A 141,099-nucleotide genomic window follows, 5' to 3' on the forward strand; every position below is an offset into this window, starting at 1 on the left:
GACTCTTCTGGGTTGGCCCTTTTGAGACTGGCCAAACTTCCAGTCTCCAAGTGTCCAGTCCTTTGGGGTACTCCTGGATTCTAGTCTCAAGAGAAAAGATGGTGAGGCCACCCCACCTCTGGTGGCTGAAAGATGAGCCTCTGGGAAGACCAGAGTGGAGTGAAGCTGGCAGCCCCCACCACGTCTTCATGCCCTGCTTGCTCCTCTTGGGTGAGCTCCATGAGTCACCTCAACCCAAAGGAGAGCTCCTTCACTCTGCGTTGACTGGTATCGATCCTCCCATTCATACCCTTTCTGGTTCATGTTTGCACCTTTTTTGGTTCATGTCTGACTATGACTTGGACAAACGGGCTTCTTAGCTAGTCTGTGTTCATCATAGCAAGCTCCTGCAGCGGGGGTGTCCCACCTGAACGGGGGGGGGGGGCTCTGAGCTCATCGTCCAGAGACAGGGCTGAGGCCCCAGAAGCCTTTACGCTGCCTGCCTTCACTGGCCTCCTCTGAGACAACCCACAAGTGTGAGGCAGCCCAGTCAGTCTGGGAGGCCACTCTGGAGTCTTGGTGCTAATGGACTGACTTTGTGAGGCAAGTCCTGCAAGTTCTGTGTGAGAAGGAGGAAGGCCAAAGCCCCTGGGAGATGTCACAGTTTTATTTTCTAAAAGGCCCCAGCCGCTGCCTCTGTCCTCATGGCGGCTCAGGGGCCGCGTAGGCCTGAGTCCCAAGCCCACCCCACAGTCTGCCAGCACCTTCCCAGAGGGGCAGTTCCCACAGTGGGTCCCGTGGTCTTCCCCACAGAGTGTGGGGAATGCCTCTTTCTGAGGGTGGGCAGAACAATCCCAGCCTGGGAGTCTGGCCGAAGGAGAATGAGGGGCGAAGATGGGGGAATCCCGGCCTGTTCCTCCTGAAGGCCAGGGCCCTTCCCACCTACAGGGCGGGGCTGGGGACAGGATGAGCCCTCACGGCCGGCCGGGGGAAACGCCTGCCACCCGACCAGTAGCGCTCAGCAAAGTTGCTCAGCTGGAATTGCGTGGTTCGAGACATGGAGAGCAGCGGGTCTGACCAGCTCCAGCTTGAAACCTTAGACTAGAATAGACGGTCAGAGTTAGGAGTGGGGGCCCAAGTGGCACATGGTCCTCTGGTGCCCTGATTGGGGGCAGAGGGCAGGGATGGGGAGCACAGTGGGGTTATGGGATGGATCAGCCCTCTTCTCCAGCTCCCTCCTCGGAGGGGTGCCAGGGTGCCGCTTACAGGGACCCACTACAGGAGAGGCCAAGGATAGAACACATCTCCCTTCTCTGGGAAGCACAGACCCCACCCCTCACTCCCCACCCCAGAGAACACCCCCTCCCTCGCCCTCGCCCCTGTGGTGACTATGCCCCCCCCCCCCCCCACACACACACACAACAGGCAGGGCACTCTGCTCTTCTGCTGGCCAGAATGGACCCAGGTGCATTTACCGAACGGGAGTGACTTAAGGGCTCTGTCTGCTGAGCACTGGGGTCTAAGGAGGTCCTGAGGTCCAGGCTGCTAAGGGCAGAACTGCTGGCTGCCGGCACAGGGATGTTGTCCCAGCCCATCATGCAGTGCTGGGACGGGGAAGGGATACAGCAGAGAATGAAACAAGCTTCTCCAGGAAGCCCTATTCGGTCCCCACCAACTTGTACATCACAGGTGTGTCAGTCCTCGGTCCTCTCCCCCTTCCCCTCCTCCTCTCTAGACCCCGTGGTCCTAAAAGGACTGAGGCTTAGCTAAGTTCCATCCCCACCCCCCAAGCCCCAGCAGCCCCAGCACTGGGATGTGCCCAAAGGACACGCTGCATCTGGGGATGGAGGAACAAGGAGGGACGGGCAGCTGGTCACTCACCCGGGGCAAGGCCATGGTGTCAGAGGCATCGAAGCTTTTTCGTCGATGAATGGGGTACTGGTGGGGTGGCAGGAAGGTTGAGAAGGGGACACTCACTCTGTGGGAAGGGAGAGAGGGAAGGGCTCAGTCCGGTCCTTACCTGGAAGGTCAGCTGAGGTGAGAGAGCCTAGGAGGCCTCCCCAGGCTTCAGCTACGGCCCACCCCCCACTCTGAGAGCTCACACTTGGTGTGGGAAGGTCTCGGGCATCTCTTCCTAGGATGCTAGAAGACTAGGGACCTACTCTTGGGCTCCAGAGGTCCAGTCCAAGCCCCTCAGGGAGAGGCACAGCAGGTGGGCAGCAGACTTGGCCAAACTGCTTGGCCCAGGGGTACAAGCAGGAGCCACAGAGAAGCCCCCAGAATCCTCCTCACCGTGAAAACTGGCCCAGTGTGGAATGAGCTGTTTATGCAATGGGGAACATGGGAAGCTCTCCAGTGGAATACTGAAGGGCCCTGCAGAGAGTCGGGGTGGGGGGTTGTTGTGCCTAACTCCAGTTAAACAAGAGGGCTCAAGGCCCCTTCCAGAGATTCTGGGTTTGGATACAGAGACATCTCTTCAGTCACCTCTAATGGGGTGGGGGGAAGGAGGTAGAGGAGCCAGCCTGACAATCTCCAAGGTCTCTTCAGCTGGGGTACCCCTGAGCCTGGGCCTTGCCAAAAGCCTCCCCCCCACTTGACTAAAGGGCTCACACCGGGCGGCCCCTTCCCTGCAGACACCTGATCTGGGCGGGGCGATCCAGGGTCTCTGGCCCCTTCTGGCCGCGGGAGGTTTTACACACAGGGCAGGAGGCTCGTGGATGCAGGGGAACTGTGAACAGACGCTGGTTGACTCGGTAACAATGTAAACCTGAAAAGGACAGCCACGATTGTCACAAGTGTCCCCCCGTCCTGGTGTGCTGCCAACTCTTCCCTCCTCCTGGGGCAGCTGCAGGGACAAGGGCCAGTCTCCCCTCCCTGCTCACCAGAGACCTTGGGTTCATGCCCACCCTCACTGTGAGCCCGCCCCCCCCCCCCCCCCCGGGTCCGGAGCAGAGTCCTCCTTCCCATCCCTCCCTCCTCCCTCGAATGATCCGATGCTGCCTCCTCCAAGTCGTTCCTCCCAGAGCCTGATCAATGTCTCCCAAGACACATCAGAGCCTGCCCTCAAGGGGCTTATGTCTGACAGGTGCAGGACACACACGGTAAGAATGCTGGGCCCAGGGTGGGAGGACACAGGTTTGAATCCTGACAATGCCATGAACTTCCTGGGTGACCTGGGACCCGTCCCTGAACCTCTCTGGGCCTCAGTTTCGTCTGTAAAATGAGGCCGGACGCGAAGGCCTTTGGGGCTCCTTCCAGCTCTGACGCTCAAGGAGGCCACTCCCAAACCACTGCAATCCCTAAATCCGGGGCCGGGGTCTCCTCCAGCTCTGCGTCTGCTTCCTCTTGGGAGCCTAACTTTTCTGAGCCGGAGGGAAGGTCTCAGAGGTCCCCCCCACTCTAGGCCTGGGATTCTGTGGTCCTACGGGAATACCAAATACTCCACAGAAACGCACAGGAATCTTGGGGTAAGGACACTAACAGCCTGGGGAATCAGGAGAGCCTTCCTGTAGGAGGGGGCACCCGAGCTGAGTCCTGACGGGAGCACGGGGCACCCGGGCCAAGACGGCCAGCCCGTGCAGACGCCTGGAGATGGGAAACAGCGAGGAGGGCAGTCTGGCTCCAAAGCAGAGTGAGATGGGGGATGCCTAGCAGGCCGCAGAGCGCTAGGCCCGGGGTACTCGGCAGGCAGCCTGGGAGGATGGGCCAGACAGAACGGAGATGGAATGCTGTGTACACACACACACACACACACACACACACACGCATGCACGCACGCACGCGTGCGGGACGCGGCCTCTTTTGCCTCTGCTCTCTCCCAGCTCTCTTTTGTCCGTCACATCCTTCCTTGGTGTCAGGTCTGTTTATACACTAGACTCCATTAGACTGCAAACTTCCAGAGGGCAGGGGCCTTGAGTCCTTTTTTCTCATTGTATCCCCCCAGAAGGGACCAACAGCGGCTGAAGTGGCTCCTCTGACTCTGAACCGCTTGCCCCAGATATCCCAGGGGCAGCCTTTCCAGAGCCTCCCCGATCCTCAGGCGACAGGAGGGCGAGAGAAGAGCAGCCCACGGCCAGAGACTCAGGCTTGGGGGTGAGGGGGTGACTTACACTGATGGGAATCCGGGGTCTGCTTGTTTCTAGTAGAAGAGGATAGGTCCAGAGGTTCCAGCCTGTGGGCAGGAGGTCAGAAAGACTAAGCGTCCCCCTCCTTGGGGCTCTCACGCCCACCCCAACCACAGCTCGTCCTCCCATCCTCCTCTGCTCACTCTGGGTATCTGGAAATACATTCTTCCTTATTAGCCTTCCGAAAATCCTGAAGTTCAGAGAAGTAGTTTTCAGATTTATGGGTGACAGGAGAAGCCGTGTCCAGCAACCCTGGAGTGGGAGAGGAGACACAGGAACGGACAGTGAGGTTCCCGAGGAGGGGGAGGCTGAGGGCACGGTGCCCAGGGTGAGGGCTCCGAGCCTGGGAGTGAGAGGGAGTGGGCACAGGCCCGAAGGTTCAAAGTCTGGTTCCACAGTTTACTGCCAGGATAAGCCCAGACACCTTCCTTAGCATCTCTAGGCCTCAGATTTCTCACCACTTAAAGAGAGAGCTCGGATGCCCACTGCCCATGCCCAGAGGAGCCTCTGTGTTCAAGCTCTGCAGCTGGAAGGTGGCTAGCATCTTCGGACCTTGAAGGCAGCTACTTTGAGGGAGATAGGCAGGTCCCTTCCACAGTGGCATTTGGTACAACAAGCACAGGCTTTGGAGCCAGAGGAGCTGAGTGCGAATCTTGCCTGTGATTCCTTAAGGAAGGCCTAGCGATGCCCAAGGAGTCCTTTCCAGATCTACAATCCATCATAGATGACTTTACCTTTTCTACTAACTTTAAACAAGTCACTGTGTCTGTCATACACTGGTAAACAGAACTGAATGTTTGTTGAGTGAATGAAAATTCCATGTGGGGCAGGGACTGTTTCACCTTAGTGCTGTATCCTCGGGTTGGTGCCTGGGATGCAGCAGGTGCTTAATAAATGCTTGAATTGAAAAGGAAATGAGCGGCTTGGGGCAAAATATCAGAAGCATGGGGCTCTGTTAGGAACTTCCATTCAACAGATCCTCTGGAAAATCACAGCCATCTTAACCAGGAAGGGACTCCCTTTCCCACACTCTCCGTTCCAGTCAAACAGGCTGCCTCCCATTTCCCAACACGATATTCCATCTCCCATCTGGGTGCCCTGGCCCAGGCTGTCCCCCCACCTGCAATGCCTTCCCTCCTCTCTTCATCCCTGAAGACTCCCCAGCTCTCTGCAGGATGTGGCTCAGGGAGGTGCCCCCTTTTACATGAGACCTTTCCACCTCTTGGGTCCTTCCAACTCTAAATCTATGATCCTGTGACGGCCATTCCACACCCTGCCCTTGGCCCGAACTCATTTAAGAACACTCTTGCCCTTAACACGACTGATTCCGGATGCACTTTTGTTTATATGTTGACTTTATCTATGTTCACAGGCAGAACCTAAGCTTTTTGAGGGCAGGGACTGCTTTGTTTTTGTCTGTGGGTTCCCGGCCCTCAGCCAAGCACCGGGCACACACCAAGTGACTAACAAATGACCTGTGGATGGAGTCGATCAGGAAGTCCAGTCATGCCCCAGCCCCATTCTGCCCAAGGGGCCCAGCCCCTTCACTGGCCATAACACTGGCCTTTCCCCTTGTGTGCCTGTGATGTGGCCTGGGCCTGTTTCCATGCCCAGTCTTGGGATCCAGCCCCCGGCCAAAGCCGCTCCATCAAGGCGCGCACATGTGCGTGTAGGACGACTCACCTGCAATCACGTCATAGCCTAAGTAAGGCTTCATCCGCCAGCTCTCGTCAGGAACCCGAACATCCTTATGGTACGGCCAGTAGGGCAGCTGTCCGCTGGGCAGGGTGGCAGAGGTGGGGAGCCAGCGGAGCTTCGGGGTGATGGACTGAGAACCAAACCAGGGAGGCACCTGCGAGGCCTGAGAGGACAGGGCCACCTGTCACCTAGCGAATCTAGCTGAGGACATGCAAGGCCTGGCCTGGAGCAAGCGCTCACCCACGTTCATCACCTCAAGGACGAGCAGGCGATGGGATCCTGCCTCTCCCAGGACAAAGGGCAGGCTGCGGAGGAGCCCAACGGCTCCGGAGGATGCCAATGGGGACATTCTAACCAAGAGGGCTTCATGACGGCCTCGCCACTTCCTTGGATCATCCAATGGCCAAGCAGCATGAGTGAGCTGAGGGCCCACTGCACTATGTGCTAGGAAGGCAGGGGAGACCTGGGTCCTGCTAAGTGGGCGGGGATGGGAGACAGGAGGGAGGATGTTCTGGGACAGAGGAGGAGCCTGAGCAGGGCCCAGATCCGGCTGGTGGCTGCTGCCCTGAATCGGGCCCTGCTCCCGTTTCTCTTACCTTGAACTTCTGCCACTGCTGAGTGGTTAGGTTGGACCTCAGGCCTCCCAGGCCTTCTGTTTCAAGGGATGACCTCTGGACCCCGAACATTAGGGGATCGATCATGGGCCTCAAGCCCAAAGCCTCAGGGGAAGATGGCAAGCTTAGAGTGGGTCTGGAATTGGGCTTCCGGTAGTCCTTGGACTCCTGACCCTGGGGCTGGCTGGAAGAAGGGGACTTGGCGGGAGACACACTCTGCACAGTCTCAATGGCAGCCACGATACCCTCTGGGGCTGGCTCTTGGCTGCTCCCCTTTTGTTCTTGCTCTGAGACTTCATCCCCAGTGGTGGTGCCAGGGGCTGGGCCGGGGACTGACTGTCTGGGAGGTTCAGTTGGCACCGTGGTCTCTTTATCTTTGCTGCACCAGGCCTCGGGTGTGTGGAGGCTGCTCCCCTAGCAAAGATGAGAAGAGTCTCCAGGTCTGCCCCCCTACTTCTCTCTCTGACCCCCTTTCCCCCCCAAAAACCCAGCCTCCAAAGCTGGTAAGGAGCCTTCTTTCTAGGCTGGGCACTGGGACAACTGCGAGGAGTAAAGACCTACCTCCTCATTCCTGGGCTTTGGGAACTGCTGGGCTGCCCCCCTGGCCCAGGCCACAGACTTCCGGATCTCCTCCTGCCCCAGCCGCAGCTGCCGGAGGAGCTGGAGATTCATTTCCCGAAGCTGGGTCAAATCCTCAGACTCTGGCATCTCGAATGTGCTGTCCGGAGTTTCTGCAAGGGAAATGAGGGGGCTGGAGTATGGTCTATCCCAGGGAGGACGGGAGAAGAGCGAGTCGAAGGCTCTAGGCCCAACTTTACCACTAACCCAACAAATGACCCTGGTCGGTGCTCCAGGGTCTTTCCCTTCCACTCAGGTCACCTGCACACAATCGAGGCAGCAGAGAATGACTATGGTCCATAAGTGAGGAATTAAACCAGGCCCTTCCATTATGCAAACTGCAGGTTTATTAGAATTAGTATGATTATTTATTATGACAGAAGGCTGTGAGGGATGGATGGGAAATAACCAAATCCCTCATTATACAGATAAGAAAACTGAGGTGCAGAGATGATGACTCATCCAAGGACACACAGATTGTAAGTGGAGGAGTCGGGATTTGAACCAGGGTCCTCTGACTCCAAATCCTGTTTTTTCCTCTTCACCACACTGTAAAAATTAGAGGCTAATAATAATTATGATTCTCACAACAATAACAAACTCCCCATGACCCACAGTATGATCTGGGGAAAGGGACATCCATTATTACTTCTCTATTTCCTATTTCACCTGTCCTCCTAGCTCTAGCACTCAGAGTGCCCAGCCCAGGATTCTTCTAACTAATCCTATAGGACCAGAAGATTTAGAGCCCCTCACCCTGGAGGGACCCCCAGGACCCAAAACAAAACCCACCCTCGTAGGTTCTGCCAATTGTTCCCAGCGTAACCTTCTGGTCTATGGAACTACTTTAGTTCTCTGGGCCTCAGTTTCCCCATTTGCAAATGGGGGGGTAGAAGCTGGATAGTCTCCAGACTTGGGGTCCCCTGGCCCTTTAAGGGGTCTTCTCCCTCCCCCTGAATCCATCCCACATCACCCCCTCCCAGGTTTTGCGGGGGTGGGGGTGCGGTGCAGAAAACAGACCAAGGCCGTAGGGAAGTCGGCCCGGCTGCCCCTGGACCCTATGAGGCCTCGGTTACTAAGCTACCTCTGTCTCAGCCTCGTGGGTGGGAGGTTGGGGGACCCCTCTTTTCCCCCCTCTTTAGTGCAGTTCGGGCTGAGTGGGGGGAGGCCCGGTTTCAGGACCGGCCTCGGCAAGACCCTGGGTGGGTTTTGTGTTTTGTTTTATTTTTTAAGCAAGCCTCAGTTTCCCTGTCTGCAAAATGGGGACCCCCGCCAACCGCAGCGCTCAGAAGCGCAGGCCAGAGTCACATGGCAGCCATGGGGAGGAACGGAGGGAGGGGGCAGCGGGGAGCCCCAAACCTTCCCCTTCCCCCCCACCCCCTCCTCCCCACCCCCTCCCCCTCCCGTGGCCAGGGCGCACGTGGGCGAAGGGGCGCGCGCCACTCACCGACCCGCGAGGGAATGGTGCAGCCCCTGAGGTTATATACATACTGGCTTCCATCCCGACTGCCCTTCCCCCGCCCAGACAAGCCCATCCCCACGCCCCACCAACCGCCCGACCCCGACCTCTCTTCCTCGGGACAAAGGGGAGGAGCCCCAGCTCCTGGGTAAGCCGCCTCCGGGCGGGGCAGAGGGCGGGGCGTGGCGCACGGCCTCTGCGTCCCATTGGCTGGGCACGAGGACGGGAGGTAGGGGGCGGGGCTTCATGCACGGAGGGGGCGAGGAACAACAAAACCACACCCGCGGAAACAGCCGGGACCGTTCGAAGGCGGAAGCAGGGAGGGTGGCCTCGTGCCCCACCCCTACCTCCCGGTGCCTGGGGGCGAAGGGGCGCACTGTCCGCCACCTGGAGAAACTGAGGCCCACGGCGGGAAGCACGTAACTCGCAACGAAGCCGGACCCGACCCCCCCCCCCGCACCCCCTCCCCTACACATACCTGCCGCACCGCCCGCCTAGTCCAGAGCTCTTTCCACGCTGGGCAGCCCCCTACCAAGTCTATCGGGCTAGACTGGAGGCGCCCGGAGGGCAGGGACCACGTGCTCTATGCTGGCTGCGGGTGGCTCCTTCCGGCGCACAGGAGGCCTCAGCCAATCCCGGGGGGAGGGTGACATCACAGTCGATGTCACATGACTTTGAAGCGGCTCCGGGGCTGCTAGTCCCTCCCCAATCTAGGGCTGGCCGGAAACCGCCGACCAGCCGGAGGCGGCTTTGGGCGCATCATCAAAAAGCCTTTATTTAGCGTGGCCCCCAAGCCGCCCCCACCCCCGGCACGCTACCTGTGGGCCGGGCGGCGTCAGACCGGTCTGAGCGCTAAATAAGGGGCAGCAGTGTGGGACGGTCACGGTCCCGGGTCAGCGTCCCGGGTCAGCGTCCCGGGTCACCGCAGGGGCAGCGTCGCCCGGGGCCTCAGCTGCCTTCCGCCCCCACTCTTCCCCATCCAACACTGGGCTTTCTCATCTCCCAACCGAAAGATTGTGCCTACATTCGTGCTGCCTCGTGGTGAGGTGCCCTTCCTCGTACATGCAAATACATGCATGCAAACACATGTGCATGCAAATACATGTAGGTGCGTGCGCATATATGCATGTGTATGGGCAGCTGGGTGGAGCATGAACTGAGCGCGGGGCCTGGAGTCAGGAAGCCTCATCTTCCTGAGTTCAAATTTGACCTCAGACACTTAACTGTGTGACCCTGGACAAGTCCCTTAACCCTGTGTGCCTCGGTTTCCCCATATATAAAATGAGCTGGGGAAGGAAATGGCAAACCATTTCAATATCTCTGCCAAGAAAACCCCAAATGGAGTCAGGATCAGGCACAACCAAAATGCATGTGTGTGTCTGCGTGTCTATGTGTGTATATACACATACACATAGATAATATATGCGTATGTGTGTACACATATACACAATATATGTACACACGTAGACATACGCATGTATGTGCAGCTGTCTTGTGTACACGCGTCATGTGTTTACATATACACGTGTGTGTATGTATATTGCATATATACCTGTGTTTATATGCACATGTATATATGCATAGATAGATATAGATATAGATACGTATAATACACACGCACATAGGCAGCTAAGTTCACAGTGGCTAGAGCACTAGCCCTTGAATCAGGAAGACCTGAGTTCAAATCCAACTTCAAACCCTTACTAGCTATGTGACCTTGGGCATGTCACTTAATCTCTGTCTCCATTTACTCATCGGGAAAAAGGGAATCAATTTTTTTGTGGTGAAGATCAAATGAGATATTTGTAAAGTGTTCACCAACCCTAAAGTACTGATATTATTGGTTATTTATACTGTTCTCCTAGTTATCCTCTCTTAATCTTCATCAGTTCATACAAGTCTTCCCATATTTTTCTTAATTCCTTGTATCTCTCATTCCTTATGGCATACTAATCTTCGCAACCTACATACATGAACCTTAATTTGCTTGCTCCCTGGTATCACTGGGTCAAAGTGCACTTGTTGGGGAGTGAGGAGTAAGAAAACTGAAAAGGTAGGAGGGGACTAGGTTATAAAGGCTTTCAATGCCAGAGGTGATCCTGGAGTTTATTGGAGAACGGGGTCGGGTGGGGTGGGGTACGATGGCAGACCTGCACTGAAAAGAGGATGGATTGGAGTGAGGAGAGACCTGAAGCTGGCTGACCCACCACTGTGGCTATTGCCACAGTCCAGGTGTGAGGTGGTGCGGACAGTGCAAGAGGAGAAAAGGGGGGCATGTTTGGGAGATGTGGCAAAGGTGAAATTGACAGATGTCAGCAATAGATCCAATTGGGGTGAGGAGGATGGGGAGAGGTAGTGAGGAATCCGGTTTGACCCTGGGTTGTGAGCCTGAGTGATTGGAAGGATGGTGTTACCCTCTGCAGTAATAGGGAAGGCTCGGGGCAGGAAGTGCTTGAGGGAAAGGAAAAGAGTTTTTTTTGGATGTGTTAAATTTAACTTCTCCAGAACATCCAGTTTAAGACATTTGAAAGGCAGTTGGAGATGTAAGATTGGAGATCAGCAGAAAGTTTGGGGCAGGAAAGGTAGATTTGAGAATCATCAGTGTAGAAATGGTCATTAAATCATGGGAGCTGATAAGATCACCCAAGTGGAGAGAAAGAGAGGAGGGAGAGAAGAGAAAGAGGGTCCCTGAGGACCACCTGCAGTTAGTTGGAGGGTGTGATCTGGAGGAGGATCCAGCAAAGGACACAGAGAAGGAATTGTCAGGTGAGAGAGAGAGGGTCCCAGAGAGAAGAGTATCGAGGAGAAGAAAGAAATGAATAGTGTCAAAGGCTCCAGGGAGGTAGAGGAGAATGAAGATTGAGAAAAGGCCACTGGATTTGAGCATTAAGAGATCACTGAGGGGCAGCTAGGTGGTGCAGTGGAGAGAGCAGAGGCCATGGAGTTAGGAGAACCTGAGTTCAAATTCAGCCTCAGACACTTACTAGCATGTGTGAGCCTAGGCAAGTCATTTTACCCCAATTGCCTGGGGGAAAAAAGATCATTGGTAACTTTGAAGGTTGGAAGCCTTATTATAAAGGGTTAAATAGAAAAGAAGAGGAAAGGAAGTGGAGTCACTATTGCAGATAGGCCTTTTTGAGTTTGTCTATAAAGGGAAAGGGAAGAAGACAAGAGCAAGAATGGGATTGAGGGTTTTTGACATGGACATGTTTGTAGGCAGTAGAGGAGCCAGTAGAGATTGAAAATAAGTGATAAGAACAGGGATGATGGATCACTTTCTTAGAGGAGGTGGGATAGAATGAGGTTGTTTGTCCAGGAGTAAGGCCACTTCTTTGTGTGAGGTAGGTGGAGGAGATGGGGGCCAAAGGCATTTGAGAGATGAGATAAAAGGGGAGGAGAGGTCACAGAGAAGGGCCCCAATTTTATCCTTAAAGATGAAACAACTGAGAGTGGGGGGAGAGGAGGGACCCAAGAGAAGTTTGAGGAGGGATGAAGAGGTTTGCAAGAGTTTCTGGGGAGACCAGCACAGTGCTTTGGTAAGGGAGGTATAGTAGCATTGTCCAGCAGCGGTGAGGGCCCAGTTGAGGTTGCATAACATAAATTTGACCAACCTCACTAAGTACAGAAAATCTTATCACTAATAGGTTGGATGCTTGATCATGAAGTCTTGGGCCACAGGCCTATGTGGCCTCCTCTTGGCTAGCAAAGGGCAGGGGGAGTTCTTAGAATCATAGCATTTAGATCATCTATAAACATTGACTCAGCTGTTAGTACTCTAAATGTGAGATCCCTGTCCAGTGGTCATACCCTACTAGAAACTCAATTATATTAATCTTGACATTCTTGCTCTAAATGAAAACATAAAATAAAGGGATGGCTCACAGATCCTTGCTGAAAGGCAGGTAGCCAGCCAATAAGCATTTGTTATTGATGTGCTCATTATTGTGCACTAAGCAAGGGGATACACAGGGAAAAACCAATCCCTGCTCTCAGGGAGCTCTCAGTTTAATGGAGAAGTCGTTTTCACAGGGAGGGCCCTAAAGTACAGGGGGTGGGGGAGGGACAGGACTGAGAAGGGTCTCCTTATAAAGTATGTCATCCAAGAATGAAATTTACGACCAGGAACAAAAGATAGTTGATCAGCATGTCAAGAGTGAGGATAACTTGGGTGATTGGTGAAATAGCATGGATAATTGAGAGGAATCTTCCCAGCACATTGAACCGATCCCTTGGGGTGGATTTATGGTAAGACATGGACAAGAGATACACAAGATGAGCGGGCATGGGTGGGTTGCAGTTTGCATGGTTGTAGGAACTGAGAAAGTCACAATGTCCTACTGAAAATTTAGAGCATATTTTGATAGGTGGTGTAAGATGCTGGTCTCAATCTGTCTTCCACCAAACTGCTTTTTCATTTTCCTGACAGCTCTTGTTAAGTAGGGTCTTCTTTCCTCTAGTAGTTTGTATTCTTGGTTTTATTGAATGCTGGATTACTGTGTTCATTTGCTTCTAGGTATTGTTATTTAGTCTGTTCCATGGACCTACTTTTCTTTTGAAAATTATTTTGTTTAAAAAAAAGAAAATTGTTAAATATTTTCCAATTACAGGTTAAAAAAAAATTAACATTTAAAAAAATTTGAGGGCAGCTAGGTGGCACAGTGGATAGAGCACCAGCCCTGGAGTCTGGAGGCCCTGAGTTCAAATTTGGTCTTAGACACTTGACACTTACTAGCTGTGTGACCCTGGGTAAGTCACTTAACCCTCATTGCCCTGCCCCCCCCCCAAATTTTGATTTCCAAATTCTCTCCTTTCCTCCCGCCCCTCCCCACTCCTTGAGAAGGCAAGCAATTTGATACCAATTATACATGTGAAGTCTTACGAAACATATTTCCATATTAGCCATGTTGCAAAAGAAAACACAAAATAAAATAATAAAGAGTTTTTTTTAAAGTATGCTTCAATCTACATTCAGAATTCATCATTTCTCTCTCTGGAATAGCATTTTTTGTCATGGCCCTTTGGAAATGTCTTGCATCATTGTCTCGATCAGAGTAACTTAAGTCTTTCACAGTTGATCCACAGATCTACTTTTCTTTTTCTTTCTTTCTTTCTTTCTTTTTTTTTTTGTGGGGCAGTGAGGGTTAAGTGACTTGCCTAGGGTCACACAGCTAGTAAGTATCAAGTGTCTGAGGCCACATTTGAACTCAGGTCCTCCTGAATCCAGGGCCAGTGCTTTATCCGTTGCGCTACCTAGCTGCCCCTGATCTACTTTTCTTTTAACTGATACTATATAGCTCTGATAATTGCTGCTTTATAATGGAAGTCTGATAATGTTGCGTCTCTAGAATTCCTTTTTGAAAACATATTTTTCCCTTGAAATTACTGACCTTGGGGGTAGCTAGGTGGTGAAGTGGATAAATCACTGGCCCTGAATTTAGGAAGACCTGAATTCCAATCCGGCCCCAGACACTTGACACTTACTATCTATGTGACCCTGGGCAAGTCACTTAACCCTCATTGCCCTGCAAAAAAAAAAAAAAAAGAAAAGAAATTACTGACCTTTTTCTCTTCCAACTGAATTTTATTGTCTCGTTCCACAAAATAACCTCTTTCTAGGTTGATTCCCTATGTATCTTACACAGTGCAGTCAGATGACCCAGTCCAATCTCACCATCATTTATTAAGTGCCAGGCACTCCGAAAACACTGTTTTGTTACTTTCCTATCCAAATCCTACCCTTCCTCCAAATCCCAGTTCAAATTCTACCCTCCTTACTGGAGCCAGCAGTAGCAGTAGCTGGGGTAGGAATAAGGTGAGAGCTCACTGATTGGAGCCCAGAGTCCAGGGGGCAGGGGATCCTGATGGTTCAGGAGGACAGCATAGTCTACACAGGGATTATAGGAAGTTAAACAAAAGTAGTTGTGGAAACCTCTTGTGCTGGATAAAGGGGAAGGAGGGAGATGCACCGCAGTAATAGGGCTCAGCCCACCCCTCTGCAACATTTTTACATGTGAATATCTGGCCTCTCAGGCCTGAAGACCTCCAGTGAGGGGAGTCCACTCCCTCCCTGCTTTGGGACAGCTCTGGTCAGGAAGCTTTCTTAACGTGGAATGGAAATCTGTCCCAATACATTTCACTAGCTCCTCCTAGTTCCTCCCTCGGGGCCTAAGCAAAACAGATCTTTTTCACATGGCAGCCCTTCAAATGCTTGAGTCATTTTCCCCCAGTTAGCTTTTCCTCATTGCAAAAATGCATTCTAAAGGACATAGAAGAGCTCATGGGCTTAGGTTAAGAATTCCCAGACATGATCAGAAAGCATAATAAAATTGCATTTATTCACCAGTTGAGGGTTACAAGTGTATTATGTACATTCTCATTTGGCAGAGGCAGATAGAGCTGGATAGAGCACTACAGTTGGGAAGACCCGAGTTTGAAACCTGCCTCAGATACTTACCAGTCATGTGACCCTGTACAAATCACCACCTCTCTGTGTTCAGTTTCTTCCCCTGCAAAATGAGGGGGCCAGACTCAACGGCTTGTAAAGGTCTTTTCAGTTCGAAATCTATGCTCCACTCTCTCACCCACATTTTATAGAGGAGGCAATTGAGATGCAGGTCAAATGACTTGCCCGTTTTTCAACTGTATTTTAAAGCTTACAAGGTTTTTGAAGGATAAGGTATGGCTTATCAGAAATTAACTTCATGGGAAAAGAGAATGACCTCGAATGGTGTGAGTATCTTTCCTCATCATGGGGGCGGGGGGGGGGGGGGGAGCTTAGTAGGGGTTTTGTTTCCAGTCATTTGGAAATGAACAATCAAGTATTCATTGTGGTGCAACTGCTCTGGAGAGTGGGTCTTACTATCTAATTATTGTAATTACATGAGTGCAGAGGGTGGGCTCGGAGCTGAGAGGGGCATTAGAGATCATGTATCCCAACTCCCTCATTTAACAGAGGAAGAAGCTCGGGGCCGGCCTGGGAAGGGTCTCAGAGCTAGATCAGAAGTGAGGAAGGTTTATTTGGGTTCTCTGATCCTGGCCCTGCCACTTCTGTAACCCTGGTGACCTCAGGAACACCACTTTAACTTTGCTGAGCCTGTTTCCTCATCTCTATAATGATACTGGGGTGGGGGGTGGGGGTAGGTGACTGCTAAGGTCCCCTTCTGCTCAGTCTATGATGCTGGGACTCCAGCTGCCATTCTGCTTATGCTGCGTATGTCTGCAAGGAGACTTACAGGCCTAACTTGGGCGACTCTACATGGCCTACACTGCATCTGGGCCCTAGTAAAGACAGCAGCCATGTGCGCCTGTGTTCAGAGTAATTTGGGTAAGCCCTTCCTGAGAACTCCATCTGCTTTGGAAAAAAATCAAGACAGCCAACTCTCAGAAGGGTTACATGAGGTTTGATTTCTTCTACCTTTAAGAAATCCCATGGTTTTGGGTTACAGAAAAAATTCGGGTTTGTTGGTTACTTAAGGCTGGATGCTTTTGATCTCCTGAGACACCCCAAGACCCAATCTAGAATGCCTGGGTCTCTCCTAGGCATATTTTAAGAAGATCTGCCCCCAATACACAATAGGATAGTCTGCAGGCTCAGCTATCCTTCTAATCAGAGTGATTTTTCAAGGTTTTGCAGTGAATTTAAACAGATAAAATGCAAGCAGAGTGTTTCCCAACAGCTTTTTTATTTCAGTTTCCAATATTCTCAGCAATGATACAGGGCTAATTCAGGAAAACCTATCATCTTAAATACAACAGAGAGAGAACTCATTATCGAGCTTAGATCTGAGTAACCCAACAACTTAACATAAAAAAGGGGAAAAGTTAGCAGCATTAAAATAAAGTGCATTTTGCCAAACATCTGTTAGTAAAGGGTTTTTCCTCATTGTCACAAATTAGATTTAACCCATTTATCACATAAGAGCCTCAAAATTCCCATGTCCTCCCCAGTTACATTCAAGCCATTAAGAGATGTTTTCATTTTAAAACTTAGATTTTAACCGCCCCCCCCCCCCAATTCATTGGCAACTGTGCTTTGTTACAGTGATTTTAAATCAACCTTTGAGGCTACTGCTGGTCAATCCTGGCAAAACGTTAAAAATAAATGCTCACCCTCTTCCTACCTTGGCAAAGACCTGCTACGAACCCTCTTTCCATGCCAGCCACTGGGGTTTGGGGACAGGCAAGTACATGAATGTCATCCACATCCCTGCCCAACAGCCCCATCTCAAGGGAATTCCCTCCACCCCTACAGTGGCTTCAACTCAGTCACCGAGCACTGAAGACTCTGGAGCAGGACCTAAGCTAGATGGGTCAGTCTGCACTCACAATGCTTTCCAATGTTCCTGCCTGCTCAATGGGCAGTGAGTGGAGACTAGAATACAACAACTAAGCCCAGGGCCATGAAATGGCAGCAAGATGCAGAAGCAAGAAGGGAGAAGCTGCCTGAACTGGCCAGCTAGAGTGGGGATGCTGAGTTCTCGAGGGAAGGAAGGGGGTCCCTGCCTGCCAGCTGAGCCGTCTCCTGTGGGGCCACTCCATCTCCTCATGGACAGTCAGTCACCAGCAAAGTCACTGTCCCTGTTCTCCAGGGTTTCAAGACTCTGTGGGATGGATACTGACTGGCACCACAGAAGAAGCCAACATCCCAAGGATGGGAGCTCACCTACTTCCAGTGAGAAGTCACCCTGAAATGAAGGATGGAAAAACAGTCTACAGTGCACTCACAGGGCCAAGATGGGTCTCAGACTGAAACTTAAAGGGATGGATGGTGGGAGATAGACGAGGAAGTGTGGATTTTTCTAAACTCTCTGTGAAATGATTCAAGGAGTCACTGGCACAATGCTGAGCCAGGAACAGCCACAGCAATGTGGAACCAATTCTTCTAGACACATTGGCAGGCAGGCTGTCTGAAACTGGTGATTTCATTTCTCGGGGGGAGAAGCAAAGGATGGCAAATCTAAGCTGGGCGGGTGAGAGGGCCTACTTCAAGCACAAAAGGAGACTAGCTCAGTAATCGTCACTCAAGCTGGTCTTTCACTGTGCTCAAAGATGTCTTGTGGGAAGGCCCCATTATCTATGCTTGCTGCCCATGTCTCCTCTCAATTCCCAAGTCACTTCTGCCTTTTCTTTCTTCAGCACCTTCCTTCCTTCCTTCCTCCAAACCTACTTCTCTTTGATAAAATGAGACCTCACACAGATGCACGACAGAAACCAAGGACTTGAACCAGCCATGTACTGGGGAAGAGAATGGCAGAACGTGCCGCCATCTTGAAAGCGAACACCACACACGCACTTCAGTCCTCACATAGTGACGCACTGCTGACAGTTCTCTCTAAGCTATTTTCATCAGCAAGTCTTCAAGTCCCAGACAGCTCTGGAGTGGCTGGACCTCCCTGGTCCAGCCATTTTGTGTCTATCAGCCCTGACAAAGTGCCGTCTGCAAGAATGACTGAAGCACTGCAAAAGGGAAAGAGGGTTAAAGCTGATCAAGCCAAATGAACCCAAGCAAAACTTCTTCCTGGGCTGGATCTGGCTGAGACTCTCAACTTATTTGTAGCTATGTCAAGTGAACATCTGTACGTAAGGGGCAAACACAAGCGCTCACAAGAGTGGCCATTCTCTACTGTTGTATTTTAGCTGAAGAAGAGCGGAGGACTGTGGGTCTACACTGGCTAGGGCCAGTACCATGGAGGGAGGGAGGGGGAAAGGGGGAGAGGAGGGGTCTCTGCTGGAGCACTAAGTTTCTCCAATACTCTCAATATGGGCTTTGGCCAATTCTGAGATCAAAAGAATCATCAGAACAAGTAATTTACCAGATAACCAAAAGACTGAATCAATCAGAACTTGATAAAAATTTAGAAATAAAATTTTAAGAAACCTCAGTACCATCTGCAGTTATCTTTACAAGAAAAATTCTTCCTTAAGTGTATGGAGACAGACATTCTTCCCACAAACCATCTAATCGCAACAGCCGGCAAAGGAAGGGTAATAAATAACTAGCGTTTAAAGGTTCAACGCCGTATCAGAAACTGGGGTGCTACCATTTACATGGCCACTACCCACGAGAACTGGCTTCTGTGGCTTGGCCTAAGGCCCCTCCCACTGTGTTATGCCTCCGTCTGAGCCCCAATATCCGCTCTTTGCACCTCCTGGAGCTCCCGGCTTTCCCCACTATCTGCTTGGCTGCAAGTACTGATGGGTGAACATGTTGAGTTCGCTGTCCAGCCAACCAGCCTTATTCCTGAAAAGAGAAATAATCATTGTATAGATCTGGTGCCTCCTATATATGTGAGGGAATCACAAAGACAAAAGACATAACACAGTTCTGGTTTACAAGGAATTCCATTCTCCTGGAGAGAGACTTCTCTGAATTCATGTGGTAACACAAGACAGGGAGCAAAGGGGCAAGGGACACATCAGACCAATGCTCTATGGGTATCTGAAGTAGCAGGGGAGACTCTGTGTGTGTGTGTGTGTGTGTGTGTGTGTGTGCACACGCGCGCGCGCGTGCATATGTGCATACAGAACACAGCCTTTAGCCAAGCTGTGTCCTTCAGAAAGATAAGGATTGTGAGAGGCAAAAAGGAAGGGCTAATTCGTTGTGGGCACCCATTTTTTGCCTACAGGCAAAGAGGAACTTGAAGGTCAGGGAACATCAAGCCATCCCATGGAGTTAGAACACAGAACTCATATACGTCATGTATGAATGAGCTGAGATAGCAGATCTCCAGCCCCGTAGGACCAAGGCAACCCCCCAACTCATGAGACAAGGACCATCTGCTGAAATGGGTCCCTTGTGAGACTGTCATTTGTCAGTCTGGGGTCTGCTACTGGCTAAGGAGATGGGATGGCACTTTGGCAAAGCCAGAGAAATGGACGGTCTGTCTGATGAAACTCCAGAAGGGGAGGCAGGAAATGCAAAGGTCCTGGAGGCGGTGGAGTCACAGAGAGAGGATGGAACTTGGGAATCAGCCAGCCCACATTCAGATCCCAGCTCTCCTTCTTACCACCTACATAATTAGTCTTCTGTAGCCCTCGGTTTCCCAATAATCTGTGCTGGGGTTTTCTTGGTTTTGGTTTTTTTGTTTGTTTGTTTTGTTTGTTTTGTTTGTAGGCAATGGGGGTTAAGTGACTTGCCCAGGGTCACACAGTGTCAAGTGTCTGAGGCCAGATTTGAACTCAGGTACTCCTAAGCCCAGGGCTGGTGCCTTAACCACTGTACCATCTAGCTGCCCCATGTGCTGGGGTTTTCTAAAGGTTCTACATCCTGGCAGCCTGAGCTCATCATCATCTTAGCATTTTACATAGTGTGTGAAGGTTTGCAAAGCACTTTCCATGGATCATCTTATTTGATCCTCAGAACAACCCTGAGAAGTAGGGGTGTTATTATGCCCATTCCACAGATGAGGAAATAGAGACTGAGAGATCCTAATTCTCAATTATATTGTTCTTATTCCTTTTTCCCCAAATGCATTCAAATGCCTCTTATTGGATCCTTATAACCACCTGGTGAGAAAGGCTGTTCCTTTCCCACACTGGGCAGGCCTTCCTGGCTTCCCCTGCAGGGGCAGCAGGCTGTCACTAATGCGACTAGTGAGTCTGCCAGACGAGTCTGTTCTGGGAAGAGCCAACCCGGCCAACAGGACCCCCTGTGGCTGCCGCAGCACCCTTACCTAAGGAGTTTGGCTTTGCTCTGCAATGAATCAAGAACTTCGATTTTTTTATTCAGGGCAGTGATCTCCTGCTCCAAATTCTCCCGGGTCACATCCACTTGTTGACACAGGTGAGCAAAGGTCCCGGACAGCTCCCTGGAAGGAAAGCCTTGGTCATTGGGAAGCACAGAGGTTTGAGCTACATGACATGAGCACCGAAGGGGAAGCCCAGGCCCACGCTCTGGACACGAGGACCTGAGCACCTTCCACCCCAAACACCCACACATGCCGTGTGCTCTGTGTCCTCTGCATCATGCACAATGTCTGCCTAACCTGCTGAAGTCAGAGCTAATGAAAAGAATCATTCCCATTTAATTTTCCTGCTCTGCGAAAAGTCATCAGTAAACGTTTATCCCTAAATCTTCAAAGCTGGAAATCTGAGAAATAGCTTTTCCTGACTTTGCTCAGGTCCAGAGAAATATCAGCCACTGACCTGACCAGAAGTAATGGTGCTCAAATAGCAGTGAAAACTCTGGGGAAGATGCTACCAGGATCACCCCCCTTGCCCCTACCCCATGCCCTCGTGCTGTGGTGTCCTCAAGCAGCTCTCTGGCTGGCTCTGCCTTTTGAGTCACAAGGCAGGACACAGGAGGGACTATGTCATTGTTGTCCATAGTAAACAGGGTCAGGGGTGTGCTAAGAGAGGCTGGTCTGTCTTGGAGCAAGGCCCCTGGACGGCCCAGGAGGCCAGGACTGGCCTGAGGATCTAAGGGGAGGCAGGAGCTACTCACTGTTGGACTTGGTGGCTGCAGTTGGAGCCGGTGTAGCTAATGATGAGCTGCAGCTTCTCGCTGGCGTAGTCCACAAACTGGCGCTTGAAGGCCCTCTCCTTGGCTCTGGTGGTCCACGTCACGCGCTCATAGACGTAAAGGAGACCATAGAGCCCAAAAGAAAGGGCGATTAGCCTCCAGCCCACAGCCTTCCAGACCTGGAAGGGCAAACCAGGGTCAGCAGCCAGAAGCAGAGACCAGGCACAACCGTTTTGGGGAACACCAGCAATGGCTGGCAGGCAGGTACATTGTGGGGGTAGTGGAAAAGCACTGAATGACACAACGATCTGGAAACAGGGGATGCCCGCAGAATGGGGGAGGGTTAGGCAGGGCAGCAGAAGTGGGCTATAAGAAAGGAGATGTCTACAGAGCCAGGTCTACCAGACATGGTACAATATACACAGTGCCAGCCAGGGTGTGAATACAGAGAAACCACCCCAACATCATTAAAAGTGACCCTCAAGACGTCTGGCCCCAAGGAGGGAGAGAATGGCAGCTCTCATCATCCTGGGGAGGGGGGGGGGGGACAGTTGTGTGGTGGAAGAGGATCCCAGCTGCCTCCTGCAGCCCTTCCCAGACGCACTCATATCCTGTTTGCTTTGGCTCATTTTGTTTCCTCTTTCTCATAAAGAAATTCATTATATTGGATAACCCTGGGAGGGAAGGAAAACTGGGAGAAATCTAGGTGACATAAAACAAAAGCTATCAACAAGCATTAACTTTTTTTTAAAGAGAAGTATTGATCTTGACGTCTGAGAACTCAAATCCTAGTCCTGACTTTGCCTTTTACCACCTTTGTGCCCCTTTGAAAGCCACTTGTCTGAGCCAATCTCTTCATCTCTAAAATCAAGATGATTGACCATAACACTGTTGGAGAAGGCTCAAAGGAGTTCAGAGGGCTTTGTAGACGAGGAAGTATTACATAATGGTCAGGCATCCTTTTGGAAGATTTAATTTTTTTCAGTGAACAGAAACAATCTTCTCTCCCCTACTCCACCCACTGGGGAAAAAAGAAAAACTAACCAACATGCATCATTTGGTGCTCTTGTGCTGCCTGCCAGGCTCAGCTTTGTTGGGGGCCCTGGCTGCAGGCTTCAGCGGAGGTTCCAACAGGCCAGAGGTGCAGCCTATGACACGCTGTCTGTGGCTCTGCTCTCCTGGAGGCCACCCCAAGGGCCATGGTCACTGTAGCATGGCAGGGAGCAGATGCACAGGGCACTCAATAACACGCTGGGAGTCCTGACTGTTTCTATTATCTCGGCAGAGCCTGATGACAATTCTAAGGAGGCAGGAAGGGCTCCCAGAGATCAGAGGATCTTAAGGGCAGGAAGGGTCCTCAGCAATTACCCAGTCCAACCCCGACATTTTTACAGATGAGGAAATTGAGGCAACGAGAAGTTAACAAATTCAGTGACATGCCCGTCACTTTCCTAGAGGTCCATGTACAATTCTGACAGCTGGATCCCTCATCCTGTGCTTGACTATACCCCAATGTGCTCCAAAGAAACGTCCCTAGCATCCATACAACCTCTTTTCTTCTCTCTCTCTCTCTCTCTGTTTTTGGGGCAGGGCAATGAGGGTTAAGTGACTTGCCCAGGATCACACAGCTAGTAAGTGTCAAGTGTCCGAGGCCAGATTTGAACTCAGGTTCTCCTGAATCCAGGGCTGGTGCTTTATCCAATGTGCCACCTAGTTGCCCCCCTGTACAACCTCTTTTCAAGATTCTCCTAGCGAAATGTGAATGCCCCCCAAGATGTCTTCTTGGGGTATAGTGCCCAGAACAGACCATGAAGGAATGAATGAGTCCTACACCACACAGAGAGGGAAGACATGTAGACTGGGGAAAGGAGAAAGGCCAGGCAAAAATCCCAAAGGACTCAATGCTGTCTGCACGCCCTTGTCTTGTCCTCCCCTCACCAGGGCCAGAGCTGGTCCACGGACACTCTCCAAGGGAGGCACGGCCCTTACCTGGCACCCCTGGAACCTCGCAGGACACGGCCAAGGACCTTTCTCCTGCTGCCGCTCAGTTTGATAACTAACTTTGACCAGTCACTGGCATACGTCTCATCCCCCAGCCCTCGATCATACTGTCAGCACCCACAGGGCAGGGACAATGCTGGTAATGAAATGCTTTATCCCCAACACTGAGCCCAGGGCTCACACGTAACACATGCTTACTAAACATGTGCTCCCATCTTCCTGGAATGCAGGGCACTCTCCCCTTAAAACTTCTCCCTCCACAACTCTGGGTCACTGTGACCCCCAACTGCAGCAATGACACCATTCGGTATCTGCTTCCCAACCACACTCCTGCCATTGTGTGTGGCCAACTGTGACCACTCTGCCATTAGGATGCTGATAACACCCTGTGAGCTGGGAAAGCAGGTGACCAAGCTTCAACAAACTCCATCTTTAACAAGGACAGGAGGGCCTTTGTTATCTCAAGGCAGTTTCTGCTTATTTCTAGATTTCCAGACAGCTGCTGGTACAATGGATAGAGCACTAGGCCTGGAGCCAAAAGACCCGAATTCAAATCCTGCCTCAGAAACTTAAGGCAAGTCACTCAACCTCTGTTTGCCTCAGTTTCCTCAACTGCAAAAAGGGGTTGTTGTGAGGATCGAATAAGATAGATAAAGTGCTTAGCACAAGGCCTGGCATGGAGCAGACACTATATAAATGCTAACTACTATCATTATAATTAGATGCAAGGATCTATAGGATCCTTAAAATATAGCCTGAAGGGGCCTTGAAGGCCTGGTCCAGCCTCTTCATTTTAGACATGAGGAAATGGAGATAGGTCATACACTGAGAAAGTGGCTGAGGCCACATTTGAACTCGGGCCTTGCTGACACTGAGCCCAGCATCCTGTGCACTAACTCAGCAGACTAACCTCCCCAGAAGGGGTTATAAAGCCAGCCTCTCTCTGTTTGTCTTTGGAAGGGAAAGGTGTGTCACTAGGCTGCAGACTTCCCATGAATGCACCAAGGAATGGAGGCTGAAGCCCAAAGCACTGGGCCTCCCCTGCCCACCCTGGCACTTTCAGATACAAGAGGGGACTCTGGGGCTTCAGTGACAATCCTACATACAACTTCAAGGCTCCTCAGAGGGCAAGGTCAGGGCTTGGCCAGTCAGTCAAGAATGTGGTTCTGCCAGGAACCACAGAAGATAGAGGTGCCACGGCAGTCAAGTCTGTCTCTGAAATCCTGCTTAGATGATAATAGTGCAACACGGCAGCTCTGTGCCACGTGACCCAACGGTGTGTTGTTCTACTTGAGGGGATCCTGAGTAGCAACAAGAACCTAATCAATGGAAATGGGGCTGGAAGGAACTTTGTGACCCTCCCATCCAAGGAGAAGCCCAGAGCCAGAGAGGTGAAGCAATCTGGCTGGGGTCACTGGCCCTGTCTCCATCCAGCCCTCCAACACACAGCTGATCCTTCAGCACATGGAATTGGCCCTGTTAGAGGGACAAGGAGAGTCCTTCACTGAGCCCTTGTGGCCAGTCTGTATCCTTAGACTGCCGGCTAGTGGAGAGCAGGGATGGGGCTGACTGTTGAATTCCTCTGCTGTGCCAGACCCTGGAGCTGGCACAGGGAAGGTGCCCGATGAGAACTTTTGCCTGGGAGAATGGAGGGGCCCGGTACGGTCTCAAGAGCACTGGGTTTGGAATCAGACAAAGAGGCTTCAGGTCCCTGCTGGACCCACCTTCTTGCTAGCTGTGTGACACTGGGCAAGTCACTTCTTGTGTGCCCTCATCTGTAAGAGGAAGAGACCAACTAGAGTCCCTCCTTCATGAGGCTCAGTGGAGCAATTCAGCAAACTTTTAGTAGGCATCCAGTGCATGAAAGATCACACACCCCAAGAAAGCCATTGACAAGAAGAAAGTCTCCAACTACACTAAAACATTTATAGCAGTGCCTTGTGTGGCAGCAAAGACCTTGCAGCAAAGCGGCAGCCCACCTCCTGAGGAATGGTTAAACACACCATGGTCCATGAACTTGATAGAAGATGCCTATGCTGTAAGACATCACTTGGATGATGCAGAGAGAAGCCTGGACAGATGGACACGGACTGATGCTGAGAGGAGTGAGCCGAGTCAAGGAAACAGTCTACACAGTAGCCTGGGAAAGAGGTACCCTAGGCCTGATGTGGGCTATGGCTGTGAGACATGAGAAGAGGGCAGACCTGCAGCCCTGAGAGAGGGTCACCCAGGCCAGGCGCTGTGGAGGTACTGAGTGCACTGGGAGGAACATGCAGAAACAGGAGCCCAGAGTCTAGGGCAGTGATGAGGAAAAGCCCAAAGCCCTCAAGAAATGTGGGGATGGAAAAAAGAACTGGAGCTCATGGCAGGGCCCGGCCAGTGTCCAGTAGTGGCGGCCATGGCTAGGCTCCTCCTGCTGGCCTTGCCTTTGCCCAGTTACCTGCTGCAGCCGCAGGCGTGAAAAGATCAGTCCAAAGGGAGATGAGAACCAGGCCTGGTGTCCATCACACTGACTGAGGCTGAAGCACTGCTTCCTTCCTACTTGTCTACCTGAGAAGATGGGCCTCATGCCCCACTCCAACTCTGAGGGTCTGATTTCTGACAGGGATTTATTACCAAAGAATTCCACAATGGGGCAATTCAGGAGCTCTGCAGTGGCCCCTGGAGCCTCCTCTGTAACTGGCTCTAACACTCAGTCAGTTGGCTGGTCACTAGTAGTGACCTGAGAGGACTGATTCCCGCTCCCCTCCACCACACACCCTCTCCTCCCTACTCACCACTCCTCCAACAACGAGGATTCCCATGGAGGTTCTGGAGGTCAGGGAGGCCAGGCCGGTGACCATGGAGACCATGAGCTCTTCCTGGGAGAGAGAGTTCTGAGGCAAGGGCGGCATGCTAGGGTTTGCAGGAGTTAGAGGTATGGGACGCTGGATCTAGATGGAGAGAAAAGAAAAAGGGAAAAGGCCTCCATGAAGTGCCTCCAACTCCAGAATGGGCTCCCTGACCTTGGTGGAGGGACGGGGTGAGTTCAGCTGCCAATGAAGATGAGCAAGAAAGAAGAGGCTTAAAATGGAGCAGGAAGGATGTGAGCCAGATGCGAGGAGCAACATTCTGACCACAGGACAGGGAGAGCAGGGCGCAGTCCTTCCAAGGATGCCTTGGGACGAGCAGCTGGGGTGAGGCCTGCGTGTTCCAAAATGGAACAGGTTGCCTGCACCGGGAGGGCTCCTTGTCAGAGTGTCAGCTGCAGGACCACTTGCTGGGCGAGCTCCGGAGGGGATTGTTCCATCTGTGTGGGGCTGGCCTGGACGTGGTGGCTACTGAGAGCCTTTCTAACTCTGAGCCCCTTTCCCAAGTGAGGAGCCTGTGCCACTGGAAGGTTTCTTACCTGGTCATTATAGCCCATCAAGGCCCGGCGGCTGTTCTTTGGTCCCAGAAACCTGTTCACAAGCATAGTCCACCCAAGAGAAAAGTGGAACTCGATGTCCTCCTGAAAGTCGGCACAGAGCTTGTCACAATTCAGGTCATAACTGAGCGAGAAGCACTGTCGCGGGACCAGCATGTCTATTTGGCCCCGCAGGGCGACAGGGAGGAGGGGTCTCAAGCCATCTGGTACAAATCACAAACAGGAAGAAGAGTCAGAACATTCCAAATCATAAACCTCTGACACCGATGCTATGGTAGGCAATGGCAGTCACTGGGACAATTTATTTAAGAGAAAATCTGAAATTCTGTTGGTGTCCTGAGCCAAGGGGACTTCTGCCCTATTCCAAAGGCAGACATTACTCAACAGTGGATTCTGTATTGGATAATTATTCAGGACACTCCAATGCTATTTTAATTCACCTAATACTTCCATTACTATGAGGCAACTAGGGAGCCCAGGGAATAGAATGTTGGACTTGGAATCAGGAGGTCCTAAGTTCAAATCCTACCTCAGACATTAGCTGGGTGACCTAGGTAAATCACTTAACATCTCTCAGCAACACATGCGAATAGCACCTACTTTCCAGGTTTGTGGGGATGGTCAAATGAGATAACACATGGGTTGCTTTGTTAACCTTAAAGCAATAGAGATCTAAATACCTTGGTATTATATTTCTACTCAGCCTTCTCATACTTTAAAATGATGTCTGTCCACTTGCAGAGGTGGATTCTATCCCCCGTTACCTTCATTGTCAGCCTAACAGCCCATGTGTTACTGCCCTCCACTGAAATCCTCCTTCAAAACCCTCACAGTGGTGTGTACCTGCTAGGCCAAGGGAGATTTATGAGGGCCCAGACTCTATCAGTCTGTCTGTCTGTCATCTGTGGACCAGATGAGTACAGAGAAGTACAGAGAAGCTTGTTACCAGGAGGCTGGCCAAAAGAAGATTAAAAAAATTTTTCGATGTAGCAACTCAAAGACCAAGGAGAAACAGTGTTAGAATCTGTAAGGGGGGGGGGGCAGCAGCTAGGTGGAGCCATGGATAAAGCAACAGCCCTGGATTCAGGAGTTCAAATCAGGCCTCAGATACTTGACACTTACTAGCTGTGTGAACCTGGGCAAGTCACTTAACCCTCATTGCCCCCCCCCCCAAAATCTGTATCAGAGGCAGAGCCAAGATGGCAGAGGAAAGACAGTGACTTGCCTGAGCTCTCCCTCAAATACCTTTAAATAATGCCATTAAACAATTCCTGGAGCAGCAGAATCCACAAAAGGACAGGGTGGGGGCAGCTAGGTGGCGAAGTGGATAAAGCACTGGCCCTGGAGTCAGGAGTATCTGAGTTCAAATCTGGCCTCAGACACTTAACACTTACTAGCTGTGTGACCCTGGGCAAGTCACTTAACCCCAATTAGCTCACTAAAAAAAAACCTAAAAAAAAAAAAGGACAGGGTGAAATAATTTTCTGGCCAAAGACAACTTAGAAGGTTGGCAGGAAAGGTCTGTCACATCTGGCTGAGAATGGAACATAGTCCAGCACAGGCTGTGCCAGCACAGACCCAGCCTCAGCAAACCAGGAGTAGGCCTTGGGAGTCACTGAATCTGCAGCTGCACTGGCTGCTTCTGGAGTTCTCAGCCCACAGACAGTAAGGGGGTTGAACAACTCATTAGAAGGAAAATGAAGGGGTCTTTTTATTGGCACTGGGGCAGAATTGTTGCTTTACCCATACTTGATGCAGGTTGCAGTCCTGGGTGGCAGTCCCAGGGTGAGAAGGAGCACTAGCATACCAGAGCCTGCAGCCATAGTGGAGCAGGGACCCTCATCACAGTTCCAGAGCAGAAAAGAGGGCTTGTAGTTACTCACAGATGAGAGCAAAGGCCAGGAGAGTAGTAAACACATCTCTCCTTAGAACATACCACCTTGAAAGAACTGAAAACTTACAGGTCCCTAGAAGTATCTCTAAAAACAGCAGTACAAAATGCCTGAAGCTTGGGACAGTGTGCCCTCTTCCCCGGAAGTAGAACCCTACTTTATATTAAAGAGTTAAAAGCTTTTTTCTGGGAAAATGAGCAAACAGAAAAATAATTCTGACCATAGAAAATTACTATGCTGTAAAGGAAGCTCAAAATACACTCTCAGAAGAAGATAAAGTCAAAGCTCCTACATCCAAAGCCCCCAAGAAAAACATGATTAGTTTCAGGCCATGGAAGATCTCAAAAAGGACTCTGAAAATCAATTAAGAGGTAGAAGAGGGGGCAGCTAGGTGGCGCAATGGATAAAGCACCGGCCCTGGATTCAAGAGGACCTAAGTTCAAATCCGGCCTCAGACACTTGACACTTACTAGCTGTGTGGCCCTGGGCAAGTCATTTAACCCTCACTGCCCCCACCAAAAAAAAAAAAAAAAAGAGAGAGAGAGAGAGGTAGAGGAAGAATTGGGAAGAGAAATGAGAGTAATGCAAGAAAATCATGAAGAGTTAACATCTTAATAAAGGAGACACAGAAAACACTAAAGGAAATAATACCTTAAAAACCAGATTAGGCCAAATGGTAAAAAAGGTTAAAAAAAAAAAAAGAGGAAAAGAATGCCTTGAAAAACAGAATTGGTCAAATGAAAAAAGAGACACAAAAATTCACTGAAGAAAAAACCTCCTTGAAAAGTAAAATTGGTCAAATGGAAAAGGAAGAACAAAAGCTCATTGAAGAAAGTAATTCCTTAAAAAACTAGAATTAGGCAAATGGAAGTTAATGATGCATACTTTTTTAAAAATTTATTTTTGAGTATTTTTGTCTGTGTTTTCTTTCACAACATGACTAATGTGGAAATGTTTTGCATGACTACGCATGTATAACCTATATTGAATTGCTTGCCTTGTCAATGGGGAGAGAAGGGAGGGAATTTGGAACTCAGAGTTTTTTAAATGAATGTTAAAAATTGTTTTTACAGGTCATTAGGGAAAAATAAATGACTAAATACATTTTTTTAAAAAAAGAATCTGCATTAGAATCATGGGAGGTAGTATAAATACCAGTCTTACGGGCAGAGGAGGCAGAGTGGAAGTGATTTGCCCACGTTTACACAACTCTTAATGTGTTTCCATGGCGACTGATCTAGGGCTCAATATAAACTCAAGGTTGCTTGGTTTCAAGTTGAGCAGTCTTTCTACTACTCTACGATGCCTTTTCGTGTGATGTGACTTTGTTAGTGGAGGCCAGAGTCAGCCTCTAGGTGTTAACAGAGGCTTCCATCAACGTTTAGCCAGGCTTCACATCTGTAACATGTGGATTCCTTGCCACATTACGAGGAAGGCAGCAAAGGTACAGAAATGGGCACAGATTCACAACACATACTCTGCTCAAGGGCAGCCTGGCTTCCCTTCTCCCCTCATCTGCAGGGCTGAGCCCTCTGAGGTTGGGGGGTGGGGTGGGGGGTACACTAACCTATCATGTCCTGCTGCATGGTCTGCAGGGCCCCAGTGATGGCATTAGAGCATCGGTCAGACAAGTTGCGACCCAGTCCCTCCTCGATGTGGCGATGTAACTCCTACAGGGGAAGATGAAGGGTCCTTGTGAGGGTCACACAAGTTAACGCATGCCAAGCACTGTATGACCGCTGGCTAGTATTATCATTATTAAGAAAGGTGTCCCGAAGGAGGGAGTTTTAGTCAAAAACAAACATGCTTGGAGTCTGGCAGCAGAAATCATTTCTGAGAAGCCGGGTTCCTTGGAATTTGCTTCAGGCACACCCCACCCCCAAATCTACAAACTACTTAAGAAACTGTGGGCCTAGCATCAGACATGACCTTGAGGAGACGCCCCAGCAGCTGGGGCTGAGTCACTGGTGCCTGTCCCACTGAGTAGGTGGAAGGTTTGGAAACAGTCCTGTTTAATGACTCACATTCTTATAAACCTTGAGAACCACTGGAGAGGGGTGAAAGTCCATCTGGTACTCATCCACCAGCACCGAGAGGCGTCTGATCTCCTCAGCCATTGCATTAGACACCTACAGAAAATAAAAAATCTGCTCAGGTCATGTCCCATTCCAAGCCCCAGGGGCAATCCTGCGGCTGCACAGAGCTGCCACCCACCCACACACCCACAAACCTCCAGGGGCAGAAGAAGGGATCTAGAGGGCTGCTAGTTCACCCCCCTTGTTCTGGTCACAAGGCAAATAAGCTTTAGAGGCAGAACCTAGGCCCAGCTAATGGCAGCAGAACCTGTCTGGGTGATCAGCCAATCCCAATCTCTAAACCCTCTAAGCCTGGTCACTATGCTGGGGGGCTCTGTCCTCTCCCCCCCAACATCTTCTAGCACAGAGGTGCCAAACATGGGCTGAAACACCCCGGAGTGCCTAACGCCCTCATCAAACTGAAATGTAACTGGGAAACATATAATTAAATACAAAGATGTGTGAAAACCAAGTCAAGACGCAGCAACCGGGGATCCCTGTGCGCACTGGTGACCCTGTTTCTATCTGAGTTTGACCCCCTGCTTTAACACTCACAGTCAGTGCTCACCTGTCTTTCCACCTCCTCCGTGATCTGCTTAATTCGGACTTTGTAGTCTTGGGTTAGGAGCTCTAATTGCTTGTCAATGAATCCCAGCCTCTCCTGTCTCTCTTCTCGTGTTTCCTGGCAGTAAACTCTGGAGAGAAAGACAGCAATTAGAAAATTGACTTCCATGAGCCAGTGTGAGCAAAACGGGAACATTGGGAAATTGGGAGTTCTTCCAGTTCACTGTCCTATTCATTTTGAAGAACAAAGGAGTAAATCTTTTTTCCTAATTATAAGATCTATCGGCCTACAACCATAACATCAGGATAGGGAAAGGAAGGAGGAAGGGAACAAGACTCTATTAAGCACCTACGTGTGCCACACAAAATGTTAAGAACTTGATAAAAACTGTCTCATTTGATCCTCACACAACCCTGGGAGGTTATTATCTGTTATTATCCTGTTATTGTTGTTATCGCTGTTATTATCCCCATATCTCACAGTCTGAGGAAACTGAAGCAAATAGAAGCTAAGGGGTCCCCCAGCAGTAAGAATCTGAGGTCAGATTTGGACTCCCATTGCCACAAGCTTCCTCAATAGTGGAAGAGCGGGCCTACTATCATTGCCAGCACAGCACTAAAGAGATGGTGAAGGTAGGGTGGGAAGAGTCACAAAGGAGGTTTTAAAACTAGTCTTCTTGGAGCAGCTAGGTGGCGCAGTGGATAAAGTACTGGCCCTGGATTCAGGAGGACCTGAGTTCAAATCCAGCCTCAGACACTTGACACTTACTAGCTGTGTGACCCTGGGCAAGTCATGTAACCCCAATTGCCTCACAAAAAAAAAACCCCAAAACAAAACAAAACTAGTCTTCTAAGCTTTTGCAGGGTATAGTCTTAACTCCCACTGTGTGCTGGCCACATAGCAGGTGCTCAAACAGGGGCTGGCTGACTTTGCAAGGTGTGTTTTTAAAACTGACCACCTTAAGTTTGCCAAGGCTAGCAGCAGTAAGTTCCAAACCCACAAATTAAAGCTCTGCAGGAATTTCAAGAGAAGGCTTGATATGATGTAGTCAAAGAGCAATGGAATCAAGCTCAGGAGACTCAACAGTATCTCAACTTTCAAAGTAACAAGTGAGGGGCAGCTAGATGGCACAGTGGTAAAGCACGGGACCTGGATTCAGGAGTACCTGAGTTCAAATCCGGCCTCAGACACTTGACACTTACTAGCTGTGTGACCCTGGGCAAGTCACTTAACCCCAATTGCCCTGCAAAAACAACAACAACAAAGTAACAAGTGACCTTAGGCAAGTCACTTACTCCAGGGGCCTCAGTTTCCTTTAAAATAAGGCAGGTAGACTAGATGATCACTTGGGTCTGTTCTATAATGTCTTATATACATTAGATGCTCAATAACAGTTTAAGAGAATTTCATCTCTAAAATTCTATTATTCAATTGACAAAAAATAAATGACAGAACAGTCAATGTTGGAAGGATTATGAGAAAACAGGTCCACTAATATGCTATTGGTGGAGCTGTGAATTTGTCCAACTAGTCTGGAAAACAAATTGGAATAATGCAAGAAAATGAATAAACCGCTGACAGTCTTTGACTGAGCAATCCCACTACTGGGCGCACACCCCAAATATGTCTGAGTCACGAAGTACTGATATAGGGGGCAGCTAGGTGGCACAGTGGATAAGGCACCAGCCCTGGATTCAGGAGGACCTGAGTTCAAATCCGGCCTCAGACACTTGACACTAGCTATGTGACCCTGGGCAAGTCACTTAACCCTCAATGCCCCACAAAACCAAACAAACCCAAAGTCTTGATATATACCAAATATTCCCAGCAATAATTTTCATGGCAGAAAAAGCCTAGAAACAAAATTGTTTATTAATTGAGTAGGAGCTGAACAAACCATGGTACAAACACACCGTGGAACAGCATTCATGACGCTTTAAAAAAAAGGAAGAATAAACAGGATTCAGAAGAACCCAGGAAGATGCAGATGGATTGGCACAGAGCTGGGTGAGCCGACTCAGGAGAATGACAAACCAAATAACGGGTGATGGAGACAAAGGCAGCTGAAGTGTAATGACTGAGCTCGGCCCTGGAGGAGACATGCTCCCCTCCTCTCCACGAGAGGGCGCTGCACATACACCCTAGGCGGCTGCTCGCCACCCTGCTGAGGCAGGCCTCCCAGTCCTCCCGTCCTCACCTCTGCTCCTGTGCCGCCACATGTAGAGAGTCCATGATGAGGCGAGCGTCTTCCACCATCTGCTTGGCTCGGACGGTGTGCTGCTCAAACTTGGTCTTCACGGCCGACTGTGATATACACTCCTAGGAGAGAAGAGCCCAATGAGCCATGTGCTGCAGGGGGAGGGGATGGGGATGGTGAGGGGTGGGGTGGGGGAGGGCTCACCTCAAACCTCCGCTCAAAGTTCTGGAACTCAAACATTCTCACTTGAAATCCTTCGGCCAGGGCGCCTCCTAGGAGAATTGCCCAGGATTAGCAGGACAAGGACTGAGCAGCCAGTACAGGTTGCTGCCACCCACCACCCCAATCATTCATGCTGTTCATGGGGATGGGGGGAGAAGGCAAAGCATCTCACTTCGGGCCCACCTTATCGCCTCCATTACCAGACTAAAGAAGCACTGGGGGTTTTCTGGCTTCCCAGAACTGTACAAATGAGCAGGAGCACCCTTACCTCCTTCTGGCATCCCCTGAGCTTTCTGGATCCTGGCATTGACCACCTCTTTGGCAGACACAAAGAAGATGCGGTCCCCCGCCTGGGCTCGATCCACCACTCCCAGTTCATCCACCAGGAAGCTGGTACACCGCTCCATGTGCTGTCTCCGCACCTGGGAGAGGCCCAAGGACAAGAGATGTGAGGCCCCTCTCCCAACCTGGCCGCAGCACGGGGTAGACACCACCCCCAGGAGGGCAGGCAACTGCAGTTTGGAGGCTTCAAGTCTGCCACCTTTCAGGGGCGGAGAGCAAATTGTGCTGTGTAACACTGCCCCCTCCCTCAATAATTCACTCCTCAGGGAAGACCTATGGTAAGCAAACAGAGGCTTTCTTTTAGCTAAATGAAGCAAACCAAGGTCTAGTTGTATTTGCCATCCCCACAAAAGTCCTGTGCTCCACAGACACTTTGGGAAGATGGGCCGTGCAGTGAGGAGAGTCAGACGGCCCAGGGGAGAGTCCCTGATCTCCCCATACTCCTGGGTGATCTTGGACAAGTCCCTTAGCCTCTCTGGGACTCAGCTCTTTTCTCTGCAAAGTAGCAGTCTGACTAATGACCTACAGTCCTCTCAGCGCCCTCTGCTCTGACATTCCATGATGCAAGTGTAGACCATTGGGGAGAAGGTGTCCTGAAACCTGTGGCTTCCTTGCATTTGCTGCATTCACTCCTCGAATACCAAGGCACACTGATGGTGGGGGGGAGGCACGCTGACCACCCCCCAGGAAGTGACGAGTTGGGGAAAACATGGGCTAAATTCCCAGTTGTCTGTGCCAGGCAGTGCCAGGCAGGGTACCACGCACCTCTTCCATGTACTCTGGCTCTGAGGCAGAGGCATCCCAGCGGTTGTTGAGGATGAAGATGTTGGGGCGAGAAAGGCGTTCGCTCACCTTGTGGAAGAACTGTTTCTCCTGTAAACAAGGAAGCTCTAGATTAGGAGAGCTCTCTACCATGGCTGGCCACTGAGTGGAGGTGGTGGGGAAGAGGGGAGGGGGGTGGGGGAAAAAGGGAGAGGAAGGATCAACTAAGAGGGAGGGGAAAGAGGAAGAGGAGGGTGGGGTTACCGTCTGCATCAGTGTGGACTCAGAGTTGGCCACCAACACAAACACATCGGCATCTAAGCAGAACTTGTCAATCCAGCTGTCCAGTTCTGTAGTGACATCAATCCCAGGGCTAGAGGTAACAAAAGGAAAAAAGTGGGTCATCACTGTGCAAAGAAAGCAAAGGGGAAAATAATTTCTTCCCCTGGGGAAAGAGGAAGAATTAGAAGACCCAAAATGATGCATGCACATGGAGCATGAGCCTACAGAGCAGAGCAAAACCAGGCTCGGCCTTCAGGCTGACAGGCTACGAGTGAAAAACCCAGCTTAGGAAATGTTAACTACCACCCCCTGCGCCTCACTACCACTGAATACTAACACATGCAGAGGCGTGGCAACACTGCAGAAGGATTTGGGCAAATCCCTGTGGGAAACGGTTACAACTCTATTCTAGGTGACGAGGGGTGGCTCGGCCTTCGCTGGTGCTGCCTCTGTCTCCCTGGCCTTCTCCTCATTCCCAGCAAGCCCTCACCCCTGGGGCGTACAATGTTGTGTTCTCGCTCACCTGTCCATCAGCACCAAGTCATCTTTCAGAAGAGAACACTTGGAATTGGGCCACATCACACTCACCAGGCTGCCGGCATTCAGGAGCTCATCCTGGTGAAGGGCATGGGCCAGCTGGTTTACTGTCTGTTGGGAAAAGGGAGAGGAAGATGGGAGAAGATACAGGAGCTGCCACCTAAGCGATCACCCAGGCGAGCCACAGAGTGAGAACCCAGCATTCTAGGATCTGGGGCAGAACGGGCCTCCGAGACCACTGAACCCAGACCAACAAGCGACGCCTCCATCGTGGAGGAACATCCTGTGTCCGGAGGCAGCCCTGGCTGAGAAGAGCATCACACGTGCCTTTCTGCAGCCTGTAGCCGCTGCTGGGATGGAATGGGGCCAGCCTCGTAGACCCCCTTCCTCCTGTCCCATACCAGCCCTCCACATCCTTACAGCCAGCCAGCACGTGTCTCCAGTGTCTCTGGCTAGTCCTCCTGCACAGCAGGGCATGGCATCCTGGGCCATCCTGGCTGCCCTTGCTGGACACTCTCCAAGTCTGTTAGTGGCACCCAGAGCTGGACAGGATCCAGGGTGACCAGGATGACAATAGGACCTTTGGCTCCCCTGTCCCTGACCCTCACACCTCTGAATGTCCCCCTGGCTCCCTCCTCCCTCAAAGAGATGCTCACTCAGCATCTCTTCAACAGTACATTCCACAACTGCTCAAGGAATCAAGTCAAACTCCCTCGGGCCTACAGTTTGCAGAAGCCATTCTCCTCCCTCTTCTGAAAATCAAGACACTGGGTCCCTCTTCAATCCTGCAGCCCCTCACAAAAGAACAGGCTGACAAGTGCCCAAGATGCTGAGCCACTGGGCTGCTGCTCCTCCCTCCCCGAGGAAGGGCAAGGTGCAAACCCCTGGACAAATGCTCTCCTGCATTCTGGGATAGTTCCAAGCAGCCATGTGAGGAAAAGGTCTCACGTCCTTTATAACCGTAACCCTCTGAATATAAATAAAGTAGATGAGATGATGTGTCGAGGACCGCACAAGGACTCAAGAGCGGGTGTCTAGATTCTCGAGGGTCTGTGTCCTCAGACTACAACTGGCCTCTCTCACAATCTGGAGAGATGTCTGAAACAGGATCCTGTACGTTCTTCCACGGAGGGTGGGGAAGGCCAGGAGAGGAGGCCTTCTCCAGATCTGCCCACCACCCCGACAAATGTGCTGGAGCCGACCAGGACCCAAGGAGGCCCCAGGGTGCCAGGGCTCACTTGGAGGCACTCTACCTTAACACTCTTCTTCTCCTCAGAGCCCTCGGTGAGCAGGAAGGCCTCCTGGCCATCTGTCCCCTCCACCCGGAGGAAACAGTTGGTGGTGTGGCCAATCCCTGAGGGGAGGACTTTGTCCCAGAGCATGGCATTGATCACGGTGCTTTTTCCATTGCTCGTCCTGGAAGAGATCAAAAAGCCATCAGCAGCCACCCAGCTAGGACCCACCATGGGACTGACCTGTCTCTAGGCCTGAGCATTGCTGCAAGGGGAGCTTCTAGATATGAAAGGGTTCTTCTGGACCAACAAGGGCCTTCTCTTTTCCAGGCTCAATAATCTCAAATGCTTTCTAGATTTCTCAAAGCTGGGGGAGGTGAGGGTGGTCCTAAAAAAAACATTAATATGATTAAAAACTAAATGTACACATCTATTTCTTTCACAGTTTTCAAGGCTGTTCTCTAACTCTGATCCCTCTCAAAACACGGGGCTTCCCACCATACACAGGTCACTATTCAAGCAAGGATGAAAGGCTCCCTTCCATCCCCTAAAAAGGGCTGTTTGGGTTTCCCACAGTCCTTTGCAGCCTAGCAGGGACTCTCTTCACCAGCCTGTGAGGCCAGGTGTAGCACTGCCCCACTGGATGGGACACCCCGGGATGTTAAGTCTTTTAAAAATAGCTTTATCTTGGGGCAGCTAGATGGTGCAATGGATAGAGTACCAGCCCTGGAGTCAGGAGTACCTGAGTTCAAATCCGGCCTCAGACACTTAACACTTACTAGCTGTGTGACCCTGAGCAAGTCACTTAACCCCAAATGCCTCACTTAAAAAAAAAAATTTAAAAATTAAAAAAAGCTTTATCTTGCTAACTCTTTCAGCTACAGCTTCCAGATCCTTCCACCCTCTCTGTGCCCTATAGATTTGTCCCAGCCGGCACCGGAAGCATCTCCACCACATGATCTCTCATCTCTGTGGCATTTTACTCCAGTGATATCATTACATCTCGTTTTACTGTCCTTCATGCATTTATCAGCTAATATTATACACTGTTGCTATGTGTTAGCTTCTCATTCTTCCAACCAGATTGTCAGCTTCCTGAGGGCAGGGATTGTGTTTCATTTACCCTTTCCATCTCCTCCAAGCGCCTACTGCCCTGGGCTCTGTACAAAGAAGGTGCTTAAAAAAATGTTTGTGGAATAGAGTCAAAAAACTTCAGTCCTAGCAACCCCCTGTGAGAGGAATGAAGCAAACTGCGGGGCTGGGAGGCTAAGTCACTTATTCCCCCGGCTCCCTGAGCAAGTGTGAGCAGAGTTGCCCATCTAATTCATAGTCCCCACACTGACTAAACCTGCCTCAGTTTTACCATCTTTTATTTTACAAGGGGCTCTCTGGATGCTCAAGCAGAAGACAACCCAGGAGGCCTTGACTGAGATGTCACAAGGGGACTCTCGGACGGAGTGTCGCCCAGCAGGTGAACCAAGGGAAGCGGCCAAGGGCGGCGAGGCCTCACCTGCCAAAAAAGGCCACCTTCATGTGGCGCCGGGCCAGGACCTCACTGATGCCCTTCACCTTGGACAGGTAGGCCTTGACCTCCAGCACCTGCTCTTCAGTGGTGACGGGATCAAGCTCGACATTTCTGTGAGTGTCTGGGGGAACAAAATGAAAGTGCAATGTCAGACATGCAGGAGGGACCCTGTGGCACCATGGAGAGACTTTGGAGTCAGAGGCGCTTGGTTCAAATTCTGCCTCTGACCTTTATTAACTGTGAGCCTTTGGGCAAATCCCCTAACTTCCCTTTGGCCTCAATGTAAGCATCTGCTGACATTCTTTCTAGCTCTAGGGCTATGATCTGTGAAGTTCCCAGTTGGATAAGATGTTTTTCTAAATAAATGGAGCAGAGTCAGGTAGGCAAATTAATTCCAGAAGAAAATCCTTAATGGTAGCCTGCAGCTAGGAAGCACCCTTCAGAAGAGATAAAAGCATTCTACACTTGAACTGCAGAAGGAGAGACAGTACGGAGAAGCCCAACTTTCTAGCCAGAGAAACTGAGGCAGCAGCAGATATAGGAAAAGAATTGTGGCTTGTCCCTTAATCCCCTGTACCTCTGCTAAGGTAGGAGAGGTCAGCATTCCTCTGAGCTCCTTGGCAAACTCTCTGACATACTGTCAGGCTGCCACGCCCCCAATGCTTCACACACTCCTAAAGCATCTGCAACATGCTAATTGGCACGTATGAAGCCGGAGGCCCGCACACATTTCAATCATTGCTAACACTAAGCAGGCAAGCCCAGAAGCCAAAAAGCCGACACCACCCCCTGGCCCACATGCCTGAGGTCAGATACTTCTCCCTTTTATAGCCATGGGCTTGAGGTGACAGCAGTGACTCGAGCCTCTGGAATGTCTAACTGCAGAACGGGAACTCTGACCGGACACTAGGCTGCCGTAGTCAAAACAAACCCACAAAAGCAAAGTCCAACACTGTCACATGTCCCCCACTCCCACCCCCTACCCCCCCAATCCAGGATGCTTCTGAGCACATCTGGGGGTCTGGCAGGCTCCTGCCAACCCCTCCCACTGAGAATACTCAGACAAACACCTGCAAGGCCTGACTCCTGTAGGCACGATCCAAAAGCCTTTGTCCAATGCACAGCCATTTACGACAATAAGCTGGGCTCAGGAGTAAATAGCTGAACAACAGGCCACTTCTTGGCAAATTGAACAGTGTTTTCAATGATGCCAAACTCTTCTCTGCCACCAGACCCCATCCTTTAAAGACCAAGAACCCCCTGGGACACTGCATGGCTACGAATCCTGGAAAAGCCGGACTGAAGAATCAAAACTTCAGATGATCCAAAGGGCAGCAGAAAACCAGAGTGGGTGGGAGTCAGCTGCAGCACACGCCTGGAAATTGTTATAAAGTGGCTTTTATACGACACTTCCCTCGGGAGCCAGAGAACCCTTTCCACACATGATCTCATTGGAGTTTCTTAGTAAGTCCATGAAGTAGGGGCTATAGAGGGTATTGTGCCTTAAAATAGGCATGTGAGGAAACCGAAGCTCAGAGATGTGCTCTTATCGAGGTAACATGTCTAACAGAGATCAGAGGTAGAATCTGAACCCAAAGTTTTCCTGACTCGCAGGCTCAGGCCCTACACAGGACTCATGCTGGCTGAGTGACCACGGGAAAGCCTTTTAACCTTTCATTCAGTAGCCTGAGCAACGCCTAAGATCATAAGGTACAAAGGAGTGGCCTCTCTGCACCAGGGGATGGGCATTTCCCCCAGAAGTTTCTTACATCAATGAAATCAAAGGCCTGGACACAACTCCAGACTGACCAGAAGAGGAGGTGGGGTGGGGCAGGGCAGACCAGGCACATAGTGAGAGTGAGGAGGTGGACAGCCTGGAGGCCTCCCAGAATTCACATGAGGAGAGAAAGGCTTCCATTGTGTCAGACAGCTCCCTGGTCCCAGAGTACCCCATGAAAGCCAAAGGGAGCTCAGAGGTCACAGGCCCCAACCCTGCCTTTCTCTCTTTACAGATAAAGAAGTGAAAGCCAGTGAGGTGAAAGGTCACAGAGGTTGTAAACATCACCAGGCCTTACTCCTAGGATTCTAAATTTAGCCCCTTTTCTACTCCACTGTCCAATGGAATCATAGAATGGCAAAGCTGAAAGCCCCTGGGAGACCCTGAGTCCTGCCAGGATGCCTTAGCTGCTTCTCCCTGCCTGGCGAGCTCCTCCAGGGCCAGTTGGCCCTCTCTCCCCATCCTGGTCTGCTTCTAGCTTTGCCTCCATCACCCCATGCAAGAGCCCTCCCTGAGGGCAGGCAATCAATGTCTTTATGCTTGACTGTCTATCTCTGAGCACCTGAGAAATGCTTGCTGCCTGCCAGCCTAGCATCCACAGGAAAGGCAGATCAGATCTGGCCACTGACCCGAAGGACTACACAAAGTAAGACCATGCCAATGAGGAAAAGCATGCCATCGACTTGGAGGTGACAGAGCCCTGAATCTGGAGTCCAAGAGCCTGGCTTGGAATCCTAGCTCTGAGCTGGGTGACCCCAACAGGTGAGACCACCTTTCTGAGCCTCGGGATCTGCCTGTGTCAGGAGGGTGGATTCTAGACCCTTGAGGGGCCCTCCCAGCTCAAATCAGCAGTATGCCAGGGGAAGGGGAGATCAGGGGGAGTGGAGAAAAGTACCCATTCTTGAATCCATACCCTGCAGGCCCAGAGGAAGCTCTGCCCTCTCCCCAAGCAGCCTGGGCCCAGAAACTGCCCCCAAGTGAGAAGTTAGCCTATAAGCAGCTCAAGACAGATCTGGACTCAGATGGCCGGGGTCTGAATCCCAGGTCATCCTTTTTCCACCTGTGTGACCCTGGGCGAGTCTCTCTGGCCTCTGTCAAATGAAGGAGCTGGGCCAGGTCCCCCCAGTTCTTAATGCCATGATGCTCTGGGCTCCCTGGCCATTGTTTCCCACAGCCTTGGCCCTCCCCCAGCGCTTAGCAGGCCTGCTCCAGGACTCCAGAACCTCCTGAATTCTGACCCCACAAGAGGGGGCCGGTGACTGGCAATGGCACAAACACCCAGTGGGGACTAAATAGAATGCTCAGGGCTGGAGCACTGCACCAGACCAAGTCAGAGACTCAACTTACCCTCTAGGAATGTGGCGCTCTCCTGAATATAGGCCCCCAGCTGCTCAAAAATGCCATTGATCTTCTTCTTGGCAGTGACAAAGTGCTTGAGTGGAGACGCATTCACCTCGGCCATGTGTCTTTTGTCCTTCTTAATCGAAACAATGGGGCTGGAGTGGGAGAAGATCAGGGACATTGCGCTGTGGAGAAAAGCACAGTCTGTGAGAACAATGGGCCAGACTGCCCCATGCTCCTGGAAGGAGCCTTATCTAGTCCAACCCCCTCGTGTTACAGGAGAGGAAGATGGGACCCAAGACAAGAAGCAAACTGCTTGAGCCCCCTGCAAGTAGTGACAGGATTTGAATTCACATCCTGGGACTCCCAAGTTTTGTCCTCTTTCCACTGCACCACACTGTGCTCTACATCAAATAGCTTTAGGTGGGTTTTCTCTAGAGCAGAGGAAGGAAACCTAAATAACTATTTCCAGGGGTTAGGCTCCTCTTTGATCCTTTTACATAGAGAGTAAAATTAGCCTCCAATTGTTTAAGCCACTGACATGGGAAAGGTAAGATCAGAGGATCGCAGCTGAGACCTGAGGAAAGGACTGTGGAGATGGCCAGGTCTCTCATCGGAGGGTCAAGGCCCTAAGCCTCCTGGCTCAGCTGTCGAAGCCTTGTGGGGGCATTCTCAGTCAATCATAAACCAGAGTTTCCAGGAGAGGCTCTGTCAGATGGGAAAGAGAAGAGCTGCCTTCTCTGACCTGCACGGAGTTGAGGTGTGTTAACAAAACCACTAGTGAAAGCCCTTAGGAAAGAAGACACGTGACCTCTGGACAGAGGGCTGAAGGAGGCTGAGCTCTGTCGTGCAATGCCAGGCCCATTCAGAGGCTGTTCTGCTCAATGTCTGTGCTGGTGACAGACAGGATGGCCTAGTCTGATGGATGACACCAAGCTAATGTGCTACACATTAACAGTGGGAACCAAAAACAGATCAATAGAGAGGAATGCTGGGCTAAATCCAGTAAGATAGAACTTAACAGGCCTAAATATAAAAGCCTGAGCTTGGGTTCCAAAGAAACCACCACCCAAGTACAGACTGGGGAGATAGATGGGCCTCCCACAGAAGAACACAAGCTCCTTCTGAATGGGGATTGTTTCATTCATATTTGTATCCCACATACCTACTGAGTGTCTGGCACACAGTAGGTGCTTGGTAAATGCTTACAGATGAATGTGAAAGAGTTTTCGTGCCCTAACAGTTCAATAAGCATCACAAATGTGATGTGACAACTGAACAACCCGATTTGATTTCAGATTGCCTTACCATAAGTCTAGCACCTAGGATGAGTGAGATAGCTCTCTTACTACACACACTCTAACCCCTGGTCAGACTCTGCCTGTGCTGAACGTGCAAGAGTGACCACCACAACAATGACGAGAAGACTCAAAAGTATGCCATGTGAAGATTCACCGAAAGAACCAAGTGTTTAGCCTAAAGAGACTTATGGGGGACTAGATTATTGTCTCTCGACATTTAAAGGGGGCATCTTGAGGAAATAGAAGTAGGCTTGTTTTTCTGGCCCCAGAGGACAGAACTAGGGCCAGTGGATGGAAGCAATAGGGAGGTGGACTTCAGCTCAACAGAAAGAAGGCATCCTAATAACTGGAGCTGTCCAAAAGGGGCAGGAGTTGCTTCAGGGGATAGATTTTCCTATCACTGGAGCGCTTCAAGCAGAACCTGGAGAACCCCAGATGGGGATGTTGCACAGGGACTCCCAATTCAGGTACAGCTTGGGCCAGGCCACCTTAGAGGCCTGATCCAGCTCTGAGATTCTACAGCACCAGAGTCTAAATGCTGCTGGTCATCTTTGGCGAATGTGCTAAACGAGCACTCCAGCCCAGCACAACCCAAATCCAGTTACCTTTGCCAAACTCCCAACAGATACTGCCTGAATTTACAATTTCATCTCCATGCGTCTGTAAAGGCTGCCCCCAGTGACTGGACTTACTCTCTCCTCATCTTTTCATCTTCAGAATTTCCATTGCCCCCAAGGTGTCAACTTCTACACAAATCCTTTCTGACTCTCTCCAGTTTTTAGCCCTTTTTCCATCTTCAAGTTGCCTTGTATTTACTTAAGACAAGCTGTATTTCCCCAACCCAAGCTGCTGAAAGTGCTCCAATCTGCCTGTCTCCCTGTCACCTAAACAATGTTTTGTACGTGGATCTCTTTATAAAGGGCACTATTAGGATTCAGCTGTGGCCCCAGATATGACGTTCCTGACTATTCAAATGATATCTGATGGAAAAAGACTAATCAGATATCATGGCAAGGATCCCCAAGGCCCCATTAGAACTCGGAATAGGGGGTGAGGCGGGGGCAGCGCCTGCAGATAACAACTGTAGACACACATCTTCAGATGGCATACCCTTTTACCTCTGATACCCAGCTGGTAATTCCCCTCTTGCCAAGGTCCCCGTCTCTGCCAATTTGATGTCTACCTGTGGCTCTACTTTCCCATTCCTGCTCTCAACTGTGCATGGGATAGGGAAATACAGGATGAAGCCATGCCCAAGCTGGGGGGCCGTGACTGTAGTTATGCCAGCATCAGAGCTGCTCACTAGCTCTGTAAGAGACTGCCTCAGAAGTGGAAAGCACATCTAAGAAGAGGAGATGACCAAAGACCACTAAAATCAATGCAAAGGAACGGATGGAAAGATCGCAGCTGTCTGAGATGAGGAGAAGCCTGACCTGAGGTGAGGAGACTACCAGAGGGGCCCTGACTGACTCTACTTCACACACCACGACTGTTTTGTTCCTAGGGGTCTCTTACGGCTATGGAACTACTTTCTTTTCCTTGAAAGTCACCTGGGGAGATTCGACAAGGAGAAACCCAGCCACATGCTGAAAAGAGAAAAGTGGAACAGACTGAGGGCTCACTCTTCTACTTCATGGGGACCAAAGGACAGCTGTGCAGTCAGACTCCAGGATGGGACTCTTCACAGCCTTGCAAAGGCTAGGCAGGCCACTGTTGGGAAAATCAGGCGAACAGGGCGGAAAGCCACCCAACTGAAGAAAATAGGCAAATCTAAAGGATGCTGGAGCATTCTGGTTCCCTCCCCAAGTTTATTTGCCACCCAAATCCCAGAGAATCAAAACATATTGCTCTCCCCATCTCTACTGACCCAATACTTGGCCATAAGGCAAATCCTTGAAGTCAGAGAGCCTTGTAATAAGACAACTTCCCCTACAGAAACTAAGTCCGTATTTGCCCAAGACAGGGGACAAACTGTGTGTGGATGTGGGTGACCTGAAAAATAGTTGCCATTAATAAGAGTAATAATAATAATTTTTTAGTTCTGATGGCTATTTATGGGATTAAAGGGCTTGAAACCAGAAGCATTAGTAGTGTACAGCAAGTGAAAAGTAAAAGGCAGATGTGTTACCCAAGGAAATGAAATGAAAGCAGCTCAGTGACAATGTCAAATTCTCAGATGTAAAGGGAGAAAGAAAAAATATAAAACTCCTCAGCAGTGAATGCTCTAGAGGTGCTTCTAGCTGCTGCCCTCAATTGGTCTCGGAAACGTCCGGGACAGGAAGTGTCTTCCTGCCCCCTCGGCTCTCCTAGGCAACCTCATCAAGCCCCTGATCTTCCACAAATTGATTCTCCTGAATCAGGAGAAATGGTGACTTCCTCAACTCCCCCACTCTCAGGAAATTCTTCAGCTGTTTGTTGTTTGGGATTGAGCACCTATGTTGCAGTTCCTGTACGAAGTGCTGGGCTTAAAAGGGGCTTCAAAATCTAATGGAGACCACCACCACACAAAAGGAAACTGTGGTCAGAGTAATAACTGGTAAGCTAGGGAGATATGACCCATTTTCTTAAGTTAACAATGACCCCTTAGCCTAACTTTAATGTATAGTTGTAATATTTATGACTAGCGGAAATGGCGCTTTTGCATTTCTACACTTTATTCCACAAAAGGAAGCCAAGAATGTGGCAGAATAAACAAAAGCCCACAAAGCCTCCCTTCCCTAGCTCAGACACTCCACATCCTGGCTTCTTCCCCCACCCCACACAACTTATCAAGTTGTCCACTTCCAGGAAGGCTTTTCCTCCGGCACAGAGCAGATAACAGTTAAATAACTTCAGGAAGTAGAGAAAGCCTGGGTGTGGTAGATGATATGCTGGGTCTTGAGTCAGAAAGACCTGAATTCAAATTCTTACACTGAAACTTAACTGTGCAGCCTTGGGCAAGTCATTTAAGGCCTAAGAGCATCAGGCCACTCTACTAAGTCACAGATGGGTCGGATCTGTTCATGATGCTGAGAAATCACTATTCCCACGCACAACTGCAGACCAAGGGCTTAGATGATAAAGTTTTCCTTAAGTCTGAAAGTCTATCTGATTGGTGGCCATTTCCACCTCACCTTAAGAGAGCTTTCTAAGAGTAGTTAATGTCTTGCTATGTCTGAGCCTGGAAACAAACCCAATTCTACATTTCAATTACCATTAGTATGATCTACTCCCAGGTAAACATCGGGTTAGCTCATACCGGAGTTTAGTTGAGGTAAATTAGTTATCAGGGAATGTAGGAGGGAGAATGAAGCAAAAATCTCTCATGTGGCTTTGGGTATGAAATGCAATGCCTGAATTCACACCATTTTCTTACCCAATTTTATGTAGAGCAACTTCTAGCAGGAAAAGGGGAAAAAAGGATCCACGGGACGGTCCACCAATGTAACTGATACAGAGAAGAAGCTGAGAAATTAAAACGGAAAAAAAATGAAAAGAATGGAGATGAAGGAGAGTTTTCCAGCCCAAGTCAGGAAATGAACAATATGGAGAAGATGAAGAATCACAGCATGGAGAGGAGGGAGAGAACAGGAAAGAGACATTTGCCAAAGAGTATTTGTTTTTGATTCTAATGCTTACTTTCCTTCTTTCACAACACATGAAATCAGGTCCATTTGGTTGGAGTGAAATAACATTCAGTGGAGGAAAAATGGATCCCCCAAATACCAGAACTAACAAAAGGTTTGACCCAACTTGTTTTATTCTCACAAGGACAGAAAGGATTCAGGTCTGAAATCACACCAGGCCAAGACTCAGTCCAAGGGGCCCCTCAGTGCATGTCTGTGGTGTTCTCCTAACCTTGTTTAGGTGCAGCCTCGGCTGTTCCCCTCCAGTTTAAGGCACCACAGGCCCTGAGAAACCAAGACTTACTTTTTGAGAGGTGGATTGTTTTCACAAGGCTGACATCATGAGCTCCGATGGCCTGGAAAAGAAGGGAAGGATCCGGGCATGTCCCCCTTCCACAGGACGGCCGCTGTGTCCCCAGAACTGTGAGAAGGAAAGGGGGAGCTGTCACCAGGAGCCCTGGGCCAGGACCAGGCTCCTCTCATGGGGTGATGACACCAAACAAAAAACAGCCCTGGGCTCAGCTGGCTCAGAAAGGCCTCTTGCACGGGCACATGCTGGCAAGTTGGGGTGGAGAGCAGGGGCAGGGACTGACTAACCCTGCTCACTAACCCTGGGGCATCACAACACACCTGGGCATGGGGCTGGGCACGTGGGCATGTCATGTGCCCAAGAAAGAACACAGGAAAGGGGCCGGCATGGGGGAGGAAACCTGGCATGGCCAGTTGGCATGGGGGGAGCCTGGTCTGGAGGAGAGCCTGGCATGGGAGAGGGAGCCTGCCATGGGGGGAAGCTGGATAGGTGAGGGGGTCTGGCATGGGGGAGGGGCCTGGCATGGGGGGAGAAGTTGGCATGTGGGAGGGGGCCTGGCATAGGGAAAGAACACCCGGCATGGGAGGGCTGGTCTGGACGGGGGCCTGGTATGGAGGGGAGGGGGGCCTGGTACGGAGAGGAAGGGGACCTGGCATGGGAGAAGAAGCTGGCACGAGGGAGGGGGGTCTGGCACGGAAGAGGGAAGGGGTTGGATGCAGAGGAGAGTGGGGAGGGTCCAGGATTGGCGAAGCCGCAGATGAAGAAGGGGCGCGGGCCGAATTGGGGGAGGGGCGTGAGGCGGGGGCTGGGGTACGTGAACGGAGGCCTGAGGGCTCGGTCCCGGCTCTTCGCCCGCCCGCCCGCGCCGGCTGGTCTCCGCGGCCTTCTCCCGTAGCACCGCCGCCGCCCGCGCTCACTCACCTTCACCTTCTCCGAGCCGCCGCCGCCGCCATGATGCGTAGTGACATCATCAAGCCGCGTCAGTCCGTGAAGGGGAGTGGCGCGTCGACCGCTCCCCGCCCCCCCCTACTTCCTGCTCCGGAATCGGCCGCTGGAGCTGACCGGAAGATCTCCTCGAGCTCCGAGAGGGTCCACAGTGACCCTGGCTCGTGCGGGGTTCAGCTTCTCGTTCAGGCCCTGCGGCTCCGCTGGGCACTGGTGGTTGACGCCACTAGGCGTGGCCCGCGGTGCACCCAGGGAGTCGTAGTTCTGAATGGGAGCAGAAAGGCCCTCCCCGAGGGGCGGGGCCCCAGGGTGCGCTGGGATTGTCAAGGGCGAGGCAGCCCTGGAAGGGAAGGCCCAGTCCAACTGGGACTGGTTTCTGGGCCCCACGGCTCCAGCACACCCACTCTGGAAGGGGGAAGTTTAATGCAAATCATCACGCATCTGTACGTGTTCGACACAGCTCTACACAGGGCTTATGCAAATTTGCGGAGTTAGGAACCAAGTTCAAATCCTGCCTCTGTTACCTGACCACCCACCTCAGTGACTTTGACCTCTGGATCTGTTGTATCCACTGTAAAATGGGAATAATATTATTTGTAGCAAGGGCCTAACAGTTGGTACTTGCTACAAATATTGTTATATACTGATACATAAAAATAATATACTGTATCATTATATATTATATACTATGTATGCTGTATAGTGTACATTCTATGCTATGGTATATACACAGTATACATCATAATATATACTATATGATAACATATATCATGTTGTTCAGTTGTTTCAGCCGTGTGCAACTCTTTATGACCCTATTTAGGGTTTTCTTAGCAAAGAGTGATTGGCCATTTCCTTCTCTAGCTCATTTTACAGATGAGTAAACTGAGGCAAATGGGGTGACGTGACTTGCCCAGGGTCACACAGCTAAGTCAGTGTCAGAGGCCAGATTTGAACTTATGAAGATAAATCTTCCTTAATCCAGGCCTGATGCTCTAGCCATTGTGCCACCTTGTCCCTATAGCATATGTTATATATATTCCATAACATAGTGTATCTACTATATTCTATATATTCTATATACTTTTAATGGTTGAGTATCATGATCAAATGAGATCACGGGCACCAAGCTCTCTGCAGACCCTAGGACACTCTAGAAACAGCCCATTTTAATCATCTGGGCAGACTATAGCCTTGACATGGTAGAAAGCACCCTGGGTTTAGCAGCAGAAGACCAGGATGGGAAACCTGGTTCTGCTATTTACTACCTGTGTGACCTGGAAAAGAAGCTCTGCCTTCCTGAGCTTTAGTTTCCTCGTCTGTAAAAAGAATCTCCCTTTGAGTTCTAAGCCCTGTGATTTCAAAGTCACAGAGAAGAAAATCAGATGGTAATATTTTTGAAAGAGGTGGTGGACTACAGTTCTGGAATGAGGCATAAATGTATGCCTCAGACACAGTCGATTTATTTTGTTTTGCTTGACTTCCTTGTTATGAGGGAGGTTTCTCAATCAAAGGGGTGAGTCACTGAAAATAACAGGGATGTACAATTTTAAAAGACCTTCTGACCTCTGATCTGGTCTCCTGCCTTCTGCATTATCTTGCTAGACAGTTTCTTCTATAAATTCATAACCTGGCACTCTGGGTTAATGATAAGAACCTCATGAGTTTGCTCAGTATAAATCAGTTCCCCTGAGCCTGATCCACCCCGATCCACCTCTGAGTAGGGTAAAAAAGTAGATTGTGCAGAGCTGAGACCCAGCCTGAATAGCCAGCTGACCATCTGCTCTACCCCCAAACTCTCTCTCATTTCAGAAGGGATTCAAATGACCATCTGATCCAGACCCTAGCCTTCAGGCACATCAGAAATTATTAACCCCATTTTACAGATGAAATTATTAAATACCAAGGAAGTTAAATCATTTTCCAAAGGTTACACAGCTAAATCCTGATAGAGCTTATAGACAGACACAGAAACCTGCTGCTTCTTAAGCCTCCCATCAAAGAGAAAGAATTTGTTGCTCACCTATTGTTTATCAGCAGAAGGTGAGACCTGGTAGAAGGTGCCAGGGAGGGCATTAGTTCCAATCATCCCTCTCTCCCCTCACATAACAAGATGAGGGATTTTGGAGGAGCAGCTTTATCCTTCTATCGATAAATAACTATAACCACTGATGTAGAGTATTTGGAGGCCCATCAGGGGAAATGGGATTAATCATGTTCTGCTTGGCCCCAGATGGCAGAAGTCAGAACAATGAGTAGAAGTCATAGAGAGACAGATCTTGGTTTGATGTCAGGAAGAACAAATGTCCTAATAATCAGAGCTATCCGGAAATGACATGGACTGCCTCAGAAGGTCCTCAGTGGAACACTGGAAGAATAACCGCTTTTTAGGGACGTGGGGAAGATGTTCTTGGTCAGGGACAGGTTGAACTCTCTGGCCCCTGAGGTCCCTCTCAAACTTGAGATCTTGGATTCCCTCCACAGCATCCGGCACAGCGCTAGGCACCTCATCATACAGCATGGATCATATCATAGAGCCAGAAGGGACCTCAGAGACCATCTGGTCTAATTCCCTCATTTTACAAGCGAAGAAACTGGGTTAAAGGGAAGACAAGTGACATAGCAGCATAGGGCTAAAGCCGGAAGGGACCTTGGAGTGCAGGGCCTGGAGTCAGGAAGACCTGAGTTCAAATCCAGCCTCAGACACTTAATAGCTGTGTGGCCCTGGGCAAGTCACCTAACCTTGGTTTGCCTCATTTTGCTCAACTTTAAAATGGGGATAATAATAGCATCTACCTCCAATGGTTGTTGTGAAGACCAAATGCTATAATATTCATAAAGTGCTTAATACAGTGCCTGACACATAGAAGGCACTATATAAATGCTATTATTATTCTGCTTTATAGATTGGGAAACTGAGGCTCAGGGCACGAAAGTGAGAATTAAAAGCTGGGGTCCCTCACTTTACAGATGAGGAAACTAGCAGATGGGGCCTCCAATTAGTTGAATTTAATTATCCAGGCAGTGCAATAACATCCTGTCTCTGACACTAGTGCCAAGGATTGTTCTGGGGATCGCTATGTTCTCTGAGGTCGACCTCAAGGGATTAAAGACTTCCTCTGAATGTCCCTAACTCCCCAATGTAGCAACCATTGCTTTTTAAACTGCCTAAGGCCCTTTAATTCTCCCTAAACACACATGTACATACACACTCTCAGAGGATGTCATTATTGGTTCTTTTAAGTTTTAATGTTAAAAACTCTTGTTTCAAACTGTCCATGTTGGTCAAAGAGCCCGCCAGTCAGTGAGTGAGTGAGTGAGTGAATGAATGAATGAATGAATGAACGAATGGATGAATATGCAGGGGAGTGTGTGTGTGTGTGTGTGTGTGTGTGTGTGTGTGTGTGTGTGTGTATGAGAGAGAGAGAGAGAGAGTGTGTTCCAGTGCTGGTCTCCCAATCATCAGAGGTTGACCAGCCAATGCAGGGACCGATCTGAAACATAAATAGATTCCTTGCCTGTCTCCTTGATCCTGGCAAGGGCTGATGTGGGAGTGAACACTGAAGCCCACCTTGGGCAAGAGGACTAAAGATAGTCTGATGCCACACAGCAGATTTGGTCTGTGATGGGAAGCAGAGTCTGAGGACTGGGCTGACTGAGCTGAGAGGGATGGGCACGAAGAGGACAGTGGTGTTCAGGAGTGGGGATCCTGTGCCAGGAGGCACCCCAAGGCTCAGTCTTTATCCGGCAGCTCCCTATTTGGCCTTAGTTCAGCGCTGGGGTTTACTTCTTGGAGTCTATTCAGTTTCACAGTGTCTCCAGCAGAGTTTGGGGGATACTCAGTTCCTAGAGAGCAGGAGGAAAACATTTCAGGAAGAGAGGGCTGGGGACCGGTAGTCCTTAAGGCAAAGGGTGTCTCCTAGAGCCAGCAGGCCACGGCATTGTGGGAATGATGGGAACACCAAGTGTGAGACAATCCATTCCGATTCCCATCCTGGGCTTTTAGTATCAAAGAAAGACAAGAAGAGCCCTGAGGCTCAGCCAGAGTTAGCCAAGGATCAGTCCTGAAGCCCCCTGGCCTGGTCAGAAAAGGGGAAAGGTCCACAGTGACAAAGTCTGGGCTTTTAAGGGTCGACAAAAGAGACGGCGATGTATCGAGTTCCTTTGGTGGTTGGGAGCCCTTCGTGGTAATGGGTGAGTCGGCCTGGATGCATGAGGGTCCATCCTTTTCGAGGGGCTCTGATGGAGCAATTGTAGCGGATGAACCGGCAGCCTCCTCCCTAGGATACAGAAGATGGGGATCAATGGGGAAAGGAATTCCAATCCTAACATGTCCTTCAAGGTCTACCTCTAGTCCCTCCCCCTCCAAGAATGCTGCTGTCCGAAGGACCATCCATCGCAGGCCTTAGCGATCCCTCCCTCCTCTGAAATCCCATAGCCTTTGGTCCCATCTTTGCATACTAATCAGTGGTGACTAGTTACAGTGAGAGAGCACTCAAGAGATGCTCTAGCACAGGGGACGCAGACTCTTTATTCTCTACCAACTCCTGACGCATCAGCTTGCTACCCATGTTGTCCCCATTTTCCAGCTCCTCCAAATTCCAGCCTTAACCTTCCTCCCTCTAGAAAGCCCTGATGGTTTGGGGGGGCAGGGGGTCCTGAACTGCAATTCCACTGGTGTAGGGAACTCCCAGTGGTGACAGATGGGCAACTCACCTGTAATTTAGTCTTTTTTTTTTTTTTTGTCAGGGCAATGAGGGTTAAGTGACTTGCCCAGGGTCACACAGCTATTAAGTGTAGTAATTATATAATATAATTATCCACCCTTATCTGCCATAGGGTTCCAAGTATCTCCTGCCTATACATCCTGCGTCCAAAGCTATATTCCGTTGACCTCTGACATCACAACCCTTCTACCAGATACTGGGCCAACAGGAAGCTCTCACCTCATAATCCACGCCCACCCTATTGAGGGCGATGTTGATGGTGAAGGTGGATGCATCATGGTGTGGCATCAGGGAGGGCTGCTCATCCGGCTTGTAGCGGACCACGAAGGCCAGATCAAACTGGGCCTGGGAGCAAGGGGAAAGGACAGAAAGCATTGCTCACTAACACGGTACTGGGCACGGTTTCTGCAGCAGACCCCATAACCCCCTTGGTCATCAGTTCACTTTTGGATGGGGGTGGACATGTCCTATTTCAGGCTACAAGTATTTCTAGTAGGAGACAGCAGGGATAGCAGGGACAAAAATGTCAATGACCACAGAGGCCTTCTCCATACCAGCTGGACAGATCCTTGCAATAATCAATAAATCAACAAACATTTGTTAAGTGCCTGTTATTCTCAAGGTACGTTGGGTGGGGGTGGGGATTCAAATAGTCCCTCCCTTCAAGGAGGGACCTTATCTGGAGAGATAATGGCTGAGCTTTGGAAAGCCCAGGGTCAGGACCACATAATTTTTTATTTTTTTTTTTTTTTTTTTTGCAGGGCAATGAGGGTTAAGTGACCTGCCCAGAGTCACACAACTAGTAAGTGTCAAGTGTCTGAGGGCAGATTGGAACTCAGGTTCTCCTGATTCCAGGGCTGGTGCTTTATCCACTGCGCCACCTAGCTGTCCAGGAAGCCCAGGGTCAGGGCTTAGAACCCAGGGGCCTAGCAGCCATGGGCTGCAGAGGGAGTGATCCAAATCCCAACATCCAGGAAATCCCTGGCTACTCAGATAAATCCAAAGAATGCTCGCTTTCTTGGAGAAAACCACCATTTGGTTTGGAGAAAACCACCATTTCTCTAGAACCTTGGAGAATGACTAAGCCACTTTCTCCCTAAACAGACCAGAACCCTTGGAGCTGTGGCCAAAGAGGAGCTGGGGTAGGGCCACCCCATGCCAGCCCTTTGCACTAGGGTCAGAGAAGCCTGGATAGGAGGAGCTGAAGCCAGAGCTTCTACTCCTCAGATATTGGAATGGCCTTCCATTTCCTTTTCATTTGACAAATGAGGAACTAAAGCAAATAGGGGTTAAGTGACTTGGCTAAGGTCACACAGCTAATAAGTGTCCAAGGCCACATTTGAACTCAGATCTTCCTGACTTGCTCTATCCACTGCACCACCTAGCCACCCCTCTGTAAATTCTACAGTATAGCAAAAAATGTTCTATTAGTGGCTGCCCTAACCCCCATTTCCCTTGTTGCTGCCTCTCTGTGCTCAATCATAAAGGCCAGCCCTCAAGGAGAACTTGGCTCTTCCCCTATAGTGACCTGCCCTCAGTATATAACACAGACAGGACCCACTGACTAAGAGGAGCCTCCTCTTCCTGACTCAAGGCTCTGTTCAGGTACCACTTCCTTCATGAAGCCTTCCCTGATTTCTCCCACCCCAACTTATTAGTACTCTCTTCCTCTTCAGTTTACCTTGTCTTCATTTCTCTGTGTACCTGTTGTGTCCCCCAGTAGACTGACTGTTTCATTTGTTTTCCCTTTGGATCTGCAGGCCCTACCTAGCACACAGTTCCTGGCTTATAGGAGGGGCTTAATTAAAAATTGCTGGGGGCAGCTAGGTGGCGCAGTGGATAGAGCACCGGCCCTGGAGTCAGGAGGACCTGAGTTCAAATATGACCTCAGACACTTAACACTTACTAGCTGTGTGACCCTGGGCAAGTCACTTAACCCCAATTGCCTCACTTAAAAAAAAAAAAAAAGAAAAGAAAAAAAAATTGCTGAACATGGCCCCAAAGAAGAGATAAGAGGAGATACTGCCCCACAATTCTTTGCAGAGGTGGAAGACTCATGGGTATGGGATACTGCATAGATTGTCAGATTTGTTTTTGATGTATTGATATATTTTGCTAATTTTTTATCTTTAAAAATACTGTTTGTCGGGGGCAGCTAGGTGGCGCAGTGGATAGAGCACCAGCCCTGGAGTCAGGAGTACCTGAGTTCAAATCTGGCCTCAGACACTTAACACTTACTAGCTGTGTGACCCTGGGCAAGTCACTTAACCCCAATTGCCTCACTAAAAAAAAAAAAAAAATAGTTTGTCCTATGGGACAAACTGGAACAAGGGAAGGAGACAGATACTGAGGAAAATTTACTTGATGTTTAAAAAAAAACACCTTTAAAAAAATAACCAGTTGCAGAATTGAATTGAACCACAGAGAGGCTGGCTTGCTTAATCCTCCCAGGCCTTGCTGATTTCCTGGCATGTGATGACATAAGGAAGCCGGATTCTTCTCTAATTTCTCTTCTCAGGTATCTGGTGGCTAGAACTGCAGCATCATTCTTCCTGGGAGAGTGTTGTGCTTTCCTTCCTCAGGTAGTATGGACCATCTATCAGCTTTGCAAATAAGCACTAGCCCAAGAGATGGGGGTATGCGAATGGAAAATTCAATACAAGCCAATTCAGTTCAGAGCAGGATTTAGTGCTGGACTTTAGTGGTCATCCAGCTCTATCCTTTTAGAGATGAAGCACATTTATTAAGCACTTTCTATATGCAAGGCACTATGCCTATAAAAATGATTTTAAAAAACCTTTGATTTAGTCAGTTCTCTATATGACCTGGGGGAATGGGCTGAAAAAATCTGTCTTTTTTCACATTCAAAGGACTTGTTTAAACAACTCATTTGGCACTTAGCACTGATGGCCTTGTAAAGTCCCAAGCTGTTGATGAGCTAGTGATGTTATTCATTCATGTATTCAACTATTTATGTCTTGTCTCAATGATAGTGGAAGATCCCCAAGGGCAGGGTCTTCTATATCATGGTATTCCCTGGGATACCGTGGCCAGGACTGAACATACAATAGGTGAACTCAGTAAAGAAATAAATGAAGAAAAATATTGGTGTTTCCTTCCTCCTTGAGAGGTAAAGAGGTGGAGGACTACAGGGGAAGAATGTTGCATACACCATCAGGAATAGTGTCTGTTCCTGGCTGGTTTTGTTTGGCTCTTTTTCTTTCTTATATGGAATGGCTGGGTGGTGGAAAGTTTATATCAGAAAATGATTGGTTTAGAAAGGTATTAAAAATAACTTTTTAAAAAGAAAATAAATTGGGGGCAGCTAGATGCTGCAGTGGATAGAGCACCGGCCCTGGATTCAGGAATATCTGAGTTCAAATCCGGCCTCAGACACTTAACACTTACTAGCTGTGTGACCTTGGGCAAGTCACTTAACCCCAATTGTCTCACCAAAAAAAAAAAAAAAAGAAAAAGAAAAAAACCTGGCCTACTAATTACCCAATTGAGAAGACACTCAGACTGATTTTAGAGCTACTTTACTTCTTTCTCTCTTTTTTTTTTTTGGTGGGGCAATGAGGGTTAAGTGACTTGCTCAGGGTCACACAGCTAGTAAGTGTCATGTGTCTGAAGCTGGATTTGAACTCAGGTCCTCTTGAATCCAGAGTGGGTGCTTTATCCACTTTACCACCTAGCTGCCCCCAGAGCTTACTTTAATTAAAGATGACTAGATTCAAGGGCATGGGGGTGTGATGTTTAAAATCTAAATGTGTAATCAGCAAAGTAAATCACTCTCACTTAATTCAATCAGTTTAGATTAATCTCCAGGGGGGCCTTTGAGTAGCTGCCAAATCCCATCATTTTCTCACAGGGGTAAGCTTTTTGTTTTTGTTTTGGTTTTTTTTGGTTTTTTTTTAGTGAGGCAACCGGGGTCAAGTGACTTGCCCAGGGTCACACAGCTAGCAAGTGTTAAGTGTCTGAGGCCGGATCTGAACCCAGGCACTCCTGAATCCAGGGCCAGTGCTCTATCCACTGCGCCACCTAGCTGCCCCAGGGGTAAGCTTTTAAAATAGCAGATTAGATCAAGGAAATTGTTCTCAGACTCAATGCTGTGTCAGTTGTTGGGCATCCCCATCCTGAAGGGGAAACATAGACCACTTTGTTGGCACCCAAAGGTCCCCAGAAGTACTTGGGTCTGTGCCCAGTCCAGAATACTGAAAAGAGCCCACTTGACTTTCACTTTCCTGGAAGGAGGGAACATCAGGAGCCACATCCCCTCTCACTGCTTGGCTTGGGCTGGAGAGTGGGGGAATTTCACCCCAGTGGCCTGATACCCAGCCCTCTCCCCAAATCTAAGTTCCCTCTAGGGTGGCATTAGCTTAGCTGGTTCTCGGGCCCCAGCCAGGGTGGTCTTCCTTGGTCAGGGACTGACAGACGTTCTTACCCTGGTATAGTATCCTGGGTAGAGTTTCTCAGTCATGGGGGCGATGTATTCCACCAGAAACTTGTGCCACTCTCTTTCAAACGTGATCTGGTTCATGTGGATGTCAATTGTTGGGACGTTTTCGTAGCCTCCCTGAATTCGGGTGTCCTGGAATTCAGTAACCAGAGGGTACCAGTTAGCCCAGTTAAAGTAGACCCCAATAGCCCTTGTACTTTTAAAGCAGCATCTGCAGGGAACTAGAAACAAAGTGGAAGCCCATCAGATGGAGAATGGCTAGACAAATTGTAGCACATGGATGTAATGGAACCGTAATCACAGTGCTCTAAGAAATAATGTATGTGAAGAATACAGAGAAGCACTGGAAAGATCTATATAGTGCTGAGCCAAGAAAACAACAGACACAGTGGCTGCAACGATGTTAACAGATAGAACCACATGCAAAAAAAAAATCAAAAGTCATTGTTGTGAAATTATCATGAATAAGCCTGGCTTGAAAGAAGAGAGATAAGAGCATGCAACAGTCTTTCTCTTTCTTTTTGTCTTAAAAATACTATTTATTATATAGGATGGTTCTCTTGAAAGGGGAGGGGGATGGATGCTAGGGAGGGGAACTATGATGTTTTTTTAAAAGACAGGAATAAAAAGTTATTTTTTTAAAAAGAGAAATATCAGGGCAGCTAGGTGGTACAGTGGATAAAGCACCAGTCCTGGATTCAGGAGGACCTGAGTTCAAATCCAGCCTCACACACTTGACACTTACTAGCTGTGTGACCTTAGGCAAGTTACTTAACCCCCATTGCCCTGCCAAAAGAGAGAGAGAGAGAAATATCTTCAGAGTCCTGACTGCTTGGTTTTGTTTTTTCCCCATACCTAGCTGTAAGTGGCTAGGTGGTACAATGGATAAAGCCCTGGATCTAGAATCAGGGGGACCTGAATTCAAATCCTGCCTCCAGAACTCACTACCTGAATGTCTTAGAGCACATCATTTCACCTCTCTCAAGTCTCAGTTTCTTCATCTGTAAAATGGAGATAATAACAGCACTTACCTCCCACTATTATTTTAAGGAGTAAATGAGAGCAAGTAAAGGGACTTTGCTATAGAAATGCTAGTTATTGTTATTACTTATTATTCCCCAATCTTTTTGTGTATTGGATTGAAAATCTTTCAGAATGAAAGTAACCAGGTTTCTAAGTGGGATCATAGATGTAAAACTGGAAGAAAATTGAGGCCAACAGAGGTTATGTAACTTACTAAATGGCAAAGCCTGAACTTGAATCTAGATCCTCAGACTCTAAATCTAAGGATCTTTTAAATTTGTCTAAACCGGGAGAATCTGAATCTTTTTTGTGTACAATGGCCCCCTCTGGCAGTATCTGGTGAAGCCTACTGACCCTTTTTCAAAAGAATGTTTTTAAGTGAAGAAAATACATAGTAATTCAAAGAAAACCAATTATTGAAATTCAGTTATCAAAATATTGAAAAAAACCCAAGTTCACCGACCCCAGATTAAGACACCCCCTCCCCCAGCCGCCTTAACCATGAATATTTCATTTGTCATTGCTTGCCTGCTTCTCCTGATTCACATTCCTCTAAGTCATATTCATACACTTTTCAATAAATTGATTTTATTTGGAAAAAATAAAACAAGATGATAGGGTTAGGTTTATTTCTTTTTTGGGGGGCAATTGTGGTTAAGTGACTTGTCTAGGGTCACACAGCTAGTAAGTGTCAAGTGTCTGAGGCTGGATTTGAACTCAGGACCTCCTGAATCCAGGGCTGGTGCTCTATCCACTGCACCACCTAGCTGCCCCAGGTTTATTTCTTATAAGGCTCCTTCTAATTCCATGGCCTTCCTAGATCTAACATTCTGTAGTGCATCCCCAACTTTGACTTTTGATGTTTTAAGATCCTTTCTAGCTCTGACATTCCATATTGTAAAGTCTCTTCCAGCTCCAATATTCTGTTTCTCATATCTGACATTCCATGTTCTAAGCTTCCTTCTCTTACAGTTCATGTTCTAAGACTCCTCCTAGATCTGACATTTTGTGTTCTACTGTCCCTTCTAGCTCTGCATTTTATATTTTTAATGACTCTCTCCTGGGGCAGCTAGGTGGTGCACTGGGTAGTGCCGGACCTGGAGTCAGGAAGACTCATCTTCCCGAGTTCAGATCTGGCCTCAGATACTTACTAGCTGTAGGCAAGTCATTTCACCCTGTTTGCCTCAGTTTCCTCATCTGTAAAATGAGCTGGAGAAGGAAATGGCAAACCATTCTAGTATCTCTGCCGAGAAATGTGGTCCAAAAGGGGCCACAGAGTCAGACACAACTGAAATGACCAAACAACAAAAGGTCTCTGTCAGCTGTGACAATTCCCATTCCTTTCTAACATTCTCTGTGCTATGGCCCCCCCTTTCAGTCTAATATGAACACATTGAAAGATTTCAGCAGCTTCATTGATCACTGGCACGATTGGAAAAGCAACCCATGTCTCAAGATTATGAGCCTTATACCCCACACTGAGGGAGCTGTCCTTCTAAAAACCCATAGCAGCCATCTACATTTAAAACTGGCTGGCTCCCACCCCATCCCCCAAGAAGAAAGGAAAAAAATGAATCTTCATCACTTTTCTGCAGAGCTGGGGGGGACTATGGGTGTGGAACACTGCATAAGCTACTGACTAAACTGATGCATCACTTAGTTTTACTGAACCGTCCCCTCTTGTTTGAATTCTTTGTTATGAGGGATTGCTCTCTCTGGGGAGGAAAGGAGGATATTGGGTAATAAAGGTGATATAATAGGAAAAAATATCAATAGATCTAAAAAAAAAAAAGAAGGGAGCCCCCAGAGCCAGGGAGAGTAGGCCTGACTTGCTAAGAAAACAGTAGGGGGAGCTGGCATTAGGCTAGAGACCTGCCCCCCACCCCCTCCCCTGTCTCTGCCAGGCCCAATGCTCTCTTTCTATACTATCAACATCCTTCGACATCTGCCCCTCCCCCTCCCTGCACCTGTGCTGACTTAGTGACCTGGCCTAGGAGAAGAGATTCCCTGGAGTTCAAAAACAGATGCCCTCACCTTGTTATCACCAGCCGACCACTGGCCAAAGTGCTCCATCTCCTCTACCAGTTCATCGCAGGCCGTCTCCGTGAAAATGGGAAACCAGTACACATCTGGACAGGGCTAGGGGAAGACAGGACCCACGGACAGCAACCATCAACATTTATTAAACACCTGCTGTGTGCACAGCAAGTGCTAGGCTCTCAGGACCATACAAAGTTTAGTTCAAATGCTGACTCTGCTCTCTAGGAACTTCAATGAATAGGGCTTTATTCTAAGTGCATCACAGAGGAATAAACAGAGGGCTGTTTGAGGCCCTGGAGAAAGGGAAAGGGTCAGGGCTACTAGATTAGGGGGAAGGCTACTGGATTAGGCAGGGGACATTCAGCATGTGCATTGGGTAGGAGATCAACAAGCAAAGAGAAGGAGCAAGAACCTTTTGGGCACAAGAGACCGGCCCAGCCGTGGCATGAAGGCAGAACACAGAGTGTGTTCAGGGGACAGGAGGTCATCCACTGGTTGGGGTGTAGCATACTCACAGGTGAATTAATGTGAAGTAAGGCTGCAGAAGTAGGGTGTGGGCTGGCTGTGGAAGGCCTTGGATGTTAGGCAGAAGAATCTGAACTTTATGGAGTAAGCTTTAGGGAGCCACTGAGGATTCTTGGGGAGGGGAAGGGACAAGATTAGATCTATGCTTAAAAGTTATATCTTGGAGTGGGGGCAGAACCTGAGGCCTAGGGAAAGAGGGAGAGAGGAGAGAGGGAGAAAATAAAAAGAAAGAGAGGAAGGGAGAGAGAGAAAGACATAGAGATGGAGGGAGGAAGTGAGAAAGAAGAAGAGAAAAAGAGAGAAGGAGAGGGGAGAGAGATGGAGGGAAAGAGAGAAGAGAGGGACAGAAGGGAGGAGGAAGAGACAGACACAGAGAGGGGGAGAGGAAGAAATTATGGGAGTGGAATGTCAGGATGGGTGAAGGGAGTAGGATGAAAGGGGATAATTTAGGCACAGGGATTAATGAATTTGCTTCTTTTTTTTGTGGGGTAATGAGGGTTAAGTGACTTGCCCAGGGTCACACAGCTAGTAGGTGTCAAGTGTCTGAGGCCAGGTTTGAACTCAAGTCCTCCTGAATCCAGGGCTGGTGTTTTATCTACTGCAGCACCTAGCTGCCCCCATGAATTTGCTTTCTTCCTTTTTTCTATTCTTTGTTGCTCATCCCTATCCCACCACCCCACTGCCTGGGCCTAGACCTGCAGGGCCCTCACTCTGGGCACAGCCATGCCAGTCACGCTCCCTCCCCCTGCCTTAGAACATGGCTTTCCTATGCCTCAGGCTTCCCATGTGGCTGTAGCAAGGGAGACCCTTTGGGGAGGCCCATACTGGTCAGCCAAGGATTCCCTGCAGCCTTGAAAGCTTGTTGCTAGTTCCGTCCCAGTGAGCACCTGGCTAGAATGCCTTCTTCCCACTTCCCAGCCATGACCATTCACTCTGCCTTGATGACTCTGCTCAGAACCCATGTCCAGGAAGTCTCCTGGTGATGTGATGAGTTCACCCTTCCAGACCAGACTGAACTAGAGCTGGGAGTGGGCAGGATAGACAGAGGAACTGGGCTGAATTCCTACAGACCTGGAAGTTTAGCCTGTTTTATCCCAGCCCTGTCATCTGGGCACTTTCTGGTGACAACCACCCTCATGACAGGATCCTGCTGGTTTTCTGACCCCAGAGCTTGGCTCCCATCCAGGACACAACAGGAAGGCACATCTGTGCAGGCTCAGAGTCCAAAACATCTCCTGGGCAACCACTTGCCTGCCTCCCTCCTCCCTCCCTCTGCCCAGCTGCTCACTCCCACGTCTGGGGGCTTTCTTACCGTCTCTACCAGCTTCCCTTTGAGTGCCTCAGTGTAGTTCTCATGGATGTATTTCTCCTTCCAGTCCTATGATGAGAGAACCCACATTTTTAACTGAGTGCTTCCCCAGAATCACAGAATTTCAATATTGGAAGGCACCCCATGGATGATCTAGCCCAACTTCTGCCCATCATTCTTCCAGTCTGTAACCTTGGCATTAGTCAGTCAGTCAGTCAACTTTTATCAAGCTCACATGTGTTAGGCACTGTGCTAAGAAGTAGGAGATACAAAGAAAGGCAAAAAGATAGGGCCTGGCTTGTCACACTCTAATGAGGAAGCCAATATGCAAGCAACCTTGTTTTGTTTTGGTTTTGCTGCTAAAAAATAATTTATTAGAAGCTATCCTACAGTCTCCTACAATGATTAACACTGAATCAAACAACAAATTAGCAAAAATGTCTTGGTTTCTTGTTTAGTGCTTTATGCAGTGTATCTGTGTACAACACTGGTTCCCAAGAATCCTAGAAACAGGCCAGGGAAACTCAAGTTCCCCTTCACACAGGTCTGCAAATGTCTAAAGAGGGCACATACCAAAAAAAAAAAAATCCAAGAAGGGTCCTACCTCCTGGCCAGGGAAAGGGGGCCTGATCAGCCAGTGGGACACTGCTATCTACAGAAGGCAGATGGAGAAAGAAACTCTTGCCCAAACCAAGTCTAGCAGCCTCTGATTTTGCTCAGGATCCAGTCTGTCCTCCTGCTTAGGTTCCTATCCATGGCAATAACCCACAGCTGCCAAAGGCACCACCAATGCATGGATGCTGCCAAAGGCTCCCAAGTGTTGGGTTCATCTGTTCTGATTGTGACACTTCAAAAGGCTTCTGGAAAGTCTTTGTTAAGGACAAGGGATCAAGGGCTACAGGACTCTTTTTGTGTGTGTGTGTGGGGGCAATTGGGGTTAAGTGACTTGCCCAGGGTCACACAGCTAGTAAGTGTCAAGTGTCTGAGGCCAGATTTGAACTCAGGTCCTCCTGAATCCAGGGCTGGTGCTTTATCCACTGCAGCGCCACCTAGCTGCCCCTACCATTTACTCTATGATCCAGTAATGCTGGCCCTCCTTACCTCTGCTTCCTGGCTTCCTTCAAGTCCAGCTAAAATCCCATCTTCCACTGGAAGCCCTTCACCATCCCTCTTTTTCTTTTTTCTTTTTTTTTTTTGCAGGACAATGAAGGTTAAGTGACTTGCCCAGGGGCACACAGCTAGTAAGTGTCAAGTGTCTGAGGCCAAATTTGAACTCAGGTCCTCCTGAATCCGGGACTGGTGCTTTATCCACTGCACCACAAAGCTGCCCTCACCATCTCTCTTGCAATGATTTCCTAATCATCCTGCATGTAGCTTGTTTGTACATATTTGTTTGCTTCTTGTCTACACCATTAGACTGTGAGCTCCCTGAAGAAAGGGACTGTCTCTTGCCCCTTTTTGTAGCCCCAGTGCTTAGCACAGTGCTCGATGCATAGCAGGTGGTGCTTAATAAATGTTTGCTGACTGACTATATGACTGGCACTATTGAGAACCTCCCAGGAGAAACAAAGTAAGACTGGATCTTCCTCAGAGCCTGAGCAGGCTGTCTCCCAACCAGCAGGCTGGTAACCTGCCTTCTTCCTGCTTCCTTTTCCCCCTCAGAGCTCCCAGGTTCACGAAAGCTAGGAGAAATCAGGTTAACCGGGGGTCAACCCTTTCATTTTTCCAGAGGAGGGAAGTAGGCCCCAGGGAGGCAGAGCTGGTGTGTGCAAGTGCGAAGGGGTCCTTCTTCTTGACCCCACCCTGATCCTTTTCTTGCCTCTGGGTTGTTGAAGATCTCCCAGAGGTCATTGTGCAGGTGAGTTGTTTGGTAATTATCCACAGACAGCAGGCGGCCAAAGGAATGCCGGTTGGTCACAAACAGGAAGACGTTCTGCAGGACAGAAAAAATCAAAATAGGTTCTTTGTCCCCAGAATGACCACAGATGCCCATTCTTATTGTTGAGTTGTTTCAGTTGTGTCTAACTCTCTATGACCCCATTTGAGGTTTTCTTGGCAAAGATCCTGGAGCAGTTTGCTGTTTCCTTCTCCAGCACATTTTACAGAGGGGGAAACTGAGGCAGACAGGATGAAGTGACTTGCCCAGGGTCACATAGCTAGTATCTGAGGTCAGATTTGAACTCAGGAAGATGAGTCTTCCTGACTCCAGGCACATATCTGTGTGAACTATGGCGCCACCTAGTGGCACCTAGATGTGCATAGATGGCTAAAGCCCTTTGCAGGCAGCTTCTCCCCAAGCTTCTTATCTTCTAGCCATCATCCTCATCCTCCCTGTTTCCTCCATTGGACTCAGCCTCTTGGACCCTAGGTTCTGCTAGGCAGGATTTCACCTTATCATGCTTGGAAACAGGCCTCCACGCCACTTTTGGACAATATCCACACCATACCACAACTCAGATACCACTCCTTTCCTGGTTCCCCTCTACACGTTATCTTCCCCCATTGGAATGTAACCTTCCTGAGGGCAGCCACTGTCTGGATTCCTTATACTGTGTCCCCAGCACTTAGCACAGTGCCTGAGAAGGAAGCACACACTTAACAAATGCCTTATCTGTCTCACAGCACCTCCTCTGAAGGGTGGGTGTGAGGGTCAGATGACTGAGTCTATCAGAAGCACTTTGCAAACCTCAAAGCACCTGTGAGTGTGAGTGACTAGGAAGACTTTAGAATCCTAGACCTCAAGACTCTCAGAACAGTCATGATAATAGCAGACATGTGTGTAGGAGGGCTTTCCATATTGGAACAACAACCCTGTAATAAGAATAACAACAACAACAACAATTCATATTTATGTGGACATGGGTCCTGGACCTGTGATTTCACTGGTATAAAGAACGTCCTAATGAGGAAATTCCCTTTATCAATACAGGAAGGTGACTATCTCTATTCTTTGAGAATGTGGTTAAATGACTTGGCCAGGGTCTCACAGCCAGCTCTAGGATACTTTAAAAGTTCTTGGTTTGAAAAGTTCTTTGCCTATATTATCTCATTTGACCCTCTCTCCATTCTGCTTCTGCTGCCCTGACTGGTTTCTGTTTGAAGAAACAAGCTGCCCCTCCCAGGACCAGCTCATCCCTTCTAAACTTGATGCCAAGCAGCTAACTCAAGCCTTGATTGACTCCACCTCCCTCTGCCTCCTCTCCCTTCCCCTCCCCTCTGGAGGGCTCCATACCAAAATCCTCCCAAAGCCTTCCTTTATAGAGGGCGGAAACTGGACTCTCAGATCATTCTCCTTTGCATCTACAGCTTTGCCTGGCTTCAACTCAATGGAACAAGATGCTTCCCCTAAGCCGGTTTCCCTACCCCCATTCTGCTTTCCTGACTCCCTTTAGATTGATTGTAAGCTCCCTGAGGTCAGGGACTCTCTTTTAATTTATCACCTCCCTAGCATTTAGAGTGCTTCCTGGAACATAGTAGGCACTTAATTTGTTGGATTGGATCCTCACAAACAACCCTGTAAGGCAGGTGCTATTATTATCCCTTTTTTACAGATAAGGAAACTGAGGCAGAGAGAAACTGAACAATTTACTTGGGGTCACAAAGCTATTAAGTGTCAGCGGCAGGATCCAAATCCAAGTTTTCCTAACTCCAAGCCCGTACATCATGAGGGAGACCGGACAATTCTTCCTGTTCCCATTTTAACAGTGAGAAGACTGAGGCTCAGAAGAGATAAGTAGATCCCAGACTTAGCTTGGGGCTCCAAGGCTTCAGAGGGTTAGCCCCATGACTGTGAGGACCTTCCTCTCCCTTCCTCCCAGGCTTCAGACTGACCTGTTCACGGACATTGGAGCAGAAAGCCATGTCGGGGTCCAGCTTGCTGCTGTGAAACAAGTCCTTCTGACGCAGGTCACCCCGCAGGGTGCTGCCCTTAATCAGGTAGATATTGGAGATGTAGGGAACATTCCAGACGCCACTAGGAGACAAATCAGACGAGTCAAAGTTGGGGGCAGGAGAGGTGGAGGGGGGGAGGGGAATGACTCATGATACCACAATTTCCAATCTTGGGGGAACATGACCCCCAAAGACTATGTAGTCACACCCCCTATCTCTAGTTTTACTACTTTACTCTCCTCCTCTGAAACCACTATATAAAAATCTAGTCACCTCTAAGCCTGACTTAAGGCTCTCCATATTCTGATTCCAACCTACCTTTCCAGTCTACAGGGGATAGAGAACTGGACTTGGAGTCAGGACGACCTGAGTTCAAATTCTCCCTCAGATTTTCACTAGCTTTGTGACCCTGGGCAGGTAACTACCTCTCTTAGCCTCAGTTGCCTCATCTGCAAAATGGGAATAATAACAGTACCTACTTCACAGGGTCATTGTATCAAATGAGAGAATTTATATAAAGCACTTTGCAAACTTTAGAATACTATATAAATGCTAGGTATTATTAGTAGTAACTATCATTCCTCCTCCTCCTCCTATCACTTCTTCTACTATTACTTCTACTACCACCACCACCATTACTACTACTACCACCATCACCATTACTACTACTACTACCACCACCACTACTATACTACTACTGCTACTGCTGCTGCTGCTAAAACTACTACTACTACTACTACTACTACTACATTCCAGCAAAACTCTACTACCAGGTATATCTAAAGTCTCTATTTCTTCTTCTGGCTGAATTCATTTACATAAGCCATTGCCCATGCCTGGGATGTACAGTCTCCTCATCTCTGCCTCCCATAATCCTTTTCTTCCTCCAAGGTTCGGCTTAGGCAAGCATGGAAGAGAGTGGTACAATGGACATGCAGGATTTAGAATCGGAGGATTTGGGTTCAAATCCCCCTCTGACTATCATACCCTCATGGTAACCTTCTTAGAGAAATCACTTCATTTTCCTGGGCCTCAGTTTCCCCATTCGTAGGGTTGGACTGCAGGGCCTTCTGGCTCTAGAGCTGTGATGATGACAGTGACGAAAACTCTACATTTATGTAGTACTTTAAGGTTTACCAGACACTTTCCTGACAACAACCCTGCAAGTAGTCCCCATTTTATAGATGAGTAAAACTGCAGCTGAAAGAGCAGGGGTATGGTCGTGTACTCAGTTTGGAGTTGGAGGACCGGCCAGGCTGCTTGCCGTCTATGTGACCTTGGACAAGTTACCTGAGCCTCTGGATGCCATTCTCCTCATCCTCGAGGTGAGAGGGTAAGACTAGGTGGTGTTTGAAGGTCCCTTTTTTGAAGGACTAGTCCAAAGATAGTATATGACTCCACTGGGATTCAGACCTGGGTTCTAGCAGCCTAGATTTAGAGCTGCAAGGGACCTTGGGGGCCAGCCAGTCCACCTGGAGCACTTCACAGGTGAGGACACTGAAGTCCAGCCAGGGAAATGCATTGCCAAGATTCACATAGCTAGTAAGATTCAGAGGTGGAATTTGAATCCAGGCCCTCTGACTGGAAGGTCGGGGCTATTTCCATCAGACTCTGTTGTTGTTGAGTCATTTCAGTCGTGTCTGACTCTTCATGATCCCATTTGGGGTTTTCTTGGCAGAGATACTGGAGTGGTTTGCTATTTCTTTCTCCAGCTCATTTTACAGATGAGGAAAATGAGGCAAATAAGGTTAAGTGACTTGTCCAGGGTCACACAGCTAGTAAGTGTCTGAGGCCAGATTTGAACTCAGAAAGATGAGTATTCCTGACTCCTGGCCCCAGAGCTCTGTGCACTATGGAGCCACCAAGCTGCCCTACCATTGTACCACATCGCCTCCTAATCCTGCTTCTGGGTATCTCCCTGAATGGAAAGTCTACATCCTCCCTTGGAAGCCTTTTCCTAGGTTTAGTGGGAGTTCAACCCCCTCATTTTACAGATGAAGAAACTGAGGCCAAGAGAGATGGAAGAACCTATCTGAGGGCACACAGATGTTCTGTTTCCAAACCCGATGCATTTTCCTATCTATTACTTCTTACCTACAGACTAAATTCTCTCTTGCCAAAGCATTGCTAAATGCAACAAGGTTAACAGAGACTTGAAACCTGTTGAGCTGCCACACCTTCTCAGTCTCTCAAATCCCAGGCCAAAAGATTTTTTTGGTGGGGGGGTGAGGCAATCAGGGTTAAGTGACTTGCCCAGGATCACATAGCTAGTAAGTGTTATGTGTCTGAGGCTGGATTGGAACTCAGGTCTTCCTGATTCCAGGGCTAGTGCTCAATCCACTGTACCACCTAGCTGCCCCCACACATGACTGCTGAGGTGACAAAAATACTCTACTTCAAATACTCAACTTCAGTCCGACTGGTCTACTCAATGATCTGTGCTCTCTTGATAATATACTATTAAATAATTTAAAAATAATCGGGGCAGCTGGGTGGCGCAGTGGATGGAGCACGGGCCCTGGAGTCAGGAGTGCCTGAGTTCAAGTCCGGCCTCGGACACTTAGCACTTGCTGGCTGTGTGACCCTGGGCAAGTCACTTGGCCCCAATTGCCTCACTTAAAAAAAATTAATAATCTATGCTCTCTCAGTGAGAGAGCAGCTGCTTAGGAGGCAGACACTTACACACGGCGCCCTTGGACAATGTCCACATAGTCTTCAGAACGGGCATAGAAGCCATCGGCACTCAGGGCCCCCCAGAAATTGGACCACAGCCTTCCTGCACGGATCACCAATGGGGCAATGACAGCCCTGGTCAGCGGGGAGAGGAGGGGAAAGTCCACAGATCAGCACGCATGCACAAAACAGAGTACCCCACTCCATCTCCACCAGAGGCAGAACCAGCCTTCCAAGAGAGAAAAAGGGTGGTTCCCAGGCTCGACCCATCAGTACTGCAACACCTCCCATGGACCTAATGACAAGTGCCCCCCCCCACCCCCTGGGCTCTTTCCCACTAATGGATCTCTAAGCACCATAATGCTCAAGGCAAGCAATATTCTAGGCCAAGAAGGTGATTTTTTTTTTTTTGGTCACAGGCTGAGCTCTTTATGGGTGGTAATATCAAGATGAGTCATGGAGTGTCAAATATCAATACAGAGTTGGCAAGTCTGCCCCTCTTCTACAATGCAATGCTGGTAATAATGACCTTGCATTTAGATTCATTTATCTTGGTAGCATGGTATGATTTAGAGCAGGACTTCTTAAATTTTTTCCACTCAAGATCCCTTTTTGCCTGAGAAATTTTTATGTGACCCCAGTTATATAGGTATATCAAATTAGGTATACATAACCTTTTACCGTTGCCAAATTTTTCATGACCCCCTCCCGCATGCAGTTATGTGACCCCTATATGGGTCACAACCCATAGTTTAAGAAGCTTTGATTTATAGGAGGGGAAGCCCCCCTACAGTGTTATATTCCCACATAAACATTAATATTTTATATTTCTATATGACATGAAATGAGATCCCTCCAGAGTTGTTTAATCCCTCAGTCCTCTGGGCATTTTTTTTTAAGGGAGGAGGGAGGCGCCTCTCACTTGTTCTGCTCAATCAGAAGCCGAAGGGCATCGGGGTTGGTCAAGGCCACTTCGGCATCCATGCTCAAGTAGTAAGTACAGCCTCGGTCCTGGCGACACAGGTCCCTATAGGGAGAGAGAAGGCAAGGGGTCAGGGAGGGGATGACCTGTAAGAGAAAGACCAAGACCACCTCCCCCCCCAACCCTCACCAGAATAGCTACCACTTGTCACCCAGAGTCACTGTCCTTGGTGTCCTAGTGCTCACCCCCCCGCCACCTACTCCCAACCTTGTTTACCTTGTTCCTTTCTTCTTCCTTCTCTACTTATATATTTTTCTTTCCTTTCTTCTATCTTCTCTACTTACCTTTTTTCTTTCCTTTACCTTCATTACTTATATCTTTTTCTTTCCTTTCTTCTTTCTTCTCTTCTTATATTTTTCCCCTTTCCTTCCTCCTATCTTCTTCCTTAAACTCTATGGCTATGCTACTCACTGGCTATTTGACCTTAGACAAATCACCCAACTTCTCTCAGGCCTCAGTTTCCACATCTGTAAAAGGAGGAAATTGCTTCAAACGACCTCCCAGGTCCCTTCTGGCTTCACATTTCTTTTTTGTCTTACATATCTTCCCTCTCTTCTTCTCTATTCCCTTCCCTTCCTTTCTTCTTCTGATTATTTTTCTCTTCCTTTTGTCAGGAATATAAACTTGCTCCCCCACTATAGCTATGATGACTATTTGACTGACTACTTTTGCTAGATTGTTATTTCTAGTTATCTTCAACGACATCCGATACTATTTCTGTGATCTGTTCTTTAGTCAGGACATTGGTCAACAAATCATATTTCAGCTCCCACATAGACGTATATCTTCTGATACTATTTTCATTGTTCAGTTGGAGGAGGGAGACCTGGGTTCAGATCCTACATCAGACACTTGCTAGCTGGGTGATTTCCCTCTATACACCTCAGTTTCCTCATCTGTAAAATGAGGGGGGTGTTCACTTGAGGGCCTCTTAGGTGCCTTATACCTCTAAACCTACTGTCCTGTGAATATCAACTGCATTCAGATACAGAAATGTAGGGAGGAAAACATTTCTGTTTCTGAGTTGGCTCTTACATTTTACTTGTTGTGCCAAATTTACCAACAAATTCATATTCTTCCTCCCCTGCTTGCCCCTCCCAAGTACCTGCTGGGCTCAGTAAGGTCACCAACTCCTAATGAATAATAATTTCTGGCATTCATGAGTTGTTTTGTGTATTTTCAAGTCATCTCATGATACCCCTGTGAGGGAAGCAGGTCAGGAACTATTATGCCCATTTTCTAGATAGGGAACCTGAGGCCCATCGGGAGAAATGACTTGCCTAAAGTCACACAGGTAATAAGTGGCAAAGGGAGGATTTGAACCCAGGTCCTTTGACTCCAAATCTTGTGCTTTACTCACAGCCCCGAACTCAGGCTAGTCCAAGACCAGTAAACTGAGAAGCTGCTGCCCTGCCCAGCTTCCCTTCCCCACTCGTTTGGCCCCAGACTCACGCGCCCATGTTCCTGGCATCAGCATTCTTTATCCGCTGGTCTGGGCCCATGAGTGTGACTGTGTGGTACTCATTGCCATGGTCTTCTATAAACTGCTCCACCTGATCTTCATGGTGTTCCTCCTGGGAGGGCAGGGGGAAGGGGTCCAGGTGAGAGACAGGGGGAAGGGGTTCAACCCCCCGCAAAAGGGAAGAGATTCTGACTTGTGTCAGGAGGTTAGAGGATAGGAGATTGTGAGAGAAGAGAAGGGAAGAGAACCTCCCACCCAAGCACTCAGCAAGCCCAGCCCTGGGTATCTGGGTATCTGGGTATCAAGACTGAGGCAGAGTTTCTAGTTTGACTCTGGAAATAGCATGAGCTCATCAAACTCGGCACTCCAGACAGGCCCAGCTTCTCATCCTCTCATTCACCAGAGGCAGAAGGGAAGGGTTTGGGGATGATTGCTGCTTTGAATCACCTGCATTACTGCTTCATTCCCTTGGCACAAATAATCGAGACTTGGCTATACCGTTATAATAACAACAAGCGGGGCAGCTAGGTGGCATAGTGAATAAAGCACAGGCCCTGGATTTAGGAGGACCCGAGTTCAAAACTGGCCTCAAACATCTGACACTTAGTAGCTGTGTGACCTTGGGAAAGTCACCTAACCCTCATTGCCTCCCCCCACCCAAATAACATAGAGCATTTATGCAGCATTTTAAGGCCTGCAAAGTGCTTTGTGCCCTATCTCATTTGGTCCTCACCATAACCCTGAGAAGTTGGTGTCAATAATGTCCCCATTTTACAGACGAGGAAACTGAGACTGAGAGAAAAGTTCTGTGACTTTCCAGGAGTCACTTGTCTTGGAGTCACAGGTCTTTCGGATTTCAAATCCAGCGCTCTCTCTGCTAAGCCCTGGTTATAAATCCTTTGTTATTTGGTCACTCTAGAAGAAGAAGCCATGGCCAGAGAGAGGAGTCTGGCATAGGGCATGTGCTGCCTTGGATGAGCTCCCCTCTAGGGCCCGCTACTCACGTGATTGTGAATGAAGAGTCGCAGCTGTTTCCGGGGGTATCGGAGGTTCAGGAGCCGCTTAAAGAACAGGGAGAGGAATGGGGTTGGCTGTTCTATGAAAATTCCGATGAGGATCGAGGGTAGGGCCTCATCCTGTGGGGGAAGAGGCCGGTGTGAGCACCAGGGTGAGAGAGTCAGGAATCACCCTCGCCTCGTGCCCACCTTCCTGTGAGCCAGGCAGGCAAGGATGGGGGGCCGGGCACCTAGTTCTGGGTCAAAGTTAGAGCAGAACCCAGGAGCCTCAGCTCCCAGGGAAGCCTGGGCTGTGTATGCCTGTGCCTAGGTACAGGGTTAACAGATTTACCAGGACTGGCGACAGAGATAGAGCTGCACGGATCAAGCCAAGGAAACTCCTTTGTTTTATAGTTAGGGAAACTGAGGCTCAAAAAGGGCAAGTAACTTGTCCATGGTCACACAGTGAGTCATTAACAGGCACAGGCCTGGAATCCAGGACTGCCGGCTCCCTACCCAGCAGTCTCCATCCAAATATCCCCGCTTACCCCAACCTGCAACCTTCCCCCATTGGGATGAACTGTTACTATGAATATGAATTGGAACTTCCCTGCTCCTTGAGGCCAGACACCATTTGCACAGTATTTGGCCAGTATTGGTACTGCTGGAGCTTAGCACAGTGTCTGGGATACAGTAAGTACTTAATAAATGCTTGCTGCCTTGTCTCTCCATCAGACATCCTGTTATGCATCACACCTCTCTTATGGTGCATGGGAACCTAGGATTTATTTCTGGGACCTCAGAGTTAAACCCCCTTATCTAACAGATGGGGAAACTGAGGCCCAGGGAGGTGAGATGACTTAGGATCATAGATCAAATGCTGAAAGGGACCTCAGAGGTCATCTTGACCAACCCCCTCATTTTAGAGAGGGGCGAGAAGTCCTGGAGGGGGAAGGTGACTGGCTCAAGGTCAAAGACTAGGACTTGGAAGGGGCCCCAGTGGCCATGTAGTCCCACCCAGACCTGCCCAAGAAAGCTCTTCAACCCCTCCAAAGAGTGGCCATGGGGACCCCACCCCCCTCTCCGGTGGCAGCTCTGTGACCGCCCCCCCCGGACACTGGACAGATCTAAGGGTCAGGGAGTTCTTTAGACTGAGTCCAACTCAGCTCCTCTAAAATCTCCAGCCATGCTGGCAGGAAGCATGTAAGAAACCTCTGGCCAAGCAACAGTAAAGAATTAATTGTTATTTGAGGTTTTTATGCCTCCGAGCACTGGCCTGGGGCTGCGCAAACCGCATGGTGCTCCACCCACTGGTTGTAGCCGTTGCCAGGGCTCTGGCACCTCACGTCATCACCACTCGATGACGCCTACATGGGCCTGGCAAAATTATAATGATTGGAAGCCTAGTGAGGGCAGCCATGTGACTGTCAGAGCGGCCATCCCATTGGCTGGGACTGTGTGGGGTGTTTCTAGGTTTGGGGGAGGAGAATTGGGCATTCTAGGTGGAAGCTGGAAAGTGACAGGCATTCTGCTGCGTATTTTCAGCTGATTTCTGGGTGGTGGTATTTTTTCAGGTATTATAATTTCCCTTTCCCCATTTTATTTCCTTTCCCTTGATCCTACTGATCCTGTTTGTGGTTTTTTTTTTTAAGTTCGTTCTTGTTGAAATAAATCTTGTTCTGTTTTGAGGGAGGCTGCCGGTCTCCTTCCTTGCCCCAATATTGCGGCGAGCCGCTTAGCTAGCACTCCCCATTTAAAAATTGGTCCCCACACAACGGTGAGAAAATCCCCGATTCTGGAGTCAGAGGACCTGTGAGACCTTGGGCAAGTCATTTCTTTATGGAAGTGGGCCTCAGTTTCCCCACCTGTAGAATGAGAAGGTTGGACTAGATGGCCTCTGAGGTCCCTTCCAACTCTAGATTGAGGATCTTTATGCCTACCTGGGCCTTGGTTTCTCCATCTGTAAGTTGGGGGAGGGGTGGATTAGTTGGCCTCTAAGGTCCCTTCCAGCCTTAATGCTATGAGCCTCTGTACAAGCCAGAACCTTGCTGCAGTATCATGCCCGGCTTCCCGATATCCTGGTGACTGGTGTCTCTTTAGACACTCTCTTCTCTGTCTGAGGTTCTGAAGACCTGACCTAGGGCTTGCCCTAAGCACCAATGATACCTACTTCCTTCCTACAGCTTCAGCCCCCAGGCCTGCTTACTGGCTCAGAAGCCTACCCCTCCTAATGCAGAGGGAGCCCCCAGCCTTGGCCTCCCCCCTCACCCGGGTCCCGGCCCTTACCCCAATGCCTTTCAGGCTCCGAAGGCCCTCATCACACACAGTGCAACCGGTCTCGAAAGTCCAAAATCGAGGGATGTAGTTCCCCAGGTAATTCAACTGGAGCTGTGAAGAGGAGGAAGGGGGCTCAGGAGGGGAGGGAAAAACCTTCATGCCCCTCCCCCCATCCTTCTCCATCTCCTCTCACCCCCACTTTCACAAAGCCTTCATAAATATACATGCCTGGGCAGCCAATGTACTAGCTAGTTTTACTCAATCATTTTTCTCCTTTTTTTTTTTTTGGTGAGGCAATTAGGGTTAAGTGACTTGCCCAGGGTCACACAGCTAGTAAGTGTTAAGTGTCTGAGGCTGGATTTGAACTCAGGTCCTCCTGACTCTAGGGCCAGTGCTCTATCCACTGCGCCACCTAGTTGCCCCTCTCTTTCTTTTTTATTGTTACAAGGGATGGCCCATTGTGTCGGGGAAAGGGAAGAGATATGTCCAAAAATGAAAAAACAAAAAATGTATGTGTGTGGAACCAAGAATTTATAATTCACCCACTATGTGCCAAACACTTTATAAATATTATCTTGTTTGATTCTCCTAGCCACCCTGGATACATACTATTATTACCCTCATTTTACAGTTGAGGAAACTGAGGCAGAGAGTGGTTAAGCAACTTGCCCAGAGTCAGCTAGGAAATGTCTGAGGTTGGATTTGAACTCAGGTCTTCCTGACTCTAGGCCCAACATTTTATCCACTGCACCACCTAGCTGCCCTCAATAAAAAAGATATTAATAAAAATGAGATCATTTGTTTAAAAAAGTCCATATCTAGGAGTCATAGCTATCTGGTATTATATGTTGAGTTACTTTCCCTCTGTCCCCACCTCTCAAAGGAATGCTATTTGTAGGGTTTCTGGCAAAAATCTGACCCCAGCCTCTGAGATCTCCAAAGTGGGCATGGGCCAGAACCACAGCTGAGGTTCTCTGCCATAGAAACACATGGCCTCTGCTCAGGGAGTCTGCACATGGTCCTCAGAAAGGTTTTATTCTGGGGGAAGCTAGGTGGCACAGTGGATAGAGCACAGGCGCTGGATTCAGGAGGACCTGAGTTCAAATCTGGCCTTAGACACTTGACACTTACTAGCTGTGTGACCCTGGGCAAGTCACTTAACCCTCATTGCCCTGCGAAAGAAAGAAAGAAAGAAAGAAAGAAAGAAAGAAAGAAAGAAAGAAAGAAAGAAAGAAAGAAAGAAAGAAAGAAAGAAAGAAAGAAAGAAGGGAGGGAGGGAGGGAGGGAGGGAGGAAGGAAGGAAGGAAGGAAGGAAGGAAGGAAGGAAGGAAGGAAGGAAGGAAGGAAGGAAGGAAGGAAGGAAGGAAGGAAGGAAGGAAGGAAGGAAGGAAGGAAGGAAGGAAGAAAGAAAGAAAGAGTTTCATTCTACTGAGGGCCAATAACCCTTGCTTTTCCCCAGATAAGTCTCTGTGCCCCCAATTCACTATAAGCCACTTTATCCTAGAATGCCTTTGTCTGATAGAGGCAAAGAAGGAATGGATGGATGAGTAAATGAGTGAATGAATACGTGCACAGCTCTCTGTTAAGCACTGAAACAGAAAGGGAAGATGGCCCCTGCCCTCCAGAAGCTTACATTTGAGTTTAGATGAAGGTAGCAAATAGAGGAGGTCTCAGAAGCAAGTCATTGAATGAAAGAGTACAGAATTAATAAGTCAATGAGCATTTGTTAAGCACTTGCTGTGTGCTGGGCACTGTGTACTGGGATAGCACCATGCAGGCTGTCCCCACTGCTGGAGAAATAGCCCAGAGCCTGGGCACGACTGCAAGGGGCTTTTCCTCTGTGTCTGGGAGGCCCTTTCCATGCAGATAGGATGGGACTTACTCACCCTCAGTAAGGTTCGGTCATTTTTCCAGCCATGGGAATGAAAGCCAAGACTGAGGCAGCACATGGATACAGAAGATGAAACGTGAGGACAGACGGGCCAGAGGAAGCATGGCAAGGCAGCGCCAATCACAGCAGGACAGATGGTAGAGACAGCCCCAAGGGGCACAGAAGGGCAGACTCTTGGTCTGGCCCAGGCAACCTCCTCCTCCTCCTGCTCCTTCTCCCTCCTCCTCCTCCTCCTCCTCCTCCTCTTCCCTCTCTTCCCCCTCTTCCTCCTCCTCTTCCTCCTCCCCCTCCTCTTTCCTCTTCCTTCTCCTGCTCCTGTTCCTCCTCCTCCTGTTCCTTCTGCTCCTCCTCCTCCTGCTCCTTCTCCCTCCTCCTCCTCCTCCTCCTCTTCCCTCTCTTCCCCCTCTTCCTCCTTCTCTTCCCTCCTCCTCCTCCTGCTCCTCCCCTTCCTGTTCTTCCTCCCTCCTCCTCTTCCTCCTCCCCCTCCTCTTTCCTCTTCCTTCTCCTGCTCCTGTTCCTCCTCCTCCTGTTCCTTCTGCTCCTCCTCCTCCTGCTCCTTCTCCCTCCTCCTCCTCCTCCTCCTCTTCCCTCTCTTCCCCCTCTTCCTCCTTCTCTTCCCTCCTCCTCCTCCTGCTCCTCCCCTTCCTGTTCTTCCTCCCTCCTCCTCTTCCTCCTCCCCCTCCTCTTTCCTCTTCCTTCTCCTGCTCCTGTTCCTCCTCCTCCTGTTCCTTCTGCTCCTCCTCCTCCTGCTCCTTCTCCCTCCTCCTCCTCCTCCTCCTCTTCCCTCTCTTCCCCCTCTTCCTCCTTCTCTTCCCTCCTCCTCCTCCTGCTCCTCCCCTTCCTGTTCTTCCTCCCTCCTCCTCTTCCTCCTCCCCCTCCTCTTTCCTCTTCCTTCTCCTGCTCCTGTTCCTCCTCCTCCTGTTCCTTCTGCTCCTCCTCCTCCTGCTCCTTCTCCCTCCTCCTCCTCCTGCTCTTCCTCCTCCTCCTCCTCCATAAGGGCCAGGGGACATCCTACCTTGGTGGGTCCATTGCCGTGAATCAGGACAGGCAGGGTGTCATACTCCAGGTTCCTCGCTCGCACTTGGGCTGTCTCAAACTTGAGTACCACCTCATCTAGAAATCACAGCCCAGGTTATGGCCTGCTCATGGTCTGGCAGAAGGGACAACCCTGGGGGCTTCCAGATCTTCTCAGGAAGTCAGAGTGGAAGCCCCCCAGAGGGCAGGTATTATATACTGTCTCAGCCCACTGAGAGCCCTCCTGTTCACAAGGCAGCTCAGTGTAGGTGATTACAAGTCAGTAGACCCAGGTCCTAGCATGTGTCCTGACACTCACTGTGTGACCTTGCACAAATCATGTTGCTTTTCGCAGCCTCAATTGCTTCATCTGTAAAATGGGCATAATATTGTCCTTACTGCCCTCTCAACGGGTTGATGTGGGGATTCAAAGGACTAGACTATGTAAACATGCTCTATCCATGCAAAGGTCCCTGCACCCCAGGGACTTCTCTGTTAATAACAACAACTACCACCAACATTTCCATAGCATGTTCAAGGTGACCAAGTGTGATAAACATTATTAAGGACTCCATTTTGTACTAGAAAGAGCATCTGACATAAGTCAGGAACACTGGATTCAAATCCTGCCTTAGTAATCATATGATCATGGGTCAGTCATTTGAACTCTGAGGCTATCCAGGCTGTGTGACCCTGGGCGAATCACTTAACCACTCAGTGCTCTAGACAATTCTTTGAGACTATGAGTTTCAGAGAAAATGCCAACCTGCATTAGTGGAGGGAGTTTCCTTACCTGGGAGTTTCCTATAACTGAAATGGACAGGTCCAGTCCTTTAGCGTTTATATAATGCTTTATAGTTTGAAAATCCTTTTATATAGGAACAGGAAACAGCCTCAGAGGCGGGACATGACTTGTCCAAGATCATACAGGTCATTACGGCTTGCAAATTTTGTGTGTCTGTACATACATGTATGTATCTAGATATATGTATGTGTATATAAAATCTCATTTGATCCTCATAAAAATCCTTTAATATTATGCATTTTTCCTTTACAAATGAGGAAACAGGCACAGAGAAGTGCCATGACTTGCCAAGTAACATGATAGCTCATACACACGTGTATATTTCATACACAAATATATATTTTAATATACACATATGTAGATGTAGATATATACATATACATATTTGAGATATCAAATGAAATCAAATTTTATATATATAGATATAGATATATCTCCCATTTGATCCTCCCAACAACCTTTTAATATTACCCCCTTTTTTACAAATGAGGAAACTAAGGCACAGAGCAGTGACATGACTTGTCAAAGGTCACGCAGTTAATAAAGCAGTAGAGCTGGAACTCAAACCCAGGTCTTTTCATTTCAAGTAGTGTTCTCTCTCTCTTTAATCAGGATAAGACTGCTACTAATATTATTACTGGCTAACATGTACATAGTGCTTTAAGGTTACAAAGTGATCTATATCCATTATCTCAATGAATCCTCACAACTACCCTATGAGGAATGAGGTAAGTGTTGCCATTATCCCATTTTCCAGATGAGGAAGCTGAGGTTCAGTGAGGTGAAATGATTTGCTAACACGGCTGCTAAGTATCTAAGCCAAGAAATGGATTGAGGTCTTCTTGACTCTAGGTCAAGCCCTTTCTCCCTGTGTTACTTCTGGGTTTTTTTGTTTGTTTGTTTGTTTTGGTGAGGCAATTGGGGTTAAGTGACTTGCCCAGGGTCACATAGCTAGTAAGTGTTAAGTGTCTGAGGCCAGATTTGAACTCAGGTCCTCCTGAATCCAGGGCCAGTGTTCTATCCACTGCACCACCTGGCTGCCCCACTGTGTTGCTTCTGTTGAGAAGACTTTCAGGAGCCCAAGGATGCTTTGTGTGGCCAGGTTATGTATGTGGTTTTTCTCCTTATTCCCTTCCCTCCCAAGGTCCCACATGATCACTCGCCTCACCGCTGCGACCACTCACCTAGGGCTCCATCCAGGTTCTGGAAGATCCGGCAGCGATGGTCTAGGGTGATATTGATCTTTTCCTTCAGAAGAGGCAAAACCAAGTTGATCAGCGGCCCGGGCCTCCCCTCTCCCTACCCTGGGCCTCCCCTCTCAGTGCCCCGGGGCATCCCTCTTTCCCTCTGACTCTCCCCACAGAGAAATGACTGTCATGAGGCAGCTCAGGGTGGCAGTCCTGGAATGGGACCCAGGAGTCCAGAGTGCTGGTCCAAGGCCACCTCCCCACTGAGACTCCAGCCAGAACTGGACTCTCTCAGGTCCACATCTCCTTTCCCAATGTTCTCTTACCCTCTGCTCTGGGTCTAAGAAGACCTTGGTGTAAAAGAGCTGGTCACTGTCACTGTCCTGGCCTTGCCAGCTGGCCACCATCTTGCTCAAGTTTGGGGCATAGCCAATGAAGCCTGGGAGGAAGACAAGGGGGAAAGGGTGTGTGTGGAGATCCAGCCTCTTTCCTCCCTGGTCAGCTCACACCATCTAGGAAAGCTACATGTACCCTAATGTGCCAATTCCCCAGAGAGCCCCAGAGTTGGCAGCAACTTCTGGGGCCATTGAGTCCAGCCGGTCCCATCTACAGTGTCTCCAACAAGTGTTCCTGAAGTCTCTGCCTGGAGCCCTCCAGTGGGGGACAGCCCACCACTTCCTGGGGGCAGCCTATTCCCTTTTGGGAAAACTCTTGGCTGTGATTCCTGAGAGACCTAAATCTTCCCCTTTGCAACTTCCATCTCCTGGGGCCAAGCAGGACAAGCGTGAGCCCCCTTGCAGCCTTAATACTTGAGGACACCAGTCGTGTCCACACTAAGCCTTATCTTCTCCCACCTCAATATCTCTAGTTCCTTCGACTGATCCTCACGGGACAGGTACTCAAGGCCCGTTCCTGTCCCAGCAGCCCCCCTGCAGACACTCAAGCTTATCAATGGCCTTAAAATGTGGTCTCTTGGAGTAGAGTATGGTGAGCCTCTCACCTCTGTCATCCTGGGCTTTCTTCATGTACCCCCAAATGGCCTTCACCATAATCCAGTGGGGGCCATCTCATAAGATCTTAGATTCACACTTAGAAGGGACCTTAGAGGACACCACCCTCCTCATTTTACAGATGAGGAAACTGAGGCCTGGAGAAATGAATGACCTGTCATGGGTCATAGTGAGTATCAGGGACAGGATGCAAACCCAGGACTTCTGACTCCCAATCCAAGATTCCCTAATTCCAAGAGCTTCTGTTAGCTCATGGCCCAGTTTGTGGTCATCACAGCCCTTCCTCTCTGCTCAGCAGGCTCCACTGTTCCTTACCTCCAGAGCCTAAGAACCTCTTCCCATCATGGACCTGGGGATACTTGACTTCTAGCCTCCGGTCAGGATAGATGAGCTCCTCAGCTGAGAAGACCACCCTGCTCTTGGCCTGGCGGAACTTCTTCAAGAGCTCTTTGGGGCCAGATGCGAATACCACGTCATAGCTGTGTAGGGAGGGGAGCAGGGAGGAGACAACAAGGGCATGAGCTGGAGAAGTGGGGTCTGAGGGGCTGCAGCAGGGTAAGAAGTGGAGATCAGAGGTTCATGGTGGAGACAGACACGAGAAAAACAGGAGGCAACATTCACCTGGACTTCCCTCCTAGTCCCAGATTAACATTTTGAGAAATGAGTATTTCTCTCTTATATTTAATGACTATTGTATTAGGACCAAGGATTTCCCTCTTTTCTTCTCTTTTTTCTCTTTTCTTGTGGGGCAATGAGGGTTAAGTGACTTGCCCAGGGTCACACAGCTAATAAGTGTCAAGTGTCTGAGGCCGGATTTGAACTCAGGTCCTCCTGAATCCAGGGCCGGTTCTTTATCCACTGTACCACCTAGCTGCCCCAATTTCCCTCTTTTCTGCTTCCTTATCCAGAAACCAACCAGTGTGGGTAATTTCTCTTAGAGATTTACCCAGGCCAAGATGTAATCAGATAGTAAAAGAAATTCACAGTTTGGGTTAATGGGTAAATTCCTGCTCATTGTATTTGCTCAGAAAGGTCCTGGGACAATGTTGATTCTTCCTATTATCAAGACAGGTTGGGGGCAACTAGGTGGCACAGCAGATAGAGCACCGGCCCTGGAGTCAGGAGTACCTGAGTTCAAATCTGGCCTCAGACATTTAACACTTACTAGCTGTGTGACCCTGGGCAAGTCACTTAACCCCAATTGCCTCACTAAAAAATAAAAAAAAAATCAAGTGATATGGAAATTGATGTCTCTCTGACCAAGATTTGAGTGTCCTAAGTCACATGCCCCAAGATAGTCCACCTCTCATTGTATTAACCAATCAGAAGTGATTGGGCATTCTTCAGAGACACCTGCTCTTAGAAGGGCATATAAACTGACCCCATCACCATTAGGGGTCTAGGGGAGATGGCCAAATGACCATCCTTTTATAAATAACCTGCCAGTTTTATTAATTAAACAATTAAATTACCCAGAAAGTCCAAGATTCTATATCCTATGCCACCATACTCTTTTCTATGGAACTCAGGTTTTCCTTTCAATGGAGCTAATTGGCCCATTTGGAAATTGACTTGACAACCTCTACCTAATTCATTATAACTAAGCCAACTGACCAAGTATAAACCAGTGGTCATCCTGTCTCTGTTTGAAGACCTCCACTGAGGAGTAGGTAGCCTACCACCTTCTGAGGCAACCCAGTGCACTTACAGAGAGCTTTAATGGTTAGTAAGTTTTTCCTGATAAGCTGCCTAAATTTGCACTTCTGTAGCTCTTACCCACTGTCCTTGGTCCTGACTCCTAGGGATAAACAACAAGTAGAGAGAAAGAATAGGTATTTATATGCTTACTATGTGCTAGAGGCACTGGGCCTAGAATCAGGAAGACCTGAGTTCAAATCATGCCTCAGACACTGACTAGCTGTGTGACCCTGGGCAAGTCACTTCACCCTTTTTACTTCACTTTCCTCAACTGTAAAATGAACTGGAGAAGGAAATGTCAAATTAATCCAGTATCTCTGCTAAAAAACAAAAACAAAAAAACAAAAAAATCCCACCCCAAACGAGGTCACAAAGGGCTGGACACAACTGAATAACAACAACATGCTAGGAACTATGCTAAGAGCTTTACAAATAATATCTCATTTGATCCTCACAACAACTCTGGGTGGTAGGTGATACTATTATCCCCATTTTACAGATGAGGAAACTGAAGCAAATGGAGGTTAAGGGAGCCACCTAGGATCACAGAGCTAGGAAGAATCTGGCCAAATTTGAACTCGGGTCTTCCTGCCTCCAAGCCCAGCACTCTATCCACTGTACCCCCTAGCTGCTGAGTAATCTTTCCAAGGAGCAACTCTTCAAATATGTGAAGATAGTCATCATGTCCCCTCTCCCAAGTCTTCTCATCTACCATTTCTTCAATCAGTTTTCATGGCATTACCTGGAGTTATTTTACTACCTGTGATGACCTAGCAGCCATCTCAGCTGGGCATAAGATGAAGATGACCTGGGCCAACCTGTGCCATGGGAGTCTCTTGGGTGGCCCTAGAGTACTGGGCAATAAGGTTCATATTTAATAATAGCCAATATTTACATAGTGCCTACTATGGGCCAGGCATTGTGCTAAGTGCTTTACAATTATTGACTCATTCAATCCTCACAACAACTGTAGTAAGTAGGTGCTGTCATTATCCTCACTTTACAAATGAGGAAACTGAGGCAAATGGAAGTTAAATGACTTGCCTGGGATCACACAACTAATGAGTATCTGAGGTTGGACTGGAACTCAGGCCACTTGACTCTGGACCCAGCATGCTATTCACTGTTCCTTAATGCAGATCTGCTTAGATAAGGTCCTGCCTAGGTTTTCCTCCTACCCTACAGTTTACTGATACCCCTTAATTCAAAACCAGGGTGTGGGTAGGTCCTCCTCCCATCTTTCTTCCTCAAGGCCTTTCTTAGAAAAAGTAAATTGATGTTGATGATTGGTTTTGCATGTGATTGGGGAGAAATAAAGTACTAAATATTTAAAAGAAAAAAAAAGAAAAAGTAAATTCATGATTCAGAAAACAGAAATATGAAAAACACTAGACACAGTGACTATAAGCATGGAAACAGAAAGAGTCAAAATGAAACCAACTAAGGGAACTCAACCCTGAATAATTATTGACCTAGATAAAAATCTAAGAAAATGCACCACTCTCCTTTCTTCTGCAGAGGTGGGGACCTACAGGCATAGGGTATTTGGAATATTTTTGGTGTGTTGGTGGGTTTTACAGAACTGACCTTTCTTTCTCTTTTTGGTTCTTCATTATAAGAGATGCTCAATAGTGAGAGAAGAGGAAAGGATACACCTTGACATGGAGGTGACAGAAGAATGAAAGACAGCAATGAAAGTAAAAAGAAGATTCTTAAAAGTCAGCTCAGCCCTACCTACCTGGGCACCACTGGAACAACTGCTGAGCTCTCACTTCTCCTTAAGGATGGCTGAGTCCTTCAACCCTGACATGACAGACTAAACCACCGGGGACATCTTACCTGTCTGTGAAGAGGATGACCTGGTCCTCCTTATCTGCATACTTCTCCAAAGCAGCCTTCAGGAGCCGGACTTTCTGCCCACCTCCCAAGGTGGTTTCCTTCTCCCCACCTTGCCAATCCTCCCCAAGGCCAAGTACCTGCCAAAGATAGATGACTTTAGCACAGACGTGGAGATGAAAACAAATTTAAAAACAAAGAAGAAGAAGGAGGAGGAGGAGGAGGAAGAGTCTACAGGCTCAGCCTCCCACCTGACCCCTAGAAATGGTCCTTTTTTATGTCCTGGACCCCTCGGACATCCTGGAGAAGCCTATGGGTCCCCTTCTTGAAATTGCATTTTTTAATGCATGAAATAAAATTCAGAGTATGACAGAGTAAATCAATTACATTGGAATATAGTTACTGAGATAGTAAATATTAAAAAAAATAAGTTCAGGGGCGGCTAGGTGGTGCAGTGGATAAAGCACCGGCCCTGGATTCAGGAGGACCTGAGTTCAAATTCGGCCTCAGACACTTGACACTTGCTAGCTGTGTGACCCTGGGCAAGTGTCACTTAACCCCCATTGCCCCACCAAAAAAAAATAATAAGTTCATAGGTTCAGAATCTCTGATTTAGCCCCAGATCAAAGTAACAACTTTGAATATATTTTGTATATATGTGCATATTGCTTTCCTCCAAGAGTACATAAACTCCCTGAGGGCAGGGACGAGTTTTAGTTTCTTTATTTGTATCACCAGTTTAGCACAACTGATTGGCATACATTATGTGCTTAATCAATGCTTTTTGCTTGATCCCTACTTTACAGATAGAGAAAGTGAAGTTCTAGGAGTTCAAGTAGAATTTCAATTCAGTTCAATTCAATTCAATTCAATATCAAGTGCCTGCCAGGTGAAAGGCACTAAGCTAAGAATTAGGGATACAAAATAAAAACTAAAACAGCCCCTGCCTTCAGGGAGCTTATATTCTACTAGAAAGAAGCAATATGTACAGCTATAACACAAAAAATGCAAAGTAAATACAATGCAATTCTAGGAAGTACAAACTGGGGAGGGGGTAGGTAGGACTACTGGGAAAGTGTGGGACCCAAGAGTAGGATCAGTCCCACTCCCAGCAACAGTACTTTCTTTTCTTTCTTTCTTTCTTTTTAGGCAATGGGGGTTAAGTGATTTGCTCAGGGTCACACAGCTAGTAAGTGTCAAGTGTCTGAGGCCGAATTTGAACTCAGGTCCTTCTGAATCCAGGGCTGGTGCTTTAACCACTGCGCCATCTAGTTGCCCCTTTTCTTTCCTTTTTTTTAAAAAATGAGTCTCCTTACTGAAAAACTTGTTGTTATCTTGTATTTATTAATCTGTCTACACAGCTGTTTCCCCCCAACAGAACCTTCTTAGCTCCCTGAGGGCAGCAGGGACTATCCTCCCACTTTGGTCTTTGAATGGCTGGGCATAGCAGATGCCCACACAAAGTAGGTGTGCTTAATAAATGCCTATAGGACTGAATTAAATTAGTTAACAAACATTTATTAAATGCCTACTATGTGCCAGGCACTGGGGATACAAGAATGAAGAATTAAACAATCCTCATTGACAAAGAACTAGCATTTTAATAGAGGCAGCATGGGGATGGATGGATGGATGGATGGATGGATGGATGGATGGATGGATGGATGGATGGATGGATGGATGGATGGCATAGATAGGTATAGGCTAAAACTATAAATGGGTTCCCATCTGGCATAGACGGGTAGACAGATGGATGGATAGATAGATGTAAAGATCTCTCTAGCCACATATACATATATAAAGGATAAATATAAAACAAATACATTGTTTTGTTCTTCCTTTGTTTTCGAAGAGGACCAAAGACATCATGGGGCAATGTCTTGACTTGTGCATGAATTAAGTGAGGCAGAGTTGTCAGCCTCATTCTCTCTTCTGGAGTCACACAAGTCCAATGACAAGACGAAAGTCAGGATGACTGGAGATGGCTCAGGATGCAATGGGTGATCTTGGCATCTTCTATGTCTAACCAAACTCTAAGTGCCACCTTTGGGGCTGTTGGAACAAATTGTTCTTATCTGCCCTTCCTAGCTTGGAAAGCATTCATGTGCTTGGGGTAGACACCCCGCCTAACTCACTAACTTGTTTGAGACCCCTCAGTTATCCTCAGCTTGGTTTAGCCCATCTGCTGAGACATTTATTGGGATGTGACCGCTGCACATGCTACAGCTTCTTGGAGCCACAGGTGAGAGTTGGATGAATTAGGTGTTCACCAGATGTGGATAAGCCAGGCAGGCAAGCATTCACACCAGACTGCTAGACCTCCAGACACACCTCTTTCCATCAAAAGTGAATGCTTATCACTTGTTACAAAGGAAATTAGATGGTCTGATTAGCATAGCCATTCACAGTAAACCAAAAGAAATCAACACCTACTTAGGTGTTAGTCAATAGGCTACTAAGTGCTTTACCAAATAAAGAACTTGGATAAGTTTCTTGAAGATTTCAGTCCCCAGAATCCCCTTTTGGAGTCATAAAGTGATTAGAAGGGAGAAAAACTGGCAGAACATGAGGGCATTGTATATCAAGAGCACCACGGGCAAGCCTCAGCAGCTTTATTAAATCAGCATGATGTTAATGTTGGAAACTGCCAATGAATGAATAAATGGCAGAAGCTGCTAAAAAAAAAAAAAGAAGGGAGACCTAGAAGGATGTTATGGGCCCAGAGCACCCCAGAAGTTCTCTGGGGTACATCAAAGAACCTTCTCCTTGAGAAATTAATCCGAAGAACAGACACACCTAAAGAGATAAGTGGAACTAGATTGGACTGAGCTAGCTTCAGGACCTCCACCCTTCATTCTAGTCTCCCTCAACCCTGGGGAGATAAGTTTGACCCCCCCACCCTATTTCCCCCATGACAAAGAGGCAGGCTGCTGAGGCCTAACAGAGAGGAAAAAAAAGGCCAATAACAGGACAAAATGGAGCTAGTCATGTCAACTGCTAACACAGCACTTTCAGCTCCCCAAATTCCTCTTTCACTAGTAGACAGGTCTTTATTTGACCTTCCAAGGATTTTATGAAAATAACAAAACATGTGCTGACAGTGAGATATAAAAGCTACACAAATTGCATAGTGCCTTAACATAAAATTTCAACAGCATGTAAGCCTAGCTCTCTAGGCAGGCAGCATAATCTTTTAAGGGCAGCTAGGTGGTGCGGTAGACAGATCTCTGGCCTTGGAATGAGGAAGATCCCTCTTCATGAGTTCAAATCCGGCCTCGTCACTTCCTAGCTGTGTAACCCTGGGAAAGTCACTTCATCCTGTTGCCTCAGTTCCTCATCTGTAAAATGAGCTGGAGAAGGAAGTGGCAAACCACTCTACTATCTCTGCCAAGAAAACCCGACATGGGGTCATGAGGAGTCAGACTTGACTAAAAGGATTCAACAACATTTTATATATATATATTTTTTGTTGCCCAGGGTCACACAGCTAGTAAGTGTTAAGTGTCTGAGGCCGGATTTGAACTCAGGTACTCCTGACTCCTGGGCCGGTGCTTTAACCACTGCGCCATCTAACTGCCCCCATATTTAGAAAGTCTTTTGTTACCTTTACCTCTTCTTCTACCACTGATTTGCTTTGGGACCTTGGACAAATCATTTAACCTCTTTGTGTATTTTCCCATCTGCAAAATGGGAAAGATATCTTCCCCACCTACCTCATTAGAATCATTCTAATAATCACTAGGATTTGTGAAATTCCTTTAAGAAGTGTTGAGTAAATGCACCTAACCCAGTGCCTGGCCATTAGTAGGTCCTTAATGCTTGTTGACTGCAGTATTGATTATTAAATAACCAATTACATTTTAGAGCAGTTCAGCATAGTCCAATAACCTCATTCTGCTTTACATTTTTCTTTTTAATTTGTAGGGAGAGGGGTAGGTGAGGAGGCTTTTTAGGGAACTTACTTTCTTTTCTTTTCTTTTTTTTTTTTTAGTGAGGCAATTGGGGTTAAGTGACTTGCCCAGGGTCACACAGCTAGTAAGTGTTAAGTGTCTGCGGCCGGATTTGAACTCAGGTACTCCTGAATCCAGGGCCGGTGCTCTATCCACTGTGCCACCTAGCTGCCCCAGGGAACTTACTTTCACAAAACAAGCAGCTGCAGGCATTTCCTGGGAATTGGTAGGAAGTCTGTGTAGCTATAGTGGATTGAGTGGTTTCTCAGTGCCTGCTCTTTAAGACCCAGGCCCCAATCTTTTTTTTGGTAAGGCAATTGGGGTTAAGTGACTTGCCCAGGGTCACACAGCTAATAAGTGTCAAGTGCCTGATGCCAGATTTGAAATCAGGTCCTCCTGAGTCCAGGGCCGGTGTTCTATCCACTGTGCCACCTAGCTGCCCCTCCAGGCTCCAGTCTTAATAATGTTTTCTTTCTTTTCTTTTTTATTTTTTGGTGGGGCAATGAGGGTTAAGTGACTTGCCCAGGGTCATACAGCTAGTAAGTGTCAAGTGTCTGAGGCCAGATCCTCAGGTCCTCCTGAATCCAGGGCTGGTGCTTCATCCACCCTGCCACCTAGCTGCCCTCTAATAATGTTTTCTTAAAGTATGATCATTTTAATGCACATTTTATATGATTTCCATGCATTGGTGCAGGCACATTTGTGCTTTGAGCAGCTGATCTGTCTGGATCTCTACCAGATCAATCAGTCCACATGCACTGTTTACGCGATGTTATTGGGTTATTAAGTGATGATGTTAAGGACTGTGTGCCATATACTGTGTTAAGATACAAAAGGGAAACTGGCAAAAATGAGAGACCTGGCAGCACAAGACAGAGCGTGTAAATAGAAGATAATCAATCTCAGAGGCAGGTGCCAGGCTAGGAGTGGGTGTTGGGGTGGGGGTAGGGGTGGCAATAGGCTTCCTGCTTTAACTGAGTATTGAGCTCTTTCAGGAAATGAGGGAAGGCTGCGGCTTGGGGGGATAATACAAAATAACTTTAGGAGGGAAGGGCACAAGTGTTGGAGAGATTAGGAAAGACTAAATTCAATGCTCTTTAAAAGGCAGCAAAGTTGTTGAGTTCAAGGCTCTGGAGCTAGAAGGGACCTTGGGCCCTTTGGTCCAACCCCTTCATATTACACTTAAGGAAAGTAAGGTTTAGGTGACTTGCTCAAGGTCATGGAGATAGTTTGTATTTTTTTTGGCGAGGCAATGGGGTTAAGTGACTTGCCCAGGGTCACATAGCTAGTAAATGGCAAGTGTCTGCTGAAGGATTCGAATTCAGGTCCTCCTGACTCCAGGACTGGTGCTCTATCTACTGTGCCACCTAGCAGCCCTGATAGTTTGTATTAGAGGGAGGATTTGAATCCCGTTCCCCTGACTCCTAGTAAGGAACTCTAGACTGAAATCCCATCTCTGCCTCTAACTTCCTAACCATGGGCAGAGGGGCAGATCTTTTCCTTTCTTTAGGGCTCAGTTTCCTCATTTGTAAAATGGGGAAAGTAACTTACCAGTTATCTGCCTCATAGTGTCATTGTGAGGAAAGCTCTTTATGACCCTGAAAACTCTGTATAAATGGACATTATTTTAATTCTCTACTTAGCCTCCTGACTGGCAGAGGAGCTAGAACACTGGGCCTGGGAGTCACAAAGACCCAGGTTTAAATCCTGCCTCTGACCCTGACTCATCATATGACCTCAGGTAATCATAGAACATCTCTGACCCTTAGTATCCTCTTCTAAAAAAGCCAAGGATAGAACACTGGCCCTGGATTCAGGAGGACCTGAGTTCAAATCCTGCCTCAGACACTTGACACTTACTAGCTGTGTGACCCTGGGCAAGTCACTTAACCCCAACTGCCTCAAAAAAAAAAAAGCCAAGGATAATGATAGCACCCATTTCACAAAGTTGAGCTACGTACTGCGTGCCACATACTGTGCTAAATACTAAGCATTCCATGCTCTGGATGAGTTCAGTCCAAGGGGAGACAACATACAAATAACTATGATCTGTTACATTTAAAAAGTTCAAGAGACATGGTTCCTGGGTAATTTAATCATTTTATTAATAAAGATAGCATGTTTATTAACAAAATGAGATCAGTGACACTCTCAAATGCCAAAGACATTTGGGGGTAGGCTCACAGTTTATATTCCCTTGGAATGGCAGGTGTTCCCAAGAGTGGCAATCAACACTGACTGGTTAACAATTAATAAGAAAATAAATATGCCAGTGGAGGGCTAGGCTATATTCCAATGAGGCTCTTGGGGGCACTTGACTTGGCTCACCCAAGTCCTGGTCAAAGAGACTTATCAATTTCCATATCACCTCTCTGACAAAAAGGGAGGCTCCACATTCTTCCAGACCCATCTGAGTAAACACAATGAGTAAGAATCTTCCAATTAGCCCAGACTTTGAATTTCCTTTACTGTCTGATTAGATCTTAGCCTGGGTAAATCTTTGAGCAAGATTTCTTACACTGGTTGATTTCTGGATGAGGAAGTAGATAAGGAGAAAAACCTTGTTCCTGATTTAATAAGAAGTTATTAATACTCAAGAGAGAAAGAATCATTTCTCTCAATAGAAACAAGCTATAGCCACCAGGATAAACTGAAGATAGTGTGGATAAAGCACTTTGCAAGTGTGGTGAGTTTCTTCAGGGGCCAAGGGTCAGGGCTCCTGTTTTTTTTGTTCTCCCCCCATAGTACCCAGCACAGTGTTCTGCACACCCATAGGATGTGCAATCCATTTTCTGGGCTAACTAGACAGTCGGACATGTTTCTTTAGCTTCTCTCTGCAGGGGTGGATGCCCCAGGGCCTGGTTCTATGCATGCAGGTGGACACTAGAGGGGCTGGGCAAGAGGGAGAAAGAAGAAGTGTTTGTAACTTGGGGGTGGGGTTTAATGCCAATGACACAACTAGCTCGGCCACCAGCTACAGCAGAGGGTCTTTCTATTCCTCCCACCAGTTATTAATTCTTTTCTGGGGGTTTCTCTGAGTAAAGAGTTTGCCCGCCTTCCCCTGCCATATCCTACTGCCTTGGAGCAAATGTTGAAGGAGTGGTAGGCCTGGGTTTGTGCCTCCTCCTCAGTGCCGCCCCCCATTCCAGCCTACTCAACATCCCTTATTCCAGCTGGCTGTATCCATCGAGCCTGGGACAGAAGACCTCTTACCTGAACTTTATAGTTGAAGAACTGGGCTGACCTCTTGAAGCGCCGGAATCCCTCTGTCTCCTTGGTGGCCACTGTGAGGACCAATAGGTTGTCTGGGGGACAGATGGGTGGGAATGGCAGGAAGGGGAGTGGGGGTAGGAGGGGTGTGAGAGAGGAGAGGTGGGGAAGGGAGAGAAAGGGAGAGAGGAAGGAGCCAGAGATAAGTATAACTAGATCACTTCCTGTACCCCCTGGGATCTCATCAAAGTGAAGGATCATGTAACCAAGTCACAGAATTCCAGAGTTGGAATCAACTGACATGAATTTATTAAGCACTTACTGTGTGCCAGGCACTGTGATGGGTGCTAGGGAAAAGAAAACAAAAATTAAGCAGTCCCTTCCCTCGGGGAGGTTATAGTCTAGCCAGAGGAGGTAAGGTAGACTTACAAAGTCATCACCATCATCATCAAGCATTATGTATACAATGTGTTATGGTTTGCTAAGAGCTTTGCAAATATTATCTCATTTGATCCTCACAACAACCCTGGGAGGTAGGTGCTATTCTTATCCCCATTTTACAATTGAGGAAACTGAGGCAGGCAGCGGTTAAATGACTTGCCCAGGGCCACACAGCTAGTAATACAGTGAACGCTGTACTCCCTGGTTTCCTTTTGGATAGATAAAGGGCAATTTGGGAGTAAAGGATTAGCAGTTAAGGAAGGTAAAGCTTAAGCAGAACCTTGAAAGAAACTAGAGATTTTAAAATGCAGAAGTGAAGAGGGCATGCACTCCAGGGAGGGGGCACAGCCTGTGCAAAGGCAAGGAGACCAGAGACATAGTCCCACCCATGTGTAAGGAAAAATAGAGCCATTCTGATCAGGTCACATTGTGTGTGAAGGAGAATAGTGTGTAATAAGACTGGAAAAGTAGGTTGGGGCCAGGTTATAGAGGGTTTTAAGGTCAAACAAAGTTGTTTACATTTGATCCTAGAGGTAATAGGGAACCACTGGGGTTTACTGAGTAAGAGGAGGGGGTGTCCTATGGCCAGACCTGCATTTTAGAAATCACTTTGGCAGGTGTGTGGAGGCTGGAGGCAGGGAGACCACAATTAGGAGGCCGCTGCACTCCTTTGGGTGAGGGGTGATGAGGGCTTGATGGAGGGTGTTGGTTATTCCAGTGGAGAGAAGGGGATGTATGTGGGAGCTATTGGGAAATGGAAACCTAAGACTGGGCCCATCTATGTAGAAATTACCCATGTGGGCAGCTGGGTGGCATCATAGTGCACAGAGCGCCAGGTCTGAAGTCAGGAAGACTCATCTTCCTAAGTTCAAACCTGACCTTGGACGATTACTAGTGGTGGGACCCTGGGCAGGTCACTTTACCCTGTTTGCCTCAGTTTCCTCATCCAAAAAATGAGCTGAAGAAGGAAATGGCAAACCACTCCAGCATCTTTACCAAGAAAACCCCAAATGGGGTCACAGAGACTCAGACAAGACTGAAAAATGACTGAACAAAAACCCCACAGGAGGATTAATGGTGATAGGATGATATAATTAAATGATAACATCATAATAAATAGTTGGTCTTTTGGACATATGTTTTAGTATTTTATATCCAGCACCTTATTGGAGCTTCACAATAACTGTCCCATGATCATCTCTGTTTTACAGATGAGGAAATTGAGGCTCAGATGGGTTAAGCAACTTGCCTGAGGTAACACAGTTAGAGTAGAAGGTAGAATTTGAAACCAGCTCTTCCTAGCTCCAAGCCTGGGGCTCTGTCTACCCCACCCCATCCTACTCTGTTAGTCACTATACCAGTAAAAGGGCTTGCAGGAAGAGTCTAAAGGCAGGGGCTGGGCCTGGGGACCTGCCCCTCTGAGCTGGGGTAGCCTCAGGGAGCAAGGGCAGCCAAGCAGACTGGTAGCTACTCAACAGATGGCTGCCGTCTGTTGGATACAAGAGGTCAGGCATTAAGCTGATTCAGATGCTTCAGGGGAAGAGGAAGCCCAGCAGAGTCTTTGGGGCTCTGGGCTAGCAGGTTGGCGGAGGGAGAGTGGGGGAGACAGCTTAGCAGACTGGCTCATTGTGCTGACAGGAGCCTGAGGGGAGCCTGGGGAGGGAGATGGGGATTGCTGGAGAGAATGGGACACATGAGATTCTCCCAGCCTAAGGGTAACCAGAATGCCCTGCAGGCTTGGGGCCCCTCTGGCGGGACAAGGAGCCTGGGGAGGGCAGAAAGGAGTGTCAAGTTTCTGAGATGGCAAACGACAGAGAGAGAGAGAGAGAGAGAGAGAGAGAGAGAGAGAGAGAGAGAGAGAGAGAGAGAGAGAGAGAGAGAGAGAGATTGTGTTCGCACATGGAAATCGGGAATCTGAGAGCCTAGAGCTGGGCCAGGGACTCACATACCTCCTCTCCTGAGTTCATGCTTCCAAGGCTAAATGGAAAGAATAAACATGTGCAGAAAGAGCCCCTGCCTCATTTGTCTGGGAAATCTTCTCATTGGGCTGGTCAGTGAGAGGCCTCCCTTTTTTTTGCCTTGACCTAGAGTTTTCTCTTCACCAAGAAGTTTTCTCACCTTTCCACCTTCATTATTACACTCCCCTTATTATGGATGTAGCTAGGTATCAAAACAGAGCCAGGAAGGAGTCTGGAAGACCTGGATTCAAATGTGACCTCAAACACTTACTAGCTGTGTGACTCTGGGCAAGTCACTTAACTTTTGTCTTCCTCAGTTGCTCCATGTATAAAAGGGAATAATAATAGCACCTACCTCCCAGGGTTGCCGTGAAGATCAAATGAGATCATATTTGTAAAACACTTAGCATATATATAGTAGGTTAAGATTTACAAAGCACTAGACCAAACATTCCAGACCTGCATGTATTTCCAAGGGTACATTTCAGGTTGTTGCTCTAACCACTGTGCCTCCCTTCCTTCTCTGTTCGTCCTGAACCAGGTCAGTGTCCCGTCCCTTCTCTCATTCCCCTCTTGCTGCCTCATCCCAGCAAGCTGAGGAATGAGCCTCCTGGGTCTGTGGAATAGATTTGCAATCATGGAAGCAAATTCTGCTCCCCAAGCCAGCTCAGCTGGCCCTTCTGGTCATCTCCTCACCTCCATCCTTCCAAGGCTTGGCCTCACCCTCAGACTAGTCTGGCCAAACCCAATCTCTCATCTCCCTCCCAGCTGGGTGTGGTAACCAGAGCCTGCATAAGGGGGCAGAGCCCAGCGTTTAACAGTGGAGCCACTACTGCCCCCAGGGATGGGGGTGAGGGGGGAGAGAGACCTGGGTTTGAGTCTTGCCTATTACTGGGGGATTCCAAACAAGTCACTTCATTTCTCTGGACCTTGGTTTCCTCGTATGTAAAATGAGAACCACAGTAATGACCGTAACTACCTCACATGGGGGATAGGAAAGAGGGGCTTTCTGTGTTTGCCTAAGTTAGCTTTGTATGTCCTCTCTCCCCAGACTTCAGGCTGGGGGTGCCTCCTTGAGGGTGGGACCTGTGTCTCCTTTATTAGCTGGGGCCAAGACCTGGGATGGGGATGGGGGGGGGAGAAGCTTCAGGCTGGGGGTCCCTCAGGGCAGGACCTTTGTCTCCTTTATCATCTGGGGACCCCAGAAGAGAAGGCCTGGAAGGGGGGGTCAGGGGCTTCAAACCAGGGGTCCCTCAGGGCAGGGCCTGTGTCTCCTCTATCAGACTATGGGCTCCTCAAAGGTACGGAATGTGTTTCTTTCCTCAATCCTAACCCTCAATCCAGACTCTGCCCATAAATACTAAGTTCATGGGGGCTGAATGCCTAGAACTGAGTCAATACACGATTACCCACCAGTAATGATTGGTCTTTGCTGGGGCCCCTGCTCTGCCCCAGGCAGTGCCCCTACCAGGGGCCAGGCACTATTGCCATCCATTTGCCTTTAGGGGAATGCTTGTTAGTGCAGCTTCTTCTGGTCCTGAGTCTGGGGCTGAGACGTGGACCCATTACGTTGCCCATTTGGCCTCATGAAACTCATTTCCAGTGGGATATGATTGCACTGAAGGGGCCTAGTCTGGGCCAGCAGGAGGGAGGGGAATCAGCAGGGGACCTGTGGCTAAGTCCTGGGCAAAGCTGGCCGCAGTCCCGCCAGGGACTCTTGAATAGGAGGGAAGATCAGGAGACAGATCTCTGGAATGAGAGGGAAGTGGGATCCTGAAATGACCCGAAGGGAATGGAGCCAGAGGGAGGAAGCTGCGGATTCCCAACTGAGCACTGCACCTCGCCTGCTTCTCCCATGGGTCCCTGGGGGCCAGAGAATCCAGCTTCTTTTACCAAAGGCAGACAAAGGACCTCTCTTAGCCCAGCTGGTTGGGTAAGGGGGCCTTTGCCTGGGAGGGCAAGGCTTCAGGGTGGTAGAGACAGAGACGTGGACCTGAGGCCCAGCTCCATCACTGACCAGCTGAGTGACCTAGGGCAAGGTAAGCCGCCTTTCTGACCTTCAGTTTGCTTGTCTTTAAAATGCAACTAGTCATTTCAAAAGAAATTCTCTACCAGTGTTGTTGTAACCTATAGTCTTAGATAATGGAAAGACGTAGGAAACAGAGGAGACACTGTAGCTGTGTGCACATACATGTGTGTATGTGTTTATGTGTATATACATATGTGTATACATAATATAGATCTATACTTGTGCATATATGTATGTATATGTTGTTGTTCAATCATTCTCTTGTGTCCAATTTTTCATGGCCCTGTGGATCATATTATCCAAGGGGTTTCCTTGGTAAAGATACTGGACTCATATGCCATTTCCTTCTCCAGTGGATTAAGGCAAACAGAGGTTAAGTGACTTGCCCAGGGTAATACAACTAGTGAGTGTCTGAAGCTGGATTTGAACTCAGGTCTTCCTGACTTCAGGGCCAGCGCTCTATCCACCAAGCCACCTAGCTAATCTGTCTCATCTATTTGTTTTACAGTTAGTTGTATTTGAACCATTCTAATAAACTGCCTGAAATATTAAAAACAACAACAACAACAACAACCCCTAAACCACCCAAGAACAAAAATAACTCATAGTCTTAGGTGCCTGGGAAGCAACCGACTTGCCCGACACATCACAAAACTAATATGTGTCAAAGTCAAAACTTGCTCCCAAGCCTTCTTGACTCCAAAGATGAGTCTCTGACACCCATGCCAGGCTACCTGCCCTGTAAATTCTTACCCTACCTCAAAGAGTTGGGAGGACCAAATATGATGGCAAAGAACATTATTTTCCAAGTAAACATCCTTTTTTCCCTGTGACTAACTTCAAACTTCCTCCTATAATAAATCGACATTGGTTCACGTCTTATTCAGTTATGCCAAACACTAAAGTCCATGAGGGTGGGGACTGGGGCTTCTCCTTTGCATCGCTCACCAGTGTCTAGACCTTTGCAAATATTCTTGTCTTAAGAAGTAATGCAGGAGGCAGCTAGGTGGCACAGTGGATAAAGCACCAGTCCTGGATTCAGGAGGAGCTGTGTTCAAATTTGACCTCAGTTACTTTACTAACTGTGTGACCCTGGGCAAGTCACTTAACCCTCATTGCCCTGCACAAAACAAACAAACCAAAAACAAACAAAAAAAGAAGTAATGCATGCAAACTTGTGTGTCTGATGATCATGTCTGAGTTTGGCCCTGAATGAGAAATAAGGAAGCACACTTCCCTTTCTTCTTTGTAAAAATAGGGGGTGATTATGAATACTGTGAGACTCCATTCAGGTATTGGTTAGTTTTGCTAACTGGTCTTTTTTTCTTCCTCTTTCATTTTTTTTGTAACAATAGATGGCTTCCTGGGTAGGGGAAGAGAGAGAGAGAGAGAGAGAGAGAAACATTTAGAAAGAGGGTGATGGAAAAACAAAATATATCAATGAAAATTAAATAACCTTGTGATACCATTTATACCTTCCAGATTGGTTAAAATGATAGAAAGGGAAAGTGACAAATGTTGGAGAGGATATAGAAAAATTGGGACACTAATTCATTGTTTGTTGAATTGTAAAATGATCCAACCATTTTGGAGAGCAATCTGGAATTATGCCCAAAGAGTTATTAAACTGCCTATACCCTTTGACGCAGTAATACCACTACTAGGTCTACTTCTTCTTCTTCTTTTTTTTGCAGGGCAATGAGGGTTAAGTGACTTGCCCAGGGTCACACAGCTAGTTAAGTGTCAAGTGTCTGAGGTTGGATTTGAACTCGGGTCCTCTTGAATCCTGGGCCAGTGCTTTATCCACTGCGCCACCTAGCTGCCCAGAAGTAGTAGTAGGCCTACTTCTAAAGATGATTAAGGACAAAGGAAAAGAACCTATATGTTCTCAAATATTTATAGAAGCTCTCTTTGTGGTGGCAAAGAATTGGAAATTGTATGGATACCCATCAAATGGTGAATGAATGGCTGAACAAGTTGTGGGATATGATTGTGATGAAATACTCCTGTGTTATAAGAAATGATGAGCTCAATGATTTTTAGAAAAACATAGAAAGACTTTCATGAAATAATGAAGAGTGAAATGAGCAGAACCAAGAGAACATTGTATACCATAATAGCAATAGTTTTAAGAATGACTGAGGCGGGGCAGCTAGGTGGTGCAGTGGATAGAGCACCGGCCCTGGATTCAGGAGGACCTGAGTTCAAATCGGGCCTCAAACACTTAACACTTACTAGCTGTGTGACTCTGGGCAAGTCACTTAACCCCAATTGCCTCACCAAAAAAAAAAAAAAAAAAAGAATGACTTTGAGGGGGCAGCTAGGTGGTGCGGTGGATAAAATACTGGCCCTGGATTCAGGAGGACCTGAGTTCAAATCCGGCCTCAGACACTTGACACTTAATAGCGATGTGACCCTGGGCAAGTCACTTAACCCTCATTGCCCTGCAAAAAAAAAAAAAAAGAATGACTTTGAGCAAAAAAGTTATTTTGTCTATTATTAATACCCAAATGAACGATACGGAACATATGAAGAAAGATACTATCTGCATGCAGAGAAAGAATATAGAAGTATGCATAGAATAATTTTACATATGTGTGTGTATGTGTATACAAACCTATTTGTGTCTAATGGTAGCCACCTCTAGGACAGGGGATTGGGAGGGAAGGGAAGAAAAAAAATGTACAAGATAATTTTATTGTATATTTGAAAGGAATAGCAAGTTGAGCATAGTAGATCTGCAGCTTCATGTACAATCATATTTTCCTATTGTACTATGTTATGGAAATGGCATGTTTTATTCCATAAATTAAAAGAAAAAATTTAAAAACCCAAATCTAAAACTTTGTAAAGAAATGTGCGGCATTGTTAATGACCAAGCTTGGTCATTGGAAAAAAGATGAAGAAATGTAATTCTGCCCTTTCTGTAGAGGTGGAGGCCTACAGGTACACAGTGTTGCTTATACTTGAAGTCGCTGTCATTTGTTTTTGTTTAACTGTCCTTTGCAACAATCGAGGGATCATTGGATCGGGTTGGGGAGACATATTGGGAAATCTTTGATTTGAAAACAGGCATAAATAAAATATATGAATATATATACTCACATATTTTTATAAGCATATATTTATTTATATATGAAATATACTTAATACTTTATAGACGAATTTATATAAAAGGCAGTATTGCATACAAAATTTCAGAGATCTATAATTTTGTGTGTGTATGTGGGTATTCTCTCTCCCCAATGCAGATCACCATCCCTCTTTAACTCAGTGGATAGTCTTTGAGGGAGGCTGTGGCCAAAAATTTCAGCACCCTGCAGATAACTATGTGATTAGTCTTGTATGTATTAGAAAATGTCCATGGTATGATTGAATGGATGGATGGATGGATGGATGGATGGATGGATGGATGGATGGATGGATGGATGGATGGATGGATGGATGGATGGACGGACAGATGAACGAACGAATGAACAAACAAATGAGTGAATGAATGAATGTTTGGGCTCCAATATGGGATGAGTCACTGAACTCCTCTGTGCCTCAGTGTATGGGGCTGATGGTGAAGGGTTGTCCCCACCCTTTCCTTCCTCCCTGTCTCCTAAGGACAGTCTGAAGATGAATGAGATCATGTCAGGGGGGTAGAGGTAAGTTGGCTAACTTAAGAAATATAAGGAGCTATTCATTAGGCAACTCTAGGATTCTAGTGCATGAGGAATGGTTGTTCCACTGCTGGGTCTTTGATGAAAAAAGCTATGCCGACTGCAGCGATCAGGCAGTCAAAGAAAACTTTGTTAAGTGTACTAGGCACTGTACTAAGTAAAGGAAGGAAGAAGCTGTCCCTATCCTCAAGGAGCCTACATTCTAATGGAAACAACATGTCAATAACTAGGCACATACAAGATAAATGCAGAGTGGATGGAAGAAAATCTAAGAGCGGAAAGTCATAGCAACTGCAGGGATCAGGGAAGGCTTAGGCTAAACAATGCAAGGGAGCTGTCTGGGCACAGAGGCTCAGGGATCCCATCTACACCACGGGTCCAAGCAGAGAATTTCGGGACCAAGAGAAGCCTTACTTAGAACAGCGAATTTCAGAGCCACCAAAGACCTTAGAATGCATAATGTCAAACTTAGCAAGGCTTTTTTTTTTTTTTTAAGTGAGGCAATTGGGGTTAAGTGACTTGCCCAGGGTCACACAGCTAGTAAGCGTCAAGTGTCTGAGGCCCGATTTGAACTCAGGTACTCCTGACTCCAAGGTCAGTGCTCTATCTTAGCAACGCTTTTAGAACAGAGAATGTCAGAGCAGGAAGCAATCTGAGAAACTGTCTAGTCCAAGAGAAAAGGGTAAATAACTTGTTGAAGGTCACATAGAAAGTTATTTTCATCAAAGTTGTAACCTTGGCACCTGGAGAGAGGGGTGTGTATGTAAATAAATTAATAATTGACTGATGGGGTTGGGGGATGGTAAAGGTACAGGACAGAACAGTGGGGAGAGAGCTGGATTTGAAGTCAGAGAACTTTGATTTAAACCCTGGCTATACTACTGAACCCCCCTTGTGACCTTGGGCAAGTCACCCAACCTCTCTGAGACTCAGTTTCCTCAACTGTAAAAAGGAGGGGCTGCTCTAGATGACCTCCACAGTCCCTTCTAGCTCCAAATTTAGGATCTTATGGTGCCTTGGAGGTAGACTGATACTGTAGCCATTGGGGTTGAGAAGGTCAAGGAACTGGACAGGCTGGAGAAGATTGGGCAACGGGCATCTGGTCAGGATGGAGTGAAGTTGAAGGTAGAGGGTGTGGGGAGCAATGAGATTCTGGAAGTGGTGCTGGGGAGGAAAGAAAATGCCAACTCCTCTTCCTCACCCTGTGTGCCAGGGGTGAGAAAGAAGGAGCAGCCAGCCCCCGGAGAGCTGGCCCAGAGATACAGTCAGCCTCTCTAGGGAGAAACCAAGCTTGATACCAATACCTGAAGGTGGAAGGAATGTGAAAGGAGGAGATCCCGGAGCAATGATTTAAAGATGGAAGGGGCCTGATGGGTTATTTAGCCCAACTGGCCCATTTTATAGATAGGCAAAATAATTTACCCCAAATCACAGATGACACAGCTAGAATTTAAACTCAGGTCCTCCAGCTTTTAATCCAGCCATGTGTGCAGTGAACCACAACAGAACATTACAGAAGGCAAAGGAGATGGAGAATGGAAAATGTTCTAACCTAATTCTCCCAATTTACAGAGATCTTGTGCATCCTGGGAGCAGCAGGGAAAGGCAGTGTGTCAGCCCAGCAGCTCTTATTGGTGCCAATAGGGTGAGGGCAAGCCCTGGATGCTCCATATTCTGCCCAGCTACATTCCATTCCATCTTACATCTCTATGCCTTTGCAGAGGTTTCTCTCTTTCTCCCTTTGCTCAGTCCCCTTTGTCGCCTCCCTCCCTCTCTTTTCCCCTCTTATTTTTCTTCTCTTCTCTCTTCTCTCTCCCCCTATCTTCTCCTCCCTCTCTTCTCTCCCTCGTTGCCCTTTCCTCTCCTCTCCTCCCCTCCCCTCTTCTCTCTCTCTCTCTCCTTTTCCCTCTTCCTCTATCCCTTTGCATAGCACTCCAACACTCCTCAGTTCAACCTTTCTGGCACACAGAATGCGCTAAATACATGCTTTTTATTTGATTGGGTGGTTGCTAATTCTGGCCCGGGTTTGAAGAAAGCAGACTGGAACCCCTGACTTCTTGAAAGCCGTTCGGATTGATTGTGATATTTCTCTTTCCTTTCTCAATCCTTGACCTGGTGGCTGTAATCTCAACCTTATACCAAGGATAGCTCAGGAAGGTAGAGGGAGGACGGCAGGTTGGGACCTGTCGGAGCCTGGGGCCCCACGGAGTTGGCCTCGGGCTGTGGATTTCTGGACTCTTGGTAGAGTCTCCAAGCCATAGGACCGAGTTAGCTCCGCCTCTCGCAGGAGGTGGAGTGGAAATGGGGTACCGGAGGCTCAGGGTTCACAGAGGAGAACTCCGGGGCTGCGAGGGGCCTTCCAGAGACTGCCCAGAGACCAAACCCCTCATTTTAAAGCTGAGGCCACTTGGGCACAGGGAGGGAAAGTGGCTGCCTTGCCCAAGTTCACCCAGCGGGGCGAGAATGGCCAGAGCAGGGTTGTTTCCACATGCTTTCTGTCACAGGACTGGGGACCACTGGGCAACCCTTGCCATGCTTGGGCCTGTTGCTTAAAAGGTGTCGGGGCCAGAGCTCCTTCCCCTAAGCCACCAGGGCAGCCGATAGCCCCCCACCCCGGTCCACTTCCCGCTCCCGATGCCCCAGCACGGACCTCAGGCTGGGAAGGCTGGGGCTGCCCGGGGCCTCCCGGGGGGCCAGGCCCTTACCTCCGGGCCCCACTGTCCCTCGATTGTCCCCCACACCCCCAGAGTCCCTTACCCTCTGGCTTCAGGTCGCTCTTGGCTTCGGCCAGGATGAGCCAGCAGAGCGCGGCCAGCAGCGGCCCCAGCAGCAGGGGCCGCATCCTGGCGATCGGAGGGCTCGCAGCCCAGGTAGGCAGGCAGCGGGGACCGCTGCTTGGGGGCTCGCTCACCGGGGAGCCCGAAGCGCTGGCTTCAGGGGACAAAACTGGAATGGACAGCAGCAGAGAATACTGGAAAGTTCGGCTAGCCTCGGCCTGCCACGCAAGGAACCCGCCCGCTCCGCCCCGCCCCGCCCCGCCCCGAACCAGTCTGGGGAGGGGTTGGGGGCGTGGAGAGGGAACTGGGGTACTGCAGGAGGGGCCCGGTTGGCCAAAGAGCCTCAGACACCCCCCTCCCCTTTTCTAACTCAGCTAACCACATTAGCACTTTCGCACGTCCGCAGATTGAAAGTTGGAAGGGACCTTAAGGTCATGCTAGCGAAATCCCTCCATTTCGCAGATGAGGAAACTGAGGCCCCGAGGAGGTGAAATGCTTTGCCCAAGATCATACAGCTGCTAAGAGTCAGTGGCAGAATTCAAACTCACGTCTTCTGACTCCAAATCGAGTGTTATTTTTCCTTGTTGTGGACCTCTCTCCTATGTAAGGCATTTATTTCCCTAATTTTGAGTATTCTAGGGATCTGACCTCATCTCTCATCCCCACTAGACCCTTGAAGGGCAGGACTGTATCTTATCTAAACTTTATCTCTGGTACAGAAATAAAATTAACAGTACCCTAGGGCAACACTCATTATTCTTGGGACCTCCCTTAGCCAAAGCATCCTTCCCTGGCCTCCCCAACATTTGTATTAGCACGGTGCCAGGCTCATAGTAAGCAACTCAATTAATGTTTTTTCATTCATTCTGCACAGCATAGGCACTAAATAAATGAGGAAGGGAAAAAGGAAGCCAGGAGGTAATCAAACCACATTCTCTCTGGGGAGAAAACAAGCTGTGATCCCTCTAGTGTCACCCTCCATCTCCAGGGAAATAGTCCCTATCCTTCTCAGTGTCTCAAAGTTCATTCAGTTTAACAAACATTCATGAAGCTCATCCTCTATCAAGGTGAGAGGCAATCTGGCATAGTCAAGAGAGGGCTGGTCTTTTCCATGGAGGGAATTCCCTACTTTGGAGAAGCCATAGGTTCTGATCTCACTGCATTCAAAGCACTGTGCTAGGAGCTTGGGATTGTTGTTGTCATTTTTTCCTCAGTCATGTCTGACTCTTCATGACACCATTTAGGGTTTTCCTCAGAGTAGTTTTTCGTTTCCTTCTCCAGCTCATTTTACAGATGAAGAAACTGAAGTAAATGAGTTTAAGTGACTTGCCCAAGGTCATACAGCTAGTAAGTGTCAGGTCATATTTGAACTCAGGAAGATGAGTCTTTCTGACTGCAGATCCAGTACTCTATCCAATATACCACCTAGCCACCCCTAGGGATTCAAAGACAAAAAAAGTCTGTTACCTCCCTCAAGAGGTGTACATTCTTTTAAGGACAGGGTTGAAAGTAAGCAAGCAACGGGGCAGCTAGGTGGCACAGTGGATAGAGCACTGGCCCTTGAAGTCAGGAGGACCTGAGTTCAAATCTGGCCTCGGACACTTAACAGTTACTAGCTGTGTGACCCTGGGCAAGTCACAACCCAAATTGCCCCACCAAAAAAATAAAAGAAAGTAAGCAAGCAAGCAACAAGCACTAAATGTCTACTACACACCAGGCAGTAGGCTAGGTGCTAGAGATACAAAGAAAAAAAATTGAAACAGTGCCTGCCTTCAAGGGGCTTACATTATAACAAGAGAGACAACATACACATACATAAAATATCTACAGAATACATACAAAACAGATATAAGGTAACTGGAGGACCCCTGGCAGAGGTACAAGCAGGTACCAAGATCACCACAATAAACATGTATAGTCTATATCAAATTGCTTTCTGTCTTGGAGAGGGAGAAGGGAAGGGAGGGAAGGAGAAAAATTTGGAACTAAAAATCTTATGAAAACAAATGTTGAGAACTATCTTTATGTGTAACTGGAAAATAATAAAAATACTTTTTATGATTTAAAAAAAAGATCACCACAATAACATTCTCTCCCTCCTACCTCTAAGTACTTCCATAAAGAGTTTGAACCCCAAGATGGAGTGAAGAGAGATTAAACTGAGGCTCAGAGAAATGACTTGTCCAAGATCACATTACAAAGTAGGACTCGAACCCGGGTCTCCTGATTCCTAGTCTACTGTTCTTTCCACTACACCAAGACCTGAAAGCATAGTTTTATTTGATTTTTTTATTTTGAATGAAGTTGGAAGGGACCTCAGCATCTACAGCCTGACTAGCTTCTGACCCCTAAATCCTGGCCATGACAGTATGTGTCAGAGGTGAAACTTGAACCCAGGTTGCCTCTTTACAAACTAGTGAGTTAGCATTATTCCTAATTAGACTTGAGGAGGAGGGCTCAGCCAGACCATCCAGGACATTCTGAATACAGTTCACACAGCAGGAAGGAGCCAGAATAGGACACCGGATTAGGTGGGGAGGAAGTACAGAGAGCAGGATATGTCAAATTTTAGAAACTCCAGGGAAGATCCAACAAAATCTCCCCAGAAAGTGGCGCTTTGGGTACAGTAGCCACTGAGGCACTGGCCAGCAAAGAATTGATTGATGCCAGGAATCTAGCTAAGGTTGTTTTGTTTTGTTTTTCTAGTTGGTTTGTCTCCAGGACAATTTTGGGGAGCTTGGGTGCTTTTCCTCTCTATGACTCTCCCTCTCATCCCCAGCAAGCAGTGATTTCCTCTTCCTGCCTTCTCCAAAGCCCTGGACCTCACCCAAACTTCATTCAGATGAAACGTCTGCCTTTTTAAGAAGGAGCTGCTGCTGCCAACCCAGATGTTACTACTAGTACGTGCAACACGTGCTCCTTTGGTCCTCAAGCTTGCCAGCAGTTTAAAGGCACAGGCACTGGCTTTCTTGGGGTTTCAGAAAGGGAACCAAGGCTTGCTTGTTTAGCTGATGTCATCCTTGAAATGTGTTAACCTGGGGGCAGCTGGGTGGCGCAGTGGATAAAGCCCCAGCCCTGGATTCAGGAGTACCTGAGTTCAAATCCAGCCTCAGACACTTGACATTTACTAGCTGTGTGACTCTGGGCAAGTCACTTAACCCTCATTGCCCCACCAAAAAAACAAAAAACAAAATTAAAAAAAAAAAAGAAATGTGTTAACCTGGATTCCTCCTCTCCTTTTATTTATTCTATCTTTACTAGCAGCCCAAGGAAGGGCAAATTCCAAGCTGGAATCTGTCAAATACTGTCCAAAGTGAGCCAGTCAGCATTTATTAAGTGCTTACTATATGCCTAGCAGTAGAATTTGAACAGAATCATAAGAGACTGAAGGGGCAGAGCATTCCAGGCATGAGGAATAACCACCCAGACAGACTTTTTTTTTTTGGTGAGGCAATTGGGGTTAAGTGACTTGCCCAGGGTCACACAGCTAGTAAGTGTTAAGTGTCTGAGGTCAAATTTGAACTCAGGTCCTCCTGAATCCAGGGTCGGTGCTCTATCCACTGCACCACCTAGCTGCCCCCAGCCAGACTTTTAATAAAAGGGAAAGGCACTATTTCAATTTTTTTTTTATCTAGAAGTATAATGGGTTGCCTTGGGAGACAGTGAGCTCTTTGAAAGCTATTAACAAAACCATAAGACAGAAGGAAATTGCTACTAAATGGAAGGATGGCTCCCAAATCTAGTTTTGGAGACAGAGAGAAAAGGGAGTTGGTTTTATTGTGCACAAAGAGGCAAAGGGTTTAGATGACTTTTTGTAGGAGATTGACTCATGAAGAAAGGAATGGGAATTGTGACAGGATAGCTAGGGTGGATACAGCTGGCTCAAGTGAAGGTTTTTAAAGCATAGCGAGCTACTACGTCTATATCCAAAAGAGATCATAAAAAAGAGAAAAGGACCCACATGTACAAAATATTTATAGCTGCTCTTTTTGTAGTGGCAAAGAATTGGAAATTGAGGGAATGCCCATCAGCTGGGGAATGGCTGAACAAGTTGTGGTATATGAATGGAATGGAATGCTATTGTGCTGTAAGAAAGGATGAGCGGGCAGATTTCAGAAAAACCTAGGAAGACTTTAAGTGGACTGATGCTGACTGAGAGGAGCAGAACCAGGAGAACATTGTACACAGCAACAGCAACACTGTGATGAAGAATTGTGAATGACTTAACTATTCACAGCAATACAATGATCCAAGATGGTCCCAAAGGACTAATGATGAAGCATATTATCGACTTCCAAAGAAAGAACTGATATTGATGGAACACAGACTAAATGAAGCATGCTATTTTTTCCCTTTCATTTTTTCCCTTTATTCAGGTTTTCTTATACAAAGTGAGTGATAATTGTGATGTTTTGCATGATTGCACATGTATAGCCTATGTCTTATTGGGAGCAGGGAGCGAAGGGAGGAAGGGCAAAATTTGGAACTCAAATAAAAATATTTATTATTTTAAAAAATAAATAAAAGATGGATGTTTCCAGCTTTATTGGCCATTTCACGAGTTTGAGAGTTCTTGGGTTGGTTGTAGCTGCCTGATAGCAAGTGTTTCTTGCAACTACACCACTTCCCAGAGGAGATGACCACTCCAGCAGGATGCTGGGGCTAAAAAGACTAAGAAAGCCCATGACCTGTGCTGGCTAGCCAGAAGATCTGGACTTTGTTCAAATTGTACAGCTACAAGGTGAAAGCACAAATTTGTCCTCCAAAGTGTTCTTTACCTCTTGGGAGAGTATGGGTATGATGGGTTATTATTATTATTTTCAAGTATTTGTCAATGCACGTCTTTCTTTTTCAACTGAGTAAGTAAATAGCTGTTCTATTACTACTATGCACTTTGTCCACTGAGTATCTTCTCTAGAAGGGACTCTTTTTAACACAAACCCAAGACATGAGCCATAGTTAAGCTCTGCTGTACCCATTCTCCCAGGAATTCCTAAATAAAGGCATAATGAACCAGAGTTTGAGAAAAGTCTCATTTCCTCTATTTGGGATCAGACTCCTCAAGGACTGAACCCCAGAGTCCAAAGCAAGAGCCACTTATGGAAGGGGATCCCACCTGGTTTGAAGGTAACATAAACATCTGAATGTGTTTGTAGACAATGGGGAAAGAGCTGGTAGATAACTCCAAATCCTATTATCTCCCTCCATTTCTTCTTCCTCTTTTGTTATCTCATCTTTACCTTCTTCCTTCCTGAAGAAAGGTATGCTTCAGAGAGGAACAAACAGAGGGCTCCCTGGGGAAAGGGCTAGTAAATGCCTGAGGCAGGATTTGAATTTAGGTCTTCATGACTCCTGTGTCTAGAGCCCTATGCACTATGCCACCTAGATTAGATGACCCCACAGATCCCTTCCAACCTGGGATTCTATGACATTTCTTGCTATTTGAGGAATTGGAGAATGATAGACCAGATAGAGGCAGAGAGTCCACCGAGGAGATGATTATCATAATCTTGACAAGAAGGACTGTCCTACAGTGATGGCAATTGGGGGATGGGGGTGGTGGTGGTGGTAGAGATGTGACAGTCTTCTTACTTAGACAACACCCAGAGTACTGTATTCAGCACTGGGAACCACATTTTAGGGGGCACATTGACCAGGTGGAGATCATTCAAAGAAGGGTCAATCGGTCAACATTTATTAAGTGCCTACTATGTGCCAGGCACTGAAACTAAGTGCTAGGGATGCAAATAGAAGGATGACTGAGATGATGAGGGAATTGAAAACCAAGACCTAGAAGGAGCAATTGAAGGAATTAGGACTGTCTAGCCTGGAGAAGACTGATCAGGAACGAGATTACAGATTTCAAGTCTCCTCAGGGTTGTCAGATGGGAAAGGAATTAGCCAGGTTCTGCATTGGGCTCAGAGGGCAGATCTAGGAACAGTGGGAATAGGGGCTAAGGGGAAGAGGGAAAACATTTCTAACAATATCCAGAGGTAAATTGGTTTGTCTTATAGAACAGAAGATTTTCTAACAGGGGCTGGATGTTGTAGAAGGGATTCCTCTTCAGAAAGGGGCTGGACTGCATGGTCTCCCAGGACTCTTCCTACTGCCAAATTGCAAAATGAATTATTTTTCCATGTCTTCCTCCTGCATTCCTCTTTTTTCTTCCACTCACTGATCAAACTCCTCATTTTTCTTACCCCTCCCCCACCTCAATCTCTGGTTCCTCCTCCCTTCCTCCTCCTTCTTCTTCTTTTCTCTCTCTCTCTCCCTGGTTCTTCCCTTTATTTTTTTACCTTGCCTCTCCCTTCCCTTAACTTTTACTCTTCTCCAACCTACCTAATGCTTCCCCTCCCTCCTCTATGATCTCTTATTTCCAAGCCGAAGGTTCCTCCTCTCTCCCTCCTCCCTCCTCTCCAGCCCCTCCCTTTTTCGCCCTCTGCCCCTCCATTTCTTCTCTGACCCCTCCCTGCTCCTTTCTGTCTCCTCTCCCTCTTTTCTAGCCCCTCCCTCTCTAGCACCCCCTACACTAGTCCCTCCCATTCTTTTCTCTGACTCCTCCTCTTTCTTCCTCTTTCCCTATCCATTTAGCTACCCCGACCCCTCCCACCCTTGTCCTCAAGCTTTCCCAACCCGTCGCAAAAAGCTCGGCTTCAGGATGCCTTCCGAAGGCGCTTTCCGGCAGGGGCCGGGCCGGGCCGAGCGGAGGTCCTTGCTGGAGAGCGAGCGTTGTCGGAGATTGCGTATAGCGCCAAGCGGAAGCCGAAGGCGTCGATGGCGTCTGCGCAGAGCGTCGAGCGGAAGCTGAAGGCGACGGCGGCGGCTGCGCAGAGCGGCGGGCGGAAGCTGCGGCCGTCGACGGCGGCTGCGCTGAGGGACGGGCGGAAGCTGCGGGCGGCGGCGGCGGCGGCGGTGGCCGGGAGCGGCCCGGCAGCGGCCCGATGTGGCTGCAGCAGCGGCTCAAGGGGCTGCCGGGGCTGCTGTCCAGTAGCTGGGCCCGCCGCGTGCTAGGGCTGCTGGGCTTCGTGCTGCTGCTCTGGTGGTACGTGGGTGGGCAGGCGAGGCGGACGGGTTCCGGGGCCGGGTCGGGCCTGCACCTGCTGCCCTGGAGCTCGGGCCCCGGCGAGCCTCGCGCCGCGGCGCCGCAGGCCTGCGTGGAGGCGGCCACCCGCTCGTGGCAGTCGCTGCAAGAGCGCGGCGAGGCGGTGCCGCTGAGCGCCCGGGCTCCCGACGGCGCCGCGGCCGCGGCCGCGGAGTCCGCCCCGGCCCCGCCGCCCGCCCTGGTAGGCAACGGCTTCCTGGCCCTGGACGTGAGCCGCAACCGGCTGTGGGTGACGCCCGGCGAGCGGCAGCCGCCCGTGGCCCCGGAGCTGGCGCCCTTCGTGCAGCTGCGGCCGCTGAGCGCGCAGGCCGAGGCGGGCGCCGCCGCGCTGCTGCTGCGCCAGGGCCTGGTGCGCCGCGTGCGCTGCCTGCAGCCGCCCGAGCCGCCGCCCGGGGCCGGGGCCGGGGCCGGGGCCGGGGCCGGAGGGGCCGCGGGCGGCGGGGGCCCGGCGGCGCCGGCGGGGCCGGGGGCCCAGTGCGTGCTGCTGCAGGAGGACTTCTTGGCGCACCGCGCGCGTCCCCACCTCTACGTGCAGCGCATCCACATCCACAACCCCACGGAGCGCGTGGCCGCGCTCTGGACCGTGGCGCCCACTCCCAGGCCGCCCCTCAAGACCTTCACCAGCACCCTGGAGAAGGCCGGCGACCACCAGTTCCTGCTCCACTCGGGACACTCGCCCCCGCTACCCAACGGCAAGGTCAACCTGGTGGTGGTGGCTGCCAAAAAGCTGGTGGATCTGCTCCAGGTGTCCCCCAAGTCGCTGCTGGACGAGGCCGTGCTGTGGGTGGTTTACATCTCGGAGCCCTTGGACCTGCGGGCCCTGAGGGCCAAGGGGGCTAAGGAGATGAAGGAACTGAAGACCCTCCAGGACATGGCTCGGAAGGAGATCTTGGAGCTGATGGAGATCCCCGTGGCCGATCTCCTCCAGGACCATCAGCAGCTCTGGGCCCAGCTCTTCGCCTCAGGTGATTGTATGGGGGTCCCGGGCTGGGCTGGGCTGGGGGTGGGGCCTCCTGGCAGTCACCCTGTGAGGGTCTGGCGGGTGCGTGGAGCATCTGGGCAGGGCAGGAGCCAGGGCTGTGTAATTGTGCAATTCCTTCTTAAGAGCCGCGGACCTGGCACTGAGTGTAGAAGTCTCCAAGTTCTATCTAGGTTCAGTATCAGGATTTTGCCCTCACTACTGCGGGGACTATGACCCTTATTCCCCGGTAGCCTGGATTACTGCCAACACATGGGGAAAGGTTTTCCCATGTCACTGTCCAAGAAGCGATTGCAAATCATAGCTGAAGAGTGGACTTTTACTTCATTCTATACAACTGCTGTAAGTTGGCTGCTTTATTTGGCTGCTTTAAGATAGGGCTGGATACTCCCTAAAATTGAAGGAGACAGGGTTGTGGTGATGTAGGGGACCAGTCATTTGCAGTTTTATGGGGAATGGGAGTTTGGAATAAATTTCGGTTGTCTTTCTGGGGGTCATGATCAGGACAGCCAAGCAGTGTGGATCTGTTCTGAAACAGTTTTTTTAAGGGTATACCCTGGTACTGGAGGAGAACTGGAAGGGTTATTTCCAGTATGGGGTGCCTTAGGCCAGGGGCTGATGGCTAAATGTCTTCTGCCCTGGAGAGAAAATCTGGGGCTTTTAGTTAATGGCAAGTTCAATATGAGTCAGGACTGTGATGTGGTGGCCCAGCAAGCTAACATGATTTTAGGCTGCATTAAGACAACTGGAGTGTTTAGAATGTGGGAAGTGGTAGTATCCATATCGAGTATTTTGTTTAGTTTTAGATGCTGCGTTTTAGGAAGAACATTGAAAAAGAAGTTGGAGGGCATCTACAAAGATCAATTAAAGAAACTGGAGGTGTCTTGTGGGGAGAAGAGATGATTTAGGAAGGAAATCATAGCTGTTTTCAAGTATTTGAAGAACTTTCATGTGGGAGAGGAATTGCTCTGCTTTGACAGCAGAGGAGAGATTCAGGAGCAATGGTTAGAAGTAGCAGACAGGGGGCAGCTAGATGGCGCAGTGGATAGAGCACCGGCCCTGGAGTCAGGAGTACCTTAGTTCAAATCCGGCCTGAGACACTTAACACTTACTAGCTGTGTGACCCTGGGCAAGTCACTTAACTCCAATTGCCTCACTTAAAAAAAAAAAAAAGAAGTAGCAGACAGAAGATTTAGGTTTGTTGTAAAGAACTCTAGCAGTGACTGTATGGAGTCACAAGGGGCTGAACTTAGAACATAGCAAGTTCCCCATCACAGAGGCTGTAGAGTAGAGGTTAAATAACCACTTGACAGCATGGATGTAATAGAGAGCATTCTTGTCTGTTGGTCCAGTTAGGTGGCATTTGAGGCATTTCAGTTCTTAAGATTCAGTGATTGTGTAATCCCTACCCCTAAGTGGACACCTCCTTGTTCCTCCATTCATAGCTCATTTCTTTATTGTTATAGGGGTTGAAATGAAAAAGATCAATGATGCTCACACACCATCTAGCCTGACTGTCAACTTGACACTGTACTACATGCTGTCCTGCTCACCAGCCCCTCTGCTGAGTCCTACCCTGAACCGGTGGGAACGGGAGCAGATGGAGTCAACTCTGAATTATGAAGACCACTGCTTCAGCGGTCATGCAACCATGCACGCAGAGAACCTTTGGCCAGGAAGGTTGTCTAGTGTTCTCCAGATCCTGCAGCTCTCTGATGTGTGGAAGTTAACACTCCAGAAACGGGGGTGCAAGGGACTGGTGAAGGTGGGGGCCCCGGGGATTATGCAAGGAATGGTGCTCAGCTTCGGGGGTCTGCAATTCACGGAAAACCACCTTCAGTTCCAGGCAGATCCTGACGTGCTCCACAACAGCTACATCTTACACGGGATCCACTATAAGACTGATCACATCAACTTGGCTGTCCTTCTGGATGGGGAGGGGAAGCCATTCCTGCATGTATCTGTCAGGCCCCACAGCCCACCCGTCAAGATCTACGCCTGTGAGGCCGGCTGCCTGAACGAGCCTGTGGAACTGACCTCTGAGCCCCAGGGCCACACTTTCCCTGTCATGGTGACCCAGCCCATCACCCCCCTCCTCTACATCTCCACAGACCTGTTGCACTTGCAAGACCTGAGGCACACCCTGCACCTGAAAGCGATTCTGGCCCATGAGGAGCACATGGCTAAACAGTACCCTGGCCTGCCCTTCCTCTTCTGGTTCAGCGTGGCCTCCCTCATCACGTTGTTCCACCTCTTCCTGTTCAAACTCATCTACAATGAATACTGTGGGCCCGGAGCCAAGTCGCTCTTCAGGAGTAAGGTATAAAGCTACTCTGTGGTCCCCTGGCTTGTGCTCTGAGGGTGGGGCAGCTGCCGAGGAGTGATGGGACCTTCTTTCTTCAAGCTGTCCTTCATCCCTCGTGCTTCCTATGCAGGGCACACTAAGGGAGATGGCTGTATTACTTCCTTATTGGCCACAGACCACAAAGGGCTCTAAACAGCCGGTGGGAAGGGCAAAGAGATGGCGGTCCGACTCCTAGGTGCCGGTTAATTGGGAGAGCAGTGGACCTTGGAGTCTTCTGGGATGTCTCCTTCCTGTGGTTTTTATTTGAGGGTGGCACCAATACCCAGCCCCCAGCCTGGTGCAACACCGATGGTCAGAAGGAGGGTGGCACCTCCCTTGCTGCCTGTCAGAGTTAGACCACCTGTGAGCATCAGGTCCTGTCATGGGGTGGACTGCCTGCCCAGTGAATTGAGCTCTGTTGTTGCCTGATGGCTGCCCCAGAGAGTAGCCCCCTTTTTCCTGGGGGGGGGGGCATTCTATTTTAGCTGCCCTGTAGCCTCAGGGCCCCCAGAACCACATTTTCACTTGGGCTACTAATGGGCGGAGTGGGCCCAAGGGATTAGTGTATCTAGGATGGAATGTGGTTGGAGGGGCCTGAGGGGCAAAGAAGAAAAGGGGTCTGAGCCCCCCTATTGGCAGGGAAGAACGTGCTGCAATACAGAGGTCTCCCTGAGCGCTTGTTCCTCCAGTAATAAAGGGGTAGACTTAAGGGGACCCAGAAAAGCCTCAGCTGACCTTGATTCACGGTGCTGAAAAGGGCAAAGTGTCATCATAACCCCCCGAAAGAGTGGCTTGCTTGATGGCCACCCCAAGTGTGAGGGTAGAGAAAGAAATAGCTTCTTTCCTGCAGAAATGGAAGCGGTGGCACCAGTCACTTGGAGACTAGTCCCTGTCTCATGGCAGGAGCCCAGATTGAAGAGAGATGTGCGGGTGGCCTCCTCTGCGCGTCAGAGCAGGCGCTCAGCGTGCATTGCAGGGCCTTTGCTCCCTGCCTACACCCTCCATCCAGGGCCACAAGCTCAGGCTCTCACCATTGACTTTCCCCACCCCTGAATTCTTCCTAAGGAATGGCCAGGCAGGCTCAGGCCCTGCTGAGTGTTCCCTGCCTTGAAGCATTGGGTTTAGTTAGTGATGATTTCTTTCACCTCTCTCTGCCCAACCTTGCAGGTGACCCTTTCCCAGCCCAGCAAAATACCCTGTGCATCTGCTCTCCTCAGTCCACAGCTGGTGACTGGGAAAGCTCCTTTCCGTCATTCCTCTGGCACTGCCACCCTAGGCTGGTAGCTATTTGCCAGGTTGAATGTGAGCCAGGGTTGGATGCTGCTCAGAGCTCTGATCCATAGCCTGCCTTTCTTGATAGTTCTCTAGCTGTGAGTGGGAGTTGGCGGCCAACAGTAACACCTTGTTTTATTAATTGAACAGGAAGATCCCAGTGTCTGAGTGAATTAACAGTACCGCTTTCAGCCTCCATTTGCACAAGACACCCAGCACCTGAAATGTCCTGCTGCTGCGAACAAGGGACCTTTTGAAAGCAACAACCCTATTGTGCCTTGTTGGGGGAAAACCAGTGACTCGGAAGTGTTTGTGGCTGTTCAGGAATTTTACATTGGAATGAACGAGCGTCACTTTGGGGATGAGGGGAGGGAGAGAGGCCGTAATGACCTTTTGTAAACTACCACCTTAATAAAGTGAACCTATTTGGAAATTACTTGAAATTGACCTCACTCCTTCAGCCTTCCCCCTTTTCTATCTTCTAGGAAGAGACCTCCTTGCCCCCACCCCTATCCCCTGTCCCCTTCCCCTTTTTGGAAATCTCAGCTAGAAAAACTCTTTTTTCCTAATTTAATGTCTTTTTCCTTGAACGAACTTTTAATTTATTTTTGCTTGGAAATTTTGGATGGTTTCAGCCTCCACTTTAGATAGCAAATCACTGAAATGATTTTGGAGCTCTTTGGCCACTGGGAAGCTCAGCTCTGTGTTGCTGGTCTGGTTCATTCAGGGCCCAGTCAGAGGCAGCCTCCACAGGGGCAGAAGGGTGCACACAGCCTGATTGGAAGATGTAGCATTACTGGGTTAGGTTTGGAAGTACTAACTGTTTCTTAGCCTACAGAGATTTGTGTGCTTTTGTATTTTCTGGCTGTTTGGGGATGGGCTTGGGAGGGGGAATTATTGGGCTTTCTAGTGACTGATGATTGTTGAGTTTTCAAATACCAAAGCTTTTTTGTTTTGTTTTTAAATAAAGACCTTTCAAATATGTATGGCGTCATGTGTTATGTGTGGACAGTACCTGCCTTATGGGCTTTTCACTTCCCCCACTGTCCAAAGTACAGCGTTAGAAAGACACCTCCCAACAAATGGTTAGTCTAGTCTCGATTCCTTTCTAAGTGGGCCGGGCCACTTGGTTGAATTGGGTCACCCCTTCAGCCCTTTATTTTTGTGTTTGCTGGTTAGCTTCACTGAATGGGGCTCTGGGTGTGGGTCCTTGTAGCTGACAAAAACAAACAGCTTCTGGGTGGGGTTGGATTCTCTGTGCCCAGGCAGGTTTTACTGGTATCAGAAGGAGTGTAAGAAGAGAGCACCCTGTGTCCTTTTTAAGTGACCACAGGATAATCTAATAATAGTGTACACTTTGGATATAGGTTTGCCAAGCATTTTACATACATTATGTCACTCAGTCGGGGGGGGGGGGAATCCCCATTTTACAGACGAGGAGTCTGAAGCCCAGAGCCACAGTTTCTGAAGAAGGATTTTAACCCAGCCCACCCTAGCTCTCCAATTGCAGCATTTTGTCTGGTGTGTCACGTTGGCTCTCTGCATGTGTGTTAGCACAGGAGTCTTTTATGTGACCTCTGAGAGATGGGATTTGAATGACTGCCCTCTCACCTGGAGTGTGGTGGGGAATGTTCACTATTTTCTGTTGCTTCTCTATTCCCAGGTAGCCTTCTAATTCAAGATTACTGTGAGCAGGTTTCATTTGGAGGAAATTGAGGGTCTAGCCTGCCACAAATGTAATTCCTAAGTACAGATGCCTGTAAAGTTTGGCACTTAGAAATTGGCTTAGAGCCGACATGTCTGAAGTAACAGTGCCTGGCTCCTAGTAGAAGTTTAATAAATTATTAAATGATGCCTATTAACTGTGATCTTGGGCGACTCATTTACTCTCTCTGCCTCAGTTTTCTCATCTCTAAATAAGGAATTGGACTAGATGACTTGAGGTCCTTTCTTGTTTTAGATCTTCAACAATATGATTCTTTTTTTTAAAAAAATAAACATTTGTATTTAAATTTTTGTGCTCTAAATTCTATCCCTCCCTTCTTTACCCCATCTCCCCCTCTGTAAGCAGTCACGCATAGGTTATACATGTGCAATTATATAAAACATTACCCTATTAGTTATTTTGTGTACAAAGACTAGAATAAAAGAAAAAATGAAAGTGAAAAATAGCATGCTTCAGTCTGTTCAAACAATATCAGTTCTTTCTCTGGAGGTGGATAGTATGCTTCATCATTAGTTCTTTGGGATTGTTTTAGATGATTGTATTGCTGAAAATACCAAAGTCATTCATACTTCTTCAAACATTGCTGTCACTGTGCACAATGTTCTGGTTCTGCTCATTTCACTATACACCAGTTCATGCAAGTCTTTACATGTTTTTCTGAAATCATCCTTTTTGATATTTCTTATAGCACAGTAATATTCAGTTACAATCCTATACCACAGCTTGTTTAGCCATTCCCCAATTGATGGGCATTCCTTTGAATTCCAGTTCTTAGCTACCACAAAAAGAACTCCTATACAAATTTTCGTGGGTCTTTTTTTCCTTTTTTGGATGTCTTTGGGATATAGATTTTGCAGTGGTATTGCTGGATCAAAGTGTATGCAGAGTTTTATGGCCCTTTGGGCATAGTTTCAAATTGCTCTCCAGAATGGTTGGATCAGTTCACAACTTCAACAGTGGATTCATGGTCCGGTTTTCCCACATCCCCTCCAACATCCAACATTTTCCATTTTTGTCATCTTAGCCACTCTGATAGGTGTGAGGTGATGACTCAGAGTTGTTTGAATTTGCATTTCTATCAATAGTGATCTAGAGCATTTTTTCATATGTCTATAGATGGCTATGATTTCTTTCTCTGAAGACTGCCTATTCATATCCTTTGATCATTTATCAATTGGGGAATGACTTGTATTTTTTTTGACTTGTATTTGTATAAATTTGACTATATATTTGAGAAGTGAGACCTTTATTGGAGATACTTGATGCAAAAATTCTTTCCCAGTTTTCTGCTTTTCTTTTAATATTGGTTACATTGGTTTTGTTTGTGCAAAAGCTTTTCAATTTTATATAATCAAAATTATCTATTTTATATTTTGTAATGCTTTCTATATCTTCTTTGGTCTTAAATTCTTCCCCTCTCCATAAATCTGACAGACAAACTATTCCATGCTCTCATAATTTGCTTATGGTATCACCCTTTATGTGTAAATCGTGTACCCATATTGATCTTACTTTAGTATATGGTATGAGAATAGTGGTCTATACTGAATTTCTGCCATACTCTTTTCCAGTTTTCCCAGCAGTTTTTGTCAAATAATGAGTTTTTGTTTCAAAAGTTTGGATCTTTGGGTTTATCATATAACTAGATTACTATAGTCATTTACTATAATGTAATTTGTACGTATTCTATTACACTGATCTGTGTTTCCATGTGCTCTCCCATTTCTAGAATTATCACTATGTCTGCTTATTGAATCCCCTTCCTTTAAGAGCTCTGACAAAGCTTTAAGGTGCCTTGGATGCCGATTCATCCATGAGCCTTCCGTGACTTCTCCCTCCCCCTCTCCACATTAGAAGCGCTCTGTCCCCTCTTGAATAAATCTTACCACTCTGGGCATATGTATGTGTATATGTATATGCCTACACACACACATATATACATTCTATAGAATATATACACACGGAATATAAGTTATACGTTTACTCCCCCCGCCAACCCCTACTCAGTTTTTTTTTTTGGTTTTTTTTTTTTAGTGAGGCAATTGGGGTTAAGTGACTTGCCCAGGGTCACACAGCTAGTAAGTGTTAAGTGTCTCAGGCCGGATTTGAACTCAGGTACTCCTGAATCCAGGGCCGGTGCTCTATCCACTGCGCCATCTAGCTGCCCCCTAACCCCTACTCAGTTTTAAACATCTTGAAGACCGAATTGTTTTGTTTCCCATCTCCAGTTCCTAGCACAGGGCATTGCATATTCTCCCTTTAACCCTCACCACTAGTGCCTTCTACTCCCAATCATGTATTTATTTTGCATGTACTTTTATACAAATTTGTCTCCTCTTATGGAATGTGAGCACCTTGAGGACAAGGACTGTTGAATTTTTGTCTTCATATTGCCAAGATCTAGGACAGTATCTAATATATAGTAGGTACCGAATGGTTGATTGATTGGTTGTTGTCTTTCATTCTCAAAGAGGACCAAAATGACATCACTAAGATGGAGTCAAGGCAGTGTGTCCAGCTGGTCGATCAGACCAACGTGTGCTCAGAAGGTTCTACCACAGGTCAGGCACAAATAGTGCATGTGAACATTTGGGGTGGATTCTCTAAATTTGTGCATCTCACTGTTTTTGAGCTCAAGCCAATTTGCTTTGCTCATAGAGCACAGTACCTTCTTTGATGCTGGCATGCCGTGCTGGGCTGTCCTGTGCCAGCATCTCCCATGTCTCACAATAGATCCCGAAGTTCTTAATAAATATCTGATGAGTGATAGATAGTACTTACTGAGTTGAATTTGTTAAATGAGGGGGTTGGCCTCAGTGGTGGCTGGGGGCCCTTCTAACTCTTCCTAGCTCTAACTTCTTTTCTAGTACTAATACTAAGGCATTTCCCAGCTCTTTGTATTCTCTGATCAACCCTTACAGCTCTAAAATCCTTTGTTTTAAGGGACTTAATAACTGATATTCTCTGTTTAAAGGCCCTTCCCAGCCCTGACATTCTGTGTTCTAAGATTCCATTCTTTCCAGCTCTGATATTCTCCCATGTTATAAGGTCCTCCCTAGCTGTGACATTCTTTGTCAAAGGTCCCTTCTAGCTCTTAGAGACTATGAAATTTTCTAAATAAAAAATTTCTTTCTCTAAAGAATGAGGGCACTGTTCTCTGACACCTTGTCAGCCATACGAGTCCTGGATCTAATGTGACAGGTTTGTTCTGCCAGCCAGGCTTGGAGAACAAAGCTCCCATTGACAGCATCAGAATGTCCTATTCTAGGATCGTAGAATTTGGATCTTAAAGGGATCCTTAGTTCTCAAAGTGTAGAAACAGCTGTGAAATCCTCCATTTGAAGCATCTAAATTTGGGGTGAGGTGCCTCTCAGATTTCGTAGTTTATTTGGTAGGGTATCAGATATAACTCTTGATGCCCTGCAGGTATCACACAGCCCTCAGACCACAGAATGTCAGAGCTGGGGTGAACTTAGAACATAGAATTTGAGAAAAAAAGATATTAGATCTGAGAGGAGCTTTTCTTCTCTCCCATTTTCTCTTGTTTAGGCAGAACAAAGAGGTTTTTGTTAGATAGTTTTCTCCAGCAGCTTGAGGCTTGTGGAAAAATATATAATACTCAGGTAGCTTCTGTTGCTCCCTGAATTCTATCCATGGGGCCCAGTGGCCAAAACAGAGGATTACTTTTTGAGAAATTCAGAGATCTTTTCCTCTCCTTGAGGGAGACACAATCTTGGAATTCATAGATTTACAGAATGCTGGGAAGGGTCCTTAGAACACATGTTGTGAGAGAAAGAAAGAGCCTAAGAACACAGAATACCAGATCTGAGAGGGGCCTTGGAATACATGAAAGAAAATGAGATGTTAGATCTGGGAGAAACTTTCAAATGTGTAATTCTAGAAAGGGATATAGAACTTGGGCAAGTCTTTTAAACTCATGCCTCAGTTTATTCATCTGTCAAGTGGAGACAATAATAATTCTGAATTAATCTTATATTCATTACTCTAAATTTCAGGTCTGAGTCTATGTTTCACTAAGTTGAATTTCTCTTCTTTGCCAATTTGGAGTCTGTTTACCTGTTTGGTATAGCAGAATAACTTAGCCCTGGCCTGGAGGCCTGGATTCTACCTCATGAAGCTATTCAGAGAATGAGCATTGTGGAAAGAGCTTGGACACAGGGTCAGGAGACCTGGGACTCAGTCCCAGTTCCCCTACTTTATAACCTTAGGAAAGTTTTAAAAAATGGTCATCTAATCCAACCCAACCAATATCTAATCCAAGAGTCTCCTCCAGGAAGAACTTCTTCATGAAGACCTCCAGCGACGAGGAAGCTTTGACCTCCCAAGGCAGGGCAGCCATTTCTACTTAGGACTATCTCTTATGGTTAGCCATTAGGAATAGTTCTTCATGGCATAATACGTCACCTGCATATTTTTTGGATGTCAGATTTTTAATAATATGTTTGTTCATTTACTTTCCAATTTTTTTAGAGGGCAGGGCAGTGAGGGTTAAGTGACTTGTCCAGAGCCACACAGCTAGCAAGTGTCAAGTGTCTGAGGCCAGATTTGAACTCAGGTCCTCCTGAATCCAGGGCCGATGCTTTATCCACTGCACCACCTAGCTGTCCCTTACTTACTTCCAAAGTTTTTTTTGTTTTTTTTTTGTTTTTTTTTTTTTTGTTTTTTTTTGTGAGGCAATTGGGGTTAAGTGACTTGCCCAAGGTCACACAGCTAGTAAGTGTCAAGTGTCTGAGGCCGGATTTGAACTCAGGTCCTCCTGAATCCAGGGCCAGTGCTCTATCCACTGTGTCACCTAACTGCCCCTCCAAAGTTTTACTTAACAACTTTAACCATGGATGGGAGGTAAAGACCTCTCTTGGAAATTGTTAGCTTGAAATCTGTCTTTAGGAATACTTACAGATTCTAATCAATGACCTAATTTCAAGGAGAAAAAAGAATCAGAAGCAACTGGTGTAGAATCTCAAGGCTCAGCTCAAGTACTATTTTCTTTTTTCTTTTTCTTCTTTGCAGGGCATTGAAGGTTAAGTGACTTGCCCAGGGTCACACAGCTAGTAAGTGTCAAGTGTCTGAGGCCGGATTGGAACTCAGGTCCTCCTGAATCCAGGGCCAGTGCTTTATCCACTGTGCCACCTAGCTGCCCCCTCAAGCACCATTTTCTACAGGAAGACTTTCCTGTTTTCCCCAGCTACTTTGTACCTTTCCTTCTGAACTACTTGGTATGTATTTTGTATGTCCTTAAGAAAGTACATTTGTCTCCCCCAAAAGAATGTAAGCTCTCTGAGGGCAGGGACTATTCCATTTTTGTCTTTGTATTCCATGCAGGTAGCTTAATGCTTGAAACACAAGAAGTGCTTAATGAATTTATTTTTTATTTTTTTATTTTTTGGTGAGGCAATTGGGGTTAAGTGGCCTGCCTAGGGTCACACAGCTAGTAAGTGTCAAGTGCCTGAGGTCAGATTTGAACTCAGGTCCTCCTGAATCCAGGGTCCATGCTCTATGCACTGTGCTACCTAGCTGCCCCTGCTTAATGAATTATTGATGACTGATTAATTGATGGTATATATAACAGGGGTAGGTTGATGGAATCCCTTTCCAGTCACTGGGAGTTCTCATAAAGTTCCAGAGCATTAGACCTGCCTCCCCTTGTCAAAACACAAAGCAGCAAAAGGCAGAGGAGAGCAATCATACAAATGCAAGAGAGACAATTGAAACCTAGAGGTGGGAAAAGGAGTCTCCTAAGCCCTAGGGAGAGCTAGATTGACACCAACTGATAACATTATTGTCTTCTGGGGCTTGTGTTCCTGAGGCCCCAAATATGGAAGTGATCATAATGGCAATTACCAGTCTGTGTAACATGGCTGTGCTTGGAAAACTTTGATGGAAATCTACCCCCCTTGGATTTTCAGCTTCATTTTCTATTGTGGGCCATTAAAAGAAGCCAGCAATGTTCAGTTTGCCACCAAAAAGCAGGGGATGGGAAGGTAGGGATTTAAAAAAATTTTAAAAATTGTTTTGGTGGGGCAATGAGGGTTAAGTGACTTGTCCAGGGTTACACAGCTAGTGTCAAGTGTCTGAGGTCGGATTTGAACTCAGGTCCTCCTGAATCCAGGGCTGGTGCTTTATCCACTGCGCCACCTAGCTGCCCTGGTAGGGATTTTTAAATAGCTGTTATCAGGTGTGCTGTTTTGAGTTGGACCCAGCCCAATTGGCTTTCCTGTTTTAAATCAGTACAAATAGTTGCACAAACCAAAATGACTAAATAATAAATTTCTCTCTCTTATTCATTCAGTTTCGATTGAAGTGAGAAAACAATGACTGAGCGTTGAGAGAGGGTCCTGTCATTAAAGCCACATAAAACCCACAGAGAAAACAATTCCCCTTCTACAATTTCTCTTCTGATTCTGTCTTCATTGACTATTTGTACAACAGGAAACTATGTAAGGTTAAAAAGCTTTTACATAAATGAGATCAATGAAAACTATATTATCCTCATTTTATAGATATGTAAACTGAGTTGGGAAAAGGTCAGTCAATTTGCTGACTGCTGCCTTGTTAGCAGCACGTTACACACACCCCTCTGGGCATGTCTGATGGTCTCTGCTTGTCTGCATCCCTTTAAAGTATTGAGTTTCTCAAAGGCTATGGGTATCCTTTGGGGAGGAAAGGATCTATTTTTAGATACCTATAAATAAGACAAACTCAATGGGTCCTCTTAGGAAATCTGCCCACTAGAGCAGAAAAAGTCCAAACGGAAGGAAGACCCAGAGGACTTCATTCTAACACAGCCCCACAGTCAGGACCAGAGGGAACGTATTGGGGAAAGGAGAGGAGAGGGCAGCCAGTGGGGTGGATGGCGAGTACTGCGACTTCATTCTTTGCTGTTAAAGGGTCTAATCCCAGGGCAGCTAGGTGGCGCAGTGGATAAAGCACTGGCCCTGGATTCAGGAGGACCTGAGTTGAAATCCAGCCTCAGACTTTACACTTACTAGCTGTGTGACCCTGGGCAAGTCACTTAACCCTCATTGCCTCACAAAAACAAAACAAAACAAAACAAAAAAAAGGGTCTAATCCCACTAGATTTTTGGGTGACTCTCATGCAGTGCCTTAAAGAGCCACACAGTAAGCCTCAAGAACCCCAAGTTGCCTGCTCCTAAAACAGCCTCGCTTGAGTTTTCTAGTCTAGCAGTTGTGTCCATTGGATGCTGCGGTGCTGGGCCAGGGAGGGGAGAGCTAGTGATTTCTCTTGACTGGCAGCCCATCACTCGTGGTGACACTTTCTTTCTCAGCTTCTGCCATCAGGAGTGATTTTCTTTCTGGTCAATTCCCTCAGCTCCACCCCCTGGGCTTGACTTGGTTTTCCTTTCAAACTACCTTAAGGAAAGAAACAATGGGAAGGGGACATGCACAAGGCACCACTTCAAAAACAGCCTCAACTCATCCCCAACAAACTTGCTGAACTTGTTTGCCTAGAAGTGATACGAGCCTGTGTTTTTTCTTTTGTTTTTTTTTTTTGGGGGGGGGGGCAGGGCAATGAGGGTTAAGTGACTTGGCCAGGGTCACACAGCTAGTAAGTGTCAAGTGTCTGAGGCTGGATTTGAACTCAGGTCCTCCTGAATCCAGGGCTGGTGCTTTAACCACTGCACCATCTAGCTGCCCCCCATTTTTTTTCTTAAACTGTACTGGGAAGTTATAAAATATGAGTCAGTAGTTCTCTTTCAGTTCAAACCTCCAACCAAGACTTTTTCTGATGAATTTTTATAACACAGTTGTAATATCTCTCTCTTTCCTCCCCCTCTCCCTCTCTTTGTTTCTATTTCTCTCCATATATCTTTGTTTCTCTGCATGTTTCTTTCTCATTCTCTCTCTCTCCTTCTCCCTCTTTATTCTGCTCTGTCTCTCTGCATCTTTCTGTCTCTTTTCTCATTCCCTTTCCCTTTCCCTCTTGTATTTCTCTATCTTTTTCTCTCATTCTGCTCCCTATCACCACCCTCCCATAACACATGGATAAGCCATGAAATGGTTAACCACATTATCTTAGAGAAAACGGCTTTTTAAAACAACAGCAAATCATAAATAAAAACAAACTTTGCTTTCTCCTGAGAGAATGAGTGGGAGTAAAGTAAGGGATGGGGAACTAATTACCAATTCTGTTCCAGCTTAGCAGTATAAACAGTTCTGAGTCTGTTTGTGTCTCCTGCATAACTTGGTCACATTTCTGGCCTTTTTGTCTCATTTTTCACTCCCCTTCCAGTTCCCAAGTGGTGACATCAGCAGCAAATCTGCTTGCCTGCCTGGGGGACCCTAATGCACCATTTCCATGGTGGTGGTGCCTTCCTCCCTGGAGCCCCAAATGCTCATGCTCCTCTGACGTGCTCCTTCTAGCCCTGTGCTCTCCGGGTCTTACTTCTCTGATGAAGCTTCTGCTCCTCCTTCCTTACAAGTAGAAGGGGTCTAGGTATCAATTATTTGCTCAGAATGACTCACCAAGGTCTCGAGAAAGGGGGCACTAGAAGTTCCTGTCTCCCAGTAGACATTATCTCCAGTACCACATTACACTAGAAGTTAATGAATGCCAAACGTACCTTCTTTTTCTCATTTAGTCTTTGTCACAGAGGATGACTTGTTGGGTAGGAGAGAGAGAGGAAAGTTACATGAGCAACGAGACAGTGGAATAGATGCAGTCAGGAAACCTCTTCAACCCCAAATGAAAGGAATGATACCACAGGGATGGAGTCATTACCACTGATTCTACAAAATAAGATGGAGTCTCCTATACATGATAAAATGTTGTAAACAAACTTCAGAACTATAATACTTAGACGTCTAACCCAGTGCTCCTTCCTGAAAAATATTGTATTTGAAAACTATAGCTGAAAACTCCTGGCTGGCTGGCTTTCTGACTGCCATTATCTGCTCCCTATCTGTAAGGGGGGCTTCTAAAGATCCCCCAGGTTCGTTAAACCCTGTGTGAGCCAATCTGTAGGGGCCAGCTCCCTTCCCAACTGCTTCTCCCAGAGTGATAAGAAAAAGCCTCTTTCAATTTAACACAAAACAGGGTTTATTGATAAGAATAATCTTAGAGGTAAATATAAAGAAAAGCAAGAAATATACGACCTGTGAACTTAACCCCAACAGACTCTCTACTTCTCTTTTAACTTTCTCTCCTGCCTCTGTGAACTTTCCTCCCTTGGCTCTCACCTGTGGGTGTGACTGATCCCTGCAGCCATGCCTCACTTGGACTGGTTCGCCTCCCTCTCTCTAGCTCGCTGCTTGAGCTTTCTCATCTCTCCGTCGTGCCCCCCTTTCTCCGTAGCGTCCCCCTGTGTCTCCTTTCTCAGTTCCCTCTGTAGCTCCTTCTTCACTCCTCCTACCAACCCCTCTCTTCACTCTGTTCCCCTTCACTATGCCCCTGCATTTTCCTTTATTAATCTCTCTCAGAAACCTTGGGCTGGCCGACACCCATGCCCCCCAAGCTAATTTGTTTGCAGAGCCCAAGGCTGGCTGGGGCACGAAGCCCCTGTGCCAGGCACACCAGGAGCTCCAGAAACCCCATATCCCCTGGCTGAGTGGGGCATGGATGTGGTGCTCCAGGTTTGCAGGTGGGGGCTCAGAGGGACCCACAGCAAGCCTGAGGCTACTTTTAGCCTCTTACATTCACTACCTGATTCCCTAACTCTGTTTCAGTGAGTGTGCCCACATGCGTGTGCATGTGCACACACACACAATCTTAGGCTTGTAGCTGGATGTCTAGTCATAAAGCCCCCTGTAGCTGCAGGCCTCTCCATGCCAAAAGAAATAGCAAATGCTGCTTCTGCCCAAACACTTGGGGCCGGTCCTTTCCTTTCTTTCTTTCTTTTTTTTTTTTTTTTGGTGAGGCAATTGGGGTTAAGTGCCTTGCCCAAGGTCACACAGCTAGCTAGTGTCAAGTGTCTGAGGTTGGATTTGAACTCAAGTACTCCTGACTCCAGGGCCGATGCTCTTTCCACTGAGCCACCTAGCTACCCCTAGTTCTTTCCTCTTAAAAATTACTCAAGGCAGGTATCTAGCCCAACAAACTCCAATTCTCCCATTGTAAAGAGACTGAAGGTACCCAGGAGCCCAGCTTAGACAGTGTGTGTCAGGGAAGGGGAATGAGACAAAGAATGAGTGAAGGAGAAATATAAGTAAAAGGTCCAAACATACCAAAAATGTCAAGAGCAAACCCTCAATAAAAGCCAGTGCATAAGCAGAAAATCCAAATGGAGATCCCAAGAAGGAATAATGAATAAAACTTCAAAAAGAATGCAAAGTGCTTTAAACAAATAATATGGGGGGCGGGGAGTGAACCATGTAACATGTCGAAGGTGTGGGAGCTTACTGAGCTTCACCCTCCTCCCTTTCTTATTTAGGCTACTTATTACACAATAATAATAGCACAGTATTCTAGCATGAAGTTTATCCGTCTTACTTCAAAGAGAAGTTCTGAAATAGTGTCCTGTGCTGAAATCTTCTTACATCATTTTTGTCAAAGGCATGCCTGCAACACTTTGTAAACACAGTCTTGGTCAGCCCAGGAAGGACTCTTCCCCGAAGAGATCAGAGTAATCTGATCAGATTAAGAGAAATTGGAAGTTTTTGGTTAATTTAGTTAAGAGAAGTATCTCACGAGAAGTCACCTTTGACCCAATAGAAAGGCACACCCTTAAAGGGAGAGGTTAAAAAAGGGCTGAATGACTAGGAAAGTGATTCTCCAAATGTCAACCATTTAAGTGACTTTTGTTCTGTTTGATGAACTTTCACCTGAGCTCTGTAACTACCATTCATCTTATTGTAGAATTTTGTTTTTGCTGGAAATACTGTAGATTATAAGTGGCAAGGACTTGTGTCCAAGAGATTTTTAGGTAGGATGGATTTTTGTCTCTGATTTTCTCTTCCTAAGCAGCGATGCTAAGATAAGTTTTGTTGTTGTTCAGTCATTTCAGTCATGTCTGAGTCTTCATGACCCCATTTGGGGTTTTGTTGGCAGAGATACTGGAGTGGTTCGCCATTTCCTTCTCCAGTTCATTTTACAGATGACAAAACTGAGGTAAACAGGGTGAAGTGACTTGCCCAGGGACACGTGGCTAGTAAGCATCTCAAGCTAGATTTTAAATTTAGGCCTTCCTGACTCCAGACCTAGTGCTTTCTCCATTGCTGCTTCCTCCACCAAGGAGAGTCCTTCTCTATCCCTCTCAGGAACAGGTCCCTGAAAAAATGATTCTGAAATATTCCTCTGGCCAAATGTAGCTTGTCCTACCGCTAAGACTTCACCCTCTACCACTGGCTGAATCTGAATGAGAAACCTTCCTCTTAGTGTTTGGTATCCTGCAGTTATCATGTGTTAACTTATCTCTATGTGTGTGTCCCCCTGATAGAATGAAAACTCTTTGAGGACAACAAACTATTTGGTTTTCTCTTCCTATGTCCAGCACCTGTAACAGTGCCTGGCACTTACTAAGTGACGACCAGATAGGACTGGATTGGAATATGGTTTGTCTTGCCCTTAATTGTCTGAAGTCCCTTCCTCTCTGCCCCACCCACTCCCAAGAAGGGACCTTACATTGTACCTTCTAGATTGTCCTGTTCCTCCAAGAGCTTCCAGGTAACCCACTTTCACCAGGGCTATCTCTTTATCTCACTGAGCTTTGGATTCTTATCTGTAAAATTATGCCCCACTGAATATAAAGTGCTTGCTTGCTCTCTCTCTCTCTCTCTCTCTCTCTCTCTCTCTCTCTCTCTCTCTCCCCCTCTCTCTCTCTCCTTCCATCCCTCCCTCCCTCTCTCCCCAATGAGGGTTAAATGACTTACCCAGGGTCACACAGCTAGTGTCAAGTGTCTGAGGTTGGATTTGAACTCAGGTCTTCCTGAATCCAGGGCCGGTGCTTTGTCCACTGTACCACCAAACTGCTCCCGAATATAAAGTGCTCAATGTTTAATCCAGTAAGCATTTCTGGAGCATCAACCATGTACTAGGCACTGGAGATGCAAAGATAAAAACAGGCTCTTAAGGAGTTTACATTCTATTGGGGAGAGAAGACACAACATACCCAGATAAGTGAATATGAAATACATGCAGTGCAAACTGAAATGCTCACATGGATCTGGGATGGCAGCTGTTTGGACATTCCCTCTAATTATGCTGATTTCAACCCATCCATGGCTGCCCACTCTGCTTATTTTATTTATTTATTTGTTTGTTTATTTATATTTTGCAGGACAATGAGGGTTAAGTGACTTGCCCAGAGTCACACAGCTAGTAAGTGTCATGTGTCTGAGGTCGGATTTGAACTCAGGTCCTCCTGAATCCAGGGCCAGTTCTCTATTCACTGTGCCACCTAGCTGCCCCCACTCTGCTTATTTAAAAAAAAAATTTTTTTTTTTAGTGAGGCAATTAGGGTTAAGTGACTTACCCAGGGTCACATAGCTAGTAAGTGTCAAGTGTCTGAAGTCAGATTTGAAATCAGGTACTCCTGACTCCAGGGCCAGTGCTCTATCCACTGCACCACCTAGCTGCCCCCTAGTATCATTCTTATACGTTACTTTCTTCTATAAACACCATGATCTTATGACACCAGCCTTCTTATTGTTCCTTACACATGATGCTCCATCTCCTCATCCTGAGCCTTTTAACTGGCTGTCCCCAATGCCTACAATGCTCTCCTATCTTCCTGGTTTCTCTAGCTTCTTTGGAGATTCAGTTTACAACCTCTCTTTTGCAAGAGACTTTTCTGGGTCCTCTCCTCCCACTATGACCTTCCTTCTGAGATTACCTTCCCTCCTTTCTGTATATATCTTCAATGAACATAGTTGTTTGCATGTTGTTTCCCCCATTAGAATGTGAGTTTATTGAGGCCAGGGACTGTTTTTAGCCTTTCTTTGTATCCCCAACATTGGCACATAGTGAACTCTGGTAAATATCTACTGACTGAACTGATGTTTCTCACAGCCATAGAACTACACTGTAAGTGTGATTAAGAATGGTCATGTGTCTTGGGGAGAAGTTTGGAGTCATTAAAGAAGCTTTGCAATTCCCAAAGGTAATCTCACCTGCTCTTCTCCCCCTTTTAATTCTGGACACCACTTGTTCACTTGTGGTGTGTGTCCTAGATACATGTAGAAATTGGACATGCTTGTGTCCTGATAGCTGCATGTCCAAATATGGGCAATCGACATTCTTCATCCACTTAGTCTTTTCTATGTAGATGATCAGACCAAACCCTTGGTGTAGTCATGGATTTCTTCTTTTTCCAATCTTCCACTCACATCTTGACAAGGGGACCCAGGCTTTTCTAATTCTGATTCCTACTCCTAGTTTAGCTACTAACTAACCTTGTATAACCTTGAACAAGTACTTTTATCTCTCTGGTTCTTGGTTTCCTCTTTTGTAAAATGAAGGGTTGTATTCTCTGAAAGGAAGAGCAGGCTCAGATCCAGCCAGGGAATCTGCCCTTGGCCTTGATGATGATCCAGTGATACAACAAAGGAGAAAGGGAGCCCACCTCTTAGAACAAACTAGGTTTTTTTGTTCAGTTATTTTCAGTCACATCTGACTCTTCATGACCCCGTTTAGGATTTTCTTGGCATAGATACTGGAGTGGTTTGCCATTTCCTTCTCCAGTTCATTTTACAGATGAGGAAACTGAGGAAAACAGGGTGAAATGACTTGTCCAGAGTCACACATCTAGATTTGAACTCAGCTCTTCCTGACTACAGGCCCAATACTCTACCCACTGAGCCACCTAGTTGCCTAGAATAAGTAAGGTGCAGTGACTCAAAAATATCACAATTAGAAAGGCTTTTATTAGAACAGCGAATTTTTAGAGCAAGAAGAACCTTTAAGTCATAGAATGTTAAGAGCTAGAAGGGCTTTCAGACCTCAGAATGTCAGAGCTGGGAAAGACCTTAGAGCACAGAAGAGTATATCTAGATACAACAGATCAGCCCTAGAAAGGTACATAGGAACCAGCTCAGCAGTTTCATTTTACAGAAGAGGAAACCGAGCCGTATAGTAGTCAAGGAGCCATGAGCCAGAGTATCTAGCTGGGACCTGGCTGTTTGATTAGTGTTCAGCACCACGGACAAGGCCACCACCTTCTTCCTTCCCCTAATTCCTCCGACCCCACCCCAAGGCTCCTTTGGCCACCAGAGGCTGTCTGCATCCCAATCCAAGCCGTTCCAAGATCCATTCCGTGCTCTCCATGGTCCTGCTTTGCCAGGATCACTTTGGAGAGAGTGTCTTGACTTAATCTCCACCACGCCCTCCCCAGCTGCCATGGACATCCTCAGGCACACTACCGGTCTGCCCCCTTCCCTCCCTTCACCTCCAGAGTCCTGCCATCTCAGGACAGTGCATTCCAGACCCTTCGGGCTCAGGGTGGTAGAGTGGGGCTGGGCTTGGCCATCTCCTTGCAAGCCAGGGCCCCTCTTCCTTCTCCAGCTGAGCCTGGCAACTCCAAACCCCAGAGTCTTTCTCCCCGGGCTGGTAAAAGCCACAGGAGTGGTTTTGCGAATAGCCGTGGCCTCCTGCTCTGGCGGCTGAGCTTGGACAGGCCCTATGACCTTGGGGGAGAGCGGAGCAGGACTGGATCCTAAGTCTGGCTCCTTACCTTGGTCCCCAGGAACTAAGCCGGGCTCACTGCAGAGCCGTTGGGGACGGACAGGGCGGCAGGATGAGGATGGCAGCTGTGATGTCTGTGCAGGGTGAGTCTGTGGGAACTGGGATCTGGCGCCCAGGGCACTGACCTGGAGTACCTTCACAATCTCTGGGGCGGCTGCAGGGCTCCAGAATCCAAGAAAGTGCAGTAGGTGTCCAACACTGTCCCCCTCCCCGTGCCCCAACCTCAACTCAGGCTGCCCCACCCCTTACTCATATCCCTCTTCAGAAAACAAGAAAATTGGCACCCGTAGAGAAAACACGGGAGTGGGCCGGCTCCATTCCCAAGTTCTGCTCGGAGATGGAGCCCAGACTCATCTCATCTCTCTCCTTGGGGTTCCCAGGTGGGGCTTTCCTTTGTGATGTTTAAAATCTAAATTGTGGTCGCCTTAAATTAGAAGCTTTAGTACCAGTCCTTGGGCATTAAACATTTATTAAAGCATACAGATATTCCCATGGAGTTCAAAAAGTTAAGAAAAAAGCCTATTTAGCCTAGAGTTGCAGCCTGGTCTGGTTTTTCCTCAAGTCCTCTGCCACAAGCCTGCTTCAATCACGAACTCTCTCCAGCAAACTTATTGTGGAAGCTTTTTATAGGTCTGGAACAGAGGCAGTCCTTACACACAGCTTCAAGCTGATTGGTTGGCATCATCCAAATCCATTGGTTCTACAGGTGTTCTCAAGGTGTGATTACAATCCAGTTAACTTGAAGTAGGCTAATCAGCATAATCACTCTCACTTGTTTCAATCAGTCTAGATTAATCTCCAGGTGGATGTTTGAGTATCTGCTAAATCTCATTATTTCATCACACCTTCCTGGAGTCAAAGGGCTAACTCCACCTTCTTGGGATCTTGGGATCCAGGAGAGGGAGTGAATCCCCAAAACTATTCTAGAGCATCCTCCCCTCTCCTTTCTTTCCTCCTTGTCTTCCATTTCCCTCCTCCTCTCTCTTCCTCTTCCTTTTCCTTCTCCTCCACTCTATCTTTCCTATTCTTCCTCTCTCCCTTCCTTCTTTCCTTTTTCCCTCCCTTCCTTCTCTCCTTCTTCCCTCCCTCCCTTCCTTACCCCTTCCTTCTTTCTTTCCTTCCTCCTCCCTCCTTTTTTCCTTCTTTCCTTCTTCCTTCCCTCCCTCCCTCCTTCCTTCCCTCCTTTACCTTCCCTTTCTCTCTCTCTTCTTCTGCTTCTTCTCAACCTTCTTCCTCCTCCACTCTGCTACCCTTTCCCCATCAGCTCAGACAAGGCCAGTTTCTCCTCTTTCACTTGCCTTCCCTGACTCTAGTCTGTTTTTTTCCCTTCCCTCCATGCATGGCAGGCCAATTCAATCCCACCTCCCAGAGTCTTTTTTTCTGTGATGAGTGAGAAGTGGCTTCTGACCAAACTTTCAGCACTGGAGCACTCCCTAAGATCCTAAGGTCTTCCCACCTTCTATCCCAGAGTTGTTGGTACTTCCCCTTTTCCCCGGCCCTTCTTCCCCTTTGCCTTTACTGTTTAGGGGTGCAATTGTCACTTGAATTCGAGCCAGGCTGAAACTTTTTTTGGTGGGACAATGAGGATTAAGTGATTTGCCCAGGGTCACACAGCTAGTAAGTGTCAAGTGTCTGAGGCCAGATTTGAACTCAGGTCCTCCTGAATCCAGGGCCAGCGCTTTATTCACTGCAGCGCCACCTAGCTGCCCCCCATGCTGAAACTTTTGCTACATATTATCCATATTGGGGCGGGACAATCCAAAATATTATCACAGGGGGAGGCTAGGTTGCACAGTGGATAGAGCACTGGCCCTGGAGTCAGGAGTACCTGAGTTCAAATCCGGCCTCAGACACTTAACATTTACTAGTTGTGTGACCCTGGGCAAGTCACTTAACCCCAATTGCCTCACTAAAAAAAAAAAAAGAATTATGGGGGTTAATCAGATAATGCATAACAATCACCAGGAGAAGCAAGTTTAAGTCAGTTCTTCAGTATCAACAGCACTTTCTAGTGGGGGAATGTCCTCCTACCCCAGTTGAGTTGTCTGTATTGTCTTTGGTGATGATGTTTGTGCTCTGCTCATTTTAGATGTTCTCTTCTCTCCAACCCTGGAGTCAGCCGGACAGTGAGGAGGATCTTGGGTGTTTGTGTGTTCTCTCTGTTGACCCTCTTGGGTTTCTTGAGGAACAGCCTGTAGAGGTGAAGGAACCCAGAGCTGGCCCTTCGAGGTCTGTCATCCTGCAGATCCCTCTTGGTGGTGCCCTTGGTCAGGTTCCTCCAAGAGGAGAGGGAGGCCTACTAGCCCCCATGGGTGGCTTCCCCATTATGGGGCATCAGCCTGTCCCACAGGGAGCTGCTGGACCACATGGAGGCCCTCTGTAGAAAGGAGGGAGACAGGCTACATCTCAGCGGTCCTGGATGCCAGGATGAGCAGGGCGCCGTCTGTGGATGGTACGTGGAGATGGCACAGCAGAGACTCGGCGTCTCCTCAGCCCTTGAACTGGGCCCATCGCTCTCTGCGTTCATCTCAGAACTGCTGCACATCCTAGGAGATCCTGAGGAGACCCTCAGGGCACTGAGGAGTAACCCTGACCTGGTCGACGACGTGGTCTCCTTGAGGATCCTCTTACAAGTTCAAGAATTCCTTCCGAAGCTCTCTTAGCAGTGAGACTCGATGGCACCAAATGCTCCCCATCCTCAACTTTGCCCTTCTTGCTTCCAAGAACCTGCAGAGCTGCTGGCTAAAGGATGCCAGCCTGTCCCTCTTCCTGCCTATATCCGCGGAAGGCATTTCCCTCTTTTGGCCCTTCTCGGAACTCTCGTCCTCAGGCCCTGGGAAAGCCCCAACTCAGGCACTCATGGGTGTGCATCACTGCCTTTGGGGTCAGGCCCACGAGAAGCTAGATGGGAAAACCAGGGCCATCCTCTCATCCCTGAGCCTAAAGGTCAGCTTGCTGCTGGTGGCCAGTCTCATCTACCCCGTCTTCTTCATGTCTTTCAAGCAGATGACCCTGTGGATCCAGCACTATGCTTGGAACCTCAGGGCAAGGACCGAGGCCCTGAAGTGTGAACAGAGGCTTGCTGAAGACCTCCTCCACCAGATGCTGCCAAAATCTGTGGCAAAGCAACTTCGGAGACACAGACATGTTGAGGCTGAGGACTATGAAAAGGTAAAACTGCGTTCTCGTATTCATTCAGCACCTCCTGCCTGAGCTGCCCTCACAATCATCCCCTCCTTCCTAATCCCACTGCTGCCACCACAGTACAGGCCCCCACTGGCACCCGCATAGGCTCTGGCAAGGGTGTGCCAACAGGTTTTCTTGTGTCAGCTCTCTCCCCCACCTCTACTCCATCCTTCACACCACTGCCAGCATAATCCTCCTTACCCATAGATCTAGCCTCATCACCCCTCTACTGGCCTCCCTAGTAAAGTTTAGATTTCTTTGTCCGGCATTCAAATTCCTCCACAATCTGGAATCACCCTCCCTTTTTCTCACATTATTTCCCCTCACCCCCTAAGCAATTAGCCCCTGAGTATATTGGGTTACCCTTCACCTCACTAACACACCTCAGGCCCTTCCACCTCTTAGTCCTGATTAACCCTCACAAAGTCCTGTTCTGCTTCTTTCTGATATACCTACTGTGTGATGTGGTGCATTAGACGACTTAGTTCTCTGCTTGATTTATTTCTTTACTGGTCTGCTAGCTCCCCAAGAGGAAGGAGTAAGTCTTATCTAAACTTTCATCTCATCCACTATCTAGCAAAGGATGATGGACATAGTAGGTGCTTTATAAATGTTTGTTGAATGAATTAACTAATGCCTGCCTATACTACTGGGTAGGACTCCAGGATTCCATGTAATTGAATATATCTTTCTTTGTGGTGGGGGAGGGAAGAGGAGAAGGGAAGTTCTTGTTCTGGGAATGTCTCCCCTCTCCTAACTTTTGCTCTTGATCACCAGCTTTTAAAAGGGCAAAGTAGAAACCTGTCTGCATGGTATGATTTCAGGGATTTTATTCTGAAATCTATGTCCAGGGTGATCCAAAACCTTTAAAATATTAAAGCTGCATTAAGACTTTTGCAACACCGTCTTATTAGTGCTTGAAATTCCAGTTAGTTTTCCATTCTTTTAGCTCAAGACTTTTCTCATTGTTCAAATACACCCACTCCAAGTAAATTATGAAGCTATTTAATATTTATTTAAAGATGGGGGAGGGCAGAGGTGCTCAAAAAACCTGAGGGTATTGGTCCTAGAGAACAGATGACCAAAGCACATTTCTCTCCATTGAGAGGTGGGGGACTACAGGTACAGAATGTTGCATATGTTGTATAATGAGATTAGCATTGTTTATCTATTTTTCTTTTTTTATAATAAGAGAGGAGTCTATATATATCAGAAAATGACTATGATATTTTAAAAACAAGGCCTCAGTAAATCTTTAAAAGAGGAGAACATTATTTAAAAATTAATTAAAAAGAAAACAAGGCTCACATGTAAGTCAAGGCAATGAGCATTTATTAAGCACCTACTATGTGCCAGAAACTGTGAATACAGAGAAAGGAGGGAAAAATTCCTCCCTTCAAGGAATTCACATTCTAATGGAGGGGGGCATGATGACAATATACAAACAATGACATATGGAATATATCTATATGTGTGTATATACACATATACACGCAAATACAATATGTATACATATATAGACACATATAAATTTATATTATTATTGTAGTTGTTCAGTTGTGTGCAACTCTTTGTGACCCTGTGGACCATAACACGCCAATGCTGACTATGGGGTTTTCTTGGCAAAGATACTGGAGTGATTTGCTATTTCCTTCTCCAGTGGATTGAGGCAATAATCTCTCTGTCTCTGTTTCTCTCTCTGTCTCTCTGTCTCTCACCTCTCTCTCCTCTCTCTCCTCTCTCTTTCTCTCTGTCTCTCTCACCTCTCTCTCCTCTCTCTGTCTCTCTCTGTCTTTCTCACCTCTCTCTCCTCTCTCTGTCTTTCTCACCTCTCTCTCCTCTCTCTGTCTTTCTCTGTCTCTCTTTCTGTCTCTCTGTCTCTCACCTCTGTGTGTGTGTGTGTGTGTATATATATATGCATATATGTGTACGAACATACATACATGATAAATGGGAAGTAATCTCAGAGACCCAGAGAAAAGGCATCAAGATTATGAACTGGGCAAGTCTTCTTATAGGTGAGTCTTTAACTGAGACTTGAAAGAAACCAGGGAAGACAGGAGCTGGAGATGAGGAGGGAGCATCTCCCAGGCATGGGGGACAGCCAGTGAAAATGCTTGGGGTCTGGAGATGGAGAGCACTGGGGAGCGCAGCCTCTGCATCAGGCTCTGGCAATAGCCCAGGTGTGAGGTGATGAAGGTCTGCACCAGGATGGTGGCAGAGTCAGAGGAGAGAAGGGTCATATTCAGGAGATGTTAGGAGGGTTGGAAGGCCAACTCATTGGATATGGGAGGGTGGTGAGAGCGTGAGGAGGTGAGGAAGAACCTGGCTTACAAGCTGAGGGCACTGGGAGCCCATGCTCCCCTAGGTCCCTAGTGAGTTCTTTTGTGGTTTTTTCCCTGTTCAAGGCTGCCTTCGGTTGTTGTTTATTATAATCCTGAGTACAGATGTCTGAAGTAGGAGAGGCTACCTTAGCCTGGATGCCCTCTTTACCATTAGGGATAAATGAACACTGGGCTGGCTAGTGAATCAGGTACAAGATAAATGGATGTGCTAGTAAATATTTAACAACTAGCTCTCTGGGGGAAACTGTACTCATGACATAAATACTCTTGGGCTTAATCTGCAATATGAACATTTTCCCATCACTTTTATAAGTCTAGAAAACCAACTCAATAAATCAAGCCCGGTTTACACCATTGGCTGATTTCTGAGGTGTAAATGCTCACACTGAAAATTTAGCAAGAAACCTGCCTTCGAGTCTCCTAGCGCCAGTCACTGTGGCTTTGACTAAAGCTCCAGCTGCCGTGAGCATCTCCCCCCTCTCATGCTCATCTGTTCATTCTGAGTGTCTCCTCCCATCGCTTCCAATCTTAGTCACCCAAGTCTGCTTAACAGATGTGGGCTGATGGAGAGGAGGTGAGCGGAAATGGAGGAAAGATTGAAGAAATCAGTCTGTCCAAGAACCAGGAATACCCAGGCCAGACTCAGTGAGACCCTGGGAGAAGGGGCATCTCTTGGAAAAAGTCTGGTTGTGGCAGGAGCCAATTATCTCCTATGGATCTGGGATGAGTAGATCATTATCAATAACACAGACTCAAAGACTCTTACAGACAAAAGGGGGCTTGTTCAAATCTCCTATTTTTACAAATTAGGAAACCAAGTCTCTGAGAAGTAAAGTTATCTTGATGAAGAACATGCAGCTGGCTAATAATAGTAAGCATTTGTATAATAATAGAATAATGGCTAATGTTATATATATATTACATTTATATAGTGTTTTAAATTTTGCAAAGCACTTTATGAATGTGATCTCATTTGGTCCTCACAACCACCTGTGACGGAAGCCCTATCATTTTTCCCATTTTATAGATGAGCCAGTGACTTGCCCAGGGTCACAGTTAGTAAATATCTGAGGTCAGTTCCTCCTGACTCCAGATCTAGCACTCCATGCACTTCATGAAGAAACTGATGCTGAGAAAAGTTAAATAACCTGCCCAGGATCACAAAGCTCAAAAGCTAGGTGCTATCTTATCATTAATCCCTTTTTCCAGATGACGAAATCCCAGTGAATTGTCCAAGACCACACAGCTAATAATTAAATATTCTTGGGGCAGCTAGGTGGCGCAGTGGATAGAGCACTGGCCCTGGATTCAGGAGGACCTGAGTTCAAATCCAGCCTCAGACACTTGACACTTATTAGCTGTGTGTGACCCTGGGCAAGTCACTTAACCCTCATTGCCCTGCAAAATAAACAAACAAATAAATAAATAAATGAATAAATAAATAAATAAATAAATAAGTAAATAAATAAATACTTATCTCCATTTTTTTTCAGATAAGGAAACTGAGGCTGAGAAAGTTTAAATGACCTGTCCAGGGTCACACAGGGAATAAGTGCCTGAGGATTTGAATTCATGTTTTCCTAATTCCCGGGCCAGTGGGAGGCATCCCCTAGCTGCTTCTAATGGCAAAGTCAGGACTACAACCCAGAATCCCTGATTCTCAGTTCCAGACTCTGTACCTCTTTTATTTCATTTCCTTCTCACAGCAGCTGGGTGGGGTAGTAGGGCAGGCATTACTTTTCTCACCTAGCCTCATTTTCCTTGTTTGTAAAATAAGGCTCAGGAGACAATTTAGGGGTCAATGACCCCCTAATGTTCTCTCCAGTCTGAAATCTATGATCCTGTGTTCAAGCCAGGGACAGTGGGCATCCCATCAAGGTCCCCTGCTTCCCAATGGCAGGATCTTTCCATTAGCAGGCATGAGCCCTCTTCCCCCATGCCCCCCACCTAGTCCATATAAAGATTCTAGGACAAGTCAGCTTTTCAAAGACACCCCCCCCCCAATATGGATGCTTGCTCTTGCTGTTAGATGCCCCTTAGGGTCAGCGGTTTTCAAAGTATAGCCCAGTGATCCATGGGAGGTCCTCCAAGACCCTTTCAGGGACCTGCAAGGTCAAAACTATTTTTCACAATAATTGTAAAACATTTTCATTGCAAGTGTGGGGAATATTGATAGTAAGAAATCCATATAAACAAAAACTCTTTGGGTCCTCGAAAATTTTTAAGAGTGTAAAGGTGGGGGGCAGCTAGGTGGTGCAGTGGATAAAGTACTGGCCCTGGATTCAGGAGGACCTGAGTTCAAATCCAACCTCAGACACATGACACTTACTAGCTGTGTGACCCTGGGCAAGTCACTTAACCCTCATTGCTCTGGAGGGGAAAAAAAGTCCTGAGACTAAAGTTTGAGGACCCCTGTTCTGGGTGTAGCAGTTATTTTTTCCTCTTCTCTTTGCTGACTGAGCAGCTGGAGATACAAAGGGGTAGGAAAAATTATTCACATTCTGTTGCCTAGTGCCTTTGTGGGGATAATCACCCCCTAATTAGCCCCAGGTGTTGGGAACAAACCAAAGCAGAGGAGGCTAGAGAAGGAGGTGGCAGGGAGAGGTTAAGAAGGGAAGGAAGGAAAAAAGGAAAAAAAGGTCTCTAGGGACTGCCCTGTCATTTGGACCAAATTGGAAAAGAGAGGACCTTGGGTAAGATAGACACTCTCTTTCTAGTTCGGGGACCTGGGTACCTGAGGTGCAATTAAGGAAACTGGGGGTAGATGTGGGCCCGGAACCAGGCTTGCTGAAGGAACAGACAGAGCAGTGGTGGCCAGTGGCCTCTCTGGGCTCTGATCCTATCAACCTCCCCCAGGGCAGTCCACAGGGGTGGGACAGGAAGCCCAGGGCTGCTCAGCCCCAGAGCACACGTGACCTCCTAGCGGCCAAAGCCTCATTTTCATCAATGGGTTCGTCTGAATTGGTTTGAAGTAGGGGTCATCCATTTTTCAGAAATGGGGAGAACTGCTGTTGTGGCTTATTCTCCTACAGACAGAGCTCAGGGCTGACTGGGAAAGGACTGTTATTTGCATTTTGTTTCAAGGTTGCTTTTTGGAGGATAATTACCCCTAATTAGGGCAGGGAAGAGGTACAGAACAAAGCTCTAGGCAGAGGATGTAGGAATAACTGGTAAGGAAATTGTCTGGGTGGGGTACCCGTTAACTTTGATCAGATTAGAAAAGAATGAGGACCGAGCCTGACTTCAGAAGCCTGATGGTGGACTAGGGGTGCATAATGAGGTGTATGTTGTCCAACAGCCTGTGTGCTGATGTGCTTTGCTTTGTGAAAAGAGAGAGGTTGGTTGAGCAGCTATTGGGAACCCACAGCATCTATAAAACATCAGTATCATTTTTTTTTTTTTTTGGCGGGGCAATGAGGGTTAAGTGACTTGCCCAGGGTCACACAGCTAGTAAGTGTCAAGTGTCTGAGGCTGGATTTGAACTCAGGTCCTCCTGAATCCAGGGCTGGTGCTTTATCCACTGCACCACCTAGCTGCCCTCTCAATTTTTTTTTTAAAGAAAAGGATTAGGAAGGGGAGAAAGAAGGGCATTTTTACTGGTGTCCCTGATGCCCTGACGCCCTCTCTCCTCAGCTCTGTCTCCTGGCTGTTTCTCAAACAAGACACTCCATCTCCTGCCTCCAGTCCTTTTCCTAGGCCCTTCTTCCTCATTTCCACCTCTTTCCCCTATATCACACCGCCCTAGTAAAACAAGGAATAGCCCCTTATGGCTTCTGAGACTCGTCTGCCTTCTGTGGCCTTTTTCTGTGTTTTGTGGCTCAGTCCTTTCAGTTGTGTCCAACTCTTTGTGACACCATTTCGGGTTTAGTTGGCAAAGATCCTTTGTCATTTTCTTCTCCAACCCATTTGACAGATGAGGAAACTGAGGCAAACAGGGTGAAGTGACTTATCCAGGATCACCCAGCTAGGAAATGTCTGAGGCTGTATTTGAACTCAGGCCTTCCTGGCTCTAGGCCTAGCACTCTATCCCCTGTACCCCTAAACTTCCCCCTTTTTCTGTTCCTCAAACCCCAAAGCCCCAGGACCCCTGAAAGCAGGACCGTTCTCCTTGGAGAAGCTCTTTTCACCCCTTGTCTCCCTCTGCTCTGCCTCCCTGGGGTCAGGTGACCATCTTCTTCTCAGACATTGTGGGCTTCACCAGTATTGCAGCCTCCTGTACCCCCCTCCAAGTGGTGGATATACTCAACAACCTGTATGTCTGCTTTGACACAAGGATTGAGTCCCACGATGTCTACAAGGTGAGCAAGGCCTCAAAGGCCGTGGCCAGGTGGGAGGAGGTGGAAGGAGGCTCAGGGGCCATGGCCAGGTAGGAAGAGGCATGCCAGAAGCCAAGCCAGCTGCCTACAGATGCCTCCCATGCCCTTCAGGTGGAGACCATTGGTGATGCATATATGGTGGTAAGTGGGCTGCCCGAAAGGAATGGGGAAAAACATGTGGATGAGATAGCTAAGATGGCGCTAGACCTGGTGGCCGCTGTGCGACAGGTCCAGATCCCCCACATGCCCAGGGAGAAGCTGCAACTGAGGGCTGCAATCCACATAGGTAAGGGGAGGTGGGGCTTGGTCAGTAGAATGGGGTCATTGGGCCTGCTGTGCCTTTTACTCCCTGGTGAGGAGCAGGTAGGGAAGACATGGGCTCAAAATCAATTTCTCCATTTTTGAAATGGGGGCTCATGCCAACAAATTCACCAGGGTTTTCCCCTAGCACATTAAAGGATCATTGATTTTAATTCAATAAACATTTATGGGGCAGCTAGATAGCTCAGTGAGTAGAGCACTGGGCCTAGAGTCAGGAAAACCTGAGTTCAATTCTGGCCTCAGACACTTCCTAGTTGTGTGACCCTGGGCAAGTCACTTCACCCTGTTTGCCTCAGTTTCCTCCTCTGTAAAATGAGCTGGAGAAGGAGATGGCAAACCACTCCAGTATCTTTGCCAAGAAAACCCGAAATGGGGTCACAAAGAGACTGATGTGACTGAAACAACTTTACAACAAGAGAGAGGATCAATGATACACACCTAATTCTACTTATAGGAACCTACACACACACACACACACACACACACACACACACACACACACACACATATACACACACACTTAAATACCATGCCTGAGGCACATGGAAGTGCTTTCTTTTCTTTCTCTGCTCAGTCCCCTTTGTTTTAGGTAGTCCAGTCAGCAAAGTCAAACTTCTTATCCTTAAGATTTGTCTCTGCTATTAGCTAGCAGCAGACAATTAGAATATATTGCTTATCATTTGCCTTGTTTGATATATTTACCATTGAGAGTCTGCATCCCCCAGTCAGGCTTGATGTTCTTTGTTTTTTTGTTTTTGCGGGGCAATGGGGGTTAAGTGACTTGCCCGGGGTCACACAGCTAGTAAGTATCAAGTGTCTGAGGCCGGATTTGAACTCAGGTCCTCCTGACTCCAGGGCCGGTGCTTTATCCACTGCACTACCCAGCTGCCCCGCTTGATGTTCTTCTAATCATCTCCCAGAACATCTCTCCCCATCCCATGTCCCGTGTGACTGCCTAACCCTTTGTGATCCTTAGCCTACCTTAGCCCTGAAGCCCCCTGGGGTGTTCACGTGGTCCTTGTCCTATGTGCTCAGGCAGTTGGTACTGATACTGATGATCAAAAAATACAAAAAGAGCCCTTTGGGTTTTAGGCTTTCTATGAGCCCTGTCCCAGGCAGGGCCGTGCTACAGCCTGGCTCAAAGTGGAGAGCCCATTGTTAAATTTGCAGTGTGAGCATTTACAGCTCAGAAAAATCTACAAATAAGGGCTCAATTTATTGTTTTATTTGCTGTCTATTTTTTTAACTCTTTTTTTGGGGGGGTGAGGCAATTGGGGTTAAGTGACTTGCCCAGGGTCACACAGCTAGTGAGTGTCGAGTGTCTGAGGCTGGATTCGAACTCAGGTACTCTTGCTCTATCCACTGTGCCACCTAGCTGCCCCTATTCACTGTCTATTCTTTTTTTTTTTTTTTTTTGCAGGCAATGGGGGTTAAGTGACTTGCCCAGGGTCACACAGCTAGTAAGTAGCTTGTTTTTAAGAGTATGATAAATTCAACATGTGACTTTCATAACTTCCTTACAGTTCATCCTCTGTAAGATTCTCCCCAGCTCAATGGCTCATGGCCATTCACACGGGTCCAGGCTTTGGATTGTCTTCTATTCCTTTTCTCTTCCCTTCCCCCTTGCCTTCCTTTCCCTTCCCTACAGGCCCCTTTGTTGCTGGTGTGGTTGGCTACAAAATGCCCCACTACTGCCTCTTTGGAGACACAGTCAACAGCATCTAGGATGGAATCTACTAGTCTGTGTGAGT

At 47.8% G+C, this 141,099-nt stretch overlaps 4 protein-coding genes across 9 annotated transcripts; 1 reads left to right on the forward strand and 3 right to left on the reverse strand.

The window, feature by feature from the left end:
* Positions 1-489: 489 nt before the first annotated feature.
* Positions 490-9,128, reverse strand: LOC122749196 (migration and invasion inhibitory protein). Of its 5 annotated transcripts, none has more exons than XM_043995420.1 (10): positions 8,600-8,703; positions 6,977-7,146; positions 6,398-6,829; positions 5,787-5,964; positions 4,247-4,355; positions 4,089-4,150; positions 2,617-2,746; positions 1,861-1,957; positions 1,455-1,583; positions 495-1,080 (listed from the first exon to the last, which is right to left on the reverse strand). In XM_043995420.1, the coding sequence occupies exons 1-10, from the start codon at positions 8,697-8,699 to the stop codon at positions 922-924; spliced, it is 1,566 nt and encodes a 521-aa protein (XP_043851355.1). In that variant the 5' UTR covers positions 8,700-8,703; the 3' UTR covers positions 495-921. The 5 variants fall into 5 exon arrangements, with proteins under 5 accessions (XP_043851358.1, XP_043851359.1, XP_043851355.1 ...); XM_043995421.1 differs by having other exon boundaries at positions 8,481-8,607; XM_043995422.1 differs by lacking the exon at positions 8,600-8,703 and adding an exon at positions 8,971-9,128 and having other exon boundaries at positions 498-1,080.
* Positions 9,129-16,155: 7,027 nt separating this feature from the next.
* Positions 16,156-47,382, reverse strand: MFN2 (mitofusin 2). Of its 2 annotated transcripts, XM_043996647.1 has the most exons (20): positions 47,246-47,382; positions 46,319-46,435; positions 45,765-45,853; positions 41,115-41,293; positions 37,976-38,111; positions 36,487-36,649; positions 35,220-35,344; positions 34,679-34,787; positions 34,418-34,525; positions 33,579-33,732; positions 33,293-33,360; positions 33,089-33,210; positions 30,895-31,021; positions 30,276-30,380; positions 29,819-29,921; positions 26,342-26,562; positions 25,731-25,886; positions 20,935-21,131; positions 20,165-20,299; positions 16,156-18,732 (listed from the first exon to the last, which is right to left on the reverse strand). In XM_043996647.1, the coding sequence occupies exons 4-20, from the start codon at positions 41,287-41,289 to the stop codon at positions 18,663-18,665; spliced, it is 2,274 nt and encodes a 757-aa protein (XP_043852582.1). In that variant the 5' UTR covers positions 41,290-41,293; positions 45,765-45,853; positions 46,319-46,435; positions 47,246-47,382; the 3' UTR covers positions 16,156-18,662. The 2 variants fall into 2 exon arrangements, with proteins under 2 accessions (XP_043852582.1, XP_043852583.1); XM_043996648.1 differs by lacking the exon at positions 45,765-45,853.
* A 3,118-nt stretch (positions 47,383-50,500) lies between these two features.
* Positions 50,501-101,325, reverse strand: PLOD1 (procollagen-lysine,2-oxoglutarate 5-dioxygenase 1). Its single transcript, XM_043996649.1, has 19 exons — positions 101,081-101,325; positions 90,234-90,325; positions 83,074-83,210; positions 79,852-80,015; positions 78,853-78,965; positions 78,524-78,587; positions 76,536-76,633; positions 73,639-73,740; positions 71,362-71,493; positions 70,348-70,469; positions 68,836-68,940; positions 67,923-68,048; positions 65,181-65,322; positions 63,169-63,282; positions 61,353-61,418; positions 59,510-59,614; positions 56,438-56,584; positions 52,213-52,338; positions 50,501-51,546 (listed from the first exon to the last, which is right to left on the reverse strand). Exons 1-19 carry the CDS (start codon positions 101,163-101,165, stop codon positions 51,391-51,393), a joined length of 2,196 nt encoding a protein of 731 aa, XP_043852584.1. The 5' UTR covers positions 101,166-101,325; the 3' UTR covers positions 50,501-51,390.
* A 6,645-nt stretch (positions 101,326-107,970) lies between these two features.
* KIAA2013 (KIAA2013 ortholog) lies at positions 107,971-113,234 on the forward strand. The gene is made up of 3 exons (XM_043996872.1): positions 107,971-109,168; positions 110,649-111,502; positions 112,949-113,234. Exons 1-3 carry the CDS (start codon positions 108,043-108,045, stop codon positions 112,964-112,966), a joined length of 1,998 nt encoding a protein of 665 aa, XP_043852807.1. The 5' UTR covers positions 107,971-108,042; the 3' UTR covers positions 112,967-113,234.
* Positions 113,235-141,099: the final 27,865 nt, after the last annotated feature.

The sequence above is a fragment of the Dromiciops gliroides genome, chromosome 3, assembly GCF_019393635.1.
Source record: "Dromiciops gliroides isolate mDroGli1 chromosome 3, mDroGli1.pri, whole genome shotgun sequence".
Lineage (NCBI taxonomy): Eukaryota > Metazoa > Chordata > Mammalia > Microbiotheria > Microbiotheriidae > Dromiciops > Dromiciops gliroides.

What these genes read in the sequence shown, in the direction of transcription:
- LOC122749196 (XM_043995420.1), bottom strand. Translation starts at nt 8,699, where the DNA reads ATGGGACGCAGAGGCCGTGCGCCACGCCCCGCCCTCTGCCCCGCCCGG. An exon ending in CAAAGCCCAGGAATGAGGAG is followed by an intron (nt 6,830 to 6,976) that starts GTAGGTCTTTAC and finishes CATCTTTGCTAG; the next exon opens with GGGAGCAGCCTCCACACACC. An exon ending in GATCGCCCCGCCCAGATCAG is followed by an intron (nt 1,958 to 2,616) that starts GTGTCTGCAGGG and finishes CCCTTCCCACAG; the next exon opens with AGTGAGTGTCCCCTTCTCAA.
- KIAA2013 (XM_043996872.1), top strand. Translation starts at nt 108,043, where the DNA reads ATGTGGCTGCAGCAGCGGCTCAAGGGGCTGCCGGGGCTGCTGTCCAGT. An exon ending in GGCCCAGCTCTTCGCCTCAG is followed by an intron (nt 109,169 to 110,648) that starts GTGATTGTATGG and finishes TTATTGTTATAG; the next exon opens with GGGTTGAAATGAAAAAGATC.
- PLOD1 (XM_043996649.1), bottom strand. Translation starts at nt 101,165, where the DNA reads ATGCGGCCCCTGCTGCTGGGGCCGCTGCTGGCCGCGCTCTGCTGGCTC. An exon ending in GGAGCCTGAAAGGCATTGGG is followed by an intron (nt 71,494 to 73,638) that starts GTAAGGGCCGGG and finishes CTTCCCCCACAG; the next exon opens with GATGAGGCCCTACCCTCGAT. An exon ending in GCTCCAATGTCCGTGAACAG is followed by an intron (nt 63,283 to 65,180) that starts GTCAGTCTGAAG and finishes TCTGTCCTGCAG; the next exon opens with AACGTCTTCCTGTTTGTGAC.
- MFN2 (XM_043996648.1), bottom strand. Translation starts at nt 41,289, where the DNA reads ATGTCCCTGATCTTCTCCCACTCCAGCCCCATTGTTTCGATTAAGAAG. An exon ending in ACTTTGAGCGGAGGTTTGAG is followed by an intron (nt 33,211 to 33,292) that starts GTGAGCCCTCCC and finishes CTTCTCTCCTAG; the next exon opens with GAGTGTATATCACAGTCGGC. An exon ending in TCCTCGTTGTTGGAGGAGTG is followed by an intron (nt 21,132 to 25,730) that starts GTGAGTAGGGAG and finishes TTGCCCTTCCAG; the next exon opens with GTCTGGAAGGCTGTGGGCTG.